Source organism: Schistocerca americana, chromosome 1, assembly GCF_021461395.2.
Source record: "Schistocerca americana isolate TAMUIC-IGC-003095 chromosome 1, iqSchAmer2.1, whole genome shotgun sequence".
NCBI classification, from domain to species: Eukaryota; Metazoa; Arthropoda; class Insecta; order Orthoptera; family Acrididae; genus Schistocerca; species Schistocerca americana.
This window is the reverse complement of record NC_060119.1, coordinates 1,099,584,268-1,099,728,446: the sequence shown is the minus strand read 5'-3', so window position 1 is coordinate 1,099,728,446 and position 144,179 is coordinate 1,099,584,268. Positions and strand designations below refer to the sequence as shown.

At 39.9% G+C, this 144,179-nt stretch overlaps 1 protein-coding gene across 1 annotated transcript; it reads right to left on the bottom strand.

The window, feature by feature from the left end:
• Positions 1-29,328: 29,328 nt before the first annotated feature.
• On the bottom strand, positions 29,329-143,098 carry LOC124596598. Its single transcript, XM_047135798.1, has 12 exons — positions 143,032-143,098; positions 136,200-136,381; positions 134,784-134,969; positions 134,169-134,248; positions 131,261-131,419; positions 117,776-117,938; positions 117,549-117,630; positions 94,720-94,934; positions 80,136-80,228; positions 75,864-76,039; positions 58,863-59,078; positions 29,329-29,518 (listed from the first exon to the last, which is right to left on the bottom strand). The coding sequence occupies exons 1-12, from the start codon at positions 143,096-143,098 to the stop codon at positions 29,347-29,349; spliced, it is 1,791 nt and encodes a 596-aa protein (XP_046991754.1). The 3' UTR covers positions 29,329-29,346.
• Positions 143,099-144,179: the final 1,081 nt, after the last annotated feature.

Genomic DNA, 144,179 nt, shown 5'->3' with positions numbered 1-144,179 from the left:
ACATCTTGTCAGCCATAGACAGGACAACTCGATGGGTGGAGGCCATACCTCTGACTGATATCTCAGGCAAACCATCACCCGAGCTTTCATCATGCTATGGATTGCATGCTTCGGCTGCCCGGAGTTCCTGACAACTGACCAGGGCCGGCAGATCGAGTCAGCCCTGTTCTCTGGGCTCTGCTGCCTCTGTGGGTGCCACCAGTTTCACACGACGGCCTACCATCCACAATCCAACAGACTTGTGGAATGGTGGAACTAAAACCTCAAGACAGCACTCATATGCCACGAGCAGGAGTGGTCAGAGGCCCTCACTTGGGTGCTGCTGGGCATACAAGGTGCCTACAAGTAAGATCTGGATGCCTCACTGGGAGAGGTACTCTATGGGGAACCGGTAACCCTCCCAGCAAAATTTGTATAACGAAACATCAATCCTGTAGGTGTCATCCTGAAGACCAAGTAAAACATGCCAGGGACTACATCCGCCATGTCCATATCCCACCGCCATCCCACTACTCCAAAACGACCATCTTTGTGCACAAGGACCTCCAATTGTGTACTCATGTCAGGCTCAGGACTGACGCCGTCAAACACGACCTCCACCTTGTGTGGCCCGTATAAGATGTTGAAACGAGGGCCAAACGCTTTGCAAGCTGGAAAAACGACAACAGCGTCACTGAACCTCCTAAAACCAGCGTGGACTTTAGTGGACACACCCTGTGTTTACTCTTCACCGGCCTCAGCTCCAGGCTCCTAAAATAGATGTACGGTTGGCCTAGATCTGTGAGACTACCTCCCAAAAGACATTTCCATAACACTTCAGGACTCACTAATCGTAGTTAGGGCCAAATTCGACAATAGAAAATCACAATAGAAAAGCACAGTCTAAAGGTCGTTAGAGCACTCCATGCCCCTTCGGCCTACAGTCGACACAGTAGGTCTGAAATCCACTTATTCTTTGGACGGCTACCTGCTCGTGTCAGCCCTGGAGCACTTCATAACGACGACTGACACTCCAGACACCGCCGCCGGCGGACCGACAGCCTCACCAACGCCGGACGATGCACCACCAGCCACCAACACCTCAATTGACACCGCCACTGCCCCATCGGCACCGCTGCTGATATCATGGGCGGGCTGTCCGTAACGGCCGCCCAGGCTTCTGGTGGAGTACGATATATCGGCCCTTATCATCGCCAGCAGGACAACACAGCACGACATACACCAGTCATTGTGCTCTGGACTTCGGGGGAGGGGGGCACGGGGGCTTTGTGGGAAAGTAAAACTACTGGCTCTATCCCCTAATAATATCGCTGCCCTACCACAGCAAGATCAACTGTGTATGTCAGATCAGTTCTCTGTAGTACATGTTCTATGCTACACGCATTGCATATGCCCTGTGAGAATAAAAGTGTTCATAGTAAGTGACCGGAGTGTGAGTGATTATTTATCATCGTAATTACCACGACCGCTCCCCGCTACCTACAGTGGCTTCTGCTGGTAAAGAGACGCTGAATGCACTTCAATGAGCTTACCTGTCTCGTAAAGGGCATGGCGAGTACTATACACTCTGTCCTCAGTTATCGGAATAACCAGACAAGTTTTACGAGTATATGAGATGACGGAAGAAACGTTTTGTTACATACTCGAGGAAAGTCGTGGTGACCTTGAGAAGCACGTTATAAACACTCGGTTTCGCTGTATTTGATTAAAGTTGTGCAGATGTAGGCCAATTAACCTCCAATGACTGTCATTTAGCACATGAGTGAAAGACAAACATAACGCACAGCATAAGATACTCTGATAACCTACAGAAGTTAAAAGTGGAAATACACACCGTACACCACATTTGCAAATCACTTCATATTAACAGAATACCGACACTACCAGCATAACAAGCCAGTAAGCAGTAACAATAATTTGTAGACAACTAATGACAACCTACCACAAAAAGACCCAGTACAGTAGCTATAATCATATAAGATAAGCCACTCTTTTAACTTGAACAAATTACTTTTTAGGGTTATAACCGATGCCTAAAATTTCCAATAAAAGTTTTTCCTATTTGAGATTTGGAATAAACCTGCGACTTCAATCCATAGATTCCGAACTATATCCTGGTTATGGAATTTTCATCCTCAGGATGGCACAAACTCACTCTTTTTTGGGACTAAACTTGTCAGTTTCTCATGCTCCATGTTTCGTGAGCGAGAACGTCGGTCGATTGGACAGATGAAATCAAACTGAAATGAATTTCAACGATCGTCGGCCGAAGTGTGTACGTTCGGGAGATAAGATCGGCTATAGTGTGCCCGCGCACTCATTTGGAAAGATCGGCCGTCTCCGGCCGATGTCGGTCATTGGCAGAATCCACCGACATTGGAGACATTGTGACCACAGCCTTAAAGATATCGTTTTCTACTGCAGGCAGTGCAAACTGTTTAATGCAATCGTTTTCGTGTCGTATATTGATACTGAGAACTTTAACTGTGAGTGTACGGTGTCCTGATCGGTGAGTAATGAAATAATTACGTTGGCAATTGCTCATGTCACATGTTGTTCTGTTTAAACCACAGACTAATGAGTTACAGTACAATCGACTTGATTTACTTTCGTAGTGCGGATGGATATGCTGTGAAAAGTGCCGCGCCGCCAGTCGTGCACTATAATTCTGAAAACAGTAGCTGAAGTGAGTAACAAAAAAATGACACCAGGATGCGTAACACGTTGATGGAAAGAAGCGTGATTTAGTCTCGTCGTTGTATGCAGGTTGTCAGACTGGATTTAATTCTGCTTACACCAACCGTATCGGTGACATTCAAAACTGGCGCTCACGATCAAGGAGAACAACAAAATGTCACCAATTATCAGATTACATGCTCAAGGATTAAGAGCTAACGACATAGATGTCAACGACTCGCTGTAAGCAGCAGGAAGTGGAAACTGTTTTCAAGGAACATTGGCTAAAGGCCCGTCCACACGCAACGATCTGTCTGCGCAAATGTCTGCGCACATAACATCTGCGCAAACAGATCGTTGCGTGTGGGCAGAAGATTTGCACCAACCTGAAATGTGTGCAAACCTGGAAGTTGGAGTTGGAGGTTTGAGCGAAACTTCTCAAATCTGTGGGTTCAAACCACATCTGCGCAGACAAGTTGGAGCGTGTGGACAGGAGATCGCCGCAAATCTGGAGCGAAACAGCTGTTAGCTCAATCTAGTGTTTGTATTTGTGCGCACAGGACATTAAAATAGCTGATACTCGTCAGTGTTCTCGGGAGTTTGTAAGTCAATTAATTGAAATATATATAAACCACTCATGTTTGTGGAAGATTAAAAGTAAAGAATATAGTGACCGAGACAAAAACACAGCAGCATACAATGTTCTAATCGAAAAATTGCGGGCAGTTGACGCCTCGGCAAACAGAGAAACAGTAATAAAAAAAAATCGTTGCCAACTGTTTACCGAAAAGAGTTATTCAAAGTTCAGAAATCTAGAAGATCTGGTGTAGGAGTAAATCAAGTATACCAGCCAACGTTATAGTATTTTGATCTGCTTGGCTTTCTTAGTGAACAAGAAACGCCAAGACCAAGCAGGAGTACAATTGAAGATGAAATTGGAGTGTCAATGAGCGAGGAAATGGAACACGAGGTAATGTAAAACAATATATTTCACATACGTTTATCAAAGGTTTATTCAAAATAATATATTTGTGTGCAAACATAATAGAAAATAAACTGCTGTTATAAAAAGAAACATAAATATACTTGTCCATGTTTTAGGTTCGCCCTGCAACTCTCGCAGTAAATTTACGTGAGAAAACTGCTTTCGCTTTAGCAGCCACTGTCTACACCATCTTGACCGCTTTCTCTGTTTCCTGTGATTGGTTTGAATGTTTCTTGCAACACAAGTTGTGAACACAGACCACAACAGAACTTCCTCCATTTCTATATTTCAAAATAACTGAATTAAATTTTTGATATTTACGGGGAACGTAGTCGCTTGCCACTGATATTTCTTTTCTACACCGACAGATGGCGGGCGAGTAGTAGATTGGGGTTTGTGTCCTATGAACACACCACATTTGCAGCGATCTTTTGCATGTACAGACACCTGCGCCGATGTCTGCGCAGACAGATCGTTGCGTGTGGACTGGACTAAGAGACATCACGAACTACATTGTTCTAATCAGTGATGTAAAAACTCTTCATACAGAAAAAACTATATTCAGTTTACGTAATTGTAATTTGTCATATTGTAATACAATTCACTTCTATTTTCGGTAATATCCAGAACAGTAATTAAAACATGGTTTGATCATTAAACTATTTCTTTTCATAACCATAATAACTTTTCAAACTTATTAATCTCCCAAACAGTCATGTTTGCAAACAATAGTTACTTATGCTTATGAGATAACGAGAAATGGTTTTCGTTTATTTTCATTTGCTTTTAATGGTCAATGTTTCTTTATTATGTAATCTGTATTTGTTTACCTATGTCCGCATGTCCCTTGGTTCTGCATTTAATCTCGTACAAATTATTTTGCTCTGGCGACGAATTTTGCGCCCTGTGCATTAACTGCCATTGCATTAGTAGGTAGAAACACGTGACGAGTTGTTCAGTTTGTTCAGAGAATATTTTATCAATAGTAAATGTTTGATTTGAGCTAATGCGTGATCATTCCTAACGTTGTAGTTTTTGGGTAATTACTTGCATGTTTGAAAATAATGTTCAGCCAAACTGAAGAAATGTAGAGTATTCCCATTCAGCTAACTTAAGGGGCTCCGGAACGCCCTATACTTGCAATGTTAAAATAACGCTTATTAATTACATCTTTCCTCACAAAGTATTTGAGGTAGGAAGTTGAACTTTTTACAGATCATTTATTGGAATATGGGCTACAACTTAACACAGGGATTTTACAAAATTTTAGTTCAGTTATTAAAGATGATTTTTTTTCAATTGTAATGAAAATTCACAACATTTTTTTGCAATTTTTTATTTATATATTCAAAAATATACAGTTTTTTTGGAAAAAGGCTGTGTTAAATTATGCAGAAGGTACTGTGTAACATTTACTGAAAGTTTGAAACAAATATGTTTGGAAGATCCTTAGAAAACATGTAATTAGTATGAGAAAATAAAAGTTTTGGGAATCGAGCGACAAAGATTGGATTAACTTTTTAGTGCATTCCAGGTCCATAGGATGGATTATCTTCATCCTCTGCAAACTCCTCCTCCAGCTTCCTCTTGTTCCTCCTCCTGTTTACTCTTGCTTGTATTTCCAGACTCTTTACAGCCCTGTCTGCAGCCCGAAGGCGTTCCTTGTCTAAAGCAAGCATCGCTCGTTGTTGTGTACGTAGATTTTGCTACCATTTTCTTCAGTTGCAGTTACTGCAACACTGTTCCAAAAGGTGGCCATGTATGAACACTTATCACATTTCAGTTGTATTTCACTAGCAAGTCCTACGTGCTTTATTATGGAGAGTTCCAGACCAATTTCACTACAATGAATACATCTTACACAGTTTGAAAAAATTCCTTTGAGAACCGACATATCAAATATTTCATTCACATCCGATTCGCCCATAAAACATTCATAGTTTTCACTCATTGAACCAAGCTTCTTCTGTGAAGTATTTTCTTTCCCACTTTGACTGCTATGGGCAGGTGTACTTGAGAGGTTAGGTTCACTCACTTGGTTATCGTCTTTATTGTTTACAGTAATAACACATACCTTTGGCTTTCCAACATTTCTCCTTTTCTTAAAAGCCTTCAGAGGATTTCTAATAACTTTACTTTTACTCAATATTATACTTCAACAAAACAGAGACTCAAGAAACAGAATTAATTACGAATATTTTCGAGATAACTACAGAGTAAATAAACATGAAACAATCGACAATCACACCAGCGATATATATTGAACCATCACAGGTTAGCCACAACACATACTTTATCTCACATCACTAAAATGTACCTCATGAACACGGACGTTAATAATAACACCATTTGACAACAGTTTAACAGCGCCACAGTGGGTCACGCCCATGTAGAACACATTTCAAAAAAAATTTAAAAATAGTTTTAGTCTTTGGAATTGATTAAATTATATATCTATTAAAAGGTAATAGTCTGCAGATTCAGAAAACGCAAAAAAGTAAAAATTGAACTTTTCATGATTTTGAGCCTTTCCGGAGCCCCTTAACATTTCCGGGCGAGGTAAATTTATGTGAGCTGGATCGAAGTATATCAATTCGAGATGAATACAATCGGTTCGATCCCACACGAGGTTTGAGGAGGTGCTGTTTCGGATTATACAGTATCCTTTTGTGATTCGTGCTGATCCGCTATCGCCATAACGGTGTGACTTTGACTGTTCACAATACTGAGTAGTTTTGATAGATCGCTGCAGAATTGTGTCTGCTCTGTTGTGAGTGTTCCATTAGCTTAAATTTTTATATATTGGTATCAGACTATCTGGCACTGTAGCACAACAAGACGACAAAAAAGGACGTCTCTTGGATAGATCTTCAATGCGCTGTAGCATTGAAACTACAGATTTGCGCAGTAAGGATATAAAAATACGAAAGCTACCAATTACGGCATGATAGCTGCGGCAACTGTCAAATACAGATTACACTGTGCGATGTGCTATTGTTACACAGACTGAGCGTAGTACTCGTCATCTAGTTAGCCAATCCAGCGGGCAAGGCAAGCTCGATCTATGCAGCCAATGGCAACATCACTATTTCGTCTCGCCCAGACACTTATTAATAGAAAGTGGATTATATACATCATAAAAACCTTAAAATCCGCATGAAAAATGCTTAAAGAATGCATGAAAAGTGCCGAAATATGCAAGATAAGATAATAAAAAAAACGAGGTAGTTACTGCATGCATTATATCTCAAAGTCGAACCTTTGCATATCATTTACGAGGAAGAGCGCCGGCCACGCGAAAAATCGGCACATTTAGAACGCTGATATCGTTTTCTGAATACTTTCTGGTAGAGGCTAGGAAGGTGCCTTTCTGGGATTATTTGCTAAAAATTTACAAAAAGGCGATGCATACCATATTTCAACAGTTGTTCCTTCTTTGCTACTGTTGTCAGTAACAAGCAGATGTGATGCGAGTGAGTCGCAGCGAAACAATCGATATATACAGGACCAACTTCGAGACATATTGTAAGCAGAGGGGCATGTTCAAAAAATCCATAATATTTTATTTAAAAAACAACATACAATCATGAAGTTTTTTGAACAGCATTAACTTTTAATTAATATCATTGGACCAAAGCATCATTTACAATTTATTTTACATTTTTATACTATTGTAAACACAAACGACCAAGTATTGTTCCAAATGTTCGGTAGTAATATTGTGTATTCCATCACTCAAAACATTTTTATAAGCAGAAAAGGACCATTCTACATCTACTGAGGTAATGGACAGTATTTGAATTTGGGTACTATGATGACACTTCTTGTTTTTGGTAAAAGTACAACCATCTCATTAATAAAACTATCAATTTGGCACAAGGGTTCAAAGCTGGGTTATTATTTAAAATGTTTTTAAACTTTTCTTTAATGAGGAGTTCACTAGAATAATTTTATTCATTAACTGAATGGATTCATTCAATGCCAAACCTTGAGCTTCAAGCTTTTTAATATTTATTTATTTGTTTATTTGTCCATATAAATCTCTTTTTAAGTACATATATTGTACACAGTATATTGGACAGAAAACCTTTTTAGCTATTGAATTTTCAAATGTCAAACATAAATTTTATAAATTTTTATGGCAAATTGGATCTATACAGTTAATAATTACAAATTTTGAAATACTGTATATTTATAACTTATTTTTACAACTAAAGAAACAAGTTACATTCTTTCTTGCTTAAGATACTGTGAGATTGAATAATAGCAGTTTTTCAGAAGGTAGGATGTCACAGACTTTTTAAAGCTTTGTAGTTCAGTAAGAGATTTTATATGTCTTGGTAATCTGTTGTAAGGTTTTGTTTCTACATGATATACACCTTTTTGGCATAATGTGGTGTTACAATGATTGACATGTATGTCACTGTCTGACCTGGTACTGTAATCATGGACACTTTTGTTTTGAGGAAAAAGGTTTTCTTTTCTCAGTATGCTTTTTTTAACATGCGTGACTACTTCCAGTATATAAATGCAAGGAAGGGGTAGGATCTTTAGATCTTTAAAGAAAGGTTTGCATGATTTTCTGCTCCTCACTTGTTTCATTATTCTTATAATTGCCTTTTGTTTCCTGAAAACTGTTATGGCCTGATGTGCATTTCCCCAGAAAATGATACCGTACTTCAGTACTGAATGTACACGAGCAAAGAATACAGCCCTAACTGTTTCTGCACTAGCACTGTTGCAGAGAATTCTTACCACAATGCTCATTTTTGCTAGTTTTGAATTTAGGGCTGTGATGTCAGTGTTCCATTTAAGATTTTCCTGGATATGAATCCCAAGAAATTTAGTTTCATTGACAGAACTAATGATTTCGTTATCTATACATATTACAGGTTGTGACAGATTTTTATTTTGATCAGTGTGGAAATTCATGAGTACCGTTTTTTGGGGATTAACTATTAGCCTGTTTCTGGTAAACCATTCAGACACTCCTTTTGTAATATCTTTTGCAGATGCAGTAAGATTTTCTTCATTATTCCCTTCAATCAATAGACTGGTGTCATCTGCAAACAGTACTGGTTCAGAATGATGGGAAATCATTAATGTAGACCAAAAAAGAAAGGGACCTAAAATGGAGCCCTGTGGAACACCATGAGTTAGTCCACATGGTTCTGAAAGGTGTACCTGGAGTTCATTTCCTTCCGTGTACTTAATTTCAGTTACCTGAGAGCGATATTCCAAATATGATTTGATCCACTGATTTGCCACCCCTCTTACACCATACCATTCGAGCTTCCTCAGGAGTATAGAATGATCAATCACATCAAAAGCTTTTGTTAGGTCCAAGAATAAACCTGAGATATTTCTGTGGTTGTCCACTGCAATTACGTCATGGTTTATCAGATTGAAAGTGGCAGTTTCAATTGATCTCAGTGGTCTGAAGCCATGTTGACATCCAGAAATAATATTATTCTTGTCGAAGAATGTAATTAGTTTTGAAAAGTACACTTTTTCAATAATTTTCGAAAACCCTGACAACAGAGACACAGGCCTATAGTTACCCATGCATTGATGATCACCTTTTTTATATAGGGGTATTACTTTCGCCATTTTCAGTTGCTGAGGGAAGACACCACATGATAGGGATGAATTGCATATGTCCAATAAAGGTGAAAGTATTTGTCTTGCTGTTATTTTTATAATATAATCTGGAATATCATCAGTACCAGTTGAATACTTACTCTTCAGTGAATTAATGGTATTTAGGAGCTCTGTTGGGTTTACTGGACTGAGGAACATGACTATATTATTTATTTCAATAGATGAAAGTTCTTTCCATGTTGTATTAGGTGGATTTCCAAATTTTTCCTTCACTAATTTCCCAGCAACAGTTGCATAGTAAGAATTGAAACCGTTTGCAACTTCTCTAGGGTCAGTGACATTCTTGCCATCATGTGATATCACAATATTTTTGTGTGTTGTCTTCTTCCCCATAAGATCCTGCACAGCTTTCCACATGGACTTAGTTTTATTGGATGACTTCGTAACATATTTGTCATTTTCCTTAATTTTTGCCTCCTTTATGACACGTTTCAAAACTAGCTTGTATTTTTTGAAATAATTAATAAATTCTGGACTGCTGTTACTTTTTGACTGCAGAAAAAGTTCCCACTTCCTTTTACAAGATACTCTGATGCCTGGTGTAATCCAGTTTCTGAATCTATCTGTGCTTTTGGAAATAGCTTTCCTTTGTGTAAAAGCTATGTCAAAATTATGCTTGAAAATGTTCAAAAAATGTTCCATCTTTTTGTTAGTATTAGAGGTATCATATACTTCTCTCCAAGATTGTTCACTGATTAGGTACTGGAAGTATTCAATATTTTTCCTGCTATAAATCCTTTTATGGATAACATTTTCTATACTGGTCGAAATGTGATTTACAGGTATGGTCAGTAATTGCGAAAGGTGGTCACTATAGCCGGTATCAAAGTTTTCTGATGTACACTTGTCCATGTTTACACATACCCGATCAAGGAGAGTGACACTAGTTTTAGTTACATGTGTTGGAGAGCTAACAGTAAGACAAAGATTGTAGGCTTTTATAATATTTAAAAACGTTTCCCTGTGAGGGCTATGGCTCAGAAAGTCAGTATTAAAATCACCACATAGTACCACTGTTTTCCCAGTTGTCTTAAGTTTGCCTAAAGCAAGGTCCAATTTTTTGAAAAAAACACTTATGTTGCTAACAGGAGATCTATACACACATAAAATAATAGTGTTTTCAGACATTAAGTCAACAGCTGAGATTTCAAAGTCTCTTTCACAACCAAGTTTGCAAACAGATGTTATAATCTTATAACCTACATTTTCTTTTTCATATATACAAGTTCCCCATGTTTTGATTCCATTCTACAAAAGCAGTTTGCAAGGCTAAAATGTAATATTTTTAAGTACTGAAAATACTCATTTTGTAACCAGTGCTCACAAAAACATAACACTGAAACATCTTTCCATTCACTATTGTGGAGTATATTTATTTCATCAACTTTGTTTGTTAATGCCTGTACATTCTGGTGTACAATCTTCAGACTATATCTGCAATTTAATTCTGCATCACATTTTTTTGTGATATGGTCTACTTCCCTAAAAAATGACTTTCACCCTTTTAATAAGACATCGCATCTTTCCTTATGACCCATTTGTCCAAAGTAGGACTGCTTCTATATTAGGCCTATTTTGATTCCAATTTGCTAGACGACAGATTTCTTCAACCAAAAATTGTTTCCCACTGTGATTTAAATGAAGGCTATGGCTGGTGTGCATGGACCTGTCTAACATGGTTACGCTAATTAAGTTCACATACAGAAATCTTTTGCATACAGTATCTATCTTTTTGTTTATTCTTTCTATTAATTTATTTACACATGACAAAGGAGGAAGGTCGTATCTGTGTTGTTGATTTACAACAGCTACATTTGTGTTGCCTAATTTGGGTAGCACACTTTCAAGAACAGTGATGAGTTCACTACCTTTATCTCTGGCAACATCATTCGCACCTGCACAAATTACGACACAGTCTTTTGGGTTAAGGTTTTTACACGATTTTACCACTGTTTTTGTCACTTCTGCAATGCCTGCTCCTGGTTTGACGAATACTTGCAGGTATATGGTGAAAATGAGTGCTAATCACAGCATTGTCTTTTTAAACACTGGAATCATTAAAAGCTTCCTTGCACTGGCAAACTGCCAAAGCCTCAGTACTATCGAAGTCGTTTACTACCCCTCTAATGGCCTCGAAATGTTCATTGTAAAACAACACAGCTTCGACCCACATACTCCAATTTACCTCTGGTTGGGGAGGTAAAGGTACATGTGGTAGTTTTTCTTTGTAGGTGTTGGTGCGAACAGGAGCCTTTAGAAACACTGTCTTTGAGGACGATATCAGTTTATTTACATTCACAAACGTGGGACATACTTCTTCAGCAAGATGATGTACTCCATGAGCAAAGCACGTCACGTGAATCAAACTGGGATAAAATACTCGGAAGGTTTTTCCTGCATTGATCATATATTTCAAATGCTCCTCATTTGAAATAAACACGAACCCCTTTTCATCTGCAGAAGATGATGGAAATATGTTTTCTAATACCCTCATTCACAAATCTGGCGATCGTAGAATGATTTACTTTTTCAATTTCTTTGCAGGCCGCTAAATAGAAAAAAGAGCCTTTCTTCTCTTAAAGCACCAACAATTAAAATTTCATTCTAACGGCCACAAGTGTCTGTAGTTTCGTCAACTGAAATCCAGATCATGATGTCCTTGAGTTCATTGCGTATTTCTTCTAGAACATTTACGTAAATTGTCGGTATGTAATTTTTACGCAGTGTTGATTCATCTGGTATATTTCGATTTAAGCAATATTTGCGCAGGAAGTCTTTGAGTATAGGGTTTGTAAGTTTGTGAGGAGGAATATTGCTTGCAATGAATGCTTCACATAGATCCATATTTAAACCGACGTTTCGGTTACCTTTGGACAGAACCCTGCTACTGCAACTTGCTGTTGTCAAAAGTTGTTGTCGTGGTTCTTTCTTCTGCATGCCTGCGATATAACGACTTGTCTTGACGAGCTGGGCTGTTGGGAACTTTCTTCTGCACGACAGGATAAAAAAAAAATCCGCCATATGGAAATGTTCCAGGATGGTCAGCTATCCACGAAATGACGTTTCTTTTTCGGGCAGCAAGGCGCACAACACGTTACACACTACACGTCGTAAACACGTTCAGCTGTGTACAAGTAAATAGAAAGCTAAACTGAAACAATGAACGTGCGACTTAAAGCTTGCGTAGTTCAATTGTAGCCGACGCGTACGGTATGACAGCGGAGGGGATTAACTGGGGGCGCGGGCGCAGGAGCATGGACTCAGTCTTCCCGTTCCTATTCCTCTTCAGTAATGATTTCGCTAGGCGGTGGCCTCTCAGTTAACGATTGCACGCAGTTCTAGGTCGCGGTCAATCTATGAGACATCAAAACTATATCGAGCATGAGACCGCCCGTCTAAATTTTTAAAATATTGTAAACATAGAGCGAAAATATGCATCGTCACCTGTGAAAAGGAGCCAAATATGCAAATACATATGCAACATGAAAATGCATATAATCGGGTCTCTGCTTATTAATATGCATAAAAAACTAAACTCCGCCTGAACTGGCCATGAACTCCATCCAATTTTAAGTCAGTCAATGCGAAATGTCAGCTATCTTTATTGCATCAAAATATTCGAGGACTGAGAAATAAAATTAATGAATTAACTATCTGCATAGATGAATTAGAGTCTTCAAACCCAGCTGACATAATCTGCCTCTCTGAACATCATGTGACCACTGGTATAGAACTTTTAAGTGTTACAGGGTTTAGGTTAGCATCTCACTATTGTAGATCAGAAATGGAGAAAGGAGGAGTTGCCACATTCATCAGGAACTGTCATAAATTTAAGAACATAGACATTCATAAATTTTGCCTAGAACAGCATATGGAAGCATGTGCAACAGAATTAGAATTTCACAAAAAATCTTTCATAATATTAAGTGTATATCGAGCACCTGCAGGTAACTTTAATCTGTTTGTAAACCACCTTGAAGCTGTACTGGCCCATTTAACAACCAAAAACAAAGAAATAGTGGTTGCTGGTGATTTCAATGTAGATTTCCTTAAAGACTCTCCCAATAAAAACCTATTTGAGTTAGTAACACTATCATTCAACTTAATTCCCACAGTAAAGTTCCCCACTAGGATAACCACTTGCTCACAAACAGCCATTGATAATATCTTTATAGAAAAGTCAAATGAACAAAATTATATTACAAAACCAATAGTCAATGGCCTCTCAGACCATGACATGCAGTTCCTTCTGTTAAATGTTAATACTGAACAAGATATAAAATCTGTTAAATCTGAGCTCAAGAGGGTAATCAGTAAGCCAAAAATTGATTATTTTAGGACACTCCTCAGAGACATTCACTGGACTGATGTTTACAGTGCTCATGGCATGAATGAAAAATATAACATTTTTGCTAATAAAGTGCTTACCTTATTTGAACACTGCTTTCCCCCAAAACTTACCAAGGTTAGAGCAAAGTCTACAAAGAAGCCATGGATTACTCGAGGAATAGGGGTATCTTGTAAAACAAAAAGAAAACTGTATCTGTCAATCCGAAACATTTCCAATGTTGATGCTATAGCACATTATAAGAAATACTGCAAAATATTAAAGACTGTAATACGGATGTCAAAGCAAATATATTACAAGGAAAAGATAGTCATATCAGATAACAAAATAAAGACAATATGGGATATAGTGAAGGAGGAGACCGGTAGAACCAGACATGAAGAGGAACAAATAGCATTAAGAGTAAATGATGCATTGGTGACAGATGTGTATAGTGTTGCAGAACTTTTTAACAAACATTTTATAACTGTTACTGAAAAGATGGGGTTGTCAGGTTCGGTAGATGCTGCTATGGATTACCTTAGACCAGACATTTCAAGTAACTTCCATAATATGAATTTGACCCTCACTACCCCAACAGAAATAATGTCCTTCATAAAATCTTTAAAATCAAAAACATCTAGTGGGTATGATGAAATATCAACAAAGTTAATTAAAGAATGTGATTCTGAGCTAAGTAACGTATTAAGCTATCTGTGTAACCAGTCGTTTATCAGTGGAATATTTCCCGAATGGCTGAAATATGCTGAAGTTAAGCCACTGTTTAAGAAGGGAGATAAAGAAATAGCATCAAATTTCCGTCCAATTTCACTGTTGCCAGCATTCTCAAAAATTTTCGAAAAAGTAATGTACAGTCGTCTTTATAACCATCTTATCTCAAATAACATACTGTCAAAGTCACAGTTTGGATTTCTAAAAGGTTCTGATATTGAGAAGGCTATCTACACTTACAGTGAAAATGTACTTAATTCATTAGACAAAAAATTGCAGGCAACTGGTATATTTTGTGATCTGTCAAAGGCATTTGACTGTGTAAATCACAATATCCTTTTAAGTAAACTAGAATATTATAGTGTAACAGGAAATGCTGCAAAATGGTTCAAATCTTATATCTCTGGCAGGAAACAAAGGGTGTTATTAGGAAAGAGACATGTATCAAGCTATCAGGCATCATCCAACTGGGAACTAATTACATGTGGGGTCCCACAAGGTTCCATTTTGGGGCCCTTACTTTTTCTTGTGTATATCAATGACCTTTCATCAGTAACATTACCAGATGCCAAGTTTGTTTTGTTTGCTGATGATACAAACATTGCAATAAATAGCAAATCAAGTGTAGTCTTAGAAAGATCAGCCAATAAAATATTTGTAGACATTAATCACTGGTTCCTAGCCAATTCTTTGTCACTAAACTTTGAAAAAACACACTACATGCAGTTCAGAACTTGTAAGGGGTGTCCCAAGAGTATATGTCTAACATATGATGACAAGAAGATAGAAGAAGTGGACGGTGTTAAATTCTTGGGATTACAGCTTGATAATAAATTCAACTGGGAGGAGCACACCACAGAACTGCTGAAGCGTCTTAACAAATCTCTGTTTGCAATGCGAATTTTATCAGACATAGGGGATATAAAAATGAAAAAGCTGGCATACTATGCTTACTTTCATTCCATAATGTCATATGGGATTATTTTCTGGGGTAATTCATCAAGCCAAGCTAAAGTTTTCCGGGCACAAAAACGTGCAGTAAGAATTATATGTGGTGTGAACTCAAGAACATCCTGCAGAAGCCTGTTTAGGAAACTAGGGATACTAACTACAGCTTCCCAATATATTTATTCCTTAATGAAATTTGTCATTAAAAATATATCACTTTTTCAAACCAATAGCTCAATTCATGGAATCAATACTAGAAATAAGAATAATCTTCACAAGGATTTAAAGTCACTTAGTCTTGTACAAAAAGGTGTGCATTATTCAGGAACACACATTTTCAATAACTTACCAGCAGCCATAAAAAGCTTAACAACCAATGAAATTCAGTTTAAGAGAAGCCTAAAGGATTTATTGGTGGCCAACTCCTTCTACTCCATTGATGAATTTCTGAGGAAAACCAACTGATTTGTATATAAGTACAACATATCTTCTGCACAATTTCAGTGCAGTAATGTGTTCAATGAAAATTTGTGTGTGTGTGTGTGTGTGTGTGTGTGTGTGTGTGTGTAAGTATAATCTAACTTCTGCACCATTTCAGTGCAGTAATGTGTTCATTGTAAATAAGTATTACAGTAGTTGTATTACATGTTTCTTACCTTATAAATAAATAAAAAACTTTTTTATTTTAAATTCAGTGCAATAGTATTTGTAAAATGACTCTTAGTGTTCATTAAAAAATGACGATCATTCCACTTGGGACCTGTGGAATGGTACATTAGCTTATTTGTTTTAGTTTAAATATTTGTCATGTATTGTTGTTTTTCTGACATGTTCCACATCCTGGAGGACCTCCTCACTACGGATCAATTGGAATGAAAGTAAATCTAATCTAATCTAATCTGAAGGCCCAACGATACCGACCGGTCGCCGTGTCATCCTCAGCCCACAGGCGTCACTGGATGCGGATGTGGAGGGGCAATGCAGTCAGCAACCGCTCTCCCGGCCGTATGTCAGTTTACGAGACCGAATTAATACATGTACAGTATACAAGTAGAGCTATGGCTTCATAGATAATTTTTTTTCTCAGAAATGTTAGATGTTTTCTTTCGTCATAGATGTGGTTAGGCTGGGATGTAAGACAAGATCTTAAATGGATGCGAATGAAGCAATGACATCAGTACTCTTATTTGCGAGAAATACATGGCTCTTTTATTCCGAATACATCGTGGTTTCCTTATCGCAATTTCCGAGGGTATGGTACAGTTTGGACGTAACAGCAGAACTTAATCCGCAATTTCCGAGGGTATGGTACAGTTTGGACGTAACAGCAGAACTTAATCCTAGAACATTAATGGGGGGACACTGTGACATTGTTACTAGACCATCGTAAATTTTACTACTCTGTATTTTATTCAAAGGAAGTCATAATTTATACACTCCTGGAAATGGAAAAAAGAACACATTGACACCGGTGTGTCAGACCCACCATACTTGCTCCGGACACTGCGAGAGGGCTGTACAAGCAATGATCACACGCACGGCACAGCGGACACACCAGGAACCGCGGTGTTGCCCGTCGAATGGCGCTAGCTGCGCAGCATTTGTGCACCGCCGCCGTCAGTGTCAGCCAGTTTGCCGTGGCATACGGAGCTCCATTGCAGTCTTTAACACTGGTAGCATGCCGCGACAGCGTGGACGTGAACCGTATGTGCAGTTGACGGACTTTGAGCGAGGGCGTATAGTGGGCATGCGGGAGGCCGGGTGGACGTACCGCCGAATTGCTCAACACGTGGGGCGTGAGGTCTCCACAGTACATCGATGTTGTCGCCAGTGGTCGGCGGAAGGTGCACGTGCCCGTCGACCTGGGACCGGACCGCAGCGACGCACGGATGCACGCCAAGACCGTAAGATCCTACGCAGTGCCGTAGGGGACCGCACCGCCACTTCCCAGCAAATTAGGGACACTGTTGCTCCTGGGGTATCGGCGAGGACCATTCGCAACCGTCTCCATGAAGCTGGGCTACGGTCCCGCACACCGTTAGGCCGTCTTCCGCTCACGCCCCAACATCGTGCAGCCCGCCTCCAGTGGTGTCGCGACAGGCGTGAATGGAGGGACGAATGGAGACGTGTCGTCTTCAGCAATGAGAGTCGCTTCTGCCTTGGTGCCAATGATGGTCGTATGCGTGTTTGGCGCCGTGCAGGTGAGCGCCACAATCAGGACTGCATACGACCGACACACACGGGGCCAACACCCGGCATCATGGTGTGGGGAGCGATCTCCTACACTGGCCGTACACCACTGGTGATCGTCGAGGGGACACTGAATAGTGCACGGTACATCCAAACCATCATCGAACCCATCGTTCTACCATTCCTAGACCGGCAAGGGAACTTGCTGTTCCAACAGGACAATGCACGTCTGCATGTATCCCGTGCCACCCAACGTGCTCTAGAAGGTGTAAGTCAACTACCCTGGCCAGCAAGATCTCCGGATCTGTCCCCCATTGAGCATGTTTGGGACTGGATGAAGCGTCGTCTCACGCGGTCTGCACGTCCAGCACGAACGCTGGTCCAACTGAGGCGCCAGGTGGAAATGGCATGGCAAGCCGTTCCACAGGACTACATCCAGCATCTCTACGATCGTCTCCATGGGAGAATAGCAGCCTGCATTGCTGCGAAAGGTGGATATACACTGTACTAGTGCGGACATTGTGCATGCTCTGTTGCCTGTGTCTATGTGCCTGTGGTTCTGTCAGTGTGATCATGTGATGTATCTGACCCCAGGAATGTGTGAATAAAGTTTCCCCTTCCTGGGACAATGAATTCACGGTGTTCTTATTTCAATTTCCAGGAGTGTAGTTTATGGACTAGTTAATTAAAATTATAAGGTCTCCAATGGTATGTCATACAAAAAAGTACAAAATCCTCTGTTTTGCAGCCTATACTATTGTACCGCTCAAAATACTGATGGGAACCGCGAATTGGTACAACTGCAATCGTAAATTTTTGGTGAGTTTAGTAATCAAGGGTTAAACTGCTGAGAGTCAAACAGCGCCATTGATATTCTCCTTTGTCACAAATATTTTGCTGTTCTTCCAAGAATAGGTGGCGACGTGGTTAAGCTTTTTTAGCTCTATTTTACGAATATCTCGCCATTTCCAATGGTGTGGCTAGGCTAGATCGCAAGAGCGCAGCTTAAATTGGCAGAAAAAAAATCTGGTCGTGGTGACAGAGTGATGTGTAGCGTAGCCAGAAGACTAGGTTAGGTCGGAATACAACAGTTTAGTTGCGAGGTGGCAAAGCCAACAAATGTGAAAGCATAAAATCTGGTCGTGATGACAGACTGATCTGTAGCGTAGCCAGAGGTCTCGTTTAGGTTGGAATGCTACAGTCTGATTGTGAGCTGGTGAAGGTGACGAATGTGAAACCAGAAAATCTGGTCATGGTGACAGACTGATCTGTAGTATAGCCAGAGGTCTATGTTAGGTTGGAATGCAATGTTTGGCTGTGAAACATTTTAAAGAACATAGTCTTATATAGGAAAAACAGCGATCTGTTATTATTATAAATAAACTAGAAGCAATCTTGATCGCTTAACTTTTTTAATGGTGACCGGTTTCGATCTTTATATCAGATCATCTTCAGACCATGAATGTCTGCCGGAGATTGTGGCGCATGACAATCCTCTTGTCTGTGGTTGGTGGTGTACATGTTTGGTTGTGAGATGGCGGAGCTAACGAATGTGAAAGCAGAAAATCCGATTGTGGTGACAGCCTGATCTGTAGTGTAGCCAGAGGTCTAGGCTGCATTCGGAGCTAGCTGTTTGTTAGTGGGTGAAACCTAATGTGAAAACTAAAAACCCGATTGTGGTGACAAAGTTGTAGTTCGCTTGTTGCACAAAAGTGAAATGTTAACTTTTTTCATGAATAATCAGTTATTTTCGTGAATATGTCGAGATTTCCGATAGCAATGCATAGGCAGGAATGTAAGAGCATAACTTATGTACGAAAGTATTCGTTATAGCGTAAATTATCAGTTTCCTGTTTCACGAAAGTGATTACTTCCCGGCGCATCTCTACCAATCATTCTGGATGAATCAAAAGTCAAATTATCAACCGTTTCGACGTATTACACAATTTGGTCCCAGATGGAGTGTAAAGAGTGCCTTGTAGATGAGGTTGCCCTTTACAGAATGAGTAAAGCTAAACTGTAGTCGTGGTTGGTCGTTCATAATGTTGAAAACACGCTCTGTGGGGTCGGACTATAAATTACCATTGTAACTGTGGTGTAGTAAGACGCCCCTAGAAGGCGAAACGCCGAAAGATGTACTCAAATCCATGTGGTCGAAAAGTTGAGCAAGAGGTCTGGGGGGTGAGCAAGGAGAATTTTGCACACGAAAATGTCCATCGTTAGTCTGCAAATGAGACAAAAACCAGAACAGGTCACGACTGATAGTGGCCGGGTGCATTTTGCACATATGGCGGCATTGCACATAGCAATGCAGCAGTACGGATGAGTCGGATGCGGTGGTGGTGGTGGTGACTGCAGCAGCAGAGCAGGCTTGTCCTCGTCAATTTGTTCCGGCATGTATACCAGCACGTGTGGTGCGTTGCGGCCTTTTGAGGGTCAAAGTACATGTGCGAATGTAGATCACTTTGAACATTATACGATCGATCGGTAGGTTCACAGTTCTGAATATTAACCACTTCAGACTTCATATGTTGGCGAGCACAGTCCAGCGACACGAAACCTGAGTCCATTGTTTGAGTTAACAGTGTAGCACTCGACCATTGTAGAACAACAAAGTTTGAGGTTAACGTGGTTGGAGACCGCAAATCACTATGGAGCAGGCGCGGCTCGTAATTAAAGGCTCTGAGGCGGAGCCGCCCCAAAATATATGTTAAAGTAAATTTCGCAAGAACATATTACAAAATTTAAATTATCAGGAAGAATTTCGCACATTTCCCACTCCGATCAAAATAACGACGGTCAACGTTTTTGGAACTGTTTGTATCGATAGATGTTTTCGGAACGGTTAGTAGTGTTTAGGCTGCGCCTTGGAACGTCCTTAAGCTGCATGTAGTAGCGGTTTGGGGGCGTGGCTTCTACATAGTACCGCTCTTTATGGGCGACCCGAAGGCTCAGAGCTTGCAGCCTAAGGGTGTCATACCAACCACGTTTTTCACGTTCCACTATCTATGTAATAAAGGAATGCAGAGTGGCCGAAACTTCGCTATCCAATCTCTGTCTCTGCACATCTCTACTACGCTTCGATGCGTCATTAATCGACGTTTAGTATTATTGTTTTGATAATGTTTTACATTGTTGTTTTGTTTCTACCATTGGCTATTTTATCCACATTTAGAATAAGTTTGCAAATATCCCGCCAGAGTGCACTAGACTACCGTAACTACAGGCTCTCTAACTGTAACAACAGTACTGCCATCTAGCGAGAGTTTCATAAGTGATTAGAGGACAAAGCGCGCGAAATTTGTCCCGTGACTTTACTTTCCTTGCTTGCTGATGCTGACTGGTTTTGTTGATATCGTGTGATATTAGCAAGTTTCTTTTTCGGAGTGTATTTTGCAAGATTTTAGTGAGTTTTACTTGCTTGTGAAACCAGCGCAGTATGAATTCAGTGTGCAATTCAATAGGTAAAAACTTGGAACACGGCCATAGGATGCAAGTGAAAGAACTTTGTGCACCCAGACCCGATCTAACGATCAATCAAGAACAGAAACAGTGCAAATCTAGGCAAGGATACAACCGCAGTTTTAATAGAGCAATGTACGATGCAGCCGAGTGGTTGTGTGGTTGTGAAGTGAAAAATGCATTTTTCTGTTTCACCTGTCTTCGTACAAATAGTACTGACAGTGCCTGGACTGAAACTGGTATCACTGACTTAAAGAATTTTCACGCAAAGGTGAAAAAACATAATTCCAGCGAAAAACATTTAACTTCGAGCTTTGGAGGTAAACTACAATAAACGCCTTAAATTTAGAACTGAAAACACCAAAAATATTAAGCAGCCGCAAAGTTAACATTCATCGCATTAAAGATCTCTCCGAAACGCGTCTTTTCATATGATTTGCTGCAAAGTGTCAGAAAATGTAATGATGACGTATAAAAACACTAACCAAAGATTTTAACTCGAAGTTAGCCTCTAATGATATTTAATAAATACCTGATTATAGAAGGCACAGTACGTAAAATTATGGGTAGAGAGTGATCTGCCAACCCCACCCCTGAATTCTTAGTTGTTTATGTCAGACTAATCTGTAACGTAACCAGAGGTCTATATTGGCTCCGATTGATAAATGCCGCAGCCTTCCCCAATATAGAAACCACGAGCTGCGCCTGCTATGGAGTAATGAAGAGCCGGCCATTGGCGAAGGATTGAAGGGGCCCAGTGGCTGTAGTTCGGCTTCCAAATCTTCGAACAAAGCGTTGGGTGAGGTGGCCATGGCGGTGTGTGCATAACCTGTTGATTTACAACAGCCGGCGTGGAAGTCGCGGAGAACGTAGAAACTTCGGGGTTACCAGTATGGGAACAGGATACGAATGGTGGTATATGAAATAAACTGTCCCCACTAATATCTACATATACACATATTTTGACAATTATAATACACGTGCACACAGTACAAGGTATCAGAACAAACTGAATTAACATGGCGGCTTGGATGAGCGACCTGAGTCCCAATGATTAATGTTGTGTAAGGTCGATATGACTTATCAATGCCACAGGTAGTTCAAGTACATAAAAAAGGAGATAAGGCTTGCCTTCAAGTTGCAGGTTAATTCCATAATATGACCATTTCTAAAGTATTGGAATGTATAATTCCCCAACAATTATCTGCTTACTTTAAAAAACTGTGAATAATTAGAGGGTTACAGTATGATTTTAGGAAAAACTTGTCAGCTGTTGATGCTGTAGGCTCTGTAGTCAAACACCTGATTTCAGTGTCTGAGGGTTAAACCTAGTTTACACAACAACACCGGATTGTGCCACTTGTTGGGTGAAATGAGTTGCACACAAATGATTTCATATATGTCTGTAGACATGGCACCACCAGTGTGCTCTTCACTTTCATCATTTTTTACCATAGTTGTGTCTAAAATGAAAGTTCTCGCAGTTTGTTGGATATGGCGAAGTTAATGTTTGTTTGTGTGAAACTGTTGCATAAGAAAAAAGAAAAAAAAGGGAACATGTTTGGGTTAATGACTGGACAAAGAAAATATTTCACCTCTGTTGCTCAGCACCCTTGTTGAAAACTGTAGTGGGAGACCCTAGAAGCTGTTTTAATCATCTCAGAATGTCACCAGATCAGTTTATGTTTCTTCTAAATACAGTTAATAATGCAATAGTGAAGAAAGGTACTGTAATGTGTGAAGCATAGTTAAGAGATCTGGAATTACAAAACACATAGCATTTCCTGGAAAGTGGTGATTCATATTCATCCGTACAGTACCTGTATCATGTTCCAAAATTCACAGGTGCCAAATTTCTTCCAATTGCTTGTGATCTGCATGGGATGGCAGAATACATGACGGTAGAACATAACATCATCTAATTACATATGTATTAATATGAAAGATAGAAAAGTACAAATGCAGTAACAACACACCATTAAAATTTAACTTAATTTATTGCTGTATCATTTATTGCTGCATTGGTGACTTCTGCCTGAGATAGTCCTCCTTCCCCACCCAATATTCTGGACTTAATAAACTGTCTTGAGTGGACCTATTCTTTCTTTTGCCTTTCAGCTTAGAAATGCTTCTGCTTATAGTTAACTGGGGACTGCATTTCCTCATTAGTTGATGTTATGCTCCTCTGGCAGTTTTTGCATCTCCTTCATAATGCTTTTTCAAAAACTGGCAGTTTAATCCTCCTTCTCATACTGATATGTGATTTACCTTAGTGCATGAATAAAATTGTTGAGATTCTGAAAATGGTCTGTGACACACCTTTTCTTTATACTCAGTTTTGATGCTGACTGTGAGCTGTTGCAAGAGTGACCACTCACTCTGTCACTGATTCTGCTTATGGTTCACTTATTTGTGCACCCTCTCATGCCTGCTGATTTTCATCTTCTTGATTTGTTTATTGGCATCCTGACACTGGGAGAATGAGATTGTTACACCTTGAACTGCAGCATACCTGATTGTAATTTGGTATTGTTCTAAGGAATTACAAAGTTTGGATTTGTAATCCTGATTACTCTTTCACAGGTATCCCAGACTGAAGATGAATGGAGAGATACGATAAAGAACTTTGAGATGTGATGTAATTTGCCATGCTCTGGTGCAGTAAACGGAAAACATGTTGTGATAAAATATCTACCAAGAAGTGTTCCTCAGTCCCATAATTACAGTGGCACCTTCAGTATTGTTCTCTTTGCTGTTGTAGACAGTAATTACTGTTTCACTTACGTTGGTATAGGTGAAGCGGGAATGACATCTGACAGTGGTATTTTTGCAAGAATTGCTCTAAAATCGGCAATAGGGCCTAGAACTCTTGGCCGGCCAAAATGTGCTTTTAATTTGGTGATGATGCATTTCCATTAACACCACATTTAATGAATCCTTTTTCTAAGCATAAAAGCACTCAGTCTTCAGGCCAGAAGTGACCCATCGGGACCATCTGACCGCTGTGTCATCCTCATCTGAGAATGCGGATAGGAGGGGCATGTGGTCAGCACACAGCTCTCCCGGTCGTTATGATGGTTTTCTTTGACCGGATCGCTACTATTAGGTCAAGTAGCTCCTGAATTGGCATGATGAGGCAGAGTGCACCCCGAAAAATGGCTACATCACATGATGGCCCAGATGGCATCCATCCAAGTGCCGGCAGCACTTAACTTTGGTGATCTGATGGGAACCGGTGTATCCACTGTGGCAAGGCCATTGCCTTTTTTCTAAGCATGACCCGCTGAAAAGAAAGGAAAGAATACATAACTATAGATATTTGAGATCTCACTTGTTGTGAAAAATTGTACCTAGCAGAGAAAAACAACTTCCCAAGAATGTGTACAACCACAACTGATAGACTAGGGGAATGTGGATAGTGGAATTTACCATCCAGGAACATAGAGAAGCATAAATGCTGCGGAGATGATAGATGCAAAGCTGTAAGCCAGCAGCAATAATTATTTGAAGCAGGGTGCATTAAGAAGAGAATCATTTGCAAATTACTTTCTTGCACATGGGTCTGTATTGTGGCAACATAAATGCTACATTTAAAAATATGTACTATAAATTGTGAATGTGAAGCACTGCTGTGGCATTTTAAATAAATTAATATTGAATATTCAGCTTATCAGTTTTGTGTAGTCTTTCATCTTGTTCACAGTTTTCCTTAAAAAAGAATCTGCCAACTTGAACATGGAATTTTCGTCTTGTGGATGTGAGCTGTTCCACAGTTGGATGTTTCGCTAGCCTGTATTTTTTGTAATTCATTTATGTAAGTACTCCTGATTGAATGTATTTGCTCTGCAGCTCAGATGTTGGCAGTCCATCAATGTTCATCACATGTAGGATGGCCTCAAATGCAGCAACATACTGCTGCTTGTAGTCGACATCCCTGAAATCCCACAAGCATCCATGCATAGACAGGTATTCAAAAACTGAACAATTTCTCCTGTTCCCCCTTTCATATTGCACATTGTTTACACTATTCTGATACACCTAACCTCAAACTCACACAAGTATTCTCACCAAAGTTAGAACAAGCTAAAACTCTTTGTTTTCACCAACGAGCTGCGCAAATATGCACTGCGAACCACAGCACATTTGCATGCAAGCTAGTGTCATTGTGCAAAGGCTTTGCTCAAGTCACTTTTTGTGATACAAGCAAAGCGTTTGACCGTGTAGGGGAGGGTTAGCCATGGCATGCTAAACTTCACGCAAACCTAATGTGTGGCTGGAGGCTTGGCCTGTCTCAGCTTCGCTCAGTCCTTCTTGGAAGTACTTGGTACAGCATGATAGTTCGTTTAGTATTGTGGTGTGGTATTTTTTCAGTCAGCATGGCATTCTTCAATTCAGCAGAATCACGGTGTTTCAGCACTGTTTACTCTCTGCTGTTTCGTAGTAATATAAAGGAAGTTCACAGGCCTGGTGGCTGTTTGCACAAAAAGAGACACTCAAGCAGTCTACCATCACAAGCCTATAAAAATTAATGGGAATGACAGACAAGAAGAATGAGAATTCTCATTGCCTATTGTACATTCACATAATCAATGAGTACCACAAATCTGTTAGGGGAAGACATTATACTACAACAGAAAGAACTCAAAGATTGAATGGTCAATGAAGTAGCAAGAAATTGTGATGACCAAGAGATGGGATTTATTGTTCTGTACATCAAGAAGCACATTGTGCTAAATTTATAGGCATGGATCATATGATGGAACTGGTGGTACAAATAAAAAAATTTCAGTAGTCGCACGCATTTTTACACTGTCAATTGTGTCAGTTTTCAGTGAAACTGAACGAACTGATTTGATGGGGATGCATAACAAAAAACACCATTCATTTACGTAAGCTCACTGACATTAAAGAAAATACAAGTTTTGATGAATTAATTGTGGTCTTGAAAGAATTATAAGGATAGTCTCCTTAATGTTTTGAGGATCCTGCCAATCTTACACCTATATTTGAACTGTTTTGGAAACCATTTGCCATTTCAGTTGAAAGTGCACCTATGCATGTCAGATGGAATGGATTGATCAGCAATGCAATTCCCACTTAAAAAATCAATTGTTTTACATTAAAATTGTCCAGGATCTACATTGCTTTTCTCAGGAAGAGTAAGGTGGTTGTAATGTGATATAATATTTTGATCAACATATGTATGTGTCATAGGCTCTTTATGTTTACAAAACTAAATAAGTCATGATTAGGTGGCAAACAGAGTGCAAAAATGTGTGAAACTGTCTGTCTATCTGTAAGCTGACACTTTGTACCAGATAAAAACTATTATTTTATCTTCAGCATGCCAAAAATAGTCAAATAATACTGAAATGTGAACAATATTAGGAAAAGGATAGATTGCTATGCACTATAAAGATGACCCATTGATTTACAGAAAGGCACAACGAAAGGACTATCAACATTGTAGCATTCAGCCAAAGCCTTCTTCAGCAAAGAAAACACACACATTCACACTAGCAAGCACACCTCATGCGCATGTGACTGCTACCACTGGCAGCTACAACCAGAGCTCCAGTCAGAGCTGCTGGTGGTGGCAGTCATGTGCATGGGTGTGCTTGTTTGTGTGAATATGTGTGTGTTTTCTTTGCTGAAGAAGGCTTTGGGTGAAAGCTACAACGCATAACAGTATTTTAATTGTGCCTGTCTGCAACTCAACAGGACATCTTTATGGCAAGTAGCAATCTATACTCAACAGGTCATCTTTATGGCAAGTAGCAATCTATACTTTTCCTAATATTGTTGATACTCCATTGTTAGATACTGACATTTTTTATTATTTGTGACCTATGGTGTTGAGAAATATTATATATAAAACCAAACAAAGGAGAATCCAAGCCAGGATAACGACAATACTAAAATCTGGTTGGGCCTAAGCAGCCAGAGACTGTGGTCATGTGTATGTAGTATGTGAGTTGCGTTTGCATTTGCGTGTGCGTGTATGTGTGTGTGTGTGTGTGTGTGTGTGTGTGTGTGTGTGTGTTGTCTATTTTCAACAAAGGCCCTTTTTGCTGAAAGCTTAGTTACTGACAGTCTCTTTGTTGGGCCTACCTGCAGCTCAGCATCTCCATTATGTGGTAATTGGCAGTGCCCCCCCCCCCCCCCCCCCAATCTCTACATCCACATCTATACTCTGAAAAACACTATGAGTTGCATGGCAGAGGGTATGTCTCATTGTACCAGTTATTAGGGTTTCTTCCTATTCCATTCACATTTGAACTGTGGGAAGAATGATTATTTGAATGCCTCTGTGATTGCAATAATTATTCTAATCTTATCCTCATGATCCCTATGTCAGCAATATATATGTGGTTGTAGTATATTCCTAGAGTAATCATTTAAAGCTAGCTCTTGAAATGTCATTGACAGACTTTCTCAGGATAGTTTACATCTGTCTTCGAGAGTATTCTGGTTCCATTCCTTCAGTATCTCTGTGACTTTCAACCATGGGTTAAACAAACCTGTGACCATTCATGTTGCCTTTCTCTGTATTCGTCCAATATCCCCTGTTAGTCTCATCTGATATGGGTCCCAACATTTGAGCAATATTCCAGAACTGGTTGCAAGAGTGATTTGTAAGCAGTCTCCTTTGTAGACTGATTGCACTTCACCAGTATTCTACCAACAAACCGAAGTCTACTACCTGATTTACCCATGACTAAACCTATTTGATCATTCCATTTCATATCCCTACAAAGTGTTACACCCAGATATTTGTATGAGTGGGCCGATTCCAACAGTGACTTATTGATATATGATACTATGTTTTTTCATTTTGTGAAGTGCAAAATTTTACATTTCTGAATATTTGGAGGAAGCTGACAATTCCGCACCATGTTGAAATCCTACCAAGATATGACTGTATATTTATGGAGCTTCTTTCAGATAGTACTTAATTACAGATAACTGCATCATCTGAAAAAAGCCTGATTTTGGTATTAATGTTGTCTGCGAGGTCATCAATATGCATTATGAACAGAAAGGGTCTCGACACCCTCCTATGGAGCACATCCAAAGTTACTTCTACATCTCATGATAACTCTCCATCCATGATAATGTGCTGTGTCCCTACCAAAAAGTCCTCAGTCCAGTCACAAATTTCACTCGATACCTCATATGATCATACTTTTGGCATTAAGCATAGGTGCAATATAGAATGAAATGCTTTTCGGAAATTAAGAAATACTGCATCTACCTGTTTCCCTTGATCCAGAGCTGTCACACTCAGAAAGCTTGGTGTGGCTCTGGGGCAAGTGTGCAGCCTGGCAAGAGAGCTATATCACTTATGCCAGCACGATTGTCCCTGGTGTAGTTCATACACCATGTAAACTGCCATGAGTCATTTGTTTATTAAGGTGACTGAGGGATTTCATAATCAAAATAGCTGTTTTTCATTTTACCAACACATAACATCGAATGGTATTATTTTATCAGGAAACTCTAGCTGTGTGCATGTCATCTTAATACTGCAGAAGAAAGCTGTTAGGGTAGTTAATAGTTCTTCACATAAGGCACATTGTAAACATTTGTTTTGAGGACAGAAAATTACAACTATAATAAACTTATAAACACAAATATTTATACAAAGAAGAAGTTGCCAGAAGCAGAACAGACAGAAAATGTACATTGTTATAATATGAAGCAGTAAATGCATTTATACTACATACCACACACTATCAAAAGCTGTAATACGAAACTTTAACATCCATAACTACCCTGTGGCTTCTGTTAGATTACCAAGTATATTGCACAATGTGTGTGACAGTGTCTATTGCTGTAATGGAATAATGATAATAAATTTATTATTATTATTATTATTATTATTATTATTATTATTATTATTATTATATTTTCACGATAAATTTCAGTCATCAGTTGCAAATAAATTTTATTATACTTTACCAGTGTCGACAAATTTTCGCCTTCAGAAGCCTCCAAAATTGGGGTATTATAAATCTTTAAACCTTGGCTTTGCATTTATGTGAAGTATATTGTACATTTATGTGAAGTATATTACAGAACTATACTTATGTGAAGGAGATATTGACTGCCTGCTAAAGTAAGTAAGTTTCTGTAATATACTTTTTATTCTTCATGTAAATGTAGAGCCAGGATCTAAAGATTTATAAGATTCCTAATTTTGTGGTCTTCTGAAGATGACAAATTAATTTGTTGAAACCTTTAAAGCATAACAAAATTTATTTGCAAGTGATGACTGAAATTTATCCAAAAAAATAATATTACAGTTTCTGAAAATTACACCCATGGATAAACTATTATTATTACTATTATCTATTCAGGATTGTCAATGGATAAAGGGCAACTCAGTTTTTGTAGTGGGAATTAAAGTATTAAGCTTGTTCCAGAATGTTTTCACTTGGTTTGAGGACCGTCTTCCATTATTTCTAAACGACCAGTCATTGGAAGTGACCTCTTCTATATACTGTTCAGCAGATTTCTTCTGCATATATCTGGTACTGTAACAGAAGGATACAGATAACATTAGTCTGTGTTGGAGAAATAACTCACTAGAATGATTTTTCTAGAAATAAAGATAACACAATTTAAGTTCTTAGAATTATGCAATTTTTCAATTTTCTGATACCAGTGTCATGCATAATGCAGTGAAAGAAAGCATAAAGTGTAGAATAATGCATTGGTAGATAGCTATGATCACTGTTGCAGGCCATTCATTTCTATAGTGATCAGCAATGTTTCAACTGCTATACTTTCTTTATTCATTCCTGTTTCACCTACTCATCTTTTTAGGCAACTTATTTATTTCAATATAGAGATATTTGTATCACCACTATTACATTTTAGGAGTCCAATTTTGTTACTATGCACTGTCGCTTTCCATTTTCATTGAAGATGCTTGGCTGTTTCATTATGTTACAATTCTAGACTATGTTTCAGTTCAGTTGTGATGACATTTTTAACAGTAGACACCAAGTGGATCCTCTTATTGTAATATATAGGACAATTGTTACCTTTTTGAAAGATTATATTGATTTTATGAACCATTATTGTTTAAAGCCAAAACTAAAATATAGATTCTCTAATTTTCAAATATCACTATTTATCATATTGTTATGATTGCTTATGGACTCTCTATGTTTTGTGGCTGTGGCTGTATTGTGTATATTTGATCTATTACTGTAATTGTTTCACTAGATCCTCTCTCTTTGTGCACACAGAAATACTAATAATGTAGTGGGGTGTATGCCTCCTTCTTCTAAATGTGTGAATAAAAAAACAAATGCACAAGCAAGATTGTAGTAGGTCATTTCATTCCAGGACAAGCTCAAGTTTCAGGTAGGGTACAGGTATGATATTTGGCAGAAATCATATTGTTGTTGTAGATAAGAATACAAGGATATGTGTCACAAAACAGACTCAAACTCTCACATCCAAATCTTGTGTCAAACGGCTGATGTCTTTGTGGCAATTGCAGTGTGAAGGGCAGTTGTTGTAAGATTCAACAGAGCATGTAACAAATGAGACAAATGGACAACGATTGTAATCAAAGGATTGTGTTTCTATGATTAGAGTTTGTTGAATCCTTGTTAGAATGGATGACAGATCTCTAATCAGATGAAATCATTTTCCATGTTCCACTACACCTTCATTATTCGGTTCCTTGAGCAGAATCTTCAGAATGTAAAGGTTAGAAACTGTAAGTAAAATATCAGACATACTTGTTGTAGATTAGATAAACTTTAATACATGAAAATCAAAATCCACCATAAAAAGGGAAACTGGAAAGAGTGACTGAGAGATAGTATTGTCAGAAAAATCAGAGCCATAATCACAGATGCTATACAGTAGGAGGCTCCTCATTATTCAAACTTCCCATGACAAGTCAGTGACACATGGAATTAAAATGCAACCAATATCCACTATGCATGATGAGTGGGGTACTGCTGAGAGGGCCGGCTGCTGTGGCCGAGTGGTTCTAGGCACATCAGTCCGGAACCGCACTGCTGCTACGGTCGCATGTTCAAATCCTGCCTCAGGCATGGATGTGTGTGATGTCCTTAGGTTAGTTAGGTTTAAGTAGTTCTAAGTCTAGGGGACTGATGACCTCAGATGTTAAGTTCCATAGTGCTTAGAGCCATTTGAACTGCTGAGAGGCCTTTGTGGCTGCATTAGCTACATGTAACCAATGTTTTCCACAATCTGGGCATGTAGCACCATTTGGTCACTCTTACCATTGGTGAGAGTCTCTATGGTGGTAAAGGTGTGTCTCTGTCTCCCAGCAGAGATTTTTGGAGAAAATACATTTCTGTTGACATCAAATGCATTCTCATGACACACAAGTGCTGTGGACATTAATTGGGAAGGGTGGAACTGCCTCCACTCATGAGACAATGTATTAGTGATAGTTACAGCAGCTGCATTCTCCATTGGGCAGACTTCAGGTCAGTGTGAGAAGCACTTTACTGCTGTCAAACATGATACATATCTTTTAGATAATGGTAGAGAAACAATGATGTCAGTGCAATTCAGTTCAGAGCATTGGTTCAATGGAAATGAATTTTTAATTGAGGATGCAACCTGACATGACACTTCAGTGCTGGCACATGTTCCACTACACCTTCATTATTCGGTTCCTTGAGCAGAATCTTCAGAATGTAAAGGTTAGAAACTGTAAGTAAAATATCAGACATACTTGTTGTAGATTAGATAAACTTTAATACATGAAAATCAAAATCCACCATGAAAAGGGAAACTGGAAAGAGTGACTGAGAGATAGTATTGTCAGAAAAATCAGAGCCATAATCACAGATGCTATACAGTAGGAGGCTCCTCATTATTCAAACTTCCCATGACAAGTCAGTGACACATGGAATTAAAATGCAACCAATATCCACTATGCATGATGAGTGGGGTACTGCTGAGAGGGCCGGCTGCTGTGGCCGAGTGGTTCTAGGCACATCAGTCTGGAACCGCACTGCTGCTACGGTCGCATGTTCAAATCCTGCCTCAGGCATGGATGTGTGTGATGTCCTTAGGTTAGTTAGGTTTAAGTAGTTCTAAGTCTAGGGACTGATGACCTCAGATGTTAAGTTCCATAGTGCTTAGAGCCATTTGAACTGCTGAGAGGCCTTTGTGGCTGCATTAGCTACATGTAACCAATGTTTTCCACAATCTGGGCATGTAGCACCATTTGGTCACTCTTACCATTGGTGAGAGTCTCTATGGTGGTAAAGGTGTGTCTCTGTCTCCCAGCAGAGATTTTTGGAGAAAATACATTTCTGTTGACATCAAATGCATTCTCATGACACACAAGTGCTGTGGACATTAATTGGGAAGGGTGGAACTGCCTCCACTCATGAGACAATGTATTAGTGATAGTTACAGCAGCTGCATTCTCCATTGGGCAGACTTCAGGTCAGTGTGAGAAGCACTTTACTGCTGTCAAACATGATACATATCTTTTAGATAATGGTAGAGAAACAATGATGTCAGTGCAATTCAGTTCAGAGCATTGGTTCAATGGAAATGAATTTTTAATTGAGGATGCAACCTGACATGACACTTCAGTGCTGGCACAAACTGATGAAGATTCTGCCATCTTCCACAACAATTCACCCTACAAATGCTTTTTTGACTTACATGTAGTGGTTCATCTTCCTAGACATAATGAAATCTCAAAAATAAATATGGCACCCTACTGAAACTATAGTTATGAACAGGGAATAGTGTGCATTGCTGCATGGGGTAGCTGTGCAGTCAAAGGTGTCTTACCACGGTTCGCGTGGCTACCCGCAATGGAGGTTCAAGTCCTCTCTCGAGCATATGTGTGTGTGTGTGTGTGTGTGTGTGTGTGTGTGTGTGTGTGTGTGTGTGTGTGTTGTCCTTAACCTAAGTTAGTTCAAGTTAGATTAAGTAGTGTGTACACCTTGGGACCGATGACCTTAGCAGTTTGGTCCCATAGGAACTTACCACAAATTTCCAAATTTTTACAGGGTGCATTCAGTGTTGAAGTATTGCAATATGGCTCTATTTTGAGTGTGATGTTATAAGGTACAAGGAAATAGCCACATGATACCGATACAATATTCAACATATTACTAATTTATAAAGTTTCAGATTTGGAGTTGGTAATATATTTTACTGATGCATCACTCGCTGCATCATGACCATTACTGTCACCAAAATATCTTTAATGTCCAAAGCTTGAGGTCTAGTGATCAGTATAATTGAGTTTAGACTGCAGGGTACCAGGTTCGATACCTGTCCAGGATGAGGATTTTCTGTATTCAAGGACTGGGTGTTTGTGTTGTCCTAATCATTTCATTACATCTTCAGTGACATTCAAGTTGGCGATATGGTGTCAAATAGAAAGACCTCTACCAGATGGCGAACAGCCCCAGACAGGCTATCCTGGCCAATAATGCCATACTATCATTTCATGTTTGTACTACCTTTAATTTCTTCAGTTTTAATGTTTCTGATGTATGCAAATATAATATTTCATAGTAATTCCATCATACTATTCTTTACTTTTGGAATAAATAGGTCATAACTGTGTTAATTGGTGGTGGTTTTTCTTTCCTACGTCTTCCTAAAATATGGACTGAAAAATTCAAACTTCTTAGAACAATGAAAGTTTTATGTGAAGGATTAAAAACAATATTTTATTGCTCATTATCTTGTATTCGCTATGCTGATTGCAGTTATGTGGGAAATTTCAATGAAAATAATTCATATAAAGAAATATACTTCAAAGCAAACAAATTTAAAACTTTGAGCTTTTCATTTTCAATGAAAACTTGATTTGAAAATCAGAAATTGCATTACTGTGTACATTTAAACTGAAACTATATTACACCAATATTTAAAGACAAAAAATACTATTGCTCCAGTATTGGTATTTGTCATGAATAATTATAATTTCTGTATATTATGATTTTAGCACAAGATCCCTAACCTAACCTTACAACATGTACACTGGTTAGTTTATGGTGTATACTTCACAGGAGATAATGTTATGAAGTACAAGTACATTGATGCAGATAAACTTGAAAAATAAATTACATCTGGATATGAGACTTGAAAGTCTTCAAATCGATCATGGAATAAAATTTATAAAACCATAACTCCAGCCTGAGGCCATTTTATTTTGAGAGAATATGGAATAGTTGTAGGTAAACAACTAGAATTCTCTCAGATACAGATTTATTCACACTTAGCTTCTACACAGATACAAGTGCGGAGGCTAACTGCCGTTAGCGTCCAACATCCTGCCCAAAGCCCTCTCCTCAAAGATAGCACACTTACGCACAGAACAAATATCGATATTTATGGCGCTCTACGCCACATAGCCCCCCCCCCCCCCCCCCCCCCCCCCCCCGCACAGTATGGAGTACGTCCCTGTGAATGGGGGGGAAGGGGGTGAGAAGTTAGGAAGGTAACGTACAGTTCTTCCGCGTCAGGCAGAAGCGGTCGACTGGTAGGAGACCGGGGGGTGAAACCCGGCACGTCGATGGTGAAGTCAGCAAGCGACGCCGGCGGCTGAAGACGACGTCCCGTCATGGAGTGGAGGTGTAGCACTTCGTCAGCCGGCAGGCGGAGAATCACCTTGCCAGAAGACCTAACAAAGGCATGCAAATTGCCACACGCAGCACTTCTGCTCAACTTAAAGCGGCGCACCACACGAGATTCTGCACTTCCTCCCTCAACATTGTCACACGCGAGTACCACACACACCGTATCGACATCTAGGACAACAGATAATTTATGTATGTCATCAGGGTGCACATGTGTTGTAAATTCTTGGATGGCACCTGTACGAGCAATGGTAGGAAGGCAGGGAGGTGTGGGAAAGCCATGGCAGGGGGAAGCATCTGCTAAGAGGGAAGTGGCAGGTGCACTGGACTGCGCAGGAGACAACCTCGGGTGATCAGCTGACAGATGAGGGAGCACGACCGAAGGCAACGAGGAGCCAGCGTGGATTGAACGACATGACAAAGAGCTGTCACACGAAGATGGTAACACAATGATAGAATCCGAGTAGTTGGCAGTTCGACTGCGAAGGCTGTGAGGAGTGAAGCCCCGAAAAGATTGGCCACTCGAATTAGACAAACACGGAGAAGGAGCAGTGCTCAGCAGAGAAGCACGCTGTGGAGAATCAATACCCGAATGCATGGTGTGGGAAGATGGATGGCCGCTTGAAGCAGGAGTGGGAGAAATAGGGGCAGAATCAGGGAGGTTCACCTGAGGCTCAATGAAAGCTGGTTTCACTCGGTTGAGTGAGACCGTGGTTACAGAGTCTTTTATGAGGAGATCCATGTTATTCTCAGAGCGTTTGATGACCTTGTAAGGATCTGTGTAGGGCGACTGAAGCGGGGCTTTGACTGAGTCGTCTCTGAGAAACACGTACTCACAAGAGTCTAGCGTGCGTGGTACGTACACGCGCGGAGGTATATGAGCAGCCGGAGGTGGCAGCTGAATTTTGCTGCAGTGCAAGCGCACCTGCTCGAGAAGTGAAGGGAGTTCAGAGGGCCGTGGAAGTGGGGTCGGAGTGACTAATTCTCCAGGCAAAACCAGAGGTTGGCCATACACAAACTCGGCTACGGAACCCTTGAGGTCTTCCTTGAAAGTTGCATGAAGGCCAAGAAGCACGAAGGGCAGTGCCTCTGTCCATAGTGAGTCATGGCAATGCAGGGCAGACTTTAAGGTGCGATGCCATCGCTCGACAAGCCCATTGCTTTGGGGGTGGTATGCAGAAGTATGAATTTTGACAATACCATATATTTTACATAAGTCAGAGAAAACTGATGACTCGAATTGTCGCCCCTGGTCTGTGGTGAGGTAAACAGGTGAGCCAAATCTAAAGATCCACGAATCTAAGAATGCTCGACTTACTGTCTCAGAGGTAATGCTCAGAATAGGCACAGCCTCAGCCCACCGAGTCATCCTGTCAATAGCTGTAAACAAGTAACGGAAACCCTCGGAGGGGGGAAAAGGCCTACGAGGTCGACATGAACTTGGTGAAACCGGCCTGGCGGTTGGGCAAAACAGCCAAGGGGTGGAGAAGTGTGCCTGGAAACTTTGTACTGTTGACACACCATGCATACCCTTGCCCAAGACTGACAGTCACGGCGCATGTCTCTCCAGACAAACCGTTCAGCTACCAGACGGGTGGAAGCTTTGACACCGGGGTGTGCTAATGTGTGTAGTTTGTCAAAGACCTGGTTTGAAGGGGCTTAGGAATGAATGGCTGCAACGTACCAGTCGATTCATCACACCACACTAAGTCAGATATGCCAGGGAAAGTAGAGCGTATTGGTTGGAGAGAGGAGCTGTGGTCTGAAATTAACTGCATGGTATCGGGGTCTGCCGATTGCAACCGAGGTAGGTCCATTAAGTCAATTAAGGTTGTGACAGCACCAACACATGAGAGAAAATCAGCAACCACATTGTGCGCTCCTCGGATTTAGCGAATGTCATTTGTAAATTGCAAGATGTAATCGATGTGACGAAAGTGTCGTGTGGGCGGATCAGCCGCAGGATTTTTTATGGCAGGAACCAACGGCTTGTGATCAGTGAGCACATAGAAATCTCGTCCCTCAACATCAGTTCTGAAGTGTCTTATGGCCTCGTAAACTGCAAGTAATTCTCTGTCGAATGCTGAGTATTTCTTCTGCGCGTTGTTTAGCTTTTTTGAGAAAAACTGCAGGGGGGTCGTAACATCATTGTATGTCTGACTCAGTACTGCGGCAATAGCATTATCACTAGCGTCAGTAGTGATAAACATTGTGGTGTCCGCCTGTGGGTGAGCAATAGTGACAGCAGAGGCCAACAGCCGTTTGAGTTCGTTTAATGCCTTGTCCACGTCTGGTGTCCATGGTACCTGGTGGGTGCCAGAAGTTTGTGGGCCAGCGAGAGCATTTGTGAGAGGAGCCTGCACTGCAGAAGTGGCTGGCAAATGTTTCCGGTAATAATTAACTGTTCCGATGAACCTGCGTAATTCCCTATAGGTCTGAGGGCGTAGCATCTCAAGAACAGGCTTGATCTTGTCCTGTGGTGGTGTCAGACCGTCCGATGACACAACATAACTTAGGAATGTGACGGATGACTGGTGCAATTGAGTCTTTTTATTGTTCAGTTCAATACCAGTGGCTGCTAAAATATCTGTCACGACTTGAACATGCTCCTCACCATGTTCCAAAGTAGAAGCAAAAACCAATATGTTGTCCATGTATACGAAACAAAAGTCTAGATGGGATAAAGTTTGATTGATGAAACGCTGCCACGTTTGGGTTGTGTTTTTCAACCCAAATGGCATAAATTTGTATTGGAACAGCCCAAAGGGAGTGGTTATGGCAGTCTTTTCAATATCCTCCGGAGCCATAGGAATCTGATGGAATGTGTGCTTACAGTCCAAAACAGAGAAGTACTTTGCACCCGCGAGCACATGATTGAAGTCTGCAATGTGTGGGACCGGATATTTATCAATGATGGTGCGGGCATTTAAACGCCTATAGTCTCCGACCATACGCCAAGTACCATCTTTCTTTTGGTCAAACAGGATACGACTAGCCCAGCAACCGGAAGAAGGTTCAATTATTCCCTTTTGTAACAGATCGTCCAATTGTTCTTTTGCAATTTTCATAAATTCCGGCTTGAGGCGGCATGGGCGTTGCGGTATGGGCAGCCCATCGGTTAGACGTAACCGATGAACTGTGCCCTTAGTGACTACTGCAATACGTGGCGCGGCACGACAGTCAGATGTCTGTGAAGCGGAGCAGGCAGTGGCGGACGGGCCAAGCTGTGGCGCTGAGGGCACGGAAGTACAGGTGTGCCACCCGCTCGAAGGCTGCGTAAAGGCCGCACACGTGTTAACATGGGTGAGGTTGGTACACTGGTTCTTGGTAGTGGGCCGTGCCGCTACGAGCACTGTAGGCACGAGTGGGCATGGCCGAACAGCAGATGGACATAGTTCATTGCCACGAGCTTGGCAAGTTAATTGTCCATTCGGAACACAAGGAGCATGAGCACTCGGGCATACACTATCATTACAAAAGGGGCTGCTGACACAGTTTATAGAGTTCACAACATTGCCATTAACGTGCGTGGACATGGGAACACCAGATTGGCATGGACTGACCTTGTCTGTAGCCGACGAGTCATCTGCTTGTAGTGACGCGAGGCGTTGTTGTGTGGAGGCCAACTCGTGGTGTATGTCGTGGAGATGCAGCAGCATTTCCGTACGTTCCATCCGCAACTTCAAAGACTTGGCGCACTCCACTAGCCACTTGTTGGTCCAAGATTGCAGCTCCAAGGATAGGTTTACACACTTCTTAGCACAGCACACATGTTTGGTGTTAGCCGAACTGTCACTCGGCGAAGCGAAAGGAATATGTTTGTTAAGGGGGGGGGGGGGGGTAAAACACAGTATTTTGCACAAAATCTAGTGACAACTGATAGTGCTTGAGGAAATCAATTCCGAGAATAGGTTCTTCAATTGTTGACACTAGAAACGTCCACTCCAGCTTGCACTCGGGCGAAAGTTTCACTGTATACAAAGTGGAACCCGAACACTGTAGGGTAGACAAGTTCACTGCACGAAGTACTGTTTTGTGTGGTTGCACTTCATTGGCTGCTAGGCGAACCGGCAGCAAAGAGACGTCTGCGCCAGTGTCTACCAGAAAACATACACCTGATCGTAAATTGCGAACATAGACTCGACTACACTTACTGTTATTGTCCAAAACGGAGTGCAACGTGGGATGGTGCCCGTTGTTTACATCGCAGGAGGTAGCACCATAGCCTACCTGTAGTTGGAGTTTGGGTAAGAACACGGTGACTGGCATTTGCGAGCTTGCTCCCCGAATCTCGCGTGGAAGAAACAGTAAGGTTGGGCGGGCCTGTGCTCCTGTGGGTAGTTGCTAGGTGATGGAGTGTGTGCCCCAGAGTCTTCCACAGAGGCCGATGCACTGTCGTTGCGGGGAGTTGAAGGTGCAGGCAGGGCGGCTAGTTTAATAAACTTGTTATTACCAGCACCAGACAAAGGTGTGGCGTCAGAAAGCGTCTTAGTGTGGTCACGTCCAGAATGCAGTGCACGGAGCTCACGTTGCCTGGCGGAGTATGCTCTGTCGACGGCGCGTAAACGTTAATTTACTGGCCTATCTGCTTATGCAGAGATTGCAGTCTGGACAGGCAAAGGCAGCTTTTCAGTCCAGATTTCTGCGAGCGTGTCATCAGGCGTCACTTGCTCATCGACGAGAAGACGGATGCAACGCCACAGCTGGGACGGAGACCTGTCGCCGAGACGCTCTTCGTAGATGAGCTGTCGCACATTTTCTCTCCTGGTTTTAGAGACGCGCTCCAGTATCGTCTGTTTCGCCACAGCATACTTCCCTGCTAGGGGGGGGGGGGGGGGTGCTTTGACCAGATCGTAAATTAAATCGACGCGGTCGTGAAGATGGTTCATGAGGCAGGCAAAGTGTGCATCGTCGTCCAAAGCACAGACATTGAATGTTTGCTCAACCAGGTTAAACCAGAACTCTGGGTGAGTGGGTTTGAAGTCTGGTAATTTCGGCAGATTCGGCACTGCAGTCACTGCGGAGGTGCCTATTACTTCGGACGGAAGTAGAGCATGCAGAAGATAGCGAGTCTGAATTATTGGCGTCCTGTAATGCGGGAATCGCGAAATTCACTTGACGCCGGGGGGGAGGCTGAGAAGCGACGGACGCTCGAACGGTGTGAGGATCGTAGTCAAAATGTGCATTCTCATTGACGTGGTAGCTCGGAGAGAAGCCACAAGTGCTTAAGTATGCCGGTGAATGTCCGTTATGCACACAGTATTCACTCGACCGTGAGTGGTGGGGCTGGTTATAGATGTCGGAGTAATTACTGTCCAGCACAGAATTGTTGACTTGATTAGAAGCAACACAAGGATCCCACACACGTCCACTAGGATGCACACTCGGTGTGATATTTTCTGTTTGGCGAGCATTGAACACCTGTTGACTAGCCGGCGTGGAAGGATACACACGTGGCGGGAACTGACTCGAGTTTGAATTTACTACTGGATTTTCCAAAGTAGCAAAACCTCGCTCGACGCCACGAACTGTATTGAATTGTGCATTCGACACAGGAGTAGGAATGTTCTGACCAACATTCTGTGGAGAACACGTGGGAAGGTCTAGGCTAACAAAGCCAGAGTCCACGACCGTTAGCGGTTGGAAGAAACTGGCGGCACTCGATGAATTCCACTGCATGTTCTGGCTGAAGGATTCTGAAGATTCTTGCGGCATGTCCACTACAATGGCAGGAGTGCTGGAGAGATGTTTCTGGAATCCAGGCGGCAGTGAATGCTGAAAGGCCATTGTCTGGAGCTGAACAAAGGCCCTTGTGATCGCGGAGAAACCCGACGCGGTAGGCGCGTAAATAACCTTCGGGCGGTAACTCGGACGCGTATTACACAAAAAACGGGGGCACCAGTGAGGGAATATGGAATAGTCGTAGGTAAGCGACTAGAATTCTCTGAGATACAGATTTATTCACACTTAGTTTCTACACAGATACAAGTCCGGAGGCTAACTGCCATTAGCATCCAACATACTGCCCAAAGCCCTCTCCTCAAAGATAGCACACTTACGCACAGAACAAATATCGATATTTATGGCGCTCTACGACACAATTTATTATTATTACCATTGATGGTGTCAACATGTTTGGGGAAACTGATGGGTGTGGACAATCATTTAGGCTAGATCTTTTGTTTTTATGATGGAATATGATGAATTCTTCTCGTGTTATCAGCTGAGTGGTGGTATTATTTTGTCACAAGTTTCGATAAGTTTTGTACCCATCATCTTCCCCAGAAGATGATGAGTACAAAACTCATCGAAATGTTGCAACAAGATGACACCACCATTCAGCTGATAACCCGAGAAGAATTCATCACTGGAATATGCCAAGAAAGACTGCAATCGCATATATGATGGAATATGTTTTGGGATAATGAAAATAGTAAAATGGCCGTGGTGTCTCTGGCATGGTGTGCCCTATCTTTGGGGACCTTTTTTCTTTGGACTAGAGAGTCTGGCAAGAACTTTCTGGTCATGATATGTGAAACAGCCATAATTGTTGTGTGCACAAGTGTTTAATAAGTGTATATTTCATACTGAAGTGAGTTATCTCTCAACTAATCTCCCTTTACAACCACAGCGGTGACCCTGACACTGTCAACGTCTTATCCAGCATTATTTGTGCTTTTTTTCATCATTCACTCACATCACATGCCAGACTGCATTGTTTACGCCACAATGCATCTACCTGTGACTTTCGATACACGTGTGTAACGGGCCCTATTTGCTCTGCCGATTACAACCATGAGTGGACAAGTGTACCTCCTTTGAACTTGTTTAAAAGTGAACAGTTATTTATGACCGGCCATGCTGGCGACCACCTAACCATACCCAGTTCAACATGGCCACCACCTAGCACGGCAGCACAACAACAGCCACAACATCGACATGCCTGCCACCTAACCACAACATTGAGGATGTTCCAGTTAAAGAAATTGCAGTCTATCCTTCATGTACATCTTTACCGTCAGGATGGCTTGGCACACCAGGCATGGGGTAGCACACTCTCATTTACATAGTGTCGCATCATCACTCCCCCCCCCCCCCCCCCTCCCCAATGCGCACACCGTTTCAGCAATGCCAGTCGCCTGGACCGCGCCAGTTTTCACAACCGTCACACCGTGGTTGCACCACGACCACCTTCTGCTCTCTTTCATAATGACGCTGGCCATTCCATCTGTGCTGGATCCTAGGTCCACCACCCCATGGCACTACCACGACTGCCCCCCCTGCCAGCTTTTGCAACGGCACTGGCCATTACACCCACACTGCATTGTTCATCAGGTTTGCTGGCTGGACACACCATGACAGCTTATATGCCCACTGCCACCTCTGCTCCCTCCATATCATGTGCTGCATGCAGCCACCACCCCACTCACACCTCGGGCAACACACCGTTCACTGCTACCACACATTCAGCATCCATCCTGCTCCACCTGCACAGATCTCCAGCTCCCGGTGTAGACTCAACAGGCAGGTTCCCTAAGCTACCTGGATTGCAGAAAGACAATTCAAGAACTTGGTTCGCCTTAGTGGACTGCTTACTGGACTTCCACAGCATTTCCGATGATGCCACTTGTTTTGTCTGCTTGGTGAGCCATCCCCACGCACAAACGGACCTCATCAGTGATTTGGTCCTCTCACTGCCTGCCTCGCACAAATATTCAATGGTCAAATCACTGCTCATTGAGCGCCTTTCCTGCCCTCCAGCAGAGGCTATCCATCACATTATACATGAGGGCATCTTAATGAGCACACCCTTTTGCTACTTTGGCAGCATTTATATGCTTTAATTGATGACCACGCATTGCCTGATGCCGCTCTTTGGACATTGTGGATAGTCAAAATGCCTTCAGATCTGCAGCTTCATCTCCTGCCTCACATTGCTGACCCACTCGAGGTTCAATTACATATGGCGGATCAGGCTTACGCCGTCATTCATCACTGACACCACCTGTCATGAACGACATCTCCACCATCCTGCACCTGCACCTCCAGTTCCACACCCAGCCAGCAGAGGTCGACAAGCTCACCTTGGCCCCTCATCTGCCCATCAGGAACTGTCATCTAACAGCCTACAGGATGTACTGCCAACAGGCTCCCAACAGCCGCCGGCCTCACCTAAGCAGTGGCGCGATTGGGTACTGGCCCTGCCGCAGTCAGCCTCTACTCCTGCCCACACCATGCCAGCAGCCACACGGCCTACCCACTATGTTGGTTCCATGCTACTTACAGGAAGACGCTGCCCACAACTGCCGTGCACCCTGCGCCTACCAAAATGAGACTGGCAGGCACATTTAGGCACCATGTCCCGCCACATACCTTCACAGTTCCTATCTTCCGACGCTGCACCACCCGCTTCAGCCATGTGATGCCCAAATGAGACTGGCGGGCACATTTAGGCACCATGTCCCACCATATACATTCACAGTGCCTATCTTCCAACACTGCACCACCTGCTTCAGCCATATGATGCCTCTATGCCACAGATATCTCGACCGGCATCTGCTTTCCATTGACACTGGTGCCGATGTTAGCATCATCCCGGCCAAGCACACTCTCGATGCGCTATCCCCCAGTACTCTGGCCTTGATCGCCGCCAACCGTTCTCTCCCATTGCGGTCCATGGCTCCATCAAGATGTCGCTTCACCTCTCATCATTTCACACCTTCCCTTGGACTTCCACGTTGCCGTTGTGGATGAACCTATATCAGGTTGGATTTTCTATACTGTTACAAACTTTCATCAGACCTTCAGGCCACTGTGCTCTGGCACATGTCTGGATCTACAGTTCTGTGCACACCCGAGTTCAGCACCACTTCACTCTCCACCTCCTTGGCTGCACTTTCCACATGTGCTTCACTGGTCGAGCGCATAACCTCATGGTTCTCTGATCTTTCATACATGCGCTCCCAGATCGACACACTCTGCACCCAGAACAATGACTTATGTGCCCGCATTGCCTCTGCCCCCGCCGAATTACCACATGCATAATGTACAATACACCAACTATCTCCAGCCTCGCAGCAAGGCAGCCCAGCACGCACCTACATCTACATCTACATCTACATAGATACTCTACAAATCACATTTAAGTGCCTGGCAGAGGTTTCATTGAACCACCTTCACAGTTCTCTATTATTCTATTCTATTCGTGGAAAGAATGAACACCTGTATCTTTCCGTATGAGCTCTGATCTCCCTTATTTTATCTTGGTGATCGTTCCTCCCTATGTAGGTCGGTGTCAACAAAATATTTTCGCATTTGGAGGAGAAAGTTGGTGATTGGAATTTTGTGAGAAGGTTCCGTCGCAACGAAAAACGCCTTTCTTTTAATGATGTCCGGTCCAAATCCTGTATCATTTCTGTGACACTCTCTCCCATATTTCACAATGATACAAAACGTGCAGCCTTTCTTTGAACTTTTTTGATGTACCCCATCAGTCCTATCTGGTAAGGATCCCACTCCGTGCAGCAGTATTCTAAAAGAGGACGGGCAAGTGTAGTGCAGGCAGTCTCCTTAGTAGGTCTGTTACATTTTCTAAGTGTCCTGCCAATAACACACAGTCTTTGGTTAGCCTTCCCCACAACATTTTCTGTGTGTTCCTTCCAATTTAAGTTATTCCTTATTGTATTACCTAGGTATTTAGGTGAATTTACAGCTTTTAAATTAGACTGATTTATCATGTAACCGAAGTTGACCCTAAATAACACTTTTCGTTATTTAAGGTCAACTGCCACTTTTCGCACCATTCAGGTATCTTTTCTAAATCGTTTTGCAGCTTGTTTTGGTCTTCTGACGACTTTATTAGTCGATAAATGACAGCATCATCTGCAAACAACCGAAGATGGCTGCTCAGATTGTCTCCAAAATCGTTTATATAGATAAGGAACATCAAAGGGCCTATAACACTACCTTGGGGAACGCCAGAAATCTCTTCTGTTTTACTCGATGACTTTCCATCAATTACTATGTACTGTGACCTCTCTGACAGCAAACGACAGATACAGTCACATAACTGAGACGATATTCCATAAGCATGCAATTTCACTACAAGCTGCTTGTATGGTACAGTGTCGAAAGCCTTCCGGAAATCCAGAAATACAGAATCAATCTGAAATCCCTTGTCAATAGCATTCAACACTTCATGTGAATAAAGAGATAGTTGTGTTTCACAGGAATTATGTTTTCTAAACTGATGTTGACTGTGTGTCAATAGACTGTTTTCTTCTAGGTAATTCATAATGTTCGAACACAATATATGGTCTAAAATCCTGCTGCATATGGACGTTAACGATATGGGCCTGTAATTTAGTGGATTACTCCAACTACCTTTCTTGATTATTTGTGTGACCTGTGCAACTTTCCTATCTTTGGATACGGATCTTTTGTCGAGCGAACAGTTGTATATTATTGTTAAGCATGGACCTAATGCATCAGCATACTCCGAAAGGAACCTAATTGGTATGCAGTCTGACCAGAAGAATTGCTTTTGTTAAGTGATTTAAGTTGCTTCACTACTCCGAGGATATTTACTTCTACGTTACTCATGTTGGCAGCTGTTCTCGATTCGAATTCTGGAATCTTTACTTCGTCTTCTTTTGTGATGGAGTTTCGGAAGGCTGTGTTTAGTAACTCTGCTTTGGCAGCACTGTCTTCGATGGTATCTCCATTGCTATCACGCAGAGAAGGCATTGATTGTTTCTTGCCGCTAACATACTTCACATACGACCAGAATCTCTTTGGATTTTCTGCCAGGTTTCAAGACAAAGTTTCGTTGTGGAAACTGTTGTAGCCATCTCGCATTGAAGTCCGCGCTAAATTTCGAGCTTCAGTAAAAGAACGCCAATCTTGGGGATTTTGCATCTGTTTAAATTTCGCATGTTTATTTCGTTGTTTCTGCAACAGTGTTCTAACCCGTTGTGTGTACCAAGGAGGATCAGCTCCGTCGTTTGTTAATTTATTTGGTATAAATCTCTCAATTGCTGCCGATACTATTTCTTTGAATCTAAGCCATATCTAGTCTACATTTATATTATTAATTTGGAATGAGTGGAGATTGTCTCTCAGGAAGGCATCAAGTGAATTTTTATCTGCTTTTTTGAATAGGTGTATTTATTGCTTATTTTTCGAGGATTTGGGGATTACAGTATTCAATCTTGCTACGACAACCCTGTGTTCAATAATCCCTGAATCGATTTTGATGCTCGTTATTAACTCAGGATTATTTGTTGCTAAGAGGTCAAGTGTGTTTTCACAACCGTTTACTATTCGCTTGGGCTCATGAACTAACTGCCCGAAATAATTTTCAGAGAATGCATTTAGCACAATTTCGGATGATATTTTACGTATACCTCTGGAATTAAACATGTATTTTCGCCAACATATTGAGGGTAAATTAAAGTCACCACCAACTGTTATTATATGGGTTGGGTACGTTTTTAAAATCAGACTCAAGTTTTCTTTGAACCTTTCAGCAACCGTATCATCTGAATTGGGAGGTCGGTAAAAGGATTCAATTATTATTTTATTTCGGTTGCCAACAATGACCTCTGCCCATACTAACTCACAGGAAGTATCTACTTCAGTTTCGTGACAAGTTAAACTACTTTTGACAATAACAAACACACCACCGCCAACTGTGTTTCGCCTATCCTTTTGGAACATCGTTAGGTTCTTCGCAAAAATTTTGGCTGAGTTTATATTTTTCAGTGCCTATAATGATTTGAGCATCAGTGCTTTCTACTAGCGCTTGGAGCTCTGGTACTTTCCCAACACAGCTATGACAATTTACAACTGTTATACCAGTGGTTCCTGTATCTACGTTTTTCCTGTGTTCAGCTTGCACCCTTTGTGACTGAATCCTTTCTTGTGTTTTCCCGAGACCCTCTAACCTAAAAAGCCGCCCAAGTCCACGCCACACAGCCCCTGCTACCTGTGTAGCCACCTCCTGCGTATAGTGAACACCTGATCTATTCAGCGGAACCTGAAACCCAATCACCCTTTGGCACAAGTCGAGGAATTTGCAGCCTACACGGTCACAGAACCGTCTGTGCCTCTGATTCAGGTCCACCATTCGGCTCTGTACCAGAGGTCCGCAATCAGGCCTGTCGACTATGCTGCAAATGGTCAGCTCTGCTTTCATCTTGCAAGCAAGACTGGCAGCCTTTACCACTTCTGTTAGCCGCTCAAAACCAGAGAGAATCTCTTCTGATCCAAAGTGACACACGCCATAGGTACCGACATCAACCACCACCTGCAGTTGGCTGCACCCTGTGTTCTTCGTGCCATCCGGGAGGATCCTTTCCACATCTGTAATGACTCCACCTGGTATGCACATGGAGTGCACATTGGATTTCTTACCCTCCTTGTCAGCCAAGTCCCTTAGGGGCCCCATAACGCGCCTAATGTTAGAGCTCCCAACTACCAATAATCCCACCCTCTGCGATTTCCCAAATCTTGCAGGCTGAGTGGTTTCCTCTGAAACAGGACAGGCGACAGCATCTGGCTCAGTGACAGTAACAGCCAGAGACAGTACCTGGAACCTATTTGTCAGACAAACCAGGGAGCCCTTATGTGCAGTCGCCTGGGAAGTCTTTCGCCACCTGCTTCACCATGGGGTGACCTCTCACTCGACCACACGTGAGGGTCAGCCTCAGTGCCAGCAGTAACTGGGTTGGCTACTGGTGGGGACCGATCAGAGGACTCTGAAGTGCTGGACGTCCATTGGATCCCCACGGGCTGCCCACCACAGTGGTGCCCATCCACTGCAGTCTCAAGCTGTGTGACCGAAGCCATCACAGCCTGAAGCTGAGAGCGAAGTGTTACCAACTCAGCTCACATCCGCACACAACAATCGCAGTCCTTGCCCATACTAAAGTCTTCTCGCCAACCTGCTCCTGTGTCGAGCATTCCACCACCTGCTGTTTTTTTTTTCGCATCGCCGCAGACGAATCTCCAAGACGCACCTGCATGTGCCTCTCCAGATTCTTTGTGCCATTTCACTCCTGCATTGCACCTTCCATCGCCAACTACAGCCGACACCTTGCCTACGTCATCCCTGTTATGGATACATTCTTGAGCCCTCATGCCAACTCTCCTACGTGATTATTGGCAATCAGTAATGGCACTGGCAATAAGATTCGCACCACTGATGGCCCACCTGTTTGATAGGTGTCTTAATGCGTTCAAACTTCAGCACACCAAGGAGATTCTTCAGGATCTGTTGGCTTTGGGCGTCCTCCACCCCTCCGATAACAACTGGTCTTCCCCTATTCACTTTGTTCCCAAAATGGATGGCACCTTACGCATGTGCAGGCACTACAGGTCCCTTAATGCCCGCACCATTATCAATAACTACCCCATACTACATATCGAAGATTTCACGCAGTTACTTCATGGTCCTACCTTTTTCTCCATATTAGATTGTTCCAAAGCATATCACCAGATTCCTATGCATCCACTGGATATTCCAAAGATGGCCATCATCACACACTTTGGCCTATTTGAATACTGTTACATGCCTTATGAATTGAAAAATGCTGTGCAGACATGGCAGTGGTTCATCGATTCCATTTTGCTTCCTCTGCCTTTTTGTTACACTTACTTAGACAATATCCTTATCTTTTCTTCCTGTGCTGAGGAACATCAAGTTCACCTTGCTTCAGTCCATTCGGCCCTCGCTGCCAACATCAGTTATCTTCCTCAGCCATTCCATCTCTGCCGACAGCCTCTGGCCGACAAGTTCTCATATCGAAATCATACTTAAACTTCCTCTCCCTGAGGATTATGCTCAGCTCCATTGTTTTCTGGTAAATTTTTACAGCCACCATATTCCTCAAGGTGCCTCTGTCCAAATGGCCCTCACCGATGCTCTCTCCAGCGAGAACGCCACTGGACTACGGAAGTTGAAGTGGACCCAACCAATGCTTGACGCTTTTGGTAACCTTAAAACTGCCCTAGCCAAAGCCATCACACTCGCCCACCATGACCCTGAGCCCATGTCTCGATCATGACTGATGACAGTGACTTAGCTGTGGGTGCCATTTTACAGCAGCGCATCACTGATTCCACCCAGCCCCTCCACATCATTTCCAAGAAACTGACTAAGAGCCACTGCAAGTGGTTGGTATTTGACCATGAGCTGCTTGCAGTGTATGAGGCAATCAAACATTTTCTTAGTGACCTCAAGGGGTGACCCTTCATGATCTATACTAATCACAAGCCACTGGTGGACACTATTCACAATCTGGCTAAAGACCTTCTGCCCAGGCATTTCCGCCATATGGAATACATCTGTCAGCACTTTTCCGACACACTCTGTGGGGCAGAGAACATTGTGGCAGACTACCTTTCCCGCATCTGCCTGCGAACCGCACCGCTGAATCTTGAGGAACATGCCCGACAACAAGCCAAAGATGATGATATACAGCAGCTAAGAGCAGACAACAGTCCATTATTCTCTGTCCAGCCACATATACTACCGGTTTGGCAATCCCTGTCCTTTGTGACACCTCTACGGGCACACTTCGGCCCCTGGTCCATGCCACCATAGTGTCTTTACCACCTTGCATGGCTTAGCTCATCCTGGTATGTGAGCCTCAATGTGGCTGGTTATGGAGCACTTTGTATGGCCAGTGTCAAGCAAGACTGTCATGCTTGGAGCCATGCATGTGTTCCATGACAGCACATCCCTAAGGGGCGTTTCTGACACGTCCATATCAATGGCATTGGTTCCCTTCCTCCGTCCGAGGGCTACAGATATATCTTGTCAGTCATCGACCGTGCGACCCGCTGGGTCGAGGCAGTCCCCATTACTGACAACATGGCTGAGACCGTCGCCCGTTCCTACATCTCAGCATGGGTTGCTCACTTTGGCCATGTCCAGAGACACCAGTTTGAGTCTGCATTATTCGCACTACTCTGCTAACTCTGCGGCATCACCAAGCTTCATACCACAACTTACCACCCGCAGGCAAACAGCCTCATCAAGCAGTGGCACCGCACACTCAAGGCCGCCCTAATGTGCCATGAAGGTCTATGGCCGGAAGCCCTCCAATGTGTCCTGCTGGGTATTCGTTCGGCTCATAATGAAGATCTCAATGCCACGCTTGCCGAGGTTCTGTAAGGCGAGTCGCTCTTTCTTCCCACCGAGTTCGTTGAGGATTCACCTCCTGCTGCATCCAAGGATTTCCCTACCCTGGTTGAGCATGTCCACATGCACGTCACGCATCTCCGCACCCCGTCCTGCCCTGCCCCCAGACCACCCCTGCTGCGTTTGCCCACAAGGACCTAGCTATGTGCGAAATTGTGGGACAGCCATTTAGCTGCCCTATTTGGGCTCTCACTGTGTGCTACGCCACGGTATGAACACATTTGTCATCCACCTCCACAGATTGCCCCAGACAGTCTCAGTTAATAGACTTAAACCGGCATGGTCCTTCAATGACGACCTTCCTCCCTATGCAGCTGCCCTGTCTTTGGCTGACTCATCTCCACCTGCCATCACCTCTCATGTGCAGCCGTTGGATCCACCGGGCTGCAGCACGTCACTGCCCCCACTTCCCACGCCAGCCCCACCTACATCCGCCGCATTGGCACCAAGATTATGACTTCTTCTCATGAGCCTTCCCTCCGCCGTGCTCTGCACTACTGGGAGTGGGGGGGGGGGGGGGGGTGATAGCTCTGAGTCGTCTATGGCGCAGAGTGCCCTATCTTTGGGGACATTTTTTCTTTGAACTAGCGAGTCTGGCATGAACTTTCTGCTTGTGATATGTGTAACAGCCATAATTGTCGTATTCACAAGTGTTCAATAAATGTATATTTCATATCAAGCTGAATTATCTCTTGACTGATCTCCCATGACAACCACATGGCTAACAATGAAAAACGGCTGACTGTGTTAAACTACCACCAGAGTGTTTATTCAGAGTGTATACACAGACAAGAAAAAATATTCTGGATTCTTCCTGGATTTCCCAGTTAAAAATACACTTTTTCCTTTATGTTAAGTGACAGTATTCTTTCCCTCAGAGCTATAAAATTTATCTATCCTTTGAATGGAAGATTTTATACACCATCATAGAAGTTCCCAGCAGTTTAAAAAACAAATGCAGTGACATGTACACTGTGTGTTTTGTTACTACAAAAGTATAAACATGAATTCCACCAAATACAGCATATTGGTTTCCAAAGCATTGAAACTGAGATTGCTGTGAGCCTTTGTGAGCCTATCATAGTTCTTGTCACATGACCTCACCAGCCACTAGCTTGAACACACAAATAGGAAAATTAATGGTTTAAATTAATATACATATTGTATAACTGCAAGCAAAGTTAAGCTTTCAGATGTAATACTGGTCCTTCTTTGCATGTGTTACCCTTTAAGGTATGTCAAACACAAATGTGCCATTAAAATAATGACATAAATCGCTGGTCTCGCAGGCTTGAAATGTTTCTAAATGGCTGGTCCTCAGAGTGTCATGTTTTGAATGACATTCAAATGCTCTCTGATTTGAAAAATTCATTGCACATTTTCACACATAACACAGTTCATCCTGAGTGAAAGGAAATTTACTTTGAAAGTAATGCTTCTCAAACCACCATTCCCAAATTTTTTCCTGGGATCTGTCAAAAACAAGTTCATTTAAACAGTTGCCAGAAGAGAAAACAGGTATTACTGTGCATATGCAGCTACTATGATACAATAAGTCCGTGCTTGGTGTTTGCTCATGTATCTTTCATCACATTTCTGTTTGGAATTTCTTACCCAGTGGGGCATCATGTGACCATGGGCAGCACTGTAGTATGTTGTTCGGAGAGGACATATAGAGTTATTGTACTGAGGACAGCTGTTTTATATATATCCGATCCAGATAAGGAATGCAAAATAAGAAAGCAGTCCTTGGCAAAATATTCATTAAAAATTAGACTCTACAATTCTCAAAAGTATTCTGATATTTTGCTGATGTTCTATGTGGTGACTTAAACATAGTTTTTTTTTTTTTATTCATACTCTACAACACTTATCTAGCATTTCCAGTCAGGTTTACATAAACACGATACCATAAAAAAGCTAGTAAGAAGAAATACAAATTTCTTGCAAAAATAAAAAAAAAAAAACAAAAAAAAACAGTTGTTTGTATACACGAGACAATAAATTTTTCATACTTTTTCAAATGGAATAGGAAATTAACTTGGTTATATGTGGAGCCAAAAAACTATATATTATATTCTACTCCAGGAATAAACATAAAGCCTCGTGGGGATTTAACGATGATAAACCATGGTGTGGTGCCAGTCTATAATTTACCAAATAATGGGTTCCATAAATGTAAGATGTAACAAACACCAATTAGGAAATAACATCAAGCATAGAGGAGGTACCAGAAATTGGTGAAACACATCTTATGATCAAAAAACATTGTGTTTCACGGAAGGCAGATTTGTAAAGTTCTGCTAAAGCTGTCAATGTTTTTTAAACAAAACATTTTATTCAACACTGCTGACCAAATTAATTTGCCTGCGTATTCATCTTCAACTGAAGATTTACATTTGTTCATACATATATAGCATTAACAGAGCTTACATTATGTCATAAAAGAAACAGGACATCACAATATTCCAAGAACATCAGAATTTTGTAACAATACTAAAATGCATAATTTGGCTAGAGCACATTCGTATGTCCAGATTTACAATGAAGTAGGGTCCTATCTGCTATTAAGCTTTTCAGTGAGGTTTTTGAGACACTTATTTTCTTGGAGTACCATTACTGTAGTATCTCATGTTTGGTTCTTCATTATGGTATACATACCAGAAAATGAAAATGTGCCTTAGAAATTCATCTAACAGTCAAGACTAGCCAATAGTATGGAATGAAACCCTTTGTTTCAAATAAATTGGCTGCCTACACAGAAAGGATTAATAAAACCCAGTTTCTTTACTAAACCAAAGACAGTTAATGCTTGATTCTCAATATGTGGGAATAAAATCAAACTAGAGAATTGACATTAATAACATATTTTAGTCTTCTGTAATTATGTGAATGTATTTTAATTCACTTGATAGCTCAAAGTCACAGAAATCCTTTTTGTTTTCATTTTATGTGAGACCTATAAACATAGAGAAAACAGCATAATTGCAAATCGTAAATATGGGTCATGTCAAGGCTAAGCACCCACCACTACTACTCGGATTGCCTCTGTGTATGCATGAATCTGGCTGCTTGGGGGCACTAGAAATTTTTTTCTGGTTGCATTTGGCTGCTTGCTGCTGCTGCTTATGCATCCAACAGCTACACTTCAAGTAGCAAAAGTGGGAGAGCTACTCATACGTAACTTCAGCTCTGTGCATGCACGTGAGCCTGCTGGCAGCTGATCAAACAAAACCAAGGGAAACAGTTGTGGCATCATGCTCACTGAAAGCAGTTTGTTGTTACAAAGTATTGCATAGTTTTTGCCCCAAAGCCTTTGTCACATTTTGCTGTCAGCAGACACTTGTGAATGCACTGTATTTTGTTGTAAATAGTAAATTTTCTTTGCAATTTAAGTTTCATTTTGTTGTTTTTCTCTTGGTAATGTTTTATTGCTGCAGTATTATTCTGCAGTATTGGGCTAAAACATTCTTTGTTAGAGTTTCAGTTCTCATCAGTCAAAATTACAAAAATTTAACTGGATACTAAAACAATGGAAATTCCCATAATTCTAAAGAAATTCCTAGGTTTTCCCCTGTTTTGCTCTGGATAAAAAATTCCTGGGCTTTTCCCAGATTTCTCGGTTGTTCCAGAGAGTATACATCCTGTTGTTGAAAAAAATTTAGGCTATTCATAAGGACTTTATGGCTGATTCTATTGGTATATTTCGTTTTGATTAAAAATTGTTAATTAAAAGAAATGGTGATTGAAGTTTTTCTGTTAGCAGGTAATCATCAGAATGATGTGAACTAATAATAGTTTATTCACAAAAATACTTTACTCAGTGTATAGCACTATTTTTATGCTTTCTGTAACGAGTTTAATTTTTCCAAAAACTCTTTACCTAAGGAATTATCCACATTTCAAGTTTTGCTACACCCAAAAATATTTCATTATTTGAGTCTCTAAGTTTATTTTTCTGCAGGTTTGACTTTTGTTACCCTAATTTTTATGAATCAGGTAATGTATTTATTTTTTAAGAATTGGAAAAATTAGTGAAGTTATTAAGCTGAAAAATTTACATTAAAGTTGGTAGTTGTAGGTGGTGTATTGTATCAACCACATAGTACCTGAACTTAAATATTTCAAAAAAATCCTGGAATATAGTTAAACAAAATTACAACATTATCTAATAGACTAACATTCCTACTGATTTTGATCCTTATGTTATTATAAGCTATAATAAAAGTCACCAATTTCACAAAAAAGAAGATGTGATCAAAGAGTAACAGAAATTTTTGTTTTTCTTAAAGAACCTTTATTTATTCATCAACACCAACTTTGTCTCCTTGAAAGTAATCTCCCTCAGATGAAATACTCTTGCACCAGCACTTTTTCCAATCTCAGAAACACTTATGGAACTTACTTTTTGTTATGATATTCAGCCCCTTCAGCAATTAGGTTTTATCTCATTAATGGTGGCAAAATGATGTCCTTTCATGGTTTTCTTCAGCCTTGGGAAGACACAGAGGACCATGTCTAGCAAATACGGTGGCTGAGGTAAAATAACAGTTTTGCTTTTGGCAAAAAAATCATGAAGGAGCATTGAGGTGTGAGCAGGAAAATTATAGTGATGCAATTTGCATCACAATTTTGCCACAGTTCTAATTTTCTTCAGATTGCTTAACAAAAATGCCACATAACTTCCAAATAGGATTCCTTATCGACCATATGACTATAAGATAGGAACTCATGATACACTATCCCATTTTGATCAAAGGAAACAGTGAATATAACCTTCATATGGGATTGAACTTATCGATTTTTATTTTTTTCTGAGATTTCCCTAAATCGCTTCAGGCAAATGCCAGGTAGTTCCTTTGAAAGGGCACGGCCAACTTCCTTCCCCATCCTTCCCTAATCCAATGGGACCAATGACCTTGCTGTTTGGTCCCCTCCCCCACGTCAACCAACAACCCATCAGGTACATTACTATGTTCTATAATTTTACAGAATGTCATGTACATTCTATTCATAAATATCAATTTGGTTTATATAAGTAGTTAAGCCATTTTAAATATAAATTTGCTTTCCATAACAACACCATATCAAATGAAAGTAAAGCACCTATAGCAAATCTAGGGGAAACTTCATCTACTCATTCTACTGCAATAAAAAACTACTGTAAATCAATGCTGTGCCAACAGTAGACTTACCCTATTCTTTTTTGAAAAGAAGATACATACTCATGGTGACAAATAAAACATCACAAGCAGTATCATACAAATAGTATAAAAATGCGTAAGAAATTTTTCACGACATAGTGTGGTGACTGTGCCTGAAACTGTTGTAAGGCTTTTGTTGTCATCATACTGACTGATGAATTTTAAAACAATCTAATGTTGAAATATTGGAATAGGCATACCATGATAAAACTATACATGCAAATGTGCAACAAGAATGGTAAATAAAAATGCATAAGAAATGTTTCATGACATAGTGTGGTGATTGTGCCTGAAACTGTTGTAAGGCTTTAATTATTATCATTCTGACTGATGAAATGATTGACATGGCGCAAAAAATCTATAAGAAATAGATATTTTGATTGTACTGATGAAATTTGGTAATATGTACTTCTACTTAGACAAAATATTTTTTTCTCTCCATACAGGGGGCACATTTCGAGGCTACTGCTTTATGTACATGTCACTATAGTTGTACTGAATTATTAAAAAAATAAAGCAGCAATATTTCAGTGAGTATCAATAGAACATGCATGTTCAAATATATCTGTATTTATTGGGACAAAAATTAAAATACACGTACGCTTTTGAGTGATCAAAGGAAGCATAGCTATGTTACATCTTCTGACACGCATGTTGCACCCACAATCAGACAACAGAAGATGAATCTAGCAGTATGAAAATTCCTGGGCAATAACAAAGACTCTCAAGATCAGTGTGTACATTGAATACGGGTGCGATTGAACAAGAAACATTAAAACTCAATGCCCTAAACTTTCGTCTCACAAGTATTGACCCTAGAACTGATTGGTGTACTAAGTAAAGTCTCATGCAGTGTTTTGTGCCAAGTGTCTCAACAGGCAGACATTTGTGCCTTTCATCAACCAACTGAAATTCCTGAGTCTTTCAAAATTCCCAAAGTGTCATAGAAAACCCTGATATTGCCAACTTATTTGGGTGAAATCAATTTCCATGAGAGTTCATCATCCTGACTGACTGCAGCCTTAAAGTCTGCCTTCCATGCCATATGTAGTGTTCATTTGTGGAGCTCATTTAGGTCTCTATTTAATAAGCTCATGAGATTTGTGGTTAACATTATAAACTTATTTACAGGTAACAGCAGCATTCACTCACTGATGAATGGTCTTTTCATTATGAACACACCATTAACTATTGTTCAAAAATCAATGTATCATGTACATTTTCGTAGGTAATAGGCTGACACAAGTCAGAGCATACCAAGGAGGTGGTGATATATGTGCTGTCAAGGCTACAGGCACAGGAAAGTGAGTTCTCCTACCACTTGTGTTCCTCTCTTAACTTTTCCCTTGGCCTGTGACTGCTACCTCTACTGTGTCATTCCATCTAAGCAGCATGATAAATAAATAACTCCTACCCAACAGATGTCAATTCCTAAAATGCTTTATGTGGGAGCAGTGCACTTAATTCACACACCTGTCGTTACACAGCTCACTCATGTTCGACAATGCAGTTCTTGTTGCTGCAACTGTATGGTCAGTGAGCAGGTACTGAAGGAAATGTAATATTTTACTTAAGGCTTCAAACTTATACTGATTTATGCTGACTGAGGTCTGGAGCAACATGTGACAGTGGTAGAAGCACACAAAAAGAGATGGAGGACATATTTGATTCAAATGCCCCTCCAGTTGCTACTTTTTGTACTCAGTTGGTAAGATCTATTGTGCAAAGAATGAGACTTATATGGCTGACTGATGATATTATGGGAGTTTTGTACCTATAGGCAGTTGTACTTGATAATTCTCTTTCTTTTATTTCTCATTATTAATTTATGCACTATTAATTAACTGTGAGGAGTAAATAAAATATGCTGCTTGTATGACAGCTTACTAAAAACAGTGTACAATAGCTGTCTTCAAAGTAAGATTTAGATTTTCTTTTCCTTTTAATGTGTTAGAAAGTTTATTCGAGCTATAAATTAAGTGTAATGATGACACACTTAATTTTTTGTATGCGATATTTTTCATTGATACAGTTCATTTAAGTAATATTACTCAATCACACTTACTTTTTATTAAACCTATTTCTAAAATTATATAATCTGCCTCAAAAACATTGTAGAAAGATAGTCTTACAGGAGATTGGGGTGGGGTGAGTAAGCAACTTTTGATAATTCTGCTAAGGGCACGGGATCAGTTCAGCACAGTTCTGTACACAAGAGTTGAAGGCTCTCATTGAGACACTCTGGGTTTTAAAATGCAAATTGAGCACTTTTTTTCTGTCAAGCTGCTTTTATCTACTGCAGGAATACTTTACATTCACCTAAGTGTATTATGGGAATGTAATTCATGAAATTAATGAACTGGTAGGCAATATTGCTCACATATTATTATTTAACATTTATTTGATTGTGTTATCATAATTATAAGTCATAAAGATGGACAGGTAAATGCAGCAACTTTTTGTCTAAAGAGGCTACAGGCCTGTTTATCTGGTGGCCATTCAGAATTAAATTTTTGTGTGCCTTCCTAAATAATAATAAAAATAATAATAAAGTGTGCCTTCCAAGCCAAATTTGGTGTTCATTTATGGAGCTCATGTAACTCAATGGGGCTCTAAGGTAAATATTGACATTACCAATGTCTTCCCCATTCCTCAGGTATTATTAAAACTGATACAATGATATAAATTGTTATACTGTGCTTATCATTAGTATTACTATCAATATAATTTTAATTCTGGAATGTTGTTATTCCATAATTTCTTTTCTTTCAGCAAGTCTTGTGTGCTAGTGATTCTGTAATACTGTGTCACTGACACAGATGTTCACTTGATTAATAATTAAATTAATTTAATCAAGTATCTTCTACTGCTAACGTGTATCTGTATTCTACAGACTCTATTGACTTGTAATAGAGAACATTTTTCTCTCTGTTATGTAATGGTGACATCAGTGAGTTTCAGCTTCACATGGACACAACTTGCAACAGCTGCATGTGCTTTTATGCTTCAGTTGTACAGCTGAGTAACACGAAAAATGCAGAACACAGTATTAAATGGCTAGTATTGCTGTTACAATCATGTGACAGTATCACATATTTCTTACTTCTGTGATAAACTTTATACTTTACTTTCACACAGTTCTCCCTTTTGTCTCTCAGTCTTTGTAAAAGATCCTTTTTTATGGATTATGCTTCAGGTTCATACTCTAATGATCACCACATAAACTATGCTAGTATAAAAATGGAAGCATTGATTGCTATGAAGTTCTTAAATTATGTATGAGAGGCATTAAAAAAGAAACAAGCCAGAGGCATAATTACAGAAACCAGTACCCGTATGTTAGAAGTATTGACCCTGGCTGTTGAGACACTTGTCCCACTGCGACACAAGGCAGTGAATGGATATCTCATAAAATTCCCGGAGCTGCAATGTTAACGAGTTCCACACATACAGCTGGACATCATCATCCGAGGTGAATTGTTGCTCCTCAGAGCCTTTTTAAGGGGACCAAAAATGGTGTAATCACAGGGAGAAAGGTCCAGACTGTATGGAGGGCAGCTGAGAACCTCCCATTTAAATTTATGCAGGAGTGCCGTGACTCTGTTAGCCTTATGCGGCTGCTAGCTCTGTATAGTCATGAGATGTGCATGCATACCTTCTAGCAATGGGCTGTGAAATTCCATGCTCTGGTCGGAACCACACCTTGTTACACACGCCACGATATTACCCTCCTGTCACCGGTTTGCGCTTTCCAGACTCCGGCTCATAATCTTTTTGAATACCCCTTATATGTTAACAATTTGCTTGTCAAAACATTTTCTGAGGCAACAAATCATTGCTTGCTAATAGTACCAACCATTGCCTCACTAGCAGCTCAGTGGGTAGCAGCAGTATTGCAATTGTCAAACCCACACCAAACATTTTCACTGCAGGCCACACATCATCTAGTGTGATCCTTACAAATCCAGTACTGGAACTAGCTTCTTCACAGTGCAGCTCACTGGCTGGCCGTTTGCCAAAATATCGATGCCATTCTCTCTTGACTAACCCATGCTCCATCAATCTTAACAACCTGTCATGCAACAGAACACAGTATATATTGATCACCTCAGCAATATGTAAGTTTTCAACATAAATAAAAGACACATTTCTCTACATGTGTTTAATGCAAGAGATACCATATGTTTTGAAGTTAAATACAATCTTTATTTACTTAATTTATTATGTGAGTAAACAGTAACACAAAATGGATATCACAGATCTAATGAAAAGAAAGTTATGATGCTCCAAAAGAATATTCTATATTAGGTAATTCTGGTCCTTAAAACTTCAGAAGTGTCTAGATATGGGAAATCTCTTTTCCAGAGACAATCATCGTGTCTTATCAAAAAGAATTCCACTAGGTATAATCTAGTTCTGTAATAGTGTGTGGTACAGATGGAAAATACTGTCTTGTGAGATAGTGTTCTTTGCTTTTTTCACCTGTTTTGCAGCTGAATCAGTCACTCAAAGAACATTGTAACTAAAATAAAGTAAATATTACAGGTGAAGAAACAGACTGTTCTATGGTTATTTATTTGGATAAAACTTCCTGGCAGATTAAAACTGTGTGCCAGATTGAGACTCGAATCAGGACCTTTGCCTTTCGTGGGCAAGTGCTCTACCATCTCAGCTACCCACGCATGACTCATGACCTGTCCTCATAGCTTCAGTTCTGCCAGTATCTCGTCACCCACTTCACAGAAGCTCTTCTGCGACCTTGCAGGACTAGCACTCCTGGAAGAAAGGATATTGCGGGGTCATGGCTTAGCCACAGCCTGGGGAATGTTTCCAGAATGAGATTTTCACTCTGCAGCAGAGTGTGCGCTGATATGAAACTTCCTGGCAGATTAAAACTGTGTGCCAGACCGAGTCCGGAAATAGTGCACCTACCTGACTGCCATGTTTCATGGCTTTCAGTATGTCACGTGAGACACGTTTGGGTTGACATGAAGGGGGTCAGCCTGTTTGAGGCATCTCATTACTTTTGAATTGTTCTAAGATTCTACAACAAATGGATGTCAAGGATATTGGATGGTAATTTTGTGGATCACTTCTACTACCTTTTAGGCAGGTGTGACCTGTGCTTTCTTCCAAATACTGGGCGTGGTTTATTGTTTAAGAGATCAATGATAGATTTTAGTTAGAAGAGGGGCTGACTTGGCTGAAAATTCAGTATAGAATCAGAGAGAGATTCCATTGAGCCTTGAAGGGACCTGTGGCACAACTCGCCTCTTGAGATGGGCAAGGGCAACAGTTTCAAGTGTTTGCTGGGACACCACAGTTTATGGTGGAAATATACAAGTCTTGGAATGTTGGGGCAAACCATGGTGAGAACAGAAACCTTATGAAATTCAGAAGTGTTAAAAAAACACTCTGATTTGCTGATCATCGGCTGGTGTCAGATGGGAATTTCTGGGACAAACTAGTGAGGAAGATGTGGTCCGATTGGCTCGTGACTGATGACATTCCGAGGTGGGAATTTGTAAAAAGAGGCACTCAAAAACTATTGGCAGAAAACAGTAACATTTTTCCTGACTGATATTTGCAGCCAGACTGGCATAAATTGCCAAGTCAGGAACTGGTGAAAGAAAAAGTGACATTCTTGGTTTAATTTCGGATGGAGACAGGTTGCTGGTTCGAGACATCATGGCATTTGGAGATGTCTGAGTCTGGACAACAGGAGATTCTGATTCTTCACTATGACCACTGTCCTTCAACTTGCTGCCACAGCAGACTGGTGAGAGTATACAGCAACACGGCTCACTAGATGGGGATTAGTGTCTATATAGGAAGCATACTGTTGCCACAGCTCCACTAAACTCGACTCATGCTTTAGTATCATTTGGCGTGGTATTCAATTGTTCACTGTAGTTTCCAAATTAATCTTTGGGTTGTAATGGATTAATGATTTAATGTGTAGGTGGGATACGGTAGGCATCCCTCCACTTGTGTCTCTTGTTAGTTGTTGTCAGCAATTAACTTTGTCTTTTTTTTGTTTTGTTTTTTTATAGAATGTTGAGACAATTGCTTTGTAATTGGTTAATATAATAAATAATCAGGTTATTTTTCATTTGTTATTTTCATTTGAAGGTGCATGTAGTTTACTTCAAGTCAATGATTTAGTCTATTGATTGAATGGATAGATATAGTAGGATTATTACAATTTCCCACCTTATAATTCTATGTTAGGCCCTTTGAAGATAGTGATTCTGTTGCTTTATTAACAATTAATATGGAGTCTTAAGGGAGGTGTGATCAGTCTGGGTAGGTCCATTACTCCGGTAGGTTCCACAGTCTCACACACCGTCGGACATTGCATAATTTGGTGAACCCTGCTCAATCTTTGTTTTTTACATGTGCCCAACATCTCTATATCATTTGAGGGCGCTGACACTGGAATTTTGTGTGTGTGTGTGTGTGTGTGTGTGTGTGTGTGTGTGTGTGTGTGTGAAGGCTACTGAGATGGTAACATTATCGTCATAAGGTATCTTTTAGAGCATCAGTTATTAGGCAATTCTATTGCATTACACCACATGTTTGATAAACATGTACATTAGTAGCTGTGTGTGTGTGTGTGTGATTACATATAGTAAGGCAAAGGAAGTGTGATTACATATAGTAAGGCAAAGGAACAAATTACTCTAATACAAGTAGATGCAGTGGCAGATATAGAGGACAGTCAGGCTGACAGTGTTGTCAACATGGGGGAAAATCGGGTGGTCATTCCTGCGTTGCAGCCAGTTTCAGATGAGGGATTCAATCACATGATTGAGTAGTATCAGATCCAGGTTGAGGCTGATATCCACCACTGTGATGTTGGCTTAGGCGAGGACAATGATGAGGTCACATCATGGCCAAATATGTGCACATCCTCACACAACAGTAGGATGGCAAACAAACAGAGTGAAGATGATTTTTTGATGTTTTAAAAGAAAATGAAAGCAAGGGCAGTAGAGAGGGAACAAGAATTCAAGAAAATACTAAAGATGAGGTACAGTGCACAGATGAAAGGGCAAAACAGGGTGAAAAAGAAATGGAAGCAAGGGCAATACAGAGGAAATAAGAATTCAAGAAATTACTAAAAAACGTGGTAAAAGGTACAGATGAAAGGGCAAAACAGAGGGAAAAGAAGCAGAAGACAGGGCAGTGAAGAGAGAAGAACAGAGGGCACAAATAGTGATTGAGCTGATTAAATTGGAAGTGAAAGAGAAAGGCAAAAAGACTCAAACACTGGCTCTGCATGCCTCGAACGAGACACAAGAAGCTAAATAGTTAGCAACAACAGCAATCAGAGAGACAAAGAAGGCTCACACAGTGATTGAGACATTAAGAGAGCAAGGTCACAAGATAAAGCAAGAACTAGATAAGGCGAACACGAAATGTATTGTTTTTTGTGATGCAACTGCGAATGATTTTACCAAATTGCAGAAGTAGATAGAACAGATACCACGACACAATAGACAGATAAGTGGTATAAACAGCTGCTTACCACTAGGCAGAACTGACAAGCACATCAGCAATGTGGCACATCCTGTAGCAAGCGACTTGGACATTATGAGTTCAGTGTCAGTATCAGACAGGCTGTCAGGAACATCATTATGCAGATGAATGGATGACACATTTGATTTTAAACAATTTGTGTCTGTCAGAAAATTCCAGAACAGAGACAATGGGAATGCCATACACCCGAAGACCTTCATTTCTCAATTTGACCTCTCACTAACTCCAAATTGGCCTCAAAAAGTGCAAATTAGATTTTGTTCAAGGGCACCTTGAGGGAACTGTTGCAGAGAAAATGCGTAAGATTGGAGCAGCATGCTCATCATACAGAGAGTTCAGTAATGCATTCTTATCAAACCACTGGTTGACCAAGACACAGGACGGCATCAAATATGAGATCACGTTTAGCAAGGATCTAGTCACCTCAGGATTTAAGAGCCCTGTGAAATTCGTTGAGGTGCTAGTCAAAAAGAACAAGTTTCTCAATGACCCATACAATGATGCTGAAATAATTCACTTCTGCCACATGAAGCACCCACCACACCTCCAACAAATACTGATTGGCACGTGTGGGAATACTATTGAATCATTCAAAGATACTCTACAAGAACTGGAATTCATACTGGATGAATAGAGCATGAGAGAACTCAGACAAGGGCCTGATGCCAGAGACAAAAAATGGCAGAAAGGTAACTATGAAGAAGAAGGGCATGCAGTTGCTGGTAGAACTGCAGGCGACAGCAGACACAACTGCAACCATCCCAACCAAACACGACTCTGGAATAACCTGTTCTACCGCCATAATCTTAATGGGAGGCACTTTGGACAAAATAGGTTTATTCCAGAACAATATAGAGTACAAGAAGAGGTCATTGAATGGCGCCCATAATAGCAGTAATCAACAAGGAAGTCCTGTGCAGCAATGTCTAGTGCTATCAGTGGGCAGGCTATGCAAAAGTCCACAAAGTCTATTGGAAAAAGCCACATCAATGGACTCTAGTGTGAGGACATGTTGGACATTCTATTAGAGGAAAAGGACATGGTATAATCTCAGGAACTGCACCCAATCATTAAAATACACATAGGCAACACAGAGCTGAAAGGGATTTTGGATAGTGGAAGTGAAATTTCGTCTACTGCCGACATGGTCTTTGAAAAGCGTGCTTCCAAAGACAATTGGCCAGTCCTCTTAGTGATTGACAGTGGACTTCCTGGTGGTGCCAAAATAGGCAACTGACCTCATCTTGGGGTAGATTTCTTAAGAGAAAAACAGGCCATACTCGATCTCATGAGAGGTGTTGCGACGTAAAAAGAAGGGCAAGGAGATCCAGTTGCATTTTGAAGAACAAGCTATTCATACCCAAATCCATGCAAAGTGCCTGACACTTGGCTATGTGCAGAAATGCTCTGCAAAAACAAAAGAGGGCCTTTATCATTAGCGTTGCTAACAGTCACAGGAAGACAAGATCATACAGGAGATTGTGAGTCAAATAGTCAAAACAATCGAGCACATAAACCAGGTCCACACCCTCTATAAGGAACAGTTGTGTGACATATTAACACTCCAACATGGACGTATTTGCACCAAAAGTGGGAGTCATTAAGTATTTACAATAACCATTTAAGGTTAAAGAACACAACAACAAGTTCTTTGTCACATTCTATCCAATACCACTGGCATATGAGAAGAGTGTAGCACTCAAAATACAATGTATGCTCAATGACAGAGTAACTGAACAGGCAGTGTCAACATATAACAGCCCCCCCCCCCCCCTATCTTCTACATCTACATCTATATCTACATCCATACTCCGCAAGCCACCTGATGGTGTGTGGTGGAGAGTACCTTGAGTACCTCTAACAGTTCTTCCTTCTATTCTAGTCTTGTATTGTTCATGGAAAGAAAGATTGTCGGTATGCCCCTGTGTGGGCTCTAATCTCTCTGATTTTATCCTCATGGTCTCTTTGTGAGATATATATAAGAGAGAGCAATACACTGCTTGACTCTTCAGTGAATGTAGGTTCTCAAAACTTCAACAGAAGCCCATACTGAGCTACTGAAAGTCTCTCTTGCAGAGTCTTCCACTGGAGTTTATCTATAATCTCTGTAATGCTTTTGTGATTAATAAATGATCCTGTAAGGAACTGCACTGCTCTCCATTGGATCTTCTCTATCTCTTCTATCAACCCTATCTGGTACGAATCCCACACTGGTGAGCAGTATTCAATCAGTGGGCAAACAAGTGTACTGTAACCTACTTCCTCTGTTTTCGGACTGCATTTCCTTAGGATTCTTCCAATGAATCTCAGTCTGGCATCTGCTTTACCAACAACTAATTTTATATGGTCATCCCATTTTAAATCACTCCTAATGCCTACTCCCAGATAATTTATGGAATTAACTGCTTCCAGTTGCTGACCTGCTATATTGTAGCTAAATGATAAAGGATCTTTCTTTCTATGTATTTGCAGCACATTACATTTGTCTGCGTTGAGATTCAATTGCCATTCCCTGCACCATGCGTCAATTTGTTGCATATCCTCCTGCATTTCAGTACATTTTTCCATTGTTACAACCTCTCGATATACTACAGCATCATCTGCAAAAAACCTCAGTGAACGTCCAATTTTATCCGCAAGGTCATTTATATATACTGTAAATAGCAATGGTCCTACAACACTCCCCTGCGGCATACCTGAAATCACTCTTACTTCAGAAGACTTCTCTCCATTGATAATGACATGCTGCATTCTGTTATCTTGGAACTCTTCAATCCAATCACACAATTGGTCTGATAGTCCATATGCTGTTACTTTGTTCATTAAATGACTGTGGGGAACTGTATCGAACGCCTTGCGAAAGTCAAGAAACATGGCATCTACCTGGGAACCCGTGTCTATGGCCCTCTGAGTCTTGTGGACGAATAGCGCGAGCTGGATTTCACATGATCATCTTTTTTGAAACCCATGCTGATTCCTACAGAGTAGATTTCTAGTCTCCAGAAAAGTCGTTATTCTCAAACATAATACGTGTTCCAAGATTCTACAACTGAACGACATTAGGGGTATAGGACTCTTGTTGAGAAAACAGACGGGTCAAGAAGACTGGTACTCCATTTATGATAAGTAATTACAATTATCGTGCCAGAGACAGATGGAGCAGAGAAACTCAAAGAATTACTGCAAAAATTTCATGGGGTGAAAGTATTCTCCTCCACTGACCTCCGCTCAAGTGTTTGGCAGGTGAACTTGCATCCCGAATGGAGTCAGTACACGGCATTTCTTGTTTTCAGACATCACTATCAGTTCAAGCATTTTCCCTTTAGCCTGAAGATTTCTGCATTCACTTTCATACAAGGACTTCATAGTATCCTTAGTTACGCACTGAAAAAGAGAATTGCAAGCTATGTGGATGACATTTTGGTCACAACAAACACGGAGGGGGGGGGGGGGGGGGGGATGACATAACAAGGTCCTGAATGAATTACCTGCCACATTAAGGACCCATGGTGTTACCCTCAATGTGGAGAAATATGATTTGGGACATCCAGCATAGAAATTTTCGGCCAAATCGTCTCTGGGGAAGACATTGCACCTTGCCTAGATGAAGTAGAAGTGATAGTAAAATTTGGGATACCAATGATGAGAAAGCAATTAAGAGGTTTCTTGGACTTATTAACTTCTACAAAGAGTCAATAATGGTAAGGTTTTTGTGGGGTAGCATCACAGAAAGCAAGTTCTTACCTTCAAAAGACACTTTACTCAAAGCACCTATATTGTCACACCCTGATCTCTCACAAGAGTTCTGTATGACAACTGACGGCTCCAGATTGGGTGTGGGAGTTTTGGTCTTTCACGAGATTGAGGAGAATGGTGTACAGGTGCACAAAACCATTGTTCCTGGTAGTGGAGTTCCTACAAAGTATGAGAGAAACTACTCGATCAGAGAATCATAAGCCCTGGCCATTGTATGGGGCTTTAAGAAGCTTTGAAACTTCCTGTATGGTCAGAAGTCACTTCACTGATCATAAAACTGTGGAATTTTTTTTTACCGCCAAGCTGAGCAGTCAACGGCTAATTAGATGGGTGCTAGCATTGCAGGCTTCACAATTAGTTATGTGCCAGGAGAGGCCAACATAATTGCTGATCCACTGTCACACTCACCAACAGGTCTGGTGGATGAGGTTCATGGTGATTTGGAAGAAAATGTGAATGTGTTACATGTGTGGATATGTATGTCTTAGGTAGCCATGGCTTAGTTAAGGATGTAGCTTAAGAATTAGTAATAGTTATTTTGTTTATGTCACTTCATGTGTCTCGTGTCATGTAGTTGTCCAGGCATGCAGAATCTGAATGCATAGCTGCAGGTTTGTGCACGTTTGGTCAGACAGGACCAAGACAAAAGCAGAAATCTGTAAGGTGTGCTAAACTGAGTTTTACATAGTGGCTGTGGTCAGACAATTAAAAGAGGTCCTGATGCTTGCTGACTCCGTGCCGATGTAAACATGAATGGCAGAAAGGACAAATAATTTTGGTAGCTGACTAATCCAGGTCACCAGGCATGCTGCTTACAGTCAAGGGCAGTGTGACTCAATTGTAGGCATTGGGGCATGATTCTGGGATTGTGCCATAGTCTCTCTCCATGTGGGGAGCATCGTAATAGCCATGTTGCAACTTTGGGCTTTCCAGGGAATCCACTTATTTGTCTGTCCATTCCTTAGTTGGGGTACACATATGTGGACTCTACTGTACATAATTTTGTATGTTATTGCTCTTGAGCTCTCAGTAGTTCTCTGTCTCAGTGGAGACAAATTAACCCCATAGGTGTTGCCAGCCTGGGTGAGACACAATGGGCTGAGAGGAGAGTGACCAGAGGATTATCCTGATGTCCATGTGGCTACCTCGACTGATGGACACAGTTGTGCAATTGCTGCTGCTCCACATGATAGCACTGGTCTAGGAAGTGTCCATGGTTGTCCAGCCCTTTGTGCCTAATGCAACAGCAATGGAGACTATGGGCCTCACTCCAACTCCACACACAGCAGTGCACAGCCCTCTGACTCTGTGGAAAGACACACTGACCTAAGTGTGAGTCATGCCCTTTTGTGTGATCATGTGAGAGTGACATGCACCTCTGATCTCTTTGATATACTCAACAAAATGCTCAGTGTACATTAGTACTTTCATTGTTTTCTTTACAGTAGACTCTGCACAACTGTACATAGTCCCCTTTATCAAGAATCTTGAAATTGTTTTTAGTATATTGTTCATGTATGTAGCACATTAGGGCATGAAAATGTGCATGTTTATAACAAGAATCTTGCCAAAATCAACCCTAACCAATGACCATGATCGATACAGGTGACCATATCATATCCACATTGTAAAACAAGATTTGCTTTAGTGTGGTGCTGTACTCTGTATGTTTTGATGTAACCTAAGACATCTTTACAGTATTAGTTTAATAATTTCTTACTTATCTGAATCATACCATGCGCATAATGTCAATCAACATCACACTCACACTTACGATATTTCACTATTACATACTAGATAATTTGCCTTACATCATTTGTATGCCCACAGTATAACTCCCCATGATGTAACTGGTGTCACATTTTTCTCAGTAATGTACTTAATGCAAACCCATTTTGTTCATCTCTAACTTCATTTTCAAATGACTTATTGGTCGTCATGTTTGTGTGACCAGTCTACTAGCCAACTCATTTTTATGCATATCATTCCAGTAGCATGAGATTAAATGTACCACATACTTCAGTAAGCAATAGATCTTACAGCTTATCAGAACATTTACTGGTCACTCTTCCACTTGAAAGAAGCAGAAATTGTAACTTACTTAAAAAAGAACAGCTTGGATTATTTGTATGCTGTACACGTATTTGCAAAACAGTAAACATACAATGAGGTCAGAGTCCTAACTCATAACTTTGTATTAAACTGTAATTCTAAGCAGGCAGTAATTTTAATAGCCAGCATTCCTTGTTACATTGGTATTGTTGTGCTTGGTTAGTCTGTTGGTGTAGATACTGTGTGCCGTCAGCATTAGGCCAGTTTATATTTATTCCAAATGTTTGCTGGAGAGGCCTACCCTGTGGTTAAACATGGAATGTCTATTCTGCTTCGACCCCAGTTATACAATTCCATGCTGCACATTTCAGTGTTTTATATGGGTGTCACGACCACTCTTGTTAGGTGGTAGTTTTTTTTTTTTTTTTTTCCATTCAGAATTTTATGTTTGGAGTTGGCACACTGCCATGCTTCAGTAGGACAACTTCTACCCAAAATTTTATTGTAAGGGGGAGGTTATGGAAGGAAGGTTATAAGCAAACTGGCTTGCTTCCTTCCAGTTATACTAAATTTATCTGCCTCTTGCCATGAATGGCAATAGGTAGGACACTTGGTTGCATCTACTTAAAGTATCACTACTTTGATTTGTTACAGGGAAACATATTTTATAAAAATTTCAGTGGTCATCAGTAAAGGGGCTAATAGCTCCAGCCTGTGAATACGTGTGAAATGCACAGCTCATGCACTGCTCTGAATGTGGCAGATGTGTCATGGGCACTCAGAACTTTGTGCTGACTTGTGTATGTGAAGTGGCCACTAATGATAGCTTGCAGAACCTACCAGTTCTTTCCAGTAAGAAATTCAGAAGCGTTAAACAGTGCTCTGATTCATCCACTGTCAACTGACATCATATGGGACTTTCTGGATCAAACTAGCAAGGAAGATGTGCTCCGATTGGCCTGTGACTGATGACATTCCACGATGCAAATTTGTAAAAGATGTCATTGACACACAAGTGGCAAAAAATGGTAATGTTTTTCCTGGTTGGCATTTGCAGCCACATTAGTGCAAATTGCCAAGTCAGGAGCTGGTGAAAGAAAAGGAGTACTCTTGGTTTGATTTTGGATGAAGACAAGTCACTGGTCTGAGACTTCATGGCACTTGGAAGTGTCTGAGTCCTGACAAGCAAGATTCTGATTCTCCATTACGACCACTGTCCTCTGACTTACCACCACAGCAGATTGGTGAGAGTATACAGCAGTGCAGCTCACTTGAAGGGGTTTAATGTTTATATAGGAAGTGTACTGTTGCCAAGGCTCTCCTAAATCTGATCCATGTTTGGTGTAGTATTCAATCGACCACTGGAGTTTCTAAAGTAACCGTTGGGTTTTAATGGATTAATAATTTAATGTGCAGGTAGGATATGGTAGCCACCCCTTCACTTGCCATATTAGTTGTCATAAGCAATTAACTTTGTTCTTTGTAGAATGCTGAGACAATTACTTTTTAGTTGGTTAATATATTACATAATCGGTTTATGTTTCATTTGCATTTTTATTTGAAGATGCACATGTTTCAATTGACAGATACAGTAGGATTATTACAACATTCCTCCTTATGATTCTATGTTAGGGTATTTCAAACCAGCAGTTCAGTTGCATTGAGTCTTAGGCGGAGTGTGACAGAGTTTGGGTAGGTCCATTACTCTGATAGGTTTCATGCATGATGACGTATGAAATAAAAGTACCAGACCTATGATTCACGATCCAACCACATCAAGAAAGAATACTGGACAAGGAATTGGAAGTGAACTAACCAACTGTTGTGGCAGTTTTCCAATGGCAAACGGTTTCGATGTGGCGTTGAGTACTCTGATTGGAGGAAACCAGCTTCAACATGTGAAGTGTCAACTATCAAGTAATTTTAATCAGGCTATAGGTGTAATGTTGAAATCTAAATCTACATGGATGCTCTGCAAATCACATTTAAATGCCTGGCAGGGGGAATAATAGCCATGAGGCAAGGGGTTGGGAGTGCAGATCGTTTCCTGTGAAGCATCTGGATACAAATCAGCAACTGAGATTCCATTTCTGACCAACTATAAACATAATGTCTTCAAAGGATACAAAGAACTGTTTCTCCATTCTCAGAATGTTTACTTATTTACTTTTGTTTGTTCAACCCTTCTTTCTTCAAATAAATTAACTTTTCAGTTTGGAGGGCTACAAAATTCAGGTGTATGTGCAGAGGCATACATTATGTTGGTCACCTTTTCACTTGCCTTTGAAGGAAGTGAGAGTACCTAGATTCTCAGCAGAGAGAAGTATTAGCACATGGGTTTGTGTATCATTGGGTATGATGAAATATCAACAAAGTTAATTAAAGAATGTGATTCTGAGCTAAGTAACGTATTAAGCTATCTGTGGAACCAGTCATTTATCAGTGGAATATTTCCTGAATGGCTGAAATATGCTGAAGTTAAGCCACTGTTTAAGAAGGGCGATAAAGAAATAGCATCAAATTTCCGTCCAATTTCACTGTTGCCTGCATTCTCAAAAATTTTCGAAAAAGTAATGTACAGTCAGCCTTATAACCATCTTATCTCAAATAACATACTGTCAAAGTCACAGTTTGGATTTCTAAAAGGTTCTGATATTGATAAGGCTATCTACACTTACAGTGAAAATGTGCTTAATTCATTAGACAAAAAATTGCAGGCAACTGGTATATTTTGTGATCTGTCAAAGGCTTTTGACTGTGTAAATCACAATATCCTTTTGAGTAAATTAGAGTATTATAGTGTAACAGGAAATGCTGCAAAATGGTTCAAATCTTATATCTCTGGCAGGAAACAAAGGATGTTATTAGGGAAGAGACATGTATCAAGCTATCAGGCATCATCCAACTGGGAACTAATTACATGTGGGGTCCCACAAGGTTCCATTTTGGGGCCCTTACTTTTTCTTGTGTATATCAATGACCTTTCATCAGTAACATTACCAGATGCCAAGTACGTTTTGTTTGCCGATGATACACACATTGCAATAAATAGCAAATCAAGCGTAGTCTTAGAAAGATCAGCTAATAAAATATTTGTGGTTCCTAGCCAATTCTTTGTCACCAAACTTTGAAAAAACACACTACATGCAGTTCAGAACTTGCAAGGGGTGTCCCACGAGAATATGTCTAACATACAATGACAAGAAGATAGAAGAAGTGGACAGTGTTAAATTCTTGGGATTACAGCTTGATAATAAATTCAACTGGGAGGAGCACACCACAGAACTGCTGAAGCATCTTAACAAATCTTTGTTTGCAATGCGAATTTTGTCAGACATAGGGAATATAAAAATGAAAAAGCTGGCATACTATGCTTACTTTCATTCCATAATGTCATATGGGATTATTTTTTGGGGTAATTCATCAAGCCAAGCTAAAGTTTTCCGGGCACAAAAACGTGCAGTAAGAGTTATATGTGGTGTGAACTCAAGAACATCCTGCAGAAGCCTGTTTAGGAAACTAGGGATTATAACTACTGCTTCCCAATATATTTATTCCTTAATGAAATTTGTCATTAAAAATATATCACTTTTTCAAACCAACAGCTCAATTCATGGAATCAATACTAGAAATAAGAATAATCTTCACAAGGATTTAAAGTCACTTAGTCTTGTACAAAAAGATGTTCATTATTCAGGAACACACATTTTCAATAACTTGCCAGCAGCCATAAAAAGCTTAACAACCACAATCTAACTTCTGCACTATTTCAGTGCAGTAATGAGTTCATTGTAAATAAGTATCATAGTAGTTGTATTACATGTTTATTGCCTTATAAATAAGTAAAAAACTCCTTTATTTTAAATTCAGTGCATTAGTATTTGTAAAATGACTTTCATATAGTGTTCATTAAAAAATGACAATCATTCCACTTGGAACCTGTGGAATGGTACATTTAGTTGTAAATATTTGTCACGTATTGTTGTTTTTCTGACATGTTCCACATCCTGGAGGACCTCCTCACTATGGATCAATTGGAATTAAAGTAAATCTAATCTAATCTAATCTGGAAACAAATGAAATCAAAATTGATAAAATATCAGCTACAACCATAACAGATCATTAATTTCCTTTAAACAGTGCCTTTATTTAAAACTGTTAATTTTTTGAACATGCAGTTTTCAAAACTAATAATAAATGATTTTAGTTACTTATCTTAAACTGTAATTATACATTTTGTTCTTCATTCATATGAATGAGAAATCATCCAACTAGACTCACTGCAGCAATATCTAAGCATTTTCATGTTTCTTTTAGAAACTACTTCCTAAAACTGAGGGTGAAATTCAATGGATCAGAAATCCCTTTGAAGAAGAGTACTTAAAAAATTATAAATGTCATCAAGTGAAGAAGACTCATTAAAGTTAATTGAAATATCATGTAACCAGTCTCTAAATTCATTTTTTTGAAAAAAAAAAGAAAGAAAAGAAAACAGCATCAGTATCGTCTTGGATAAGTGTTTGACAAATATTTGGTAGGTTTTTTGAGGACCTATCTGTGTGAACAAGCCTTTTCGACCTTACTTTTCTCAAAAAATAAGTACAGAAATAGACTGAATGTAGATAGTAATTTGAGGCTAAAATTAACAGTTTCAATTCAGGTCTTGATTTTCTTGTGGGGGACAAACAATGTCAAAAGTCCCACTGAATTGTTTTTAACGCTGATCACTTGATTTTGAGGTTTCATATAGTTGTGACAGGTAAGTTAATACAACGAAAATTTTCTTGTAAAAAAAAAAATAAAAAAAAAAATAAAAAAAAAAAATATTCAATTGTTCTTGCACAATATCTCTCGCTAATTTCAGTAGCCTTATTTTTGTATATAAAAGCTTTATAAGATAGGTGGTCCACACGGCTATGGCATTGGCCCCTTACTTAGGTTGCATTTATCCCAAATCTCTTGCCAAGCACCAAGTCTCACAGACTGGAAAAAAGTGCAGGTGGCTCTTGTATATAAGAAGAGTAAAAGAAATGACTCACAAAATTACAGACCAATATCCTTAACATTGGCTTGCTGCTGAAGTCCTGAACATATTCTGATTTTGAATATAAAAAATTTCCTTTGGAATAAAGAGCTTATGTCCATGAATCAGCATGGTTTTAGAAAACATCACTCATGTGAAACTCAGCTTACCTTTTTCTCATGTGGTATACTGCAAACTAAGGATGAACAGCAACAGGCATTCCATTCCATATTTCTAGATTTCTGAAAAGCATTTGACAGAGTGCCCCACTGCAAACTGTCAACAAAGGTACAAGCATGTGGAGTAGTTTCCCAAATATGTGAGTGTTCATCAGAGACCAGGGTATCACCAAGAGTGTCCGAAGGAAGAGTGATAAACTGCTGTTATTTTCTATGTATATAAATAATCCGGTGGTCAGGTGGGGCAACAATCTGTGGCTGTTTGCTGGTGACATTGTGATGTATGGGAAGGTGTCATTGTTGAGTGACAGTAGAAGGATACAAGATGACTTAGACAAAATTTATATTTGATGTGATAATGACAGCTAGCTCTAAATTTAGAAAATGTAAGTTAATGCAGATGAGTAGGAAAAACAAACTTCTAATGTTCAAATACAGTGCTATTAGTGTCCTGCTTGACACAGTCACATCATTTAAATACCCAGACATAATACTGCAAAGTGATACGAAATTGAACAAGCACGTGAAGACTGTGGTAGATGAATGGCTGACCTCAGTTTATTGGGAGAATTTTGGGAAAGCATGGTTCATCTATAAAGCAAACTGCTGTTAAATACTGCTTGAGTTTTTGGGATCCACACCAGATCAGATTAAAGGAAGACATTGAAGCAATTCAGAGGCTGGCTACTAGATTCGTACATGTTGGTTTGAAAAACATGCCGGTATTCTGGAGATACTTCAGGAATTCAAATGGGAATGACTGGAGGGAAGTCAATATTCTTTTCAAGGAACATCACTGAGAAAATTTAGAGAACTGAGATTTGAAGCTGATAACAGAATGATTCTACTGCCACCAACATACATTTTGCATAAGGACCACAAAGACAAGATACGAGAAATTAGGGGTCATATGGAGGCATATAGAATGTCATTTTATCTCCAAGTTGAACAGAAATGGAAATGACCAGTAATGATATAGGATACCCTTCACCATGCACTGTATGGTGGCTTGCAGAGTATGTACCTAAATGCAGAGGTAGATGTAGATTTACTTGTAATTCAGTTTCCAGCAACTTAGCTGGCAGTGTTTGATGATATCCTGGCTGCATAATTTGTTCTAATTTATTCTCCATTTGTTGTATGAGCCATACTAGATGGTCATTTGATGTGGCTATCCAATCATTAAACTATATGCCACTACCATTGAGAACCAGGTAAATGATTGTGTAAATTTTCTTTGGATAATTAGCCAATGTTAACACCTGGCTGACAACTTACACCCACTAAGTTGACCAGCTTTTAAGATGAAGAATCCATTTTCTTGCAGGCCCACTAAATGACCTTGAAGTAATTCAGTTACTTTCATGAATGTGTTTGTTAACACCATTCTGGATTGTCTCCAATTTTTATTCACCAGTCCAAAGTTAGAAATAACAGCAAGTCAAACACAATTGTCATGGCTTCAGCATTTTCATGCACAACATAGTATTGCTGCATGATCCATTGTATGCACCTTTGAAGCCTTGTCTTGAACCCTGTATGGCCCGCAATCACTTTTTGTGTGTGTGTGTGTGTGTGTGTGTGTGTGTGTGTGTGTGTGTGTGTGTGTGTTATTTTTTTTTTTTTTTCTTTTTTCATTTTTCTTTGATATAAGTGTTATTCAGTATACAGGTTTAAATTAAATATAAAATTCAATGAATACGCATTGTTTGCAATTTGTAACATGTATTATAGAGACACATGAAAACTATTACAAAATCACAACAATAGATTGTTTCAAACATCCTCAGTAGTTTCACAGAAAACAATACGCTAAATATTATCTGTTTGTATATATTTCCAAGTAAAAAAATGTATAATGACATTCTTTCACCTGAACTGAAAAATTTTCTTTTAATAAAGATAGTGTGCTGCCAATAAAAAAACAATGTGTGATTAAGTAGCCATCTAAAATTATGTGAGAGACTGCATGAATATGTATTACCATACTTGCAGATACGTAACATGAACTGTAGTTCTTTTAGACAGGGTGTATATATACAGAAACTTTATAGATTTCATTCATCCATGAAGTTAAAACACAAGAGAAATATTATGATATAAAGTCTTAAACAAATGAAATAAGCCATTTGTGATTGACTAATACCAAACAGCAACTGCATGTTGCCCCATTTTAGAACATCAGTGTAGTCTCAGATTTGACATTGTTGGCCTGTTTGGTGCTAAGGGAGGTTAGAATTGTTAAATGATGAGTGAAATCTAGATGTAGATGCAGTAGGAACATAGCATTCTGATCTTTGCTTACCCTTTATCAAATGCTTTTCTTAATGGTGAATTGTGTCTCAGTGCGAAACTTCTTTGATGTCCAACACCACTGACAACAGGAATTTCACCTAAACCACACAGACTTTCTTCTGAGTGTTGGCTGTTTTGTAAGTATGTATGGGCATCAACTTGACCACACGAAAAAGCAATAGTCCCCTGAAATTCATAATCACAAGTAAAAATTGTTTTTGATGTCACTCATAGTGAATATTTTTATTAAAATTTGTTTTTCACTTCTTTGTAACTAACTGACCATAAAAAATTACATATAACTACACATTTTGTTGAAAAAGTGATCACCTGTTAAATAACAAACAAAAAATAAGGAGCAACAAGTTCTTCCCTTCAGATGAAGTGCAGGTGCATTTTACACACACACACACACACACACACACACACACACACACACACACACACACACACACACAGATGTGAGGTCAGAGGATTGGATTAGAATAGGAAGAAGGTAGAAAAATGTGCATGGCATGGAAGGTTGGAGGAGTGTTTCATTTCAGAATAGGTGGGGAACAAATGGCTCTTAGTGGCAGTGGAAAATGTCTTCTAAAACTGATAATAATTACAAAACTTAGAAGACATGATGCATATGATATTGCAGTGCCTGTGTTATTCTGAATTACGATGCAAAGTTCCTTAAAACATACACGGATGTCTAAAGGAAGAGGCACTGCAGCAAAAGAAAGACATGAAATGTATTCGTAGTTGTGAATATGGACTACCATCAGCTGTATAATGGAATGACAATGAAAATTTGTGCTGGACTGAAACTTGAACGCAGCTTTCCTGCTTATCGTGAGCAGTCACCTTACCATTTGCCTATCTGAGTACAACCCATGGCCAGACCCAAACTTCCATATGTTGTCAACCATGTGTCCACAACCTATACTCATACATCTATTATGTATATTCCCATACAGGAGAGACATCTTACTTGAAAGTTGGTCACCCAATGTCAGCAGATAAATACGATATTGCATGCTATGTTATTCCAAATTATGATGCACTGCACAAGGCACTGCAATATAGTATCTATCTACTGACACTGGGCAAGTGACTTTCAAGTAAAATATCTCCCCTGTATGGGAATATACATAATGGATGTATGTCTACAGGTTGTGGACACATGGTTGCTGACATATGGAAGTTTGGGTCTGGCCATGGGTCGTGCTCAGATAGCCAAGTGGCAAGGCGACTGCTCATGATAAGCGGAAAATCTGGCTTCAAGTCCCAGTGTGGCACAAATTTTCATTGTCATTATTCCTTTATACAGCTGATGGTAGTCCATATTCACAACTGCAAATATATTTCATGAGACAGGATGTGGGAGAGAGAGAAAAGGCACAGAAAGAGGAATTAAATCTCAGTGAAGGAGAAGAATGCGTTAGAAGCTTGTAAAGTGAAGAGAGATCAAAAGTTGAGGGCAAAGCTGTATTCTGATAACCTCAGCATTGAGTGCCTATATGCTCCAGGCAAAGCTGTAGGAAGTCAGTAAGAGTGAGAGAAGGATGTAGTCAAAGATGGGGACTAGCCAACATTTAATACACTATTCAGAGGAGCTGCCATTGGGGCAGGAGAGAGGGCGAGTCAAAATTGGGAGCATATTAAAGCAGCTATTTAAGACATCAGTATTGTGGTGAGCAATCTGTCCAACAACTGGAAAATTAAGTTTTTTCAATATTTTAGTGCCTGTATTATTCTGAATTACAATGTAAAGGCACTGCAGCAACTACAACTGTTATGAAATAAATCAAATTTATTTATATGAAGGTGGTATCTGTTCTCGAAAGCTTCTCTAGAATGAAATGATAATTAAATGAAAACCCTTAGCTGCCAATAGGTTTTGTTGATATACATCAATAGGGACAGCTGAAAATGTGTGCCCCAAATGGGACTCGAATCGGGGATCTCCTGCTTACAAATGCAGACACACTATCCATCTGAGCCACCGAGGGCACAGAGGATAGTGCAACTCAGGGACTTATCCCTGTCAGCAGCTAAGGCTTATGATTTAATTATCATTTCATTCTAGGGAAGCTGTTCTTTTGGGAACAGATACCATCTTCATATAGTTAAAGGCTAACCAGCCATTGACCTTCTTCTGTGCCAATGTGCACGCTTTGCATGAACTCTTACAGGACTCATCAGCTTAGTCCTGAGTGAATGGGGAAAATGTCTATTAGGAACACTATGAATGTAGGTTGTGGACAGTTGGGAATGTGGGTCTCACGGGAAGTGTGCAAGGGATAAGTCCCTGCAGTTGCACTATCCTCCAAGCCCTCGATGGCTCAGATGGATAGAGTGTCTGCCATGTAAGTAGGAGATCCTGGGTTTGAGTCCCGGTCGAGGCACACATTTTCAACTGTCCCCATTGATGTATATCAACAACACCTGTTGGCAGCTAAGGGTTTCAATTTAATTATCAGTTCAAATTTATTTATCCATCGACACTGAGCAAGCGACTTTCAAGTAAAATGTTTCACCTATACAGAAATACACATAATGGATGTATGAGCACAATTTGTAGCTGCATGGTTGATGACAAATGAAAGTTTGGGTCCAGCCATGAGCTGTGCATGGCTAGCCAAATGGTAAGGCAACTCCCAGGTTCAGGTTCTGGTCTGGCTCAAATTTTCATTGCCATCATTCCATTTTACAGTCAATGATTGTCCCTATTCACAATTCTGAATACATTTAATGTAATTAAATTTGTAGTTTTGTGTGCTGTCCATTTTTGTGGATGGGCGGCTGGTTAATTTCATACCCACACAGAACACTGTACAATAATTATATGCAGTATATGATGAGTTTTCTTTCACTTGTTAGGAAATGAAAAATACCAAGCAATAATAGAGGCTGTTTGTATGGAAGAAATGTTGAACTCGAGATTCAGAATTGCTTACGTGATTGGTATAGTGACAGACTGTGATATTGTGTAGGTTGAGTTAATGGTGGAATACCACAGAAGATGAAGGATAAAGGTAAGATTTTGCATGGGAGATCCCCCATCTCAATGCATAATGAGATGTAATAGAAGCCCTAGCAAAAGTTATTGTTGAGTTTTTGAGGTGAGTACTGGTCATTGGTTACCATCACCACAGAAGTTACAAGGAGGTTTATAAACACGGTGAGTGTGTTAGAATTATAGGTAGAAATGGTGAGTCATAACAGTTTATAAACTAGCTGGGCAAAATGTTGTCTGTCTGAGGATCACAACAAGATTACCAGATTATTTAGGTAACATTCTATTCACACTGCAGATACAGTGCACACAGGTAGAAAAGGAATAAAGTTTCTGATGAGACAAAAGGCGACAGTTGTCAAAATAACATCATGGAATTCTGCGTGACCTGCTCATATGAGTTAACACGCAGCATAACAGGAATGTGAGCCAGACATTACTCAAATCCACACAATTAATTGATGGCCCCTTGACTTGCACACAATACACCATAGCTGCAGTTTTTAGGCAGTCTTCCACATGTGCTTAGACAAATGACAAACTGGTTACCAATCTCCACCTTGCAAAACATACACCACAAGCAGCTAAAATATGATAACACATTACAACTAAGTTTACATAATTCAGACAGGTGGCATACACATATTTCCTCCCTTAGGTTAACTGACGACTGTGGAAACGGGAAGGGAATCCATAAATAAATAAATCCCAAACCATTAACTAAAACAAACCTCAGGAGAACTCTTAAGAGGAAGAGCTTGATTCTGGTTCTAAAAAGTCATGTTAGCACTGAAAGAAACAATCATCAATGTGAGTAATTCTTCTTATATTGTATATAATAACTGTTACCAGTGTTCTTCAATATGAATCGGTTAAGATGATTAAGTATAAAGTCTTTTCTAGACAATTCTTGGATGAAATGTTCTTGGTTAATTTGCTGTGTCAAAAATCAAGATAAAAACTTCCTATGAATTTAATGCGGCAACTTAACCAAAAACCTTTTACCCAGAATTTATAATTGTTAAAAATGTCATAGTAGATGAAGAGTGACTGTGCAGTGACACAAATATAGATTCTTTTTAAGTGAACATAGCGTTTAACAAAACAATTTGATGACAGTTTTTTTGTGTCTTATGTGAAAATAGGGAGCAGTTCTGTAGTAATCCATAGTTTCACTTGTATTATGTCACTTAGTGATCTCCCTCATGGTGGCATCTATAAAACATAGAGTGCGAATGAACATTAAAGCTAGATAAAAATGGCATCATTACTTACTTCTAAAGCTCCTTCTAAGCCTTCTTCTAATGAGAGAAATTCTGGTACCAATTCCAGTTTGTGTAAATTTTGAGATAGTGGATTTCTTTCAATCTGTAATTACATAAATAAAACATGTTCAAAGAACTGGTAACTTTCTATAGTGCTGCAAAAGTTTATTGTGCTTCCAATTACATGTAGGAGGTGCAAGCATTCAAATATCCATCAAGATTTAGATTTTACTAGTTCTGTTAACTCACTTCATCCAAACAGCAAGACAGAGTGTTTGAAAGAGCTACAGTCAGTTTCATCTCAAATGCCCTCAGTGTTAAACTCAAACTTATTTTTTCTTTTCTCAACACATGAATTTGCATGGTGTCTGACAAAGTTAAGGAAAAGCTATCTTCCCTTCCCCAGACAAAAAAAGGAGAGAGATTCTACCTGAAATCTTAGGACAGCCTAAAAATTGAACTGGTTGGAATCTTAAGAAGACTTTATAGCAGCAGTGTATTGTGGCATACACTATAAAAGCAAACATTAAAACATCAACTTGATGAGCGGTGTACCATAGGTCTCTAGAAGAGCGTAGCATTCCAAGGGATTGGAGGGGGGCACTGGTCATCCCCATTTTCAAGAAGGGACATTGAACAGATGTGCAGTGCTATGGACCTGTATCTCTAACGTCGAATCGTTGTAGAATTTTGGAACACGTATTGTGTTAGAGTATAACGACTTTTCTGGAGACAAGAAATCTGCTCTGTGGGAATCAGCATGGATCCAAAACGGACAATCGTGTGAAGCCCAGCTCGCGCTATTTGTTCACAAGACTCAGAGGGCCATAGACACGGGTTCCCAGGTAGATGCGGTGTTTCTTGACTTCTGCAGGGTGTTCGATACAATTCCCCACAGTTATTTAATGAAAAAGGTAAGACCAATTGTGTGATTGGATTGAGGAGTTCCTGGATAGCGGAGCGCAAAGTGTCATTCTCAATGGAGGGAGGTCTTCCAAAGTGGGAGTGATTTCAGGTGTGCCGCGCGGGAGTGTCATGGGACCGTTGCTGTTAGCAATATACATAAGTGACCTTGTGGATGACATCGGAAGTTCACTGGGGCTTTTTGCGGATGATGCTGTGGTATATCGAGGGGTTGTAACAATGGAGGATTGTACTGAAATATGGGAAGATCTGCGGCGAATTGATACATGGTCCAGGGAACGGCAATTGAATCTCAATGTAGACAAGTGTAATGTGCTGCAAATGCATAGAGGGAGTGATCCCTAATCATTTGGCTGCAATACAGCAGGTCAGCAATTGGAAGCAGTTAATTCCATAAATTATCTGAGAGTATGCATTAGGAGTGATTTAAAATGGAATGATCATATAAAGTTGATTGTCGGTAAAGCAGATTCCAGATTGAGATTCATTGGAAGAATCCTAAGGAAATGCAATCTGAAAACAAAGGAAGTAGGTAACAGTATGCTTGTTTGCCCACTGCTTGAATACTGCTCAGCAGTGTAGGATCTGTACCAGATAGGGTTGATAGAAGAGATAGAGAAGATACAATGGAGAGCACCGCGCTTCATTACAGGATCATTTAGTAATCACGAAAGCGTTACGGAGATGATAGATAAACTCCTGTGGAAGACTCTACAGGAGAGACACTCAGTAGCTCGGTACGGGCTTTTGTTGAAGTTTCGAGAACATACCTTCACCGAGGAGTCAAGCAGTATATTGCTCCCTCCTATGTATATCTCATGAAGAGAATTTGAGGATAAAATCAGAGAGATTAGAGCCCACACAGAGGCATACTGACAATCCTTCTTTCCATGAACAATACGAGATTGGAATAAAAGGGAGAACCGATAGAGGTACTCAAGGTACCCTCCACCACACAGGTGGCTTGCGGAGTATGGATGTAGATGTAGATAAAAACACCAGTAAATTATTTCAAAAACAATAAGTGATAATTAACTTTTGTTTTTAAACAGGACTTGAAACCAACTTTGTGGGCAGTAATCCTTATGCACTGCCCTCAATGATGTGGTTTATATCACTTCAAATACTGTCACTAACAAGGGAACCTCCCCATCGCACCCCCCTCAGATTTAGTTATACGTTGGCACAGTGGATAGGCCTTGAAAAACTGAACACAGATCAATCGGGAAAACAGGAAGAAGTTGTGTGGAACTATGAAAAAAATAAGCAAAATATACAAACTGAGTAGTCCATGCGCAAGATATGCAACATCAAGGATAACGTGATTTCAGTAGCGCCATGGTCCCATGGTTAGCGTGAGCAGCTGCGGAACAAAAGGTCCTTGGTTCAAATATTCCTCCGAGTGAAAATTTTAATTTTTTATTTTCAGACAATTATCAAAGTTCAGGTACTCACACATAATCAACTTCACTCTCCAAAATTCCAGGACATGTTCAGATTTGCTTGGACATATGCAGGATTTGACAGTCTACACACGGAACAATTTGAAAACGTTAAAAACAAATGTTTTGACAGAACACAGGGAAAACTGTGCGACTGTGAAACTGTTGCATTCATTTGTTGCAGTTTATGTGACAAACTCTTAAGTTTTCATCACTTTTTTGGGAGTGATTATGTCATCCACAAGAAAACCTAAATCGGGCAAGGTAGAAGAATCTTTTCACCCATTCGCCAAGTGTACAAGTTAGGTGGGTCGACAACATACCGTCACCAGTGTCATATAGAATATACCAGACGTGTTTTCCTGTGGAGGAATCGGTTGACCTATGACCTTGCGATCAAATATTTTCGGTTCCCATTGGAGAGGCACGTCCTTTGGTCTACTAATCGCACGGTTTTGCAGTGCGGTCGCAAAACACGGACACTAAACTTATTACAGTGAACAGAGACGTCAATGAACAAACGGACAGATCATAACTTTGCGAAAATAAAGAAAGTAAAAATTTTTACTCGAGGAAAGACTTGAACCAACGACCTTTCGTTCCGCGGTCGCTCACGCTAACCACGGGACCACGGCGCTACTGAACCCACAATACCCTTGATGATGCCTATGTTCCGCATGGACTACTCAGTTTGTATATTTTGCTTATTTTTTTCATAGTTCCTAAAAACTTCTTCCTGTTTTCTCGATTGATTTGTGTTCAGTTTCTCAAGGACTATCCACTGTGCCAACTTATAACTAAATCTGAGGGGCTGCGATGGGGAGGTTCCCTTGTAAGAATAAAACATTGCTTGACATAAATATCCAAGTTCACCAGCAGCTTCACTTTATCTTTTAGAGAAATAAATTAGACAAACAAAAACTTTCTACTGTCCAGGCAGCAGCAGATGTAAGCACAAACAACAGATGACAAAGCAAGTTATTGGAAAAAGTGTTCCTTCAGCTAGTATGCAAGAAGAGGGTTGGAGAATCAGAGACTATACAAGGATTAACTGTTCTTATGGCTATAATTAATTATTTTAATGTTCTGTGGCTCATAAGTGTCGCTATGATGTGGAATGAGTCAGTTTTACAATTATAGTACAACTTTATACAGAAAATATATAGCATAAATCACTTTTCCTTTGAGTACTATATAATATATGAATGTTACTATAATTTTTGAATGGTGATTGAGAATGGACACCACTTACTATACTTCATTACACACTTCTTTTCAAGAATCCCTTTTTTCTTAGTGATGAGCTACCATAGAATATGATGCCAAAAGGCATTAATGAATGAAGGCACGGGAAGTAACTCAACTTTTAGACCTTTTTATCTCCAAAATTTGATATTATCTGTAACACAAAAGTTGCAGATCTTAGACATTTAAGATCGGTGACATGTAACTTCCAGATAAGATTTTCATCAGTATGAACACCTAAGATTTTAGAATACTCTGTTTCATTAATGATTTTCCCTCAGACAGCATTTCTAATTGAGTGGCCAGGTCTTGTGTGGCACTGAACTGCTTGTATTGTGCTTAATCTACATTCAGTGACAGTCCATTTGCAGAAAACCAGTTACCCATTTTCAAGAAAAAATTATTTACATTTCATTTGTTAAAGTTACTCCATCAGACCTGATTATAATACTTGTATGATCAACTAAGAGAATTGTTTTTGCTTCTTGGATATATGATAGAAAATCAATAGTGGACTTTTTCCTGTGGGACACCTGTAGTGATTATTCCCTATTCTGATGATGCTGTTTCATTGAGTACAATCCCCAAGTTCCTTGATGCAATATTCTTCATATTTTTAGTCCAATAGAACAAAAACCAGTTACCCACAAGATCTCTGATGCCATAATACTCTAGGAGAATACTGCAAACTACATAACCAAATGCTTTTGGCAAGTCACAGAAAATACCAGTTGGTAACATTTTGTTGTTTAAATTTTGTATAGTCTGATTAGTGAATTGAAAAATACCTTCTTTTGTGGAGAGCTATTTCTGAATTTCAAATTGAGATTAAGTATTTTATCTTGAGAGAGGTGTGTTATGGCTCTTGTATGCAAATTTTTTCAGCACCCTTGAGAAGAATGTAAGTGGTTGGTTAATCTATAATATCAGTCTTACTACCTTTCTTGTAAAGGGATCTGATAATTGCATAATATTACAGGCTGTCTTGAAATATCCTCTGTGAGAGTAATATGTTGTATGTGTTACCGAATTCATTGAATGCATGTGAAGAAACGGATTTCAGTACTTTTCTTCAACTTTGTGAGAGGTTTTAGTTTTTAAAGAGTTAAATACATTCTTAAGTGATTTTGCAGATCATGGAGTTATTGTAGTTTACCTGCATGTATGAGACACTGATTTTATTGCACTATCTCTTGAACAGTCCATGCCAATCTACATCTACAATGACATACATACTCCGCAATCCACCATATGGTGTGTGGCAGAGGGTACCTCGTACCACACCTAGCATCTTTTCTCCCTGTTCCACACCAAAACAGAATGAGAGAAAAATGGCTGCCTATATGCTGCTGTACGAGCTCTAATCTTTCTTATCTTATCTTTGTGGTTTTTCTGCAAAATATAAGTTAGCGGCAGTAAAATTGTACTGCAGTCAGCCTCAAATGCTGGTTCCCTAAATTTCCTCAGTAGTGATTCACGAAAAGAATGCCTCCTTTCCTCCAGAGACTCCCACCCGAGTTCCTGAAGCATTTCGTAACACTTGCATGATGATCAAACCTACCAGTAACAAATCTAGCAGCCCACCTCTGAATTGCTTCTATGTCCTCCCTCAACCCGATCTGATAGGGATCCCAAACGCTCGAGCAGTACTCAAGAATAGGTCGTATTAGTGTTTTATAAGCGGTCTCCTTTACAGATGAACCACATCTTCCCAAAATTCTACCAATGAACCAAAGATGACTATCCACCTTCCCCACAACTGCCATTACATGCTTGTCCCACTTCATATCGCTCTGCAATGTTACGCCCAAATATTTAATCGACGTGACTGTGTCAAGCACTACACTACTAATGGAGTATTCAAACATAAACGGGATTCTTTTTCCTATTCATCTGCATTAATTTACATTTATCTATATTTAGAGTTAGCTGCCATTCTTTACACCAATCACAAATCCTGTCCAAGTCATCTTGTATCCTCCTACAGTCACTCAATGACGACACCTTCCTGTACACCACAGCATCATCAGCAAACAGCCACACATTACTATCCACCCTATCCAAAAGATCATTTATGTAGATAGAAAACAACAGTGGACCAACCACACTTCCCTGGGGCACTCCAGATGATACCCTCACCTCCGATGAACACTCACCATTGAGGACAATTTACTGGGTTCTATTACTTAAGAAGTCTTCGAGCCACTCACATATTTGGGAACCAATCCAATATGCTCATACCTTAGTCAGGAGTCCGCAGTGGGGCACCAAGTCAAATGCTTTCCAGAAGTCAAGGAATATGGCATCTGTTTGATACCCTTCATCCATGGTTCACAAGATATCATGTGAAAAAAGGGCAAGTTGCGTGTCACAGGAGTGATGCTTTCTAAAGTCGTGCTGATGGACAGAAACTTCTCTGTCTCAAGGAAATTCATTATTTTCGAACAGAGAATATGTTTGAGAATCCTGCAACAATCTTTTGAACTACAGTAGAGCGTTGATTATCTGAATTAATTGGGGGACATGGGTGTTCGGAAAACTGGTTTGTTCGGATAATTGAACTGTACATGTTTATTTGACAAAAAGAAGTACTGTACAGTAAATTTATTCATAAAAACAGGCATCTCTTTTAGTATTACAAAGTAACATACAAAGGCAACTTCAGTAGGAATATATAGTAATAATCTCGTACTTGTCCCTCATATAAAGGACAACACATTTACGTTTAAGCATTTTGTATCGTCAAGTTCACTTCTTCACGCAGCAGCACAGAAGTGGTCGTAACAGAGAACAGAAGGTGACTGTTTGCACCATGAGAAGCTCTTCTTTGGGGCACACAATCCTTCAAACTGCGCGGAGAGGCACGCCTCAACTCTAAGCTGGCGCAGCTGTTGCTGTCAACAGCTTTGATACTGCCGCTACTTCTACTGCCAGTACCAAGCCAACAGAAGTGTGCTGATTGTTGAAACACAGCGACTGGCGGCTTGGCCGGTCAGCAGCGCCTTGTGAAGGCCCCATTAGAAGTAATATTTCCGCCAGCGGTGGCCCAGTGCGGCCACTACTGTGGGATACTTGGTTTGGGAGTGAGGGGGATGATGGATGATAGGGTGGGAGAGTAACAAGTGCGAGCGAGTACACAGTTCGGTTAAGCGGTCGTTCGGTTGACCGACGTTCGGATAATTGATGCTCTACTGTACTTAAAGTTACTGTTTATTACATATTTTGGCAACCTGGCTGCCATCTTTTGTTACTTAGCTGTTTCTTTAGTAACATAGTCCTCACATTCCATAAGTGATTTCTTAGTTTCTTTCTTAATTATTGCCCATAAATTTAATTTAATTATCTGAATTATTTATTTCAGAAAGAGGAACTGAGAAACACCAAGAAAGGAGGAAAACTACTTATACTGGATGAAGGAAGTCTCGAGATGGTGAGAGTAGCTGTGGAGGTGCAATGGCTCAATCAGACCATGTGAACAATATAGAAATAAAGAAGGATGCCTGTAGACTGGAAAAAAGCAATCATAGTGCAAATTTTGAAGATGATTTGCAGGAAACTCTGTGAAAACCTAATAGAGGAGTGACTTTGATGTATTATGCTGCCAAGATATTTGAGAAGATTCCAGGAAAGAGGGTATGGAAGATAGTAGGAGGAGATCTGAGAGAGGAACAATATATAGGTGCAGATCAGGCAACATCAAGGAAGACACTATGAATATGGTAGGTACTTAGTAACAACGTTTTTGGTCATTTACAAGGCCTATGATAAGTGTGAAAAGAAGCAAGATATGGGAAACCCTTCAGAAAAGGAAAATTCAAAGGCTGACTGTGAGAAGAATGAAGGAAATATATCAAGGAAGTGTGAGTTGTCTAGCAGTAGGAGGAGAGAAGACAGACTTTGTGAAAAAGCTATAGGGGAATGTCTTTGATGTGTTGTGTTGCCAAGGTGTTGAGAAGATTCATCACTATAATGAAAAGGAAAGTTGACACTCACGATGTAGCGGAGAAGCTGAGTCACAGGTAGGCACAACAAAAAGACTGTCACAAATAAAGCTTTTGGCCAGTAAGGGCTTTGTCAAAAATAGATCACTCACACACACACACACACACACACACACACACGTGGCTGCAGTCTCAGGCAACTGAAGCCACACAGGGCTGTCTGAGACTGCAGTCATGCGTATGTGAGTTGTGGTTGCATGAGTGTGTGTGTGTATGTGTGTGTGTGTGTGTGTGTGTGTGTGTGTGTGTGTGTGTGTGTGTGTGCATGTGTGTGTGTCTGTCTGTCTGTCTGTCATCTATTTTTGACGGAGGACTTACTGGCCAAAAGCTTTATTTGTGACAGTCGTTTTGTTGAGCCTATCTGCAACTCAGCATCTCCACTATATGGTGAGTGGCAACTTTCCTTTTCATGATATTGTTACATTCCATCCTGGATTTTCCATTGTTTGAAGATTCATCACTGTTATAGATTACAGGTGGCAGTACAGATAGGAGATGAAAATATAAGGGCAATGGTGTTTGTAGACATTTTAATGATGCGGGGAAATGGAGATGGAGATGTACAAGAAATACTAAATGTATGGGTGGAAGTGGTGGGACAGCGTGGATTGAAATTGAATACAAAGAAAGGTGAAGTGATGGTGACAATGAGGAATAAGGCAAAGGCAGCAACGGGTATAAATATTAGAGGGCAAGTACTAAAGTAAGTGGAAAATTTCAAGAACCTGGGGAGCATAATAGAAGACAGTGACAGAAAGACAAGGAGATAACAAGCCATTATTTCCTGCAGGATGGAAGAAGCGTGTTCTAGAGCAAGAATGGACTGCCAAAATGAAATCAAATGTAATATCAAACATATTATGCTCCAATGCTCAAATATGCATCAGAAATGTGGGTAACATAGAAAAGGCAGGTGAGCAGGATACATGCTTGTGAAATGAAATGTGAAAGAAGCAGAATAAGGCTTACTAGAGTGGATAGAGGAAGGAATGAGACAGTGAGAGAAATACTGAAAGAGGAGCCAATTCAAGAGACCATAGAAAAGACAAGATTAAGGTCATATGGACATGTTAGAGGAATTAGAGTTGGCAGGATACTGAGACACGCCCATGAGATGATAACAGGAGGCTAGAGACCTAGAGGAGACAGATGCAGATGAATCATTGGAGTGAAGGAATGTGTGATGAAGAGAGTAGTAGACTGAGGCAGACTGGAGAAAGACATGTTGGGAGGACAGGAAAAAGTGGGGAGACATATATTCTAAACAGAATCAGCCATGGGCTGAAAAATGTAGAGGAAGACTGAGAGGCAGATTTATTTATATTTATTTATTTACATGTCAAGTTCCGTAGGACCAAATTGAGGAGAAAATCCCCAAGGTCATGGAACGTGTCAGTACATGAACTTACAACATAAAAGTAATAACAGGTAAAAATAAATGTTCATGAACCTGAAAGAAAATCAGTCCATAAGTTTAAGCAAACGCTATCAGCATTAAAGTGAGATCAGCTTAATTTTTCAAGGAACTCCTCGACAGAATAGAGGGAGTGACCCATGAGGAAACTCTTCAGTTTTGATTTGAAAGCACGTGGATTACTGCTAAGATTTTTGAATTCGAGTGGCAGCTTATTGAAAATGGATGCAGCAGTATACTGCACACCTTTTTGCACAAGAGTTAAGGAAGTCCGATCCAAATGGAAGTTTGATTTCTGCCGAGTATTAACCGAGTGAAAGCTGCTTATTGTTGGAAATAAACTAATATTGGTAACAAGAAATGACAATAAGGAATATACATATTGAGAGGCCAATGTCAAAATACCCAGACTCGTGAACAGAGGTCGACAAGAGGTTCGTGAACTCACACCACTTATTGCCCGAACCGCCCATTTCTGAGCCAAAAATATCCTTCTAGAATGGGAAGAGTTACCCCAAAACATAATAACATATGACATAAGTGAATGAAAATAAGCAAAGTAGACTAATTTACATGTCGAAGTATCACTCACTTTCGATACCGTTCGAATAGTGAAAATGGCAGTATTAAGCCTTTGAACAAGATCCTGAATGTGGGCTTTCCACGACAGCTTACTATCTATCTGAACACCTAGGAATTTGAACTGTTCAGTTCCACTAATCTTATGCCCATTGTGTGAGATTAAAATGTCGGGTTTTGTTGAATTGTGTGTTAGAAACTGTAAAAACTGAGTCTTACTGTGATTTAATGTTAGTTTATTTTATACAAGCCATGAACTGAGGTCATGAACTGCACTACTTGAAACCGAGTCAATGTTGCACACAACATCCTTTACTACCAAGATAGTCTCATCAGCAAACAGAAATATTTTAGAGTTACCCATAATACTAGAGGGCATAGCATTTATATAAATAAGGAACAGGAGTGGCCCCAACACTGATCCCTGGGACACCCCCCCCCCCCCCCCACTTGACAGTACCCCACTCAGATCCCACATCACAGCCGTTATCAACATTGTGAATAATGACCTTTTGGTGCCTGTTGCTAAAGTAAGAGGTGAACCAGTTGTGAGCCACTCCCCTTATTCCGTAATGATCCAACTTCTGGAGCAATATTGTGAGATCAACACAGTCAGCCTTAGTTAAATCAAAAAATACGCCAAACGTTCGAAACTTTTTGTTTAGCCCATCCAGTACCTCACAGAGAAAAGAGAATATAGCATTTTCAGTTGTCAAACAACTTCTAAAGCTGAACTGTACATTTGATAGCAAATCGCGTAATATAAAATGATCAATTAACCTTACATACACAGCCTTTTCGATAACTTTTGCAAACACTGATGGCATAGAAATAGGTCTAAAATTATCTACATTATCCCTTTCTCCCTTTTTATAAAGCGGCTTTACTACTGAGTACTTTAATCGCTTAGGAAACTGACCATTCCTAATGGAAAAATTACAAATATGGCTAAATACAGGGCTAACATGTGCAGCACAGTACTTTAATATTCTACTAGACACTCCATCATAACCAGGAGAGTCCTTAGTCTTCAGTGATTTAATTATTGACTCAATCTCCCTCTCGTCTGTATCACAGAGGAGTATTTCAGACGTCAGTCTCGGAAAGGCATTTGCTAAGAAATTTATATGATTTCCTGTAGAAAATAAATTTTTATTTAATTCACCAGCAATGCTCAGAAAATGGTTGTTAAATACTGTACATACATCTGATTTATCAGTAACAGAAATATTATTACTGTGAACTGACTTTATATCATCAACCTTGTGCTGCTGACCAGACACTTCCTTCACAACTGACCATATGGCTTTAATTTTATCCTGTGAATTAGCTATTCTATTTGCATACCACATACTTTTTGCCTTGCTAATAACATTTTTAAGCACCTTACAATACTGTTTGTAATGGGCCACCGTAGCTTGATTGTGACTACTTCCAACATTTTGATATAATTCCCGCTTTGTTCTACATGATATCCTTATCCCACTAGTCAGCCAACCGGGCTGTCCATTACTGCTAGTGCCCCGTTTAGAATGTTCTAATGGAAAGCAACTCTCAAAGAGCACGAGAAATGTGTTATGGAAAGCATTGTATTTATCATCTATATTTTCAGCACTGTAAACATCTTGCCACTCTTGTTCCTTGACAAGTTTTGAAAAACTCTCTATTGCTGTTGGATTAACTTTCCTACATAGTTTGTAATTAAATACGACATTGGTTTGAGTACAAAAACCTTTTAATGTTAAAATTTATGCATCATGGTCTGAAAGGCCATTGACCCTTTTACTAACAGAATGCCCATCTAGTAATGAAGAATGAATAAAAATATTGTCTATGACTGTGCTACTATTCCCCTGCACCCTAGTTGGAAAAAACACAGTTTGCATCAGATCATATGAATTTAAGAGATCTACCAACATCCTTTTCCTTGCACAATCATGTACAAAATTAATATTGAAGCCACCACATATAACTACTTTCTGGTACTTCCTACAAAGTGAATCAAGAACCCCCTCTAGCTTAAGCAAAAATGCTCTGAAGTCGGAGTTAGGGGACCTATAAACAACAGCAATTAGAAGTTTAGTTTCACTAAATTTAACTAATGCTGCACAACTTTCAAATCTCTGTTCAGTGCAGTGTCGTGATACGTCTATGTGCTCAAATGAAATACTGCTTTTTACGTACAGAGCCACTCCCCCACCCCGCGAGGAACTCCTTGAGAAACAGCCAGCTAATGTGTAGCCTGGTAAAGGAAGCCTCTGAATTATCAAATCATTGGAGTGAAGGAATATGTGATGAAGAGAGTAGGAGACTGAGGTAGACCAGAGAGAGATATGTTGGGAGGGCAGGAAAAAGTGGGGAGGCTTATATTCTAAACAGAATCAGCCTTGGACTGGAAACAGTAGAAGAAGAAGAAGAAGAAGAAGAAGAAGATATTGATGATGAGATACCTATGATTATGAATTAGTTACTTCAGGCATAATATATGGATTATTTTTAAGTCACCTTCCTTAAGATGTGCAGAATTTCTTGTAACATGTAATCAATCTTATTCTTCTGTTTGTCCTAACCGCTTCAAACAATTTAGTTTTCCTTGCACATGTATGTCAACTGATCTTCAAAATTTGTGAAACAGTACTTATGCTTGACAGTAATGTCTGCTTCACAAGATATCTTTGTAACAGTGTTGTGTATAACACAGTGGTAGTCTGTGCATGGCACTCACTCTGTATGCTGTCCCTCCAACAATGGCATTCAGAATCTCGATAAGAAGTCTGATGTTCATGTATGGGACCAAATGGTGTGCAATGATACTTCAGCTGTCGATCATGCCATCCACCATGGCCCATGGTAACACCTTCCATTACAGAACAAGTTGTGACCATCCCCATAACCTGTTTCTTAATGTTGCACTTGGTTTTGATGAATCTGGACAGCGTTGTGGTTTTGTTCGTTATGGATCTCAGCACCTCATTTGTATTCTAGTCAAGTGACCATGTTGCTAGACATTATTACTTCAGTTTAACCATTTCCTCAAAAGGCACTTTGTGTTTGAAGTTAGTTGTTTACTCTGGGGAATCAGCTTTCATGTGCAGTGTTAACATGAGCTATGAAGAATCTATATTAAATACTAACAGAAGAGTAAAGCTGTGAGGATGGGTCGTGAGTCATGCTTGGGTAGCTTAGTAAGTAGAGCACTTGCCCGCGAAAGGCAAAGGTCCCGAGTTTGAGTCTAAGTCTGGCACACAGCTTTAATCTGCCAGCAAGTTTCATATCAGTGCACATTCTGCTACAGAGTGAAAATCTCATTCTGGGAACAGAAAAGGAAGATACAAGGAAAAGTTAGCTGCAAAGGTACCAAAGCCTCTGAGAACAGATTCTTTGATTGAGAGACTGAAGAAATCAAATAACCTTGAGTACAAGCAAATATTTAACAAGGAAGTGTACAGTCAGCACAAGCTGTTATGTGGTTGAAGCATAAGAATATCTGATTTTGAACCCAGAAGTAAATTTGTTAACTAATACATCTGTTAAGGATCTTGTACAAATATCTGTTAGGGATTTTGTACGTTTGTCCAAAAAAAAAAAAAAAAAAAAAAAAAAAAAAAAAAAAAAAAAAAAAAAAAAAAAAAAAAAAAAAACCAAAAGCACAAAACTCCCACTTACACAAAAATGTGAAATGGAGAGTTGTCGAAGCTTACACATTATTTTGTTACTGGCCTAAATGTATGTTATTATTATTGGCTGTGGTTGCAGTTGTTTAAACATGTTGATAAACATAACTGTTGTACATCAGATACCATTATTTCCACATTCTCAAATTTATCTGAATCCAAACATTTGTGAACATCCAGAACATATACTCATGAGTGCCAGTGAGTCCAAATGTGTGTCAACTCGCCCACATCTGTTCATAGCACTTGCATATAGGTTTTGAAACAAGCCAGTGACAAGATCTCTGCAAATTATGCATTTTCCTGTCATTACTACATGGGCTACAGTGTCTGTTCCAGCATGTCTGTAGCTTACTTTCATCAGATAAGCACCATACAAATTTGAAGTCTGAATTTCTCTGAAGAGGGAAGGTGTGCTGCAGTGCAGATGGAATATTGTGACACAGAGGAATTTCAGAACACTCTGATCCACTTACCATCCTGAAGGCACATGCCTAAAGAGACACTAGACCTGCTAACCACCTCTGATGCTACACCAACATGTGGCAAGATTTCTATATGCTGACACAGCATTGCATCAACCATCTGTGTGTGCTATTGCTACCAAGTAACAAAATAACCTGGTGCAGTAATGCTAAAAATAGGCAGGCTTGATGGTCGACAAGCAGTAAAGAGTTCAGCAACAGAGTGATGGTCTACCAGCAGTGAAGAGTTCAGCAGCAGAGTTCAAAGGACCTATGTATTGGGTCATGAAGCCAATTGGTCACACTCTGTGGGAACCATGGTTTGATGCCACACTGGCCTGCCCATAGAATCCTGTGAATGTGCCATGCCTTCATCAGTTCATAGACGGCTGTAATAACTGCATTTGCTCCACCCTGTAACAACACTGCATTGTCTTCAGCTGGCCACTGCTACTGCATTTTGCCAGTACTTTGCCTCAGCAGCTTGCTTGGCCTTTAGGCACATCCACCTCCATTGTACCATGTATGAAGCAACCATGAATCGACACCTGTCTGTACCCACCAGATGACGGTCCACACCTGTAGAGAGTGTTACTGCAAATTGTCTATCTTGCTGTGGTCACCCTCACGTTTGACAGACTCCTGTCTCCCTCACCCCACCAACCAAACCCCTAATGCACAAATGTGAGAAAAGTTTTGTGATCCTGACAGACTGAAGTAATGCTATGACAGAGTGGTTGTAACTGCACCATTACAGGTGCTATCTTGACATAATTTTGCAAGCATTTATTCTGATACCTTTTAAGAATAAAATGACAGAAGCGCTTCAACAACAGGAGACAATATCTCACCTGGAATTGGGTGTGATAATAATGGATGTCATGAAGAGCAACAGACATTTTGGAACTGCTCTCAAGGATACCTTGCAGCGAATTTGAAACAGGTTTTGTGGATGACATGATTGAGATTACACTTGCTGAGTATGCTGTATACATCAGGACAGCCAGCAGGAACAATACAAGGAATAAAATCCTAGCTGCCATTGTATTGGGATGCCTATCTGCACCTAAAAACATAGGAAGTAAGGGTACAATAGTATATTAAAATACAGCTACAAATCCGTAGTTCATCAAAAGATTTAGAAGGTGTAATACCTTTTAAGTGCAAATAAACATATGTACATATAGACAGAATACGCGTCACCTATCCAAAAACAAATTTTCAAACAATAGTGCTCACTGTAAACAGATCAGTATTTTGAAAGCGTGTAATATCTTTCATTTTTATGATTATTAACCTACTAAACAATAAACATGCAATAATTAATAATTAGCTCAGATAACTACACAACTGGACACTTTTGTCCCAGTAATATTTTCCTTCATTGTTTTGGTTATAGCACACATAAACACAAATGTATTCTAGTAGCTTAATATTTTTATAATGACAATTTCGTGATGGAACTGAAAAACAAAAAATCATGAAAGGTAGCCATGCTCTTGGAGCTGAATGATAGGGGGAACATATGTACACTTCAAAGATAAGAATGCTTTTGAGATTTTGCACATGCACTGGTGCCCAAACTCATTTATCCAAAATTTAATAACTGGTTGAAAAAGGCACTTCAAGAGTTGGAGAAAAGCAAGAACCATGTGTAGTAAAAAACAAGTATTAGAACTGACCTACAGTTTGAGACTAGTTTTATAATGATAAATGATATACAAAGAATTGCTGTCTTTGATCTGTTTACAGTGTTATTTCTTGTACATTATACATAGCTATAGCCACAAATACCACCTAATTTTTATGTATGCCTGGGAATATTCTTGTCATCTCAGTCTTCTTTTTTATATCAGATTTCACAGTTGAAGCACTATAGTTTTTCTAGCTTACTGAGGTTGATGTGTATGTGCACTTATCAATGTATGTGAACATTAATACTATTTTTGTTAGCAATAAATATGAAATAGAGCCATAAATTATTAATCAGACTGATAATATCAATAGAAGTAATAGAAACACGTTCAGATAATATCATCAGAAAGAAACAGAAAAATAATTAAGAATTGTGGGCTGACAAATGTATTCATTAAAATAATTCTTCTCTTTTCCTTCTAATTGAAGGTATGCATCTTCCATAAAATGTTTCCAGTTTTGTAATTGTATCATCATGCAGTTTTTCAAAAACCAATAGTTTGGCTACTATTTCAAGTGGTAATGTGACGATGCAATCACATACCAGGGAACATTTACTGAAGAAGACAATGGTTGTGGAAGCCTTTCAGTTCGTATGAGACATAAACTGGTCAGGGAAATGTCTGGTATATTCTTTTCTTGTATTAAGACAATATTATGAAAAGGATAGATTGCTACTCACTGTATAGAGGAGATGCTGACTCACAGACAGGCACAATGAAAAGACTGCTACAGTTTTGAGCTTTCAGCCAAAAGGCTTTCTTCTAAAGTACAAAAGACACACACATATTCACACAAGCACAACTCACATATACATGATCACTGTCTCTGTCTGCTGAGGCCAGACCGTGTCTAAATACAGCAACTGTGCCCAGTGGGAGAAGCAGTCTGTGGGTAGTGAGGGTAAGGAAGATTCTGGGGTGGGGATAGGTAGAGAGAGCAGGGAAGGAGAGGGGGGGGGGGGGTGGGGGGGGGGAGGAAGGTGTAGTGCTACTTGTGGCAGCATGAAGGGACATAGTGGCTACAGTGTAGGGCTGCTACATGTAAGGCTGCTATGTGCAGTCAGATGGGGGGAGTGGAAAAGGAGAGAAGCAGAGGGGGGAAAAAGTCTAGTGAGTGGGTTGATTGAACAGAAGGCTGTATAGTGCTGGAATAGAAGCAGGCAAGGAGACAGGTAGGCGAAGGATAGGGACTAGTGAAGGATGAGACCATGGGAGTTATGGGAAAGTAGGATATACTGCAGGGAGAGTTCCCACCTGTGCAGTTCAGAAAAGCTGGCATTGGTAGGAAGGATCTAGATGGTGTTAGGATGTGAAACAGTCATTGAAGTGAAGCACATTGTCTGAGTAACACACTCAGCAACTCGATGGTCCTGCTGTTTGTCAGTGGTCATTCATATGGACAGACAGCTTGTTGGTAGTCATGCCCACATAGAATGCAGCACAATCATTGCAGCTTAGTTTGCAGACCACATGACTGCTTTCTCAGGTGGCCCTGCATTTGATGGTATGGGAGATGCCTGTGATTAAAATGGAGTAGGTGGTGATGTGAGGATAGATGGGACAAATCTTGCAACTAGGGTGGTGGTGTGAGGATGTATGGGACACATCTTGCATATAGATCTATTGCAGGCATATGAACCATGAGGAAAGGGGTTTGGAACAGGGGTTGTTTTCTGTAAAGCATCTGTGTACAAATTTGCAACTGAAGTTTCATTTATGACAAACTAAAAACTTAATGTCTTCAAAGGCTACTAAGAAATATTCCTCTGGTCTCAGAATCTTTACTTATTTACTTTTGTTTGTTCAACCCTTCTCTCTTCAAATAAATTAACATTTCAGTTTGTAGGGCTAAAAATTCAGGTGAATGTCCAGGGGGATACATTACATTGGTTTCTTTTTCACTTCTCAATGAAGGAAAGGGAGAACCTATGAGAAGTATTCACACATGGGTGAATGTATCATCATTGTTTGGCTTCATCTCACTGTGTGGTCTGTATTTGAATGCTTTTGGTAAGAAACTACATGCACATCTATTTATCAGCATCAATCTGTCTGACCCCCCCCCCCCCCCAAATGAACCATGGACCTCGCCGTTGGTGGGGAGGCTTGCGTGCCTCAGCGATGCAGATGGCCGTACCGTAGGTGCAACCACAACGGAGGGGTATCTGTTGAGAGGCCAGACAAACGTGTGGTTCCTGAAGAGGGGCAGCAGCTTTTTCAGTAGTTGCAGGGGCAACAGTCTGGATGATTGACTGATCTGGCCTTGTAACACTAACCAAAACGGCCTTGCTGTGCTGGTACTGCGAACGGCTGAAAGCAAGGGGAAACTACAGCTGTAATTTTTCCCGAGGGCATGCAGCTTTACTGTATGGTTAAATGATGATGGCGTCCTCTTGGGTAAAATATTCCGGAGGTAAAATAGTCCCCCATTCGGATCTCCGGGTGGGGACTACTCAGGAGGACGTCATTATCAGGAGAAAGAAAACTGGCGTTCTACGGATCGGAGTGTGGAATGTCAGATCCGTTAATCGGGCAGGTAGGTTACAAAATTTAAAAAGGGAAATGGATAGGTTAAAGTTAGATACAGTGGGAATTAGTGAAGTTCGGTGGCAGGAGGAACAAGACTTTTGGTCAGGTGAATACAGGATTATAAATACAAAATCAAATAGGGGTAATGCAGGAGTAGGTTTAATAATGAGTAAAAAAATAGGAGTGCGGGAAAGCTACTACAAACAGCATAGTGAATGTATTATTGTGGCCAAGATAGACATGAAGCCCACGCCTACTACAGTAGTACAAGTTTATATGCCAACTAGCTCTGCAGATGATGAAGAAATTGATGAAATGTATGATGAGATAAAAGAAATTTTTCAGGTAGTGAAGGGAGACGAAAATTTAATAGTCATGGGTGACTGGAATTCAAGAGTAGGAAAAGGGAGAGAAGGAAACATAGTAGGTGAATATGAATTGGGGGTAAGAAATGAAAGAGGAAGCCGTCTGGTAGAATTTTGCACGGAGCATACATTAATCATATCTAACACTTGGTTCAAGAATCATGAAAGAAGATTGTATACTGGAGATACTAAAAGATATCAGATAGATTATATAATGGTAAGACAGAGATTTAGGAACCAGGTTTTAAATTGTAAGACATTTCCAGGGGCAGATGTGGACTCTGACCACAATCCATTGGTTATGAACTGTAGATTAAAACTGAAGAAACTGCAAAAAGGTGGGAATTTAAGGAGATGGGACCTTGATAAACTGACTAAACCAGAGGTTGTAGAGAGTTTCAGAGAGAGAATAGGGGAACAATTGACAGGAATAGGGGAAAGAAATACAGTAGAAGAAGAATGGGTAGCTCTGACGGATAAAGTAGTGAAGGCACCAGACGATCAAGTAGGTAAAAAGACGAGGTCTGGTAGAAATCCTTGGTAACAGAAGAAATATTGAATTTAATTGATGAAAGGAGAAAATATAAAAATGCAGTAAATGAAGCAGGCAAAAAGGAATACAAATATCTCAAAAATGAGATAAACAGGAAGTGCAAAACTGCTAAGCAGAGATGGCTAGAGGACAAATGTAAGGATGTAGAGGCTTATTTCACTAGGGGTATGATAGATACTGCCTACAGGAAAATTGAAGAGACCTTTGGAGAAAAGAGAACCACTTGTATGAATATCAAGAGCTCAGATGGAAACCCAGTTCTATGCAAAGAAGGGAAAGCAGAAAGGTGGAAGGAGTATGCAGAGGGTCTATGCAAGGGCAATGTACTTGAGGCCAATATTATGGAAATAGAAGAGGATGTAGATGAAGATGAAATGGGCGATACGATACTGCGTGAAGAGTTTGACAGAGCACTGAAAGACCTGAGTCGAAGCAAGACCCCGGGAGTAGACAACATTCCATTAGAACTATTGACGGCCTTGGGAGAGCCAGTCATGACAAAACTCTACCATCTGGTGAGCAAGATGTATGAGACAGGCAAAATACCCTCAGACTTCAAGAAGAATATAATAATTCCAATCACAAAGAAAGCAGGTGTTGACAGATGTGAAAATTACCGAACTATCAGTTTAATAAGTCACAGCTGCAAAATACTAATGCAAATTCTTTACAGACGAATGGCAAAACTGGTAGAAGTCGACCTCGGGGAAGATCAGTTTGGATTCCGTAGAAATGTTGGAACACGTGAGGCAATACTACCTTACAACTTATCTTAGAAGAAAGATTAAGGAAAGGCAAACCTATGTTTCCAGCATTTGTAGACTTAGAGAAAGCTTTTGACAATGTTGACTGGAATACTCTCTTTCAAATTCTAAAGGTGGCAAGGGTAAAACACAGGGATTGAAAGGCTATTTACAATTTGTACAGAAACCAGATGGCAATTATGAGAGTCGAGGGTCATGAAAGGGAAGTAGTGGTTGGGAAGGGAATGAGACAGGGTTGTAGCCTCTCCCAATATTATTCAATCTGTATACTGAGCAAGCAGTAAAGGAAACAAAAGAAAAATTTGGAGTAGGTATTAAAGTCCATGGAGAAGAAATAAAAACTTTGAGGTTCGCCGATGACATTGTAATTCTGTCAGAGACAGCAAAGGACTTGGAAGAGCAGTTGAACGGTATGGACAGTGTCTTGAAAGGAGGATATAAGATGAATATAAACAACAGCAAAATGAGGATAATGGAATGTAGTCGAATTAAGTCGGGTGATGCTGAGGGAATTAGATTAGGAAATGAGATGCTTAAAGTAGTAAAGGGGTTTTGCTGTTTGGAGAGCAAAATAACTGATGATGGTCGAAGTAGAGAGGATATAAAATGTAGACTGGCAATGGCAAGGAAAGCGTTTCTGAAGAAGAGGAATTTGTTAACATCCTGTATTGATTTAAGTGTCAGGAAGTCATTTATGAAAGTATTTGTATAGAGTGTAGCCATGTATGGAAGTGAAACATGGACGATAAATAGTTTGGACAGGAAGAGAATAGAAGCTTTCGAATTGTGGTGCTACAGAAGAATATTGAAGGTTAGATGGGTAGATCATATAACTAATGAGGAGGTATTGAATAGAATAGGGGAGAAGAGGAGTTTGTGACATAACTTGACAAGAAGAAGGGACCAGTTGGTAGGGCATATTCTGAGGCATCAAGGGATCACAAATTTAGCATTGGAGGGCAGCGTGGAGGGTAAAAATCGCATAGGGAGACCAAGAGATGAATACATTAAGCAGATTCAGAAGGATGCAGGTTGCAGTAAGTACTGGGAAATGAAGAAGCTTGCACAGGATAGAGTAGCATGGAGAGCCACATCAAACCAGTCTCAGGACTGAAGACCACAACAACAACAACATCTGTCTGACAAAAGCTGTACCCATCTTACGCCATACTATATTTTCACTTTTTAAGGCAATTTTTTCTGAAAGACAGATCCATGGAGTACCATGGTAACAGCTGAGATAGCTATTTGCAGATCAAAATAAATGATGGCAAGTAGTGAAGTTGAGATCACAGAAATATAGTGCACAATGTCATCATAACCTAATATTTTCTTAACTGTATTCCTCCAGTACCGTGAGTCAGGTTTTGCCTTGAAACAGATGAAGAAATATTTAAACAATAGCAGAGACAATGGATGGTTCATGGATGAGATAGAAATATCTTGTGCCAAGAAATAAAATTCTGCTAGAAGGAGTGAAACTGAATACGTTTGTATTTGTAATACAAAGATTGGTGGGCATACGTGCTGTAAAAAATAATAAAAACAAGCATACTTTACTTACTTTCATTCCAGAAAGTCATATGGTAATTGTATTCTGGGGGAACATATTAACCCAAGAAAAGTTTTCAGTAGCCAAAAATATGTAATACAAATTATTTGTGGTGTTAATAGAAGAATGGGTTCTACAGAAACCAGGAAAGACTCTTGTACACTAACTAATGCTTCTTGATTTACTTCGCCCTGAAAATCTTGTTCAAAGCAACAGATCAGTTAACAAAAACAACACTGTGGATAAGAACAATCAATACAATGATTTAAAAGTCATTTATTCTGTTGCAGAAAGGTGTCCATTATCCAAGAATATGCATTTTCAATAACTTGCTAACAACCATGAAAAGTTTAGCTGGTAATGAAGTACAGTTTCAGAGGATCCAACATCATTTATTGGTGCCCAGTTCCTAGTCCACTGACAAATTTCTTAGCGGAACCAACTGATGTGTGTATTACTAACAACATGACATAATGTGAATGATACATAGTATCTGACTTCTAGGCATCATAAATTGAATAATGCTATCTGTTTTTATTAATCCTGCCTAGAATTTATCTTCTATTGCTTCCTGGAATGTTTCACATACACAAGGATTCCTTCACTATCTAATCCCCACTGGCAAATTTTCATATGTTCTTAGAAAATTTGAGACATTATTATGTCACGTGTTAGACAAAAGAAAATCATCCCAGCTGGCAGGAATCAGCCCTGCTCCCAGGCACACCCTTACCCCAATGTGAGCCATAGTGGCATTATAATTTAAGACCATGCCATCAACTATAGTTGTTTCTTAACTCCCATACAGAGCAGAGATTGATGCTGATGGAGGCAGAGCTCTTCTGGCACCCAGACACCTCCTAGCACTAACTCTACCAATGAGAAATGCCACCAGACCCTGGAGTGAGCCACCCCATCATAATCCTGGCCACTATTAGCTCAGTGTGCCATTTAAAGTGGGAAAGGGATTTTAGTATTCATTGACAATGCTATCGAATCAGACAACATAGCAGAGATACTACTAGTTTTCCAAGTTGAAGATTTTCAGATGGCCTTGTGTAAGCCATTTAAGCAGCAAATTTTATCAAAATAGCAGCATTTGTGTAAATTTTATTATTTTAAATTTGGCTTGGATAAGTAAATATAGACTATAGGAGTTTAGCACTGGTTCTTTATTGATACTATTGTAACAGTTCTGTCACTGTGTCAATGTATTCATTGACTCTTTCCACATCTGTAAATGTACTCCTTCATGATGGGATTTACAGAACATGACAAATGCTCAATGAGACAATTATCTTGTCTCATCATGATTGACTCATCAGAGACAAAGTAATTTGCTAGTGGAAGTATGATAAAAAGAAACCACAGTGTTTAAGGAACTGCCTCTACAATCACCAGAAGTGGTTAAAGACAACCACAAAAAGACTAAATCAGAATAACTGGATGGGAGTATGAATCTCATTCTCCTTAACATACATTGAGAGTGTTTATGAACATGCCACATGATTAAGTGATGCTGTTGAGTTTAACATTTTAAAATATCCTTACATGTTGTAATGTTGTTTGATAATGGAAATTCCCGAATGAAAACAGTAAACAAATGTGTGTATGGCAACCACTTACCTAAAACTGATAAACGTTGAACAAACGTACATCGCTCACTCTTTTCCCAATTTAGGCACACACACATTCACAAATACACACGTCTATGGCCATGATGCCACTGTGTTATTATATAGTTCTGTTATTTGTGCCAACAGCTTCCCTAGTAGATGTTACATCCTGTCACCAGGTTGGCCAGCATGCTGCCTGAGAAATCCCACTGCCAAGGCCGGAGTAATGCTGAGGCGACATGGTGCAAGATGCCTGGCCAGGGCAGAGATGAATGGAGTTATTTCATACTGCACTGTCTCCACCCCTCTATGATCCCAGAAGTGGTGCCTTTTTACAATAAAAGCAGGGCAAGCAAGCATAAATACTGGTCACTTCAGTCTCCAGAGTTTGTTTCAGCTGCTGCCTTGATCAAGAGCTACTCGACACCAGCTGTTGACCGGATTTGGGTCACCTTGCCTCAACTACAACTACCTGCTGCCTCTGCCAGCTGTTGCTCTATGGACCTCTCCTAGGCCTGATACAGGGAGTGTCTGAATAAGTGCCAGGTGGCTGGGGGTCTCTCCCTAACTGTCATGTATCAACTCCTGGATGTCTCTGAGGGCTCCCAGGTGTACCCTGCCCCCAGGTGCACCCCACACCTGACCTACCGTTATGGCTGCCTCTTGACCAGCACTTCCTCAACTTTCTGTTGGCAGAATACCTAATGGAGCACCACACTCATGAGGCCACTGATGCAGTGACTCTTAATGGCCATACTGTTACCTGCTGGTGTCCATGCACTTCCAGCACCTTGTGTTATACTGACATGGACTCTGCTGCCTAAGAGTGACACACATCACTGAGATAGTACCAGCCACTATTGTACGAGTTCTTGTTAAACAAAGTGTGAGGCTTATATTGCTGCATTTCAGATTTCGTATCCATCAGAGAACTGGTGCTTCACATCTGTCACCCTGTTCACCACCCAGTCTCATCATCCTGACATTTTACAGAGTCAGTGACTATTAAACCATCCAGATGCTTACAAAGGTACCAACTCACAACAACTTCTGCTAGAAGTGTGGTTGTACGTGACAACTGCTGTCAAAAAAGTCAGTGTCATTGAGCAGCATTCTGGGTCAGCGTATGCCATTGCCATCACAGTGGGGTGAGTGAAAACAAACTGTTTTGGCTGCTTGTCATTTGAATCAGTCAAGATGCCATACCAGTTAAACTGACGAATAGTATTCAAAGTGTGCTTTGTGAAAAATGATTCTGGCTGAGATTTGAGCAAGTTCAAAAGGAACACCAGAGAGACTTACGCAGGTACGCACTCAGTCAGATTTATGCAATGTAATTTGCTGAGCATAGTGCCCCTTCTGTGCAGTAGATACCTATAGTTGGTTTTAAATGTAGGATACCTGGGAATCATATCAGATAATTCAATGACTGCACTTAGTTTGTGCTCACATGTGAAGATCAAATTATTATTATAATAGAGGGAAACATTCCACGTAGGAAATATATATCTAAAAACAAAGATGATGTGACTTACCAAATGAAAGTGCTGGCAGGTCGACAGACACACAAACAAACACAAACATACACACAAAATTCAAGCTTTCGCAACAAACTGTTGCCTCATCAGGAAAGAGGGAAGGAGAGGGGAAGACGAAAGGAAGTGGGTTTTAAAGGAGAGGGTAAGGAGTCATTCCAATCCCGGGAGCGGAAAGACTTACCTTAGGGGGAAAAAAGGACAGGTATACACTCGCACACACGCACATATCCATCCACACATACAGACACAAGCAGACATATTTAAAGACAAAGAGTTTGGGCAGAGATGTCAGTCGAGGCAGAAGTGTAGAGGCAAAGAAGTTGTTGAAAGACAGGTGAGGTATGAGTGGCGGCAACTTGAAATTAGCGGAGATTGAGGCCTGGCGGATGACGAGAAGAGAGGATATACTGAAGGGCAAGTTCCCATCTCCGGAGTTCGGATAGGTTGGTGTTGGTGGGAAGTATCCAGATAACCCGGACGGTGTAACACTGTGCCAAGATGTGCTGGCCGTGCACCAAGGCATGTTTAGCCACAGGGTGATCCTCATTACCAACAAACACTGTCTGCCTGTGTCCATTCATGCGAATGGACAGTTTGTTGCTGGTCATTCCCACATAGAATGCGTCACAGTGTAGGCAGGTCAGTTGGTAGATCACGTGGGTGCTTTCACACGTGGCTCTGCCTTTGATCGTGTACACCTTCCGGGTTACAGGACTGGAGTAGGTGGTGGTGGGAGGGTGCATGGGACAGGTTTTACACCGGGGGCGGTTACAAGGGTAGGAGCCAGAGGGTAGGGAAGGTGGTTTGGGGATTTCATAGGGATGAACTAAGAGGTTACGAAGGTTAGGTGGACGGCGGAAAGACACTCTTGGTGGAGTGGGGAGGATTTCATGAAGGATGGATCTCATTTCTGGGCAGGATTTTAGGAAGTCGTATCCCTGCTGGAGAGCCACATTCAGAATCTGATCCAGTCCCGGAAAGTATCCTGTCACAAGTGGGGCACTTTTGTGGTTCTTCTGTGGGAGGTTCTGGGTTTGAGAGGATGAGGAAGTTGCTCTGGTTATTTGCTTCTGTACCAGGTCGGGAGGGTAGTTGCGGGATGCGAAAGCTGTTGTCAGGTTGTTGGTGTAATGCTTCAGGGATTCCGGACTGGAGCAGATTCGTTTGCCACGAAGACCTAGGCTGTAGGGAAGGGACCGTTTGATGTGGAATGGGTGGCAGCTGTCGTAATGGAGGTACTGTTGCTTGTTGGTGGGTTTGATGTGGACGGACGTGTGAAGCTGGCCATTGGACAGGTGGAGGTCAACATCAAGGAAAGTGGCATGGGATTTGGAGTAGGACCAGGTGAATCTGATGGAACCAAAGGAGTTGAGGTTGGAGAGGAAATTCTGGAGTTCTTCTTCACTGTGAGTCCAGATCATGAAGATGTCATCAATAAATCTGTACCAAACTTTGGGTTGGCAGGCCTGGGTAACCAAGAAGGCTTCCTCTAAGCGACCCATGAATAGGTTGGCGTACGAAGGGGCCATCCTGGTACCCATGGCTGTTCCCTTTAATTGCTGGTATGTCTGGCCTTCAAAAGTGAAGAAGTTGTGGGTCAGGATGAAGCTGGCTAAGGTAATGAGGAAAGAGGTTTTGGGTAGGGTGGCAGGTGATCGGCGTGAAAGGAAGTGCTCCATTGCAGCGAGGCCCTGGACGTGCGGGATATTTGTGTATAAGGAAGTGGCATCAATGGTTACAAGGATGGTTTCTGGGGGTAACGGATTGGGTAAGGATTCCAGGCGTTCGAGAAAGTGGTTGGTGTCTTTGATGAAGGATGGGAGACTGCACATAATGGGTTGAAGGTGTTGATCTACGTAGGCAGAGATACGTTCTGTGGGGGCTTGGTAACCAGCTACAATGGGACGGCCAGGATGATTGGGTTTGTGAATTTTAGGAAGAAGGTAGAAGGTAGGGGTGCGGGGTGTCGGTGGGGTCAGGAGGTTGATGGAGTCAGGTGAAAGGTTTTGTAGGGGGCCTAAGGTTCTGAGGATTCCCTGAAGCTCCGCCTGGACATCAGGAATGGGATTACCTTGGCAAACTTTGTATGTGGTGTTGTCTGAAAGCTGACGCAGTCCCTCAGCCACATACTCCCGACGATCAAGTACCACGGTCGTGGAACCCTTGTCCGCCGGAAGAATGATGATGGACCGGTCAGCCTTCAGATCACGGATAGCCTGGGCTTCAGCAGTGGTGATGTTGGGAGTAGGATTAAGGTTTTTTAAGAAGGATTGGGAGGCAAGGCTGGAAGTCAGAAATTCCTGGAAGGTTTGGAGAGGGTGATTTTGAGGAAGAGGAGGTGGGTCCCGCTGTGACGGAGGACGGAACTGTTCCAGGCAGGGTTCAATTTGGATAGTGTCTTGGGGAGTTGGATCATTAGGGGTAGGATTAGGATCATTTTTCTTCGTGGCAAAGTGATACTTCCAGCAGAGAGTACGAGTGTAGGACAGTAAATCTTTGACGAGGGCTGTTTGGTTGAATCTGGGAGTGGGGCTGAAGGTGAGGCCTTTGGATAGGACAGAGGTTTCAGATTGGGAGAGAGGTTTGGAGGAAAGGTTAACTACTGAATTAGGGTGTTGTGGTGCCAGATTGTGTTGCTTGGAATTTTGAGGTTTTGGAGGGAGTGGAGCTGGAAGTGGGAGACTGAGTAGATGGGAGAGACTGGGTTTGTGTGCAATGAGAGGTGGTTGAGGTTTGCTGGAAAGGTTGTGAAGGGTGAGTGAGTTGCCTTTCCGGAGGTGGGAAACCAGGAGATTGGATAGTTTTTTGAGGTGAAGGGTGGCATGCTGCTCTAATTTGCGGTTGGCCTGTAGGAGGATGCTCTGAATAGCCGGTGTGGATGTGGGAGAGGAAAGATTGAGGACTTTTATTAAGGATAGGAGTTGACGGGTGTGTTCATTGGCTGAGTTGATGTGTAGGTGAAGGATTAGGTGGGTGAGGGCAGTGGATTGTTCAGTTTGGAACTGGTATAGGGACTGATGGAAAGAAGGGTTGCAGCCAGAGATGGGAACTTTAAGTGTGAGGCCTTTGGGGGTTATGCCAAATGTCAGACAAGCCTGAGAAAATAAAATATGCGAGCGTAATCTGGCTAGGGTGAAGGCATGTTTGCGGAGGGAATGTAAATAAAACTTAATGGGGTCGTTGTGGGGGTGTTGTGAGGGTGACATGGCATTAGAAGGTGGAAAGTGTAAGATTGTATTATAACCATATCATTAATTTGAACCCAACAATTACGTTTGTTATTGTCGCTGTTGCATCTCGAAATCTTTCCTGTCGTCTTATTTTCTCTTTATTTTCTCTTTCTGCGTTTACCAGTAGTCTCACTTTCTATTCACCTTCCCTTTTTACCGTAATACAAATTTATCCCGCCTATATATACTCTATAATACGTAACCCACTTCCAAACCATAACCAAAAAATTTTTATTTTGCGCTTTCAACAATACCGCTAACCGTTTCTAGTTCAATAACAGCTGCCTTCACGTATTAAATAACCATTTCGGCTAGTTCTAATAACTTTTACTTTATTTCCACTTCCGTTTTTCGTACATCACTGATCATTTTTAGCCGCTCTCCACAGGTTTTAACGTCATTATTTACAATTGTTAGCCCCATTTTCGTAATCTTTCACCACAACACCACGCCTTTTAATACATTTACACGTTTTTTCGAAATTTTCCCGAATTTCTCCGTCCTTTAACGTGTTTTAGCGGCAACACAACCACCTAACCTTCATGCACATCGCTGTCTACCAACCCAAGTTCACCACAGGATCAACTTAACCAACACTTTTTCGCATTTTTTCATACCAGACCTCCAGTTATTTTCTAGTTCACCCTTATCTCTCCCCATATATTTTTATCCTTCATTTTCATTTCAACCTCATCTTACACTTTCCACCTTCTAATGCCATGTCACCCTCACAACACCCCCACAACGACCCCATTAAGTTTTATTTACATTCCCTCCGCAAACATGCCTTCACCCTAGCCAGATTACGCTCGCATATTTTATTTTCTCAGGCTTGTCTGACATTTGGCATAACCCCCAAAGGCCTCACACTTAAAGTTCCCATCTCTGGCTGCAACCCTTCTTTCCATCAGTCCCTATACCAGTTCCAAACTGAACAATCCACTGCCCTCACCCACCTAATCCTTCACCTACACATCAACTCAGCCAATGAACACACCCGTCAACTCCTATCCTTAATAAAAGTCCTCAATCTTTCCTCTCCCACATCCACACCGGCTATTCAGAGCATCCTCCTACAGGCCAACCGCAAATTAGAGCAGCATGCCACCCTTCACCTCAAAAAACTATCCAATCTCCTGGTTTCCCACCTCCGGAAAGGCAACTCACTCACCCTTCACAACCTTTCCAGCAAACCTCAACCACCTCTCATTGCACACAAACCCAGTCTCTCCCATCTACTCAGTCTCCCACTTCCAGCTCCACTCCCTCCAAAACCTCAAAATTCCAAGCAACACAATCTGGCACCACAACACCCTAATTCAGTAGTTAACCTTTCCTCCAAACCTCTCTCCCAATCTGAAACCTCTGTCCTATCCAAAGGCCTCACCTTCAGCCCCACTCCCAGATTCAACCAAACAGCCCTCGTCAAAGATTTACTGTCCTACACTCGTACTCTCTGCTGGAAGTATCACTTTGCCACGAAGAAAAATGATCCTAATCCTACCCCTAATGATCCAACTCCCCAAGACACTATCCAAATTGAACCCTGCCTGGAACAGTTCCGTCCTCCGTCACAGCGGGACCCACCTCCTCTTCCTCAAAATCACCCTCTCCAAACCTTCCAGGAATTTCTGACTTCCAGCCTTGCCTCCCAATCCTTCTTAAAAAACCTTAATCCTACTCCCAACATCACCACTGCTGAAGCCCAGGCTATCCGTGATCTGAAGGCTGACCGGTCCATCATCATTCTTCCGGCGGACAAGGGTTCCACGACCGTGGTACTTGATCGTCGGGAGTATGTGGCTGAGGGACTGCGTCAGCTTTCAGACAACACCACATACAAAGTTTGCCAAGGTAATCCCATTCCTGATGTCCAGGCGGAGCTTCAGGGAATCCTCAGAACCTTAGGCCCCCTACAAAACCTTTCACCTGACTCCATCAACCTCCTGACCCCACCGACACCCCGCACCCCTACCTTCTACCTTCTTCCTAAAATTCACAAACCCAATCATCCTGGCCGTCCCATTGTAGCTGGTTACCAAGCCCCCACAGAACGTATCTCTGCCTACGTAGATCAACACCTTCAACCCATTATGTGCAGTCTCCCATCCTTCATCAAAGACACCAACCACTTTCTCGAACGCCTGGAATCCTTACCCAATCCGTTACCCCCAGAAACCATCCTTGTAACCATTGATGCCACTTCCTTATACACAAATATCCCGCACGTCCAGGGCCTCGCTGCAATGGAGCACTTCCTTTCACGCCGATCACCTGCCACCCTACCCAAAACCTCTTTCCTCATTACCTTAGCCAGCTTCATCCTGACCCACAACTTCTTCACTTTTGAAGGCCAGACATACCAGCAATTAAAGGGAACAGCCATGGGTACCAGGATGGCCCCTTCGTACGCCAACCTATTCATGGGTCGCTTAGAGGAAGCCTTCTTGGTTACCCAGGCCTGCCAACCCAAAGTTTGGTACAGATTTATTGATGACATCTTCATGATCTGGACTCACAGTGAAGAAGAACTCCAGAATTTCCTCTCCAACCTCAACTCCTTTGGTTCCATCAGATTCACCTGGTCCTACTCCAAATCCCATGCCACTTTCCTTGATGTTGACCTCCACCTGTCCAATGGCCAGCTTCACACGTCCGTCCACATCAAACCCACCAACAAGCAACAGTACCTCCATTACGACAGCTGCCACCCATTCCACATCAAACGGTCCCTTCCCTACAGCCTAGGTCTTCGTGGCAAACGAATCTGCTCCAGTCCGGAATCCCTGAAGCATTACACCAACAACCTGACAACAGCTTTCGCATCCCGCAACTACCCTCCCGACCTGGTACAGAAGCAAATAACCAGAGCAACTTCCTCATCCTCTCAAACCCAGAACCTCCCACAGAAGAACCACAAAAGTGCCCCACTTGTGACAGGATACTTTCCGGGACTGGATCAGATTCTGAATGTGGCTCTCCAGCAGGGATACGACTTCCTAAAATCCTGCCCAGAAATGAGATCCATCCTTCATGAAATCCTCCCCACTCCACCAAGAGTGTCTTTCCGCCGTCCACCTAACCTTCGTAACCTCTTAGTTCATCCCTATGAAATCCCCAAACCACCTTCCCTACCCTCTGGCTCCTACCCTTGTAACCGCCCCCGGTGTAAAACCTGTCCCATGCACCCTCCCACCACCACCTACTCCAGTCCTGTAACCCGGAAGGTGTACACGATCAAAGGCAGAGCCACGTGTGAAAGCACCCACGTGATCTACCAACTGACCTGCCTACACTGTGACGCATTCTATGTGGGAATGACCAGCAACAAACTGTCCATTCGCATGAATGGACACAGGCAGACAGTGTTTGTTGGTAATGAGGATCACCCTGTGGCTAAACATGCCTTGGTGCACGGCCAGCACATCTTGGCACAGTGTTACACCGTCCGGGTTATCTGGATACTTCCCACCAACACCAACCTATCCGAACTCCGGAGATGGGAACTTGCCCTTCAGTATATCCTCTCTTCTCGTCATCCGCCAGGCCTCAATCTCCGCTAATTTCAAGTTGCCGCCACTCATACCTCACCTGTCTTTCAACAACTTCTTTGCCTCTACACTTCTGCCTCGACTGACATCTCTGCCCAAACTCTTTGTCTTTAAATATGTCTGCTTGTGTCTGTATGTGTGGATGGATATGTGCGTGTGTGCGAGTGTATACCTGTCCTTTTTTCCCCCTAAGGTAAGTCTTTCCGCTCCCGGGATTGGAATGACTCCTTACCCTCTCCTTTAAAACCCACTTCCTTTCGTCTTCCCCTCTCCTTCCCTCTTTCCTGATGAGGCAACAGTTTGTTGCGAAAGCTTGAATTTTGTGTGTATGTTTGTGTTTGTTTGTGTGTCTGTCGACCTGCCAGCACTTTCATTTGGTAAGTCACATCATCTTTGTTTTCAAATTATTATTATTATTATTTTTTTTTTTTAAATGTTACAGTCTTGCTAAGATTAAGTGTTTCCTTGTGTTTGCCCTATTATATTTTGCTCTGTCATTACCTAGAGGCTTCACAATTGGTAAGTTAGAGGAACAGACGATTACCAAACCAGAAGCTGTTTAGTGTTTGTTAGATCCAGCACCACAAACAAGAATAGACAATACAGAACTGCATAGACAGTCAGACATACAGATCTTGACTCAGATTACTGGTGCCCATCCTAGATACTAATACCACTATCTTGGTTTCTTATTTCTCAGCTAAGTCAGGGAACAATATGTTAGTGCTTGTGGACAGTTTGTCAACAGCTGAAAAGCTGGGTTGTTGGGCAGATATACAGTTGTTATATATGACCAAATTACATTTAATAAGAGATGCTAAAACATATGTCATATACCATGAGGACCTGAGAAATGGTCCAACATTTTAAGTAATGAGGAAATGATTAGTGCAGCAGTACAGAAGGTAAAACAGTTTTAGGTATTATTGGGAACAGTTAAATGGTGTGTTGCAAAGACAGTTTCATGGGCACAATAAGAAAACCCAATGTTAATACCTACCAGTTAAAGTAGAGTGATGACAGAAATGGCATGCTTCTGCAGAAAGCAGATCAAAGAGCTTTGGATGCATTTGTGATTGCTATCCAATGTATTGAGAAAGGTACATACAGATGAAATTCCTAAGGATTTACATAAAACCATAGGCACAGCAATGGCTGTAGAAGAAATGGAGGCAATTTCTACTAAATAAGACAGAGACAGATTATTCCCCAACAGAGTAGGAAATGTTGAGGCTCATTTACGGTGTGACATTCTTCTGTTGCTATCTATTTGGTAAGAAGTTTAAGGCAGTAATGGATCATACAGTGTAGAAATAGTTGTTGGGGTTCAAGGATCCATCAAGCATATCAATGCAGTGGGCACTTAAACTAAGAGACATTAATTTCAAAGTTATCCATAAACCTGGTACATATCATTGGAATGCAAATGGCCTTAGTAGAAAAGTCATTGTATTACTGAGAGTGGAATGGCAAAACGCCCGAGCTACTGACAAGGACTGCATGTGCTGACAATAGCATGTTAAGCAAGATAGCGAACCTTGGACTGTGTGTTGTAGTTCCAGTCACAATGTGACACAAAGTGTTAAAACAGCCACATAATCTATGTTATCTGGCCAGAGGGGGCATATGACTACAGAACAGCATGTAGCTGAGAATTACTGGTGGTGTACATGTAGACAAGATGTGGAAAAACATGTGAAACATTGTGTAGCATGCACGCAATGGACTGAAATTGAGGCATCGCCATATTCTTCAGCAAAAGTTGCTGGAAGCTAGTGACCCTTTTAAAATGATTGGAATGGCTATCTTTGGCCCTTATCTACAAACACTGGTGGGGGGACTGCTATATTCTTGTCACAACAGATCATTTTCTGCAGTATATGGGGAGGATAGCTATCCCAAATCAGTAAGCTGTTACAGTAGCACAGGTAATGGTTAATAGTTGGTTAGTAATGTTTGGTATTCCAGAAACATTAATTACAGATTAGAGCACCAATTTTATGTAAGTGTTAATGAAGCAGCTGTGTCATCTATTATGCAAACATAAGTTAAGGACAAGTGTATTACGTCCGCAGTGAATAGAAGAACAGAGAGTGTGGACTGGAAAATAGGGAAAATGCTATGCCACTTTCTAAATAACCATCACAATGATCAAGATACTGTGTTGCTATACATTTTCACCACAGTGAATAGAAGAACAGAGAGTGTGGATAGGAAAACAGGGAAAACGATATGCCACTTTCTAAATAACCATCACAATGATCGAGATACTGTGTTGCTATACATTTTCACCACAGTGAATAGAAGAACAGAGAGTGTGGATAGGAAAATTGGGAAAATGATATGCCACTTTCTAAATAGCCATCACAATGATCGAGATACTGTGTTGCTATCCATGAAAGCATAGTCTTATCACTATAAGAAGTGGTGCATGGTCAAAAAATGTCATCACCATTTGGAATTATCAAATCTAAGATAGGAAATCCAGTGCAACTTTATGCTAGGACATTTCAGGAAAGTGTGGAAGCAGGTAACTAAGGACAATACAAAGTCTACGAATGTCAGGAATGATGAGGCAGCACAATGTGAAGCTACCTAAGTACTGTGTAGGACAGTGCAAGATGTTAACAAGCCTGTAAACCCCAAAGGGTAAAACAAAGAATTTGCCACCCTCTATCAAGATCCTTTTCAAGTATTTGAATGATGTCACCGGTGAATGTTAAGCTACAGCTGCCAATGCATACAGTGGACATACAAGTCAGATGTATCTGTCCTTTATGGGTGTGCTAGATATGCTACTGCTGCTACCAGTGCCGCCATTGGAAAATGGGAAAGTGGGTGGTGGGGGTGGGAATAGTGAGAGGAAGAAAGGACAGATTGCATCCACACAAGCTACTACATGCAAATCACCAAATGCTATAAGGACATGGAAGTGACAGTGGATTAGAATTTCAGATTTATTAGGTGTAGGTAAAGATGGACTGCTACTTACTGTAAAGATAACATGTTAAGTTGCAGACAGGCACAATTAAAATACACTTACACATAAGCTTTCAGCCACAGCCTTCATCAGAAAAACTTCATTCATAGAAGCAAGCATTCCTCACACACACATGACCACAAATACCGGCAGCTCGGGGCAGAATCTGGCCCAAGCTCCTAGAGTTGGTGGTCATGTGTGCATGAGATATGCTTGCTTGTGTGATGAATGGTGTGTGTTTCTCTTTTTCCAATAAAGGCTGTGCCTGAAAGCTTATGTGTAAGTATCTTTTAATTGTGCTGTCTGCAAATTAGTGTATTATCTTTACAGTAAGTAGCAATCTATCTTTTCTTACATTGTTGATGTTCCTACTTGGAGTTTGCATTGTTAGAGTTATTAGGTATATTTTTGAATATCTAATGTTATGTACTATGGTAATAAGAATATGTGAAGTGGTTGTTGTACAAATGATGAAGGGTTTCTGAGTTACTTAAATGCATTCTTTTATGAGGGCTTTTGTCTTTATGTATTTCTATGTATTTTGCTCAAGAGTATACAGAAGTCTTGCAGTGTGAGGATGGTGATACAACAGTGTGGTTATAGATGGATATTAAAGTTTGGTTTAGTAAGTATCATGTTCATTATATGTGGATGAGTAGGTTAACAATTTTGGGTGTACCCTCTGCACCCCTGCCCCCTCCCCCCTCCCCCTAATGAATGTAGGATGGCAGGGACAAAGTTTGTTATCTTGTTGCATGTATATAGCATGGACAGTATACTGATGAGTATTTTTTGGTTGTATGACTGGTCACAGCTGTGAGAACAGCATTTCTATTTTTAGAAGCAGCAAATGGGAGTGTTTGTGGGAGGAGGGGGGGGGAAGGACAGATTGCATCCACACAAGCTACTACATGCAAATAACCAAATGCTATAAGGACATGGAAGTGACAGTGGATTAGAATTTCAGATTTATTAGGTGTAGGTAAAGATGGACTGCTACTTACTGTAAAGATAACATGTCATAACAGATCATTTTCTGCAGTATTCTTACAAAGTTTATGAAGAAATTAATTAAATAGAGGGAAAGTTTGTTATAACTTTTTTTTTTTTTTTTTTTTAAAAAAAAAAAAAAAGACTGTCCCAGATGATCCAGACTGCCAGAGGGATATGCGAAATGGAATTGTTTTTAGAGAAGACAGGAGCAGATGGTTGGCAATGCGACAGCCTAGCACCAAAACTTTACTTTCAGAGTGGAGCTCCCCACTGGATATACTCAGTATATGATCCAATGTTAGTCACTGCTAATTGCTACAAACAAGGATGATCTAAGAGTACAGAGCACCTGGAGCTGTGACGTAACAAAATATTAATAAACAGTATGATGTGTGACATTTTGGGACTGACTTTTTGGCTTCCAACACCCATAACAGGGCTACAGATCTGCACCTAATATATCTGCTATTGTACTTGTCTGAGAAACCTTTGGGAATATTACCAGCCAGGAATATAACCTACCTGAACAATGCCTCAGATCCCACCTTACTCAGTTTATTGGACAAGCTAAAATTAGTGCAGAAGAGGTGCATTAGTGGCAAGCACATTCAACAGTATCACAGTAGATACAATCACACAATCATGGTGGTGGGAATCTCATGTACAGTACCATTTTGATCCTGGTTCTCACTTGTGCAGCTTATGTCTACCTATGGTGGAGAAATGCCCAACCTCCTGAATTTCCCATCAACCCTATACTGACTAACTGTGTCACTCCAACAATGTGACTAATCATAAGTACACCAATCATTGAACACTGTAAAGTGGACTGGACTAGCAGAAGGGCAACGAGAGTGGAAAGTGTAAATATTTGTGCAAAGGAAGAATATATAATGTACTATGTAATGTTTAAGTAATTTACACATTTAGCAGCAGCCTGAAATTCAGTGGATGAAATCTTTTAAAGTGGGAAGAGTGTTGCACGACACCTACCATAGCAGACATCATAGTCCATGGTCAGTTGGGCCAGGATGCTGCCTGCAAAATTCCGCTGCCAGAGTTGGAATATTGCTGAGATGGCATGGTGCAAAACAACCAGCCAGAGAAGAGGCAAAAACAGTTAATCATGCTACACTGTCTCAGCCCCTCTACATGCTCAGAAGTGGTACCTTGTCAATATAAAACTGGGGCAAGCAAGCTCCACCTTAGCAATTTCTGTTGCTAACTGCTGCCTATGCCAAGAACTACTCCACGCCAGTCATTGACCTAATGTGGTTCAGCTAACCTCTTCTACAACTAGCCACCACTTTGCCAGCTGGTGGTCTACAGGACACTCCTATGCCTGATGCTGCTGGTGTTTGAATGATACTGTTGGGCTGGGTTGCCCTCCCAGTTGTCGTCAACCAACTCCTGGACGTCTCGAAAGGGTACCAGGTTTGCAACCTTAGCTTGGGTGCATCCCACACCTGACCCACTGCTGCTGCTGCCTGCCTGCCTGGCACTTCCTTGCATTGCAGTTGGCAGAATTCCTGACTTAGCACTGCATTCATAAGGCCACTCACATAGCAACTCATCAGGGCAACTTTGCTATGTGTTGATGATATGTGGAGCCAACACACTGTCTTCTGTTATGCTGACACAGGCTCTGCCACCCAGAATCAACGCACATCAATAATAAGCCACCAGTGGTCTCTGTACAGGTTCTTGCAAAATAAACTGTGATGTTTATATTGCTGTATTTCTGATTCCACAGCTGTCTGAGAACTGGTGCTTCTCACACATTGTCCTTCCAGAGTCATCATCCTGTCATTTTATGTTGTCAGTGCCTATTGGACCATACTGATACTTATGTGGCTGGCTACCCATATCAATTGTTCGCTGTCCTATATATATAAAAAAAATCAACATATCAGATAGCAGCTGAAAAAGCACACACAAAAAAAAAGAAACTGGAAAAATCAATAGGTTTTGGATGTATATTCACCCAACAGAAGAAAGCTAGCAGTTAGAAACAATAAAAATAACTATGCAGGAAAATCACAGAGGAGTCAAAGTCAAAAGATACAGTATAACTACCTGCATCTCCCTCAATTAAACATCTCATGGTTTTTCCACCTACCAATTCAAAGTTGTATTTCCTCTTTACATCAAATATTTCATATATTATGTAAATCAATGCTTTGCAAGGTTATGTATACATCCTTTATTTTGGCACAGCTTAACATATGGAACTTTTTTTAAACCTCTTTGTTTGATATAAATTCGATACAGATATTTTTGTCTCTGTAGACACAGGAAATTTTGAGACATACCTTGTTGGCTTAGGGCACCAATCGTAACAAGCATTACTTCACTCAAGTCCCATGATGGTTGCTCCAACATATTAAGGCTAAACTGCTTCCTTGATGCATTGATCCCAGTGAATGGAAAATTCTCACCAGTAGAATTTTTCTGAAAAATATATGTTTATTCTTAGCTCGAAGAAAAAATTTTTTTGCAACAGGACTTAAGAACTTCAATTGGTCCATGTTGATTATACCTGTGCAATAGGTAGCCTTGTTTCACTACCCAAAATGAAAGTAAGGAGAAATGTGATACCCACAAGTAGTGAGAACAGAGAGACCCACACGTCCAGAGAAAACGGTAAAGAGTAAATGTTACGAGCAGCTCGAAGTGACTGGACCTTATAAAAAAGTTGTGGTCTGAAAAACAAGAAACATTAAAGGGTCATTTCATTTTCTATAATTCATCATCCAATGTATACATAATTTAATTTAATTTAAACAAAGTTACCAACATCTGAGTGGTGGAATTCTTAACAGCATGGGATACCAGCATATAATTAGCTCTAATAATAATGTATTTGCTATCTAGAAATTAAGTGAACCTTTTGGAGTAAATTTTAGATCACTGTTACTAACCTTTCTGATGAAAAAATGGAAAATGAACACCCTGAAGCAATGATACTAAAGAAACAAAATTTTGACACATGTTATACAGATCATATACTGTGGATAACTGTCTTTAATAACAATTTCAGCATCTTATATGCCTTTTCAAATGGCACAGCAGCCCTCAAGTTGTGTGTAGAGATGATGAATTTCAGGTCATATTGATATCAATGCTTCAGGCTACTTCTGCCTGTTTTTGTAGTTTGTATGAGTAGCACAGGACAGCCTAGATAGGATTGCATCAAGTCTAAAAGATGCTCATTAGTGCATGGGTCTGATTAGTGTGGTAGCCATAAGGGTTGGCAAGCTTTTTTGAGATCATGTTTTATGATGCAAGTAGTGTATGGAAGGACACAGCCCTGCTGAAAGTGTATGCTACTCTAATGCTGAAGGATTGGAACAGAATGGAATGGATGGTGTTCTGGACACAGCCTACACTGTTCATTATTTCCTCAGCAAACATCACAAGTTCATGCTCATCATATGCAATGGGTCATTACACTACAAGCCCTGGAGTTGGTCGTGTATGTTGCTGTCTCACAAATCACGAACACTGATGCCAAGACAGATTATGCTTTTATCGCTAAACACATATTTGAGCCATTCAGCTCTCTGGTTGTGTTTTTCACTGTTGAGCTAGATGGTTATGAAGTGTGAGAGGGAGTCTGGTGAGTAGCATCCTCGTTCATTGTCTAGATCCAAAGACGGTCATACCTGCCATTCTGTTTGAACATTGTTGGTGATTTATGCTGTGCCAATGTGAAATAAATAATGGTTGCTCCTCCAATGTATCATTCCAGGCTGAATGTGCATGTCATTGTCATCTGTAAACAGGATGATAAATGTGATCACCCTGTAGAACATTGATGCCAGTGTTGAAACACAGTTTAAATCTCATGTCCAAAATTGGGTGTCAATCCCCTCTTTGCATATCTACAGTGATTACTAATTCAGTTTTACGCCTGAAGCAACAGACAATTTCTTCACCAAGCAGTCTTTTTATGGACCAGCATTTTCATGCTCACTATGTACTTCCTTCTCTATGCACAATATCGTGTTTTGATATATTGCTCTATTACCCCACTTAAATGTGTTTTTCTTCTATGTAACACCTTTAGTGGTATTCATATTTCTGCCTATTTCATATTCCTGTGTTTTTTCTCTTTTTATTTGCACCACTATATACAAAGGGGCCAGAGGTTTGGAGTCAAAACTATACAGATGATGAACTTTGACGCAAGGAACTAATGAACAGAATAAATATTATGTTATTTGTTGACATAAAAGAGCTAAACTTTATAGCACCAAACTTAAACTTATAGCAACCATTTAAAATTATCCTGAATGGCTGTCTGTGGCTTGAACAAACCAGTTTCTCATAAGTTTCTGTCTGCTGTGGTAAGTTTCTTCTGCCGGTTGTAAAACTTTCATCTGTTCACCTAGTTGACTTTCCAGGTACTGCATCCTGCTGTACTGTATACAGTGATGGGACAAAATCTCAACACCATGAAACGATTAATATAGAGTAATGAAATACTTGTGTCTAGGTACTATATTTAAGTGATTAATGCTACAAGATCACGGGTTTGTGTAACCATGAGAAAAGCCAATGCATATGTGAAATACTGGTACATTAATAACCCTTGCAACCACCAGAATGTTGAATGCAAGCATGCAAATGTGCATGCATTGTGTTGTACAGGTGCTGGATGTCATATTTTGGAATGGAGTTCCATGCCTGCTGCACTTTGTCAGTCAATACAGGAATGGTTAATGTTGCTTGTGGGTGGCAATGGAGTTGTCATCTGATGATGTCACATGCGTGCCTGATTGGAGATAGATCTGGTGATTGAGCAGGCCAAGGTAACAAGCTGACACTCAGGAGAGCATGTTGGGTTACAACAGTGGTCCTCAACTGGCCCCTCCTAACTAACACATGGTTGTCACTGGCACTGAGGCAGAACCAGCTTTCATCAGGAAACACAACAGACCTCCACTCTGCCCTCCAATGAGCAAACTGTGGAAGTTTGCAGTCAGCAAAATGCATGTTGCAGGGGCTGTCCTTGGAGTAACCAATTTGTAACTGTGGTGTCAATTGCTGCTCAGGTTGCTGTTGCAGGTGCAGTATGATGTGCCTGAGCCATATGCCTAACATAATCATCTTCCCTCTCAGTATTGCCATATGGCCTTCCAGAGCCCAGTCTTCTTGCAACTGTAGGCTGTACATTCTCACGATCACTTCTACAGGTCTTTCTGCAACATCACAGAAGGAACATCCAGCTTCTCATAGCCCTATGACACGATCTAGTTAAAACTCAGTGAGGTGTTGGTAATGGTGTCTTTGTCATTTTAAAGGTGTTCTTGACTAACATCAACTCAGTACATCCAATGCCAAAGGTAACTAATGCAGCTTATATCTGAAGCAAACCTAATTTGCATTCCCAGAGTGGTGCTACAATCACCACTCCTACATGAGTGGCATGAAATTGATTAGATGTCATCTTTCAGGTGCAGAAACACACCTACCAACTTTCATTTACCTCACACAAGCCCTTCTTTGTGGTGTTGCTTTTTTATATCAGTAGATTAAATACATATTTACAAGTTAGTGTAATGAATAATACCTTGTCTTCAACAACTGGTAAGGAACTGAAAAGAGTGGTAAACCACGCTGTGGACACTTCACAAACAATTGTCAGTTGTTTTTAATTGTAGCATCATCAAGGTTGATGCAGTCAGTTTCTTGTTATGAAACACAAGTAATTTCAAACATGTCTCTCAAAACCATAGTGCTTATTCAAGATTTCATACCACGTGACCATTTGTCTCCTTATTTCAAAATCCTCAGTTTAGGATCCTCGGCAACCAATTCTGACACTAAAGGTTTGGGACATCCCATACGACACTCAATAGTTTTACATCTACACATCTAAACTGAAGTTTCACAAATATGAGTTTGAGTCTTAATAACAGCAAGTAGCTGTTTCCTAGAGTGGCATCTGACCCAGATTTCTACTTTGAGTGGGTGCAGTTAGCTATATTCTGACTGACTGCCTGAGCTATCCAGACACATCCCAACAAACAGTTTTCTTTGAAAACAGGTCCACAGATGCTAAAAAGTTTTGAGATGACTCCATAACCACCTGAAACTCTACAGTAACAGGCTCAGCATAGTTAATTACTTAGTTTCATGTTCCATGCATCATTTTCATAATAAACCTTAATTATGTGGAATGAATGTCCATGAGACATTTTATATCAGTCGATAGTGATCAGATATTTTAGTTGCAGCCACCCCTTTCTGTACTAAAGACAGCTTTAATGTGGAGTAATGAATGTCATTTTTCTTCTGGTACTGTAATAATGTACATCATTGTTCCTTCTGAACTGCAAATGGATCATTTACAGCAAATGTAATGAGGGAATAAATACACCGTGAAGTAGTAGCCAAAATGTCCAACTCCTTAAACACATCTACTAGATGATCATAGGTGAGCATCATATATCATTCATAAAGCACATTTTTTTTAGCAATGAAGACTTTCTTTCTTAAAGATGAGTTACCCCAGAACATTATTAAATATGATGTTATTAACCGAAAATAAGCAAAATATGTCAACTTGATGATTTTTCTCTCTGCAAGATTGCAATGATTCTAAGTGCAAATGTGACTGAACTATGTTGCTTTAGGAGCTCCAAAAAGTGTTTCTCCAGTTAAATTCTCATCAGTATGGTCTCCTTAAAATTTTGAACTTTCCATTCTATTTATTGATTCCTTACCATTTGTTACACTTATAGCTGGAGTAGTGCCCCTAGATGTACAGAACTGACTGTGTTGTGTCTTTCTGAAATTGAGAGTGAGACCAAATGCAGACCCCCCCCCCCCCCCCCCCCCAGCTAATGACACTGTTAAGATTATTGTTTAGCATATCTTCTGTTGGTATGTGTATGCTTGGATTGATTGCAGTACTAATATCAACCACAAAAGAACTAATTTTGTTTGCATACGTGCATGAGGAACATTGGCAGATCTAAGATTGAGCCTTGAGGAACCACATATATGATTTCTCCCCAGTCAAAAGAATCTCCCCTCATTAGTTTGCTTGAATTAATAAATACAACTTTCTGCATTCTTTTGGTTAGCTATGACTTTGTTGACATTATTCATTGGTTGGATATACCACCAGTTCCATAAAACTACAGTTTATCTAAGAGGACAGGGTAATTCACACAATCAAATGCCTTAGATAGGTCACAGAAAATACTAATTGGTATTATTTTGTGATTTAATAGTTGTAAAAACTGGTTAGCGAATGAGCAAATGGCACTCACATTAGAGCAACTTTTCTGAAATCTCAACTCTGATTTCCTCAGTATATTAATGTTGCTCAGGTGGGATACTATCATGACATACATGCCTACACGGCCTTCCCAAAAATTTTGGAAACTTATGTCAATAGTGAAATGGATCTGAACTTATTTTCATCTCTTGTGTAACATTTCTTATAGAGGGTATTAATAGTGGCATATTTCAATCTTTCTGGAAAAATGCCTTGAGCAGGTAATGTAAAACATATTTCACAGAAGATAGGGCTTATTATCCCGGAAAAAATCCTTAGTTCTCTGTTGGGAACATCTTCAAATCCATATGAGCTTTTAATTTTGAGAGAACATATTGTTTCTTAGTTTCAGAGGGAGAAGCTGGTGACACATTCTGAAGACTGAATTTTATGAGAGTTACTTTTTCAACTTACTGCTGTGATTTTTCTCTTGAACTGCTTGTCTCCATATTTTGTACTGTACTTAAGAAATGACTATTAAATGCATATTCTACCTGTGATTCATCATTTATAATCCTTCCATTTAATTCAGTAGGTATGTTATCCTGTTCTTTGGATGGTTGTCCTATCTCTTGTTTCACTACATTCCATATAGCCTTAAGTCTGTTGTCAGAATTACTGACATAATATGCATATTTCTTGATTTTTAATAACTTTCCTTAATAATTTTGAGTAGTTATGGTAGTGTAACTAATGCAGTATCTCTATTTGTTCTTACGAAAAGATACATTTCCATTTCCCTTTCACAAGATACTCTAATCCCTCTACTCATTCTTGTTTTTTCACATAGCTGTTCTATGTTCTACTGATTAGCATGTGCACACAGGTGTTTTCAAATACTGATAGTAATTTATCATGGAACAAATTAAATTATATGTCAGCGTCTGATTCATTAGAAAGTTCATCCCAGGTCATCTCCTGTAAACTATTTGCAAAAGCATTTGTTCTGGAGTCATTAATTATTCTGCTTCCACTTAGGAGTATTAGTACTGTAAGGCATTATCTTATTTATCCTAACTAACTGTGGAACATGATCATAGAGAGCATTTGTCACTGGGTATACAGTTATTTTCTTGCTTTGAGCTTCAGCAGAGAAAACATTTCGATTGTGGTCCTACTGTCTTTGCCCATCTGTGTTGGAAAGTTAACTGCTGAAATCAAATTGTAAGATCTATATAAGCCTTTGAGATCATTTTTTCTATCAGAATCCTTCAGAAAATCTTCATTGAAATCACCACAGACAGTTATCTGCTTGTTGCTGCCTGACTGATAACATGAACCATCATCAGCGACAAGTGAAAATTTTTGCTGCACCGTAATTCAAACCCAGGATTCCCTGCTTACTAGGCAGTTATGTTAACCATTGTGCCATCCAGACACAGTGTTCATCACATCTGTGTGGACTGTCTTGACATGCCTCCTGGCTGACCAACATTCTTAACTATACGCAGTTGCCATCAACATCCTCCATGCTCTCTACTTTGAGATTCCTGCTGGAGGTTGAACATGGCTAAGCATCTGCACTGAAGGTGGTGGATTCATTGCCCATTGAAGAAAATCAATTATATAAGTGATTCACCTTGAAAGTCAATGAATCCACCACCTTCAGTGGGTTGCACAGTCATGTTCAACCTTCTGTGGGAATCTCAAAGTAGAGAGCATGGAGATCGTGGATGGAAACTGTAGATGTGTGGCACCAAGTGAGAATGTTGGTCAGACAGGAGGCATGCTGAGATAGTCCAGGCAATTATGATATGACCTGTGTCCAGATGGTGCAGTGGTTAATGCAAATGCCTAATAAGCAGGAGATGCCAGGCTCAAATCCCAGTCAGGCACACATTTTCACTCATCACCACTGATTCTGTACAAAGTCATGATGCAGCTGATATTAATCATTCCTTCCCTTTCCTTTCTCTCCCTTCCACAGAACGCCAAAAAATGTTCTGCAAGCATGTCACAACACAATCACAGTGTTAAAGAAAAACTATGTTTCACTGATGAACTGAAAAATTTAAGATGCATAGTACTGTTGTTACAGGATCACTACAAAACAGCAACAGATCCCAGTGCAAAGGAAGTGTTGTACAACAGATATTTACAAGCAAAAAGACATTACAGGAAGGATGTAGAAGAAACCTAAAAGAAAAGCAATGATAGGTTCATTGTAGGAGCTCACAACCCATGTAAGGCAGCCTAGGACCTGATCAGTAAAGACAGGAAGAAAAAAATGAAATAATAAATATTGTAAAATCTTATAAACCTTCTGATAGTGTTAATATGTACAGGATGTCCACTGACATCACCAAGAAAATTATCTACATTACTGGTGAACCATTCACTATGGTAATTAATAAGTGTTTCATTGCTGGTGGATTTCCAGCCTTTCTGAAACCTGCATGGACAGTGCCAGTTTATAAAAAGGGTGACCCAGCCACAGCAGCAAGCAGCAGACCAATCTCAATAAATCCAATCTTCACTAATGTCATTGAGACTGCAATGAAAGACCAAATATCAAATTACTTTGAAATTAATGAACTCTTCACAGATGCACAGTATGGTTTCTGGAAAGGCAGATCTACAACAACAACAGCACTCTATCTGGTTATTGGGGTAAAGCCCAGTTTTCATAACAAAAAATCCTGAAAACTGACACTTTGTGAGCTTAGTAAGGCTTTTAACTGCATTCCTGATTAAGGTACTCCTAAACAACCTCAGTAAGTATTGAGTTGCTGGCACTGTTCTGGCAACACTCAAATCTTGTTTGGAAAACAGACTACAGATTGTATCAATCCAAGGAGAACTATTATGTGAAGTGAATTTGGAGTGCCACAGGGATCAGTAGTGAGTCTCCTACTGTACCTTATTTTTGTAAATGATTTAAGGTCTCATTAACAGTACCTGCAATTCATGGATGGCACAAGTCTATACTCAAAAGGCATTGACACCAGCAAAGCTCAAGAAGAAGTAAATGCTTCTTTCAGTGCTACAGAGGAATGGTTTGTTAGAAACAAAATTAAAATAAATGAAGGAAAAGTGCAAAACTTGGTATGTAGCCTCAACGACAAAGGATACCTAAATTGTGCAGGAACTGTGAATCTTCTGGGGCTTATGGCAGATAGTAAACTCACTTGGCAAGAACAAACTGGACATGTCTGTGACAAACTGTCATGAGTTGCATACCTCCTGAGGAAACTGAAGTATGTTATAATGGATCAGTATCGGCTGATGGTATATTTTTCACTGTTTCACAGTTACATCAGCCAGGTTGCAAGAAAATACTACTACTACTACTACTACTACTACTACTACTACTACCAAAAAAGGTGATGAGGATCATAACAGCAAGTAGAAAATTGGACCACTGCCAACCATGAACAGGAGTGACACCCACAATTACAACAAGCGCAGTTAACAAAACATAGACATCCTAAGCCGTTGACTCTCCATGACATGGGATAGTTTTCCAACAGTAGCCATTAAAATGTGTAACCACCTAAATATTAAAATGCAGTCCCTGGAATTGGTGAAATTTTGAGGAACAATGTCACAAAATCTATGCTAAAAACCACTGTACAATTTAAATGAGTTCTTTGACAGTGAAACAACAAATTGTACCATCTAAGCAATGCACTATTGTGTGAAACCAAGTGAACATGTACTCAAAAAGTTTTCACTCTACATCTCATTGAGTGTTATGCTATATTTATGCAAATGTGTTCTTATATTATTATGCAAACTTATGCTACTTTGTTCTTGTATTATAATGCTTGCACTACACAATCTATCCACTCTTGACTGGCAAGCAACATAACTGTGGCAATAAATAATAAATGGTAAGGGTAATAAATTATTTCTGATCAATAATTCACATCTGGCTAACTAATGTATTTATTTTTTTAAAAATTAACAAGCTTATCTGGAAATGACTTGACGCTGAAACTATATAACTACACTGAGAATTAACCAAACAGCTTATAGTTCCAGAGAATTATAGATCCAAAAGGAGAAAGAGAAAAAAAGAGAGAGTGAGGGAGAAGGGGAGAAAGAGAGAGAGAGCATATATCATTTTGCTCTAAGTAAGTTGAGATTGCCAAAACTTGTTTTCCTGAATTGGGTGCAGTTAAGTGTGACGAGTTCCGTTGCTGTAAGTTCTGGATTGTTTCTGTTCACTGCAATGCACATAAGTTGAACATACTATGTTCCACAGAATAAAGATCTTGGTAAGATCACCTGGATCCCATGAGAGATGATCCTACACTCAAATGTGAGTGGTTTTAGAACTAATTGATACAAATTAAAACTTAACACAAACCACATCTTAAAGTATATGTCCGTGAGAGACTCATTTTAAGTTTCCTGACACCATTGTTCCTTGGGGCTATAAGCATCACAGGAATGACAATATAGATGTTGACACAACTAAGAGACAAGTGCTTGCAGTCACTAGCCATTCATTCATTCATACTCCAGCAGCCGAGTTCACAAGTGAATTTCTCAGGCCTCTTCCAGCAGCTGTGGTATTGCTGACTGTCTTCAAAAACAATGAAGGAATGTTCTTTTTTCAAATCCATTTTTGCAGTTAATGTGTACTACATATACTTTCCTTGCTTCTTCTGCAGAAAATTTCATCATTTCTTATCTTATCAGTCCATGTAATTTTTGGTATCCTTAAGTAATATCACATCTCGACTAATGTGATTGTTTGTAGTACCATTTACAAATGCCAACAATTTCCTGTTACTGAAAATCGTCATAATTAGCAAAATTTTGGCTGTTTAAATCAGATTTTTTTAAAAATATAAACATTTATCCAGGATTCAAGACTTTGTAATTAAAAGTCTAAGAAGCTGACCTCGCCTAGGTTACGGGACAAGTCAGCCTATGTTCCATCAGATATGGTGGACAGCTGTGAATACAGAATAAGCAGTCTCAGACCAAGGCAAAACAAAACCAAATCCACTTTGTGTCTGTCTTGTAGCAAACAGCAGAGTGGTTAGCATCTGTCCACCAGTGGTGCGGCTGAAATTTATATTCTGGAACCAACTCTTCCAATCTTAACACTCTGAGTTCACTCAATGAGACTAAGCAACCCCACCTGATTCCAGGTACAATCATGATAGAGCATTTTGATAATCACAATATTACCCCAGATGGTCAAACCACCACCAGTATTATTGGTGCAATTGGTATTTTGGATTCTGGGGCAGCCAGTTTAAAATGCAATGTGACTCAACAACTACATTTTTTGCAACACTTAACATACAAAACAACTACACATTTTGCAACACTTAACATACAAACACTTTTGCAACCAAGTAAACTTCCTAACTTGGGATATACGTTAACAGAACAGAAGATTCAAATTTTGGCACTTCAAGAAACATGAATGATGGACAAATACACCATGGATTTTGGCAATTATCATCTTTTCAAAAGTACAATGATAAAAGAATACTTAATAATACACCACATCTGGAAGCTGCTTTTGCAGTATCCAAAGATATTTTAAATTCAGTAATGGGGTTAAAAACCATTAATAAATCACTAATGACAATATCTCTTAAATGTGCAAACAAAGCACACACTTTAATTAATGTCCATGTGCCAGTCAATGAGGATAACCATAAAAAACTGAAAGAAATTAAATGAAACTTGGGAAATATTAGAAAGCATAATCTTGAACCATGATAAAATTTTAAAGGCTGATTTTAATGCTCAATTAGGTAAAGAGAAAAAATATAAGAAAATGATCAGTGGATTTCCTATGCATAAATGGACAAACTAAAATGTTCGAAGACTTGTTGAAACGAAGAAAAATTTTAACCTTAAAATCATGTTAACACACATTAAAAAGAACCCTTCTAAACAAAAAAAAACTTGGTGGTGGGCACCCAGTAGATTTATTGGGGAATTTCAGATCCATTATGTGGCAAATTTCATACCCTAACTACAAAGAAATTTTAAATGTCCAAGTTAGGAAAGGGCTAGTATTGATTCGGAACATTATTTTACGGGAATAAAAGTAAAATTTCAACCTCACAAACTCTTCAGAACAAAAAATGTTATTCCAAATTTGACACTGCTAAAACAACCCCAACTCTAACAACCGAACTTGACCGAAAACAATCCAACAATTGGCAACATCTAAAAGCAAATTTCATCAAAAACCCACAAAATTTAATTCCACTTCTAAAGAAATAAAAACAGCCTTGGTGGAACTCAGATTGTGAAACAGCAGTTAAGTCTAGGAATGAGGCATTCAAAAATTGAAGTAGTAAGAAAACTGAAAATACATACACCACCTTTCTAACTGTAAGAAAAGAAACCTCTAAATTAACCTGACAGACTAAAAAAAAACCACAAAAATGTGCAACTTTTAGGAATCAGAAAGACTTCCAAAAGAACAATACAACAAACTTTTATGAAACATTCAAAACAAAGCTAACTGGTTACCAACATCAAAGTCTTTGCTTCAAAAATGAAAATGGCAGTTCAGCTCTTAACAACCAGTAAAATTGTAAGGTATTTGCTAATTATTTTGAAAACTATTAAACTGTCCAGAAACAGTGAATAAATTCCAACCACAGTAAACTAATAAAACCAACCCTAACTCTAGAGAACCTGATGAAATTGAAAATAACTAAACAGAGTCAGAGACTTAAAAACAATAAAGCATTGGGAGAAGACGTTATAATTGGAGAACTGCTAAGATCAGCTGGCCCTAACACTACAAAATACACTACTCAACTAATAGGACATATCTGGTAATCTGAGAAAATACCCGAGGACTGGAAAACTGCCCTAATTCATCCACTGCATGAAAAAGGGGATAGAACTGATGTTAATAATTACCACGGAATCTCTCTTCTCCTGCTTGCATACAAAATTCTCTCGCATTGTTTATTTCATCAAGCCAAAGAACAGTTAGAACCTAAAATTGGTGAATACCAAGCAGGCTTCAGACCAAACATATCCTGCCCAGAATAAATTCTTAACTTAAAACCAATCCTTAGGCACAAAGGATTTCTAGTAACAGTGCTGTACGTTCATTTGCGGATTTTAAAAAGGCCTATTACTCAGTCTCTTTTCCAAATTTTAAAGGGTCAAGGGCTAGATAATAAAACTCTTAGCACTGATTAAGGAAACATTAACCAACACTAGCTCTGAAGTTAAATTCATGGGAGAAATTTCAGAACCATTTGATATAAAGACTAGTATTAGACAGGGAGATGGACTCTCCCAATCATTGCCTAACTGTGTTTTGGAAAAGGTAATTACAGAATGATGAGAGCAAAAGTTGAGTCAAAATATAGATCAAACAATGAAGTTAGGCAGAAGTAATATTGGAGTAGATTGCCCTGCCTTTGCAAATGATCTGGCAATTTTAACTAGGGATATTACCACATTTCAAAAACAAATTGAAATTCTTAAAGAAGTTGTGGAAAAAGCAGGAGCACAAATATTATTCGAAGAAATAGAATATAAGACATGCAACAAACAAGAATCAAAGTTTCTGAGCATGAAATACGGAAAAACAAAAATTGTTTCTCAGTTTAAATCATTGGAGGAAATCATACAAGAAAACGTTCTGGAAAAAGCTGCAAACAATGTTCACAATCAAAAAATGGCAAGTGCATTCAGAGTAACACAAAATATCTATAATAAAAATCACTTTCTAAATTTAGTAAACTTAGGCATTACAGCACTATAATCAAACTTGAATGCCTTTATGGAGCAGAATAGAAAGAGGAACATTGAAGAAATTCAGAAGAAAGAAAGAAAGCTTATTAGGGAAATATTAGGCTCCAAAATTACTGATGGAGAAATCTGTAGGCTGAGAAGTAATAAAGAAATAGAAGAATACACAGACATACATGGTGACATCAGGGAATGAAGACTTAAATTTCATGGGCACATTAAAAGAATGGTACCCACTAGGTTGACAAAACAAATAGAGAATTCTACAAAAATGGAAGTAAGACCAAAACTGAGCCAATTAAATGGATCACTGCAATTAAGGAGGATCTTAAAGTAGGTGATATAACTGAGGCAGATGTTACAGATAAAAAACATTCAGACAAAAAATATGTGATTGGAAAATTGGCCAGAGGGAAATTAGAAAACAGGCTGTAACATCATGGTCTCATGAAAGAAAGAGACCTCAATCTGCAAGGATGAAACAAATTTGGACACAAAGGAAGGCCAACCATCAAAAGTGACGTTGATTGATTATACTTTGCATGGACCTATTGGGCCCATGTGTGGATAATAATAATGATGATAAATATTTAATAATTTTACTGCCTTTAATTATTGGCTCTGAAATAGATCTTTGTCCTGTGGAACAAATAGTGTAAAATCTTTCTCTTTGGAGGTGTCATAGATTGTACATCTAAAAGCTGTCATTCTTTTCTAATTCATGTTTCTAATACAATAAATCCATATTCATGAAACAAATGCCAGTAGTGATGGATTTTTGTATCTGGGTGATTTTTCATTACTGGTGACTCTCGATTATTTTCCCCATTTCTCATATTCAGTACCTCTTTGATTTTAAAGGTGGAAGCATGGTTCTAAGACACCTAAATATGAATTTCCACCCTTCTGAAAAGAGCAGCAACCTAAACTGTTGCTAATATTATTGCCTGCATTTATAAAAAATATTAAATTGTGATTATGTATTACATTGCCAGGTTCTCTGTTTTGGATACTTTTATGAAATACCGCACTTACTTAAATGTGTCCACACCAATGCTATAATCTGCCATTCCAATTCGATCATAAGTTAGTAGAATAGTGGTTGATCCTACATCAATTTTATTGGTTGCTAGTTGCCTCAAAATTGAAAGATCTCGTGAATATTTCTTTCCATTGTGGTTTGAAACTTTTAACCTGCAAACATGACCATACTGAGAAAAAATAAATTAGTGATACAGCATATGCTGTAATCTAATACAATCATTTCTAATTTCAAATTACTGCTGGAGGACTAAACTGAAAAGATTTCTATTCAGTCACTAAAATTTATATTTATTAGTCAAGACACATTTCACAAACTTCAAATGTTAATTTTTCTAATTGACTGTGCAGTGTTTTGTTGAAACTGCCAATGTATAAAATTTTTAAAAAACTTAGAGTAATTCAGCCAGGTGAAGTCTTCAACACCCACTGATATTTTGACAGGTGCTGACCCTGTCATCTGAACACACAAATGCAATGAGAAAGGACTGATCAAAGAAATTTAAAACCTCAGTATGAGGGTTATATGCAGAAAGACAACAAATACACCATAAACACTAGTAGCATTACACTGCCAAAGGTGACCAGTTTGACCAGACAGAACAGAACTCCATGCAGAACTAAAGCAAAAACCTCCATCTCTATTTGTAAGGTCATTGCCTAATTTAATCACAACTGATTTGCTAATTAAGCCATAGCAACAGCTGAAATGCATGCTAGGATCTCCATGTTGTAGTCCATAAGACAAGGTGATGTTCTGCAGTAACATATTTGCTTACCTGTTGCAAGTGCATGTATGATGGTGTGACCTCCATGGTTCTGATGGTCTCACCTATGCCACAACTGCAAGGAATACAATAGATACCCATCTTACACAAACCAAGATCATCCTATACAGATCCTGAAAGGGCCTAATTTCACATTCAGAAAATCACATTCCACACTATGTTTCCATAGAATATGACCAATACAGTTGGTAATTCTTCCAGCACGAGGTAAAATTGCAGTAACCTAGGTGCCACCTCATTATTATCATCACTCACCTAATTGACAGTTGGTAGAAACTAATCTGCCTTAAACTCTAACCATTCTGATTAAAAATGATGTCGAGATGAACTAACTCAGATGACAAACTATCTGGGTCTTGCATCATGTCCTATGAACCAAGGTTGGTTCCTTCACACTAAGCTGTATGATGACAACCATCAGCCTTTAGATACAAATCAGTGCAAGTTGTTTTCCTATAAATGGCATGATGCAGCATACCACCAACCATTCTCCTGACAAATGTATCAAGGAAGAGAAGGCAGCCATTCCTTTCCGCCTCCATCATGAAGTAAATATTTGGGTGGACCAACGTCAAATGTTCTAAAAAAGTCACTTAAATTCTCATTCCATGAGGCCAAACAACAAAAGTATCATACACGCACCTGAAAAAACATGCAGGTTTCAATGCTGCCAACTGTAAGGCATGTTCCTCAAAATCTTGCACAAAGAAACTGGCAATAATGCAATAATAATTGACAACGGGCTCCCCATTACAGTTCCATCAGTCTGTTCACAATACTGGTCACTGAATAAAAAGTAAGTTGAAATAAACACAAGTTGAAGTAGATTCTTTAACTTAACACCAAACCCAAGATCAGTTAACTGCAATGAATCAAACAGAGGACCACACCAAAACTTGTATCAGAGTCATATGAATGAAATCCCTTTAATTGACATAAGAAATACATTGAGATTTTAATGTAATAATGTGAAGCACATTCTGACCTACTACTGGGCTCAATAGAGTAGTTGTTTTGCTTCACAGTTTGCCAGAAGACCAATGTTACTGACAATAGGCCTAAGAGAAACTGCTTCCTTGTAGATCTTCAGAAGGCCATATAATCAGTGGAGAGTAGCATAAGAACTAAAACTCTTGATAGTTTTCTGTGACAAAGAACTTATCTTTAGGAGGTTGTTAGTCTTTCGTTCAAAACGTTTTGCTAGGTCAACACTGACCCTACAATATGCTGAATCAGATAGCAAACAATGCAATTTTTGAATGTAACCCTCCTTATTCAACAGAACTGTACCTTGGTTCACAATACCCCCTCATCTCAGACCCAGGAAGTTTGTCGGATGTGTGGTATGCTATTGACCATCCCCAAATCGGGAGTGTGATGACAATTATGTGGTGGCACCTAAGTGTTCTGCCTTTTACCTTACAGTGGAAGAATTTACCACAGTATTTATCAAATTCTGTGAAAAAATTGTGTGGAATGTGGTTTTTGATTACAATCAAAGATTAGGGTCCTTGTAGGATCTGTGAAGGCTTGTGTGAAGTGGGTGTCTGTCAAATTCCTTGAAGTTGTGGTGTGTCAATATTGGTAAGTCCTTCAGGACTAAGGATAACCATTGTATTGAATATAAGCATCACACATGCTTACAACAGCAGGGCAAATCTGTTGTTGCAGAACATTACTTTGGCATTGATCATCCTGTTGTATATAACATCATGAAGATTCTGACATGCACTTCCAGCTATTCACATAGTGCTATTAAGGAAGCAGTTGAGATTAAATTAGCAAATGACCTTTCAAATAAAGATGGAGGTTTTTACTTAAATTTTCCATGGAATCCTGCTGCTTCCCTGGCCAAATACAGAGAGACACAAACTTAATGTTATCTCACATGATGGCTATTAATATTCACTATCAATATTCTGATGCCGGTCATCTTGGGTTGTGTGGAGGTGTTCTTGCTGCATTTGATTCTTGAAAAATGCAGGGTGTGAATGGTGTCATCAGCTGCATTCCTGTAAGCTATCTGAAAAGTGTTTTTGCTGCCTTTACTGTTCAACACATACTAATAGGCACATCCTTAAAATACAGTTATGTGTAAAGGTCTTTCACATTACCTAAACTCCAAAATATCCTGCAGCAGATGAAGAATAGATCTGTCAAAAAGTTCACGGCTCCCACTCATATCCATTTGAAACTGTAATGGATGTAAAAGACAACTGTTTATATTTTATGCAATAAAACAGAATTCTAGTGACACAATATAAATAGCACTTTTACTATAACTTAAAGAAATGTAGGTCATCATCCTTGGTTAGTAATGTCAAAATAAAAAAGATAAATCAGTCTTGCAAACATCATTTCATTCATTTATTCATAGCTAAAGATTTGAAGAAAATACTGTGAGGTCCTTGGAAATATTATACTACAGTTCTCATTGACCAAAATAACATTTCTGATGTAGCTCATGATTTCTAATTCTAGTAATGTTATGCTGCATGCCAGTTTCAAATATTCCATTATTTTACATTCATATATAGTAAACTCATATTTAGTAGACTTACATTACTATCTGTTCTGACCACTGTGCCTCTCGCAGAATATTTGTAATTACTATCCCCTTGAATATCATACACATGAATATTGTAACTTAGATTTCCAACAAGTGATTTATTTAGTCTCATATCCAGAAAACTGCAGGCATCCTTGTGTGACAAGGCAGTTTTGCTTACTTCTGTTGTGAACCTATGTTCTCTATGTGACATATTTGCAGGGCACAGGAAGTTGACTGCAGATATGTTTAAAGCAGTAGCCGACGTGAGGAAGCCTTTTTTGGAGAAGAAACTTAAATTAGACTGTTCTTTTACCATGCAGAGCCAGTGGGCTCCGCAATAGCCAAATGAATCATTTTTCAAAACCTGTCAACAAAGAGATTCAATATCATTTGCAACTGTAAACAAAGCAACAGAAACATTTCTACATCATCATTCCCTTTTACTTTGACAATGAACTGGCTTCATTCATTCAGGATACACAGTATGTATTGCTTTCCAGCTGCAGCTGTTGTATTGTATGTAAACATTAAGTACAGCAACCACTTAGCTACAGCTTGTCGATATGCAGGGAAGCTAAACTACATCCAAAACACACACATGCAAGAGAGAGAAAGAGACAGAGAAATAAAATTTTCCACTGTATTTGTTGTTGTGGAAGAGAATAAAAATTTTAGAAAGAAAATGTGAAAAGTGTGAAAATCAATGGTAATATCACATATTTTTCTATCAAAAAATGTTAACAGGCAACTCAGTTTACTTATTTACTTTTCTTTTATAATTAATTAAATTGGTAACAGTATTTTATCTGCTCACTCAATGAATCTGCTTATGGTCTCCAGGCATAACATAATTTTCTCAATTGTGTTAATTACAAACAATTTATACTGGACTTATTGACCTCAGATGGGGGCTACATACAGACATTGTTATTATTATTATTATTATTATTATTATTATTATTATCATGTTTCTGGAAAGGAACACAAGTAAGTTTAATTTCAGCTTAGAACCTGCATCCTGGAGTACCTTGGAAAATATTTGTCTGACTGATCTATTGAATGTATGCTCTTGACATTTATTTTATCATACCCTTTGTTTGAGTGGCTTAATTATGTAACTGTTAAGTGTGTTTAAATACCAAGTTCTAGGATACACTTTCAAGTTCTTGGCATGATACAGGATGTTAAAAATTATTAGAACAACAAAAACAGTCAGTAGACTGTCATTAGAATATGTATTTACTAACATCATTATTACAGTCTGCCACTTTCACAATGAACTATGTATTACATAATTGTTTTATAAGAAGGTTCTAGCATCACCTTTCAAGAAAGAAAGAAGCTCAGCACTTGCAAAGCTATATTAAAGTATAGATTAAACGTTTTATTCATATTCATTGTGTAGTAGAATGAAAAATTATGAAATTATAAATTTAACTTACATTTATCCTTCTTTTCTAACGGTTTTTGTGTTAACTAAAATGGGAATGATTTTGAATAAATAGGAATCTATTACTATTATTCTTACTTCCAATCATGCTATTTAGCTTCACAAAAAATATTTGAATTTAACACAGTTGTAACACATACTCACTGATTTCAGGAATGTTTCACCTTTTTCACAAGTAAGATCAATAATGACTCCATGTTTTGAATTATTTCCATATCTGTGCAAATCAGTAACCCACAAATTTTTCTCAATTTTACAGTTAAGTAATGATGAAAATACACCATACTCAGAAAGTTTCTTCATGTATAGAATTGTATTATAATTTTCTAAAACAATAATAATCATATATTAATAATTTTACTCATAAGATAAGAGAGTGATCACTGAAAATGTCAAAAAATAATGTTACCATTTTCACAGCACAGAAAAAAAATAACATATGATATCATTTTTTTGTGGAAAATCTTAGCAAGAAGATTTAGTAAAGAGACATCCATACTAGTGGACTGACTGAACATCATACTGTTCATTAGGAAAGTGCTTCACTGGATATATCTGTCTGCCAGTCAGAAAATCTGACAAGGGTAAATGTACTTGATGGGCATTATGAGAGGACAGAGCTTGGTATTGATTGTCCATTTCTGGCAGTCATGTGATATACTACATGAGAACATCCTTCACGAAATTACATTAATAAAGGCGCAGTGATCACGAATGTATTTGACTGGCTAATTTTGTCTAAAATGTTCTCACGAAACCAATGAATGTACAATTGCCTTAATACAATTTCAAACAAAAAGTACATGATCTAAATTTAGAGATAGATCATTGACTGTTAACTAAAAGAGATAGACAGAGAAAGTGTTTCTTTATAACTTCTAAATATTCTGCAAATAAAAATTTTATAATGAAATCAATATTATCAAGAGACTGTTCTTGCACAAACTATGTTCGATGCCACTTTACTCAGTAACTGTGAGAGAACATAAGCTGTTTGTAATATTAATTGTTTTAAGTGGAAGAAAATAATGGTTTGGGTAAAGAATAGCACTATTCAAAGAACTAACAGAAATCACGATTAAAAAATTATTCCCTGTTTTCTAAATTTATGTGAGTGTATCTCTGAGAGCTACATAATGAAAAATATGTAATCCCTATGTACCTTGACACAGTCTATGAGAATGTCACTTTGCATTTATGTGAGTGCTTATCAGTAAAACTATTTTGAAGGATTACATAAATAAACCTCAATTATTAACCATGGAAAAGATTTCTTTTAGACATGCAAAATTTCTCATGACTTTTTGGTGATGATATGTTGCTGTATCTCTACATCTTGATCAAAGAATTATCTTCAGAAAGAAATTTTCTCTCCAAAATATGATATACACACAAATATTAATGTATCCCACTGCAAAACTTTAGTATATTTGTTATAACGTGACCAAAATTCTTGATGGTTAAGCTCAAGTCACACACTGGAGTGTTAAGGAACAACAGAATAAATAAAATGTGGTTTTGTAGATATAAAATAAAATGACACAGCAATTACTCTTCAATATTGAATCAGAACTTTCCAGTTTCCTTACATAGTTACCAAGGAATAAGAATTCCTCTATCACTGAACATTGAATGTTGTTCATTATGCAGTTGGACCTATATAGTACTTCATATCTTGGCATGAAAACGCCAGTGATATTCAGAAATGACAGTTTTCAGACTTGCCTCATGCCTATGGATGAATTTCTAACTCATTTCCGACAACTGTAGCTGCAGCTACAGGAACAGAAGCAAAACCATCAGCAACAAGTGCAAGTAATTGAGGAAGAGCAGCAGGAGGTTGTGGCCCTACAATCATTAATGTCTTCTGCTTGCACCAGCTGATGATTCCACTTGCTTTTCAAACTTTTGATGAAAATTCTCTTCCTGCTTGTGTCAGCTGATTATTCCACTTGCTTTTGCAACTTTTGATGAAAGACCACCTGAGCAGCAATACTCTTCATATTTGACATGGTAGTCCCTGGCAGTGCTGTGGTTGTTGCATAAACAAAAGCCATTTGCTGATCTGAGAAGGTTATCTTCTACACAGATCTTTGCCTTCATATCTGCTCATTTTGAGAAAAAGCATGCAGTGTTTTCAAGGTTGGAGTAACAGGCAGTTCGGCAGTTGCCACTACAAGTTAACAAAAATAACCGCCCCTGTAGCATTGGGAATTCACATTATGGCAGTTCCACAAATTTTGCAAACAAGTTGATCATCATCGAACAGATGCTCTTCCGTGATATCAACTTCATCCTCTGAACAAGAATGCTGCACCCAGCTGCACCATAAGTTTCTCTTCTGCCTTAACTGACTCCATTCCATTTATGTCAGTGCTGTTCCTTTAAGAGAGTAGAATGCCTACTTTCATAGCCATGTTCTGTGTGCTAGAAGACAACGAGGAATAGACTCATGGCTCACTTGCACTCTCTTAAAACTACTGGGAACCTTATATAGACATACCTCATAAGCTTGTGATTGATCTTCTACTGCATTTGTAACAAAGCAGGTGCCTGCAGCCGTTGGTGGAGGGGGAAGGCCATAGGCATAAATACTGGACCAGGTCGACTCAAGGAGCAGTCTCAGGTCACACCTGATGAAGGTTACGAGCTACGTGACCGAAATATCGTGCAAGTATGACGCTGATATCCGGCACAACACCCGACAACCCAAGATGTCAATAGACAAATAGTTTTAATTATTGTAAACTTATAAAAGAGACACGTCGGAAGCCATATTAGTTAAGTTCTAGTTCAGTCTTTGGAGAGTTATGAAATGAGTAAGATCTGTGTTCAAAAATATGGGGAAAATGTACTGCTCACTATTCAATACAGATTATAAGTTGGATATTTACCACATTTTATATAAATTTCATATACAGGAGTTTATACAATAATTCAGTGACTGTTTATAAAAATTATTTGAAGTATAAACTTGTAATTAATTTCATCATCTATGTTTAAGGTTCACTAATGGCTAGTGCAAGCTGTGACAATAGGATCAGTTTATAATTAGCAATGCGTAATGTGTGCATCGATTTTGCTTTGGTATGACCATTAGAGTGGAAGGACAGTGCTTTTACCATTTCATACAGTGCTGTGTTAATTATATGTTTGCCATATATGGACTTTTTGAATAATCATGTCAGTCTTAGATTACTGTACTTAAATAATATTGTAGGGCATCTATAAAGTGCAGGATGCAAGATGTCTATGAAGTCCCGGATGTCACTTCTCCGTAATCTGTACTGTAATTAAAATTGATGAGGCTCAAACAGGCCATAAAAGTAGTTTATCCAGTAGTCATTTGTAGGTAAAATGTGGGAACTGTGAATTTTGATGTGGACTACATTATTGGTAGTAAATTACTTTTCAGCCAGTTTCAGCAAAAGCACTGCTATGAAGGCTGTGCAGGTAAAAATGGTAAAAATGGGTGGCTACATACTCTAAACTCATAACATTTCAAGCGGATACTGATTCTCCATATATTTGGTAATCTGGGGTACACTTGTTAAGACGAAGAGTTGAAATCATAAGGCCACTCAATAATGTGTATCATTAAATGTGTTCTTGTTAAATATTCTATCTGGCACGCAGCTTTCCAGCTACTTTTAATTCTCCACTATCATCAACAGACGCAACAGTTAAATCTTTCATCATATTAAGTAAACATATGATACAGTCATAATTAAAATTTTTTGTAGAGAAAGGAAGCAAAAATTGTGAAATATAAGTGTGTTCTGGTTTTAAGTAAGCTTGAGCTACCACGACCAGAGATTTAATGAATAATAATTAAAAATATACCAATGTAATGTCACCATGTGGCAGAAATCATACACAATATCCAGTGAGATTGTGCTCACTCTGTCCCTTATGAAGAAATCCCTCAAAAGCCCAACAATCACAGTAAAAACTGAAAGGGTGTCATGTCTAGAAATAACAGATAGGAGCTATGGACATAAGCTGACTGACACGTGCAGTATTCAGTTGCAAATCCTTTCTGTATGTATGAGAATCTATGTCTAGTCTACATCCCTACTCTGAAAATCACTATTAAGTGTGTGGCAGAGAGTTATTCTCATTCTACCATCCATTTGGATTCTTGCTGTTCCATTTGGAATTGGAATGTGGGAATAATGACATTAAATACCTTTGGGAATGCTGTAATTAGTCTAGACGTATCTTCTTGGTACCTATGAGAATTATACATAGAGGTCCTAGCATATAGGGTTATTCTAAATGGTGGACCCATTTTCAAAAATTTGTATGTATTCAAGTACAAATGCAAAATGAACAAGCTTTATACCAGTAAAAAGAGGAAGTTTCAAAGTTTTGGGCAGGCAGTGATGGTTCAGAAGTGGTCAGTAGAGTTCACGCGGTAATAGGGTCGTCATTCTGTTTCACAGGGTTTTCTGCGTTCTTGAGTTTGTGAAAAGTGAGTCGCAAATTGCAGTGCAGCAAGCATTTTGTACCAAATTCAGTATTCAACCACCAACTTGCAAAATCATTAGCCATTGGTTTAAGAAATTTAAACAGACTGGGAGTGTGTGCAGAGGAAAAAGCACAGGTTGACCATGTTTGTCAGAGGACGATGTCCAGTGGATTCAAGAACATTTTGTGCACAGTCCCAGTAAGTCTACCAATAGAGCTTGGAATGCCCCAACCAACTGTATGGAAAGCTGTGAGACAGCATTTGCTGTACAAGCCCTACAACTTGTACAGGCTCTTAATCCCAATGACAAAGAGAAGCGTCTCACATTTTGTGGTTGTGTGCTCGCAAAGATGAAGGACGATACATTTCTACAGCATGTAATTTTTAGCGATGAAGCAATGTTACACCTTAGTGGAAAAGTCAACAGACACAATGTTCGCATATGGGGTTTGGAAAATCCATATTCACCACTGCAAAATGAAAGAGACTCATCAAAGATAAATGTGTTCTGTGCTGTATCCTGTACAAAGTTTGTGAACCATTTTTCTTTGTGAAAATAACTATAATGGGAAACACATACCTGGAAATGATGGAACAATGGCATACCCTCAAGTTAGGGAAGATTCCCAGCACTTCATTTTCCAACAGAATGGAGCTCCACCCATTGGCACCATGATGCAGGAGGCTTTTTGAATGACTCCCTTCCTCAGCACTGGATCAGTCACAGGGGACTTGAAGACCTGGCTCTGCACTTCTGGCCACTGAGATCTCTTGGTCTCACATCCTGCAACTATTTCTTATGGGGTTATGTGAAGGAGCCTGTACCAACCACTCTGAGCCATCTGCGGAACCGGATCACTGCTGCTGTGCACTCAGTAACAGCAGATATGCTTTCATGTGTGTGGGACACATCTGATTACCACGTCAATGTTTGCCATGCAACCAACGGTGTCCACATTGTACATTTATAACATTTATTACATTTATAATTATTAAAAACTAATTAATTACAAATTATTAAATTTATATCAATCAGTATGAAAAAAAACTTCCAAACTACCTCTTTTCATGGGTATAAAGCTTGATCATTTTGGATTTTTACTTGAATAAATATGAAGTTTTGTGAAGTTTTGAAAATGGGTCCATCATTTGGAATAACCCTGTATTTTCTGATTCCTCACTTACTACCAGTTCTTGAAACTTTGTAAATTGGCTTTTATGGGGTAGTTAACACCTATCTTCACACATCTACCATTTCAGGTTCTTTAGCATTTCCATGATGCTATTCCATGAGTCAAACAAGCTTGTTACCATTCATACTGCCTCTCTGTGTATATGTCCAATATTACCTAGTATGAGACCCAAACATTTGATCAGTATTCTAGGATTGGTCACTTGTTTTTAAACAACCTCCTTTGTAGAATGACTGCATTCCCCCAGTATCCTACCAATGATCTGAAGCTTACCTACGTTGAGCGTATGTGATCATTTCATGTCATGCCCTGACAAATTTTTATATCGTTGTATTTATATGGGTTGACTGAGTCAAATTGTGTCACTTTGATATTTTAGTTATAGGATACTATGTTTTCGCATTTAGTGAAGTGCACAATTTTACACTTACGAACATTCAACGCAATTCAATACGTCTGCCACTTTTAAGTCTTGTATAGAACTGACTTGCTATTTGTGCAGCTTTTCCCATATAGTACTTCCTAAATCAGTATTGTCTCATCATAGTGGGCACCTATTCCAAGCTTCCCCAAGTGGTATGTTGTCCATCAATGTCTGCAGTGGCCACTGTTCCAGCCCTCTAAGATTTTTGCAATTGAGTGGTTACCAATAGTGGGCCTCCCAGTTTGTTTCTCGACATTTTGCATCTTTTTCTCAGGCTAGTGGTGATCATCATCTCAAAGTTCCCCCATTTCATCCTCAATGTGATGGTGAGGCTGAATGCATGGTTCAGATGTTTAAAACTCAGATGTATCTGGCAGATCCCCTGAAGCTGCTTTAGACCATTTTTTGAGTTCATACTGTTTCTTTCTGATGGGGGACAAGATCCCAGTGGAGCTGCTACTTGGATGCCAACAATGAACTCACTGTCACCTGTTGCATTCGATGCTGGACTTGCCAGCATTGTTGGCTCCGCAATGGTTCCAGTCAGGTTTGCCAGTCTGGGCACGTGGTTTCAGCTGCCAGCCAAAGTGGGTTCCTGCCATCATTGAGCATTGTCAGGGCGAAAAATGTGCGTCATCCGCACTACTGATGGGTGGACACCCCATTACTTTGACCAGCTGCAGCCGCACACTGAGAGATCTGTTCCAAATGGCGCACATCTCTCCTGCCCCCACCACCACTGATGCCTGTTCCTGTATTGTGGACAGTCTGGTTCATCTCACAACTGGGGTTGCTGACTGGCAGATTGCTGTTTGGGGTTCCTGCCCCAGCCCCCACTCATCGACTGCCATTGCTGGCTTCTCCCGATGGGTGGGACAGCATGCCAACCTGCCCCCTCATCACTTCCACCCCTACTTGTTGGGGCCTGCCTGCCACATGCTACAGCAGCCACCATTGTTGGGCAATGAAACTCATGTCATTGCCGTCACTAGTGATTTCCCCTGACATTTCCTTGGTACCAGTGCTTTTTTGGTACCAGAGCTTTTTCGGTACCAGTGCTTTTTTGGTGCCAGTGCTTTTTTCCTGACAATGTATTTTTCTGTGACTAGTGTTTTTATGTATGTATGCAACTTTTCCACCAATAGTAGGGAGGAGTGATGTACCTTCACTCATGAAGTACATGATTTCAGAGACTGCACGTCCATACACTTCACAGGCCCGCTTATAGAGGTCATGTAAGTGACCCCCTGCATGCTCTGGTGAGCAGCCAAAGAAACAGTATTATTTAAGTGATTGCAAAGAAGTGCTTGGCCTATTCTGTAATCATATTTGTGTTGTCCAGTCAATGTTTTCAGTGCTACACACAACTTGTACTTCATTGTATCTCATATATTGCTCTGTAGAGTACTACATCCATAAATCATGTTTGTTCTTGCTACAGCATGGACCTTCTGATTTTTAACCAAATGGAGATTTGAAATGCTGTTCTCCTGAATAGGCATTCAATGTTTTAACTGTCACTCCATCTCAAAGAACAAACAAGGGCAATTACGTTTCCTGTGCTGTCAATAACATTGAACTGAGCAATGTGACACGTTGCACTGACATTTGGAAGGAAGGGGTTTAAACCTACGGCCATTCAATTAAGTCTAGGTTTCCCCAAAACCATTTAACTTGAGTGCCAAGATGATTGTTCTGAACAGAACTCAACAATATTCTTCCATCTCTTTATCCAGTTTGAGATTGTGCATCATCTCTAACAATCTTGTCATCGACAGACATTAAATTCCAATTTTCCCTCCTTCCTTTGTCTGATAACAAGACAACCATTTAAACCAGTACTTCATTTTGCCTATGGCATGCCATTTCTGACATGTGAGAGGTTTGGAGAGTGATTTGTGTATTGTCAGTGGCATTATCCATGTGATGGAGTGGAGACTACATCTACTGGAGCAGCAGAGCCATTGAGCAACTGTAGCTGTAGGTTATTTCAAATTTTTAACAGTGTTTGTTGCCACCAGTAAGTCACTGATACC

Coding starts and splice junctions, on each gene's coding strand:
- LOC124596598 (XM_047135798.1), bottom strand. CDS start 143,098: ATGGTGGCTGCTGTAGCATGTGGCAGGCAGGCCCCAACAAGTAGGGGT. Junction 136,382..143,031: donor TGGAAGTGATGAGGGGGCAG/GTTGGCATGCTG, acceptor TTATTGTTTTAG/AAAATTATAATACAATTCTA. Junction 117,939..131,260: donor ATTGGTGTGGACACATTTAA/GTAAGTGCGGTA, acceptor CTTGTTTTTCAG/ACCACAACTTTTTTATAAGG.